The sequence below is a fragment of the Oncorhynchus tshawytscha genome, linkage group LG16 (assembly GCF_018296145.1).
Source record: "Oncorhynchus tshawytscha isolate Ot180627B linkage group LG16, Otsh_v2.0, whole genome shotgun sequence".
Lineage (NCBI taxonomy): Eukaryota > Metazoa > Chordata > Actinopteri > Salmoniformes > Salmonidae > Oncorhynchus > Oncorhynchus tshawytscha.
Genome location: NC_056444.1, coordinates 43,350,915 through 43,495,093, shown reverse-complemented (window position 1 = coordinate 43,495,093; position 144,179 = coordinate 43,350,915). Strand labels below are relative to the sequence as shown.

The window sequence follows — 144,179 nt, the reverse complement described above, 5'->3', positions numbered from 1 at the left end:
GTCACACACCTCACTACCATTCAATATGTGGCACATTGGATTTTTCAATTTTTTCAAACTGCCTTAGCATCTAAAGTGTTTCAGTCCATGAGGACATTTAACCTTCCAGTTGGGTTTTGTCATTACCCATGCTGCATATCACAGCTAATTTAACCCAACACTCCCTTTCTTTATGTAAATCTGTCCATTTAACAACCGTGTGAAAGGTTCCACACTGTCAACAGTATAGGTCTGTTGCTGCCATTGATCCAGATGGTCAATTCTGCACTTTTTTCAAAAGGAACTGCCAATCTTATCATAGTAGAACCAAGCCAAAGTCGAAAGGCTTCTCATTTATATAACTTTCATAGGAGAGACCAGAGACAGCTGTTTGATTGGGAAAAATCAGTGCCAGTGCATGGTTTTCTCTTTAGAGGAAAACTATTAAAGGTCTTCAAATGGGAAAACCCTAATGTAGGATTTTCTCGGTTATGGTTTGAGATTCATCATCACCTGCTCATAATAACGTGGTATATCCACTTCTGTATGCTCATAGGTGTAATGAGATCTGGAAGAAGAGAGATTCGCGCCATTACTCAAATTTCTCTGACATGTAGCATGATATGACTTTGTAATGACCAGAGGTACTATCTGCATATGGATGAGTGTCACGCGGGACTAGGTGGGTGAAGGAATCAGCCGCAGAGAGTTCCACTGGGGAAAAGTGCTCTTTACTTCAGCACACAAAATGATAAGCCCAACAATACAACGTGACAACCCAAAAAACACAGGGTGCCAAGTTAAGAAAACAAATCCACCTCTACCTGAAATGCACACACGTAACATAAAGACAATCCCGCACAAAACAAGGGAGGGTCCACCTAATAAAAATAGGGAAGCTCATTAAACCAAACAACAGAAAGGTGAAAATAATAAGACAAAACAAACAGACAAACAAAAAAGGTATCGGGGCGGCTAGTAGGACGGTGACGATGACCACCGAGCACCGCCCGAACAGGCAGGGGAGCCAACTTCGGCGGAAGTCGTGACAATGAGATTGAAGATGGATGGAAATGATCAGTCCCAGAACTAAAAAGACACCTACATCTTTGTAAAGTGGTTAAAAGTGTTTTGTCATAATGTGTTAGACATTGTAAACGGCTGCAATGCCAGCTTTGACATTGAGAGGAAAAATAATTCTGTCATACCACTAATTACCTGCCATTCATAATTTATTAAAGTCAGAATATAAATAATACATGGAAATCTTATTTTATTTAGGATGTTTTGTCATTTACAGTTACCTGAGGCACTGTTCAGGCTCTGTAAATGCAGAGTAATTTCCGAATCACAGGTTACAGCAAACGCCATGAGAGCCAAAGTGAATGTGTTAAAAGTTATAGCATCCTTCTCTAACTTCAGTCCTCCCCTTTTCTAAGTCTCCACTAATTCTACTTTCAAAGCAAGTGAATTTTCCATTCACAACAACAGGACCCACACTTAGAAGTAAATGAGCCTGGACCAACCTTTTGGGGTTGTAAAAATTCAGGGTTTGGTGGATACCAGGAGACGCTACATGCTCCAATGCATAGTGACAACGGTAAAGTTTGGTGGAGGAGGAATAATGATCTGGGACTGTTTTTAATGGGTCGGGTTAGGCCCCTTAGTTAGAGTGAAGGGAAATCTTAACGCTAAGGCATACAATGACATTCTAGACTATTTTGTGCTTCCAACTTTGTGGCAAAAGTTTGGGGAAGGCCCTTTCCTGTTTCAGAATGACAATGCCCCAATGCACAAAGGGAGGTCCATACAGAAATGGTTTGTCAAGAAAGGTGTGGAAGAACTTGACTTGTCTGCACAGAGCCCTGATCTCAACCCCATCGAACACCTTTGGGATGAATTGGAACGCCGACCGCGAGAGAGGCCTAATCGCTCCAAAATCAGTGCCCGACCTCACTAATACTCTAGTGGCTGATCTGAAGCAAATCCCTGCAGCAATTTACCAACATCTAGTGGAAAGCCTCCATATTAATGCCCATGATTTTGGAATGAGATGTTCGACCAGCAGGTGTCCACATACTTTTGGTTATGTAGTGTATATAGAGTTGAAGTTGGAAGTTTACATACACCTTAGCCAAATACATTTAAACTCAGTTCTTCACAATTCCTGATATCTAATCCTAGTAAAAATTCCCTGTCTTAGGTCAGTTAGGATCACCACTTTATTTTAAGAATGTGAAATGTCAGAATAATAGTAGAGAGAGCGATTTATTTCAGCTTTTATTTATTTCGTCACATTCCCAGTGGGTCAGAAGTTTACAGAAATTAGTATTTGGTAACATTGCCTTTAAATAGTTTAACTTGGGCCAAATGTTTTGGGTAGCCTTCCACAAGCTTCCCACAATAAGTTGGTGAATTTTGGCCCATTCCTCCTAACAGAGCTGGTGTAACTGAGTCAGATTTGTAGGCCTCCTTGCTTGCACACGCTTTTTCAGTTCTGCCCACACATGTTCTATAGGATTGGAGGTCAGGGCTTTGTGATGGCCACTCCAATACCTTGACTTTGTTGTCCTTAAGCAATTTTGCCACAACTATGGAAATAGGCTTGGGGTCATTGTCCATTTGGAAGACCCATTTGCAACCAAGCTTTAACTTCCTGACTGATGTCTTGAGATGTTACTTCAGTATATCCACAATTTTCCTTCCTCATGAGGCCATATTTTTTGGGAAGTGCACCAGTACCTCCTGCAACAAAGCACCCCCACAACATGATGCTGCCACCCCCGTGCCTCACGGTTGGGATGGTGTTCTTTTGCTTGCAAGCATCCCCCTTTTTCCTCCAAACATAAAAATGGTGATTATGGCCAAACAGTTCTACTTTTGTCTCATCGGACCAGAGGACCTTTCTGCAAGAAGTACGATTTTTGTCCCAATGTGCAGTTACTTGTTTTCGAGTTGCTGTGCGTTTTGTTGCCAACCTATTTTGCTACCTGACAACTTTACGGTTTTTACTTTTTAATTACCGTTTATATATATATATATATATTTCCTCAACTTTTTCACTCCGGACGCTTCATCTGGACACGATTCGTCAGGACCTCCAACAGCCGAAGCTAAGTAGTAACATTAACCTCTTGAGCTTATGGCTGAATACTGCCCCCTTTGGAGGAAGTGCGTGCCCATAGTAAACTGAAAATATTTTTTTCCAAAATTGCTAATATATGCATATAATAATAATTATTGAATAGAAAACACTCTAAAGTTTCTAAAACCGTTTAAATTATGTCTGTATGTAAAGCAGAACTCTCAGGGCAGCCTTTCTCCCAAACTCTCTCTTGTCAAGAGAAAAGTTGGGTCAACTTTGACGTCATCGCCCCCACCCTTCCCAGGCAGCTACCGATCTGGGAACAGTATGTATTTGTTCAGCGCGATGTCTGCTTTCAATTGGCACGTTCATTGTTTGAATTTCGCGCTCCCTCATCCTTTGGCGGGCGAAAATGCCCGGTTCACTCTCACATACATGCACTCTATTGCGCGCGGCCGATTTGGAGAACGTTCTTTTCCAATAGACACCAGTTGAAGCCGGTTCGTTTGTTTGCGATTATCATTGTTTTACATGATAAAAACATCATTTTGCTCGATTCTGCACTTAGTTTGACCAGTTTAGTCGACATATAATATGTAATTTTGAAGTTTGATGCGCAAGAGTGCGGGACCAGAAGGAGCAGAAGTTATTTTGGGTGCATTTCAGCTGAAGCTGTTAGCATATGCTAATACAAAGACGCACAACTTGAAACCAAACGATGTATTGGGTAAGTATGACTCCTTCTACGTCTTCTGATCGAAGAACATCAAAGGTAAGGGAATATTTATGTGGTTATTTTGGGTTTCTGTGGACTCCAAACGTAGAGGAGACACTGCTAATATCTGAGCGCCGACTCATAGCATAGACTAGTGAACGAATTCTGTAACGTTAAAAATAAATGTAACACAGCGGTTGTATTAAGAAGAAGTGTATCTTTGTAACTATATGTAGAACATGTATATTTAGTCATGTTTATTGCTTGTTATCTGACGTTATCTGTCGGAGCTATCATCATTTCTCCGGACATTTTGAGTAGCATTTTTTGAAATGTCGTCATTGGAAACAGAGATTTATGGATATTAATGGCATATTATTGAAAAAAAAAAATGTACTGTGTAACATGTAATATTACTGTCATCTGATGAAGATTTTCAAAAGGTTAGTGAATTATTTATTTTTTAATCCTACTTTTAAATTTTATATTTTCTGGGACAAAATGGCCGCCGCTTGCCTTTTGTTTCGGTGGTGGTCTAATATAAATGTGTGCTATGTTTTCGCCGTAAAACATTTTAGAAATCTGACTTGCTGGGTAGATGAACAAGGTGTTTATCTTTCATTTGAGCTATTGGACTTGTGTAGGTGTGGAGGTTAAATATGTCTAAGAATATTTTTTTGCATTTTGCGTTATGCTAATGAGCTTGAGCCGTAGTCACGATCCCGGATCCGGGATGGGTAGCATCAAGAGTTAACATGATGCCTTCTAATTGCAGTCGCTGTACTCGCCTTACGGCGAGGATAGCTGTGCTACAGGCCCAGCTTCAGACGCAATCGTTAGGCAAGGGTAATTTCAGTGTAGGAAAGGATGAAACAGCGTCTGTGCCACCAGTAAGTACAGATAGTAGTGTAAATCCCCTGGCACAGACCCCGCAGCCGGACAACTTTCTCACAGTTTCTGGAAGGAAATGCTTTAGGAACGCTCAACCGGTGTCGCTCATTCAGCCGACAGAAACTTTCAACCGGTTTTCCCCATTAAGCAGCGAGTCGGAGTCAGAGGCCGAGTCTTCTCTGGTCTCTACTCCTCTCGTTACGGGGTCTGAGACGGCGAAGCATTGCCACCATTAGCTCTGACAAATTGAAAACTCTAGTCATTGGCGACTCCATTACCCGCAGTACTAGACTTAAAACGAATCATCCAGCGATCATACACTGTTTACCAGGGGGCAGGGCTACCGACGTTAAGGCTAATCTGAAGATGGTGCTGGCTAAAGCTAAAACTGGCGAGTGTAGAGAGTATAGAGATATTGTTATCCACGTCGGCACCAACAATGTTAGGATGAAACAGTCAGAGATCACCAAACGCAACTTAGCTTCTGCGTGTAAATCAGCTAGAAAGATGTGTCGGCATCGAGTAATTGTCTCTGGCCCCCTCCCAGTTAGGGGGAGTGATGAGCTCTACAGCAGAGTCTCACAACTCAATCGCTGGTTGAAAACTGTTTTCTGCCCCTCCCAAAGTTAGAATTTGTAGATAATTGGCCCTCTTTCTGGGACTCACCCACAAACAGGACCAAGCCTGACCTGCTGAGGAGTGACGGACTCCATCCTAGCTGGAGGGGTGCTCTCATCTTATCTACCAACATAGACAGGGCTCTAACTCCTCTAGCTCCACAATGAAATAGGGTGCAGGCCAGGCAGCAGGCTGTTAGCCAGCCTGCCAGCATAGTGGAGTCTGCCACTAGCACAGTCAGTGTAGTCAGCTCAGCTATCACCATTGAGACTGTGTCTGTGCCTCGACCTAGGTTGGGCAAAACTAAACATGGCGGTGTTCGCCTTAGCAATTTCACTAGGATAAAGACCACCTCCATTCCTGTCATTATTGAAAGAGATCATGATACCTCACATCTCAAAATAGGGCTACTTAATGTTAGATCCCTTACTTCAAAGGCAATTATAGTCAATGAACTAATCACTGATCATAATCTTGATGTGATTGGCCTGACTGAAACATGGCTTAAGCCTGATGGTTTTGCTGTGTGAAATGAGGCCTCACCTCCTGGCTACACTAGTGACCATACCCCCCGTGCATCCCGCAAAGGCGGAGGTGTTGCTAACATTTACGATAGCAAATTTAAATTTACAAAGAAAAAAATGACGTTTTCGTCTTTTGAGCTTCTAGTCATGAAATCTATGCAGCCTACTCAATCACTTTTTATAACTACTGCTTACAGGCCTCCTGGGCCATATACAGCGTTCCTCACTGAGTTCCCTGAATTCCTATCGGACCTTGTAGTCATAGCAGATAATATTCTAATCTTTGGTGACTTTAATATTCACATGGAAAAGTCCACAGACCCACTCCAAAAGGCTTTCGGAGCCATCATCGACTCAGTGGGTTTTGTCCAACATGTCTCTGGACGCACTCACTGTCACAGTCATACGCTGGACCTAGTTTTGTCCCATGGAATAAATGTTGTGGATCTTAATGTTTTTCCTCATAATCCTGGACTATCGGACCACTATTTTATTACGTTTGCAATTGCAACAAAGAATCTGCTCAGACACCAACCAAGGAACATCAAAAGTCGTGCTATAAATTCACAGACAACACAAAGATTCCTTGATGTCCTTCCAGATTCCCTCTGTCTACCCAAGGACGCCAGAGGACAAAAATCAGTTAACCACCTAACTGAGGAACTCAATTTAACCTTGCGCAATACCCTAGATGCAGTTGTACCCCTAAAAACTAAAAACATTTCTCATAAGAAACTAGCTCCCTGGTACACAGAAAATACCCGAGCTCTGAAGCAAGCTTCCAGAAAATTGGAACGGAAATGGCGCCACACCAAACTGGAAGTCTTCCGACTAGCTTGGAAAGACAGTACCGTGCAGTACCGTAGAGCCCTTAATGCAGCTCGATCATCCTATTTTTCTAACTTAATTGAGGAAAATAAGAACAATCCGAAATTCCTTTTTGATACTGTCGCAAAGCTAACTAAAAAGCAGCATTCCCCAAGAGAGGATGACTTTCACTTTAGCAGTGATAAATTCATGAACTTCTTTGAGGAAAAGATTATGATTATTAGAAAGCAAATTACGGACTCCTCTTTAAATCTGCGTATTCCTTCAAAGCTCAGTTGTCCTGAGTCTGCACAACTCTCCCAGGACTTAGGATCAAAGGAGACACTGAAGTGTTTTAGTACTATATCTCTTGACACAGTGATGAAAATAATCATGGCCTCTAAACCTTCAAGCTGCATACTGGACCCTATTCCAACTAAACTACTGAAAGAGCTGCTTCCTGTACTTGGCCCTCCTATGTTGAACATAATAAACGGCTCTCTATCCACCGGATGTGTACCAAACTCACTAAAAGTGGCACTAATAAAGCCTCTCTTGAAAAAGCCAAACCTTGACCCAGAAAATATAAAAAACTATCGGCCCATATCGAATCTTCCATTCCTCTCAAGATTTTTAGAAAAGGCTGTTGCGCAGCAACTTACTGCCTTCCTGAAGACAAACAATGTATACGAAATACTTCAGTCTGGTTTTAGACCCCATCATAGCACTGAGACGGCACTTGTGAAGGTGGTAAATGACATTTTAATGGCATCGGACCGAGGCTCTGCATCTGTCCTCGTGCTCCTAGACCTTGGTGCTGCTTTTGATACCATCGATCACCACATTCTTTTGGAGAGATTGGAAACCCAAATTGGTCTACACGGACAAGTTCTGGCCTGGTTTAGATCTTATCTGTCGGAAAGATATCAGTTTGTCTCTGTGAATGGTTTGTCCTCTGACAAATCAACTGTAAATTTCGGTGTTCCTCAAGGTTCCGATTTGGGACCACTATTGTTTTCACTATATATTTTACCTCTTGGTGTCACGCCCTGGTCTTAGTATTTTGTGTTTTCTATATTTTTTTGGTCAGGCCATAGTGTGACATGGGTTTATTTTGTGTTGTGTTTATGTATGGGGTTTTTTCGTAGGTTTTGGGATTGTGGCTTAGTGGGGTGTTCTAGCAAAGTCTATGGTTGCCTGAGGCGGTTCTCAATCAGAGGCAGGTGATTCTCGTTGTCTCTGATTGGGGACCATATTTAGGCAGCCATATTCTTTGAGTGTTTCGTGGGTGATTGTTCCTGTCTTTGTGTTAGTTGTCACCAGATAGGCTGTATAGGTTTTCACGTTCCGTTTGTTGTTTTTGTATTGTCGTGTTTATTCGTCATTAAACATGTATCGTATTAACCACGCTGCATTTTGGTCCGACTCTCCTTCGACGGAAGAAAACCGTAACAGAATCACCCACCACACCAGGACCAAGCAGCGTGGTGACAGGCAGCGGCAGCAGGAGCAACCAAGTTTGGAATATACGACTTGGGAGGAAATAGACAGGTGGGCGGTCGACCCAGAGAGAGTGCCGGAGCCCGCCTGGGATTCGCTGGAGCAGTGCGAAGCACGGCGGCGCAGAAGGAAGCCCGAGAGTCAGCCCCAAAAATTTATTGGGGGGCTGATGGAGAGTGTGGCAGAGTCAGGGTTCAAACCTGAGCCAACTCCCCCTGTTTATCGTGAGGAGCAGCGATCACAGGACTTCTGGACTTGGGAGGAGATATTGGACGGAAAAGGACCCTGGGCACAGCCTGGAGAATATCGCCGCCCCAAAGAAGAACTGGAGGCGGCGAAAGCGGAGAGGCGGTGGTTTGAAGAGGCAGCACGGCGATGCGGATGGAAGCCCGAGAGTCAGCCCCAAAAATGTATTGGGGGGGGGGGCTCAGGGAGAGTGTGGCAGAGTCAGGGTTCAGACCTGAGCCAACTCCCCCTGTTTATCGTGAGGAGCCAAGGAGGAGACCAGAACCAGAGCTGGTGTTGGAGGTGAGTGAAGCAGAGACTGTGAAGGAGTTAATGGGGAAAGTGGAGGAGAGAGTTATGAGGGAGTTGCTAGTTTGGTGCTTTAGGTATGATATTCGCCCGACGGAGCGTGTCGGGGATTTGATGGCACCTGCGTCAGCGTTCCATACTCATCCTGAGGTGCGTGTTAGTCGGCTGGTGAAGAGTGTGCCAGCCTCACGCACTAGGCCTCCTGTGTACCTACCTAGCCTTGCACGTCCTGTGCCAGTCCTGCTCTCAGGCTCTCCAGTACACCTTCACGGTCCGGTCCATCCTGTGCCACCTTCACACACCAGTCCTCCGGTGGCAGCTCCCCGCACCAGGCTTCCTGTGCGTGTCCTCGGCCCAGTAACACCAGTGCCAGCACCACGCACCAGGCCTTCAGTGCACCTCGCCTGTTCAGCGCTGCCAGAGCCTTTCTCCTCTCCAGCGCTGTCGGAGTCTCCCGCCTGTTTATCGCTGTCGGAGTCTCCCACCTGTTTAGCGCTACCAGAGCCTTCCTCCTCTCCAGCGCTGCCGGAGTCTCCCGCCTGTTTAGCGCTGCCAGATCCTTCCTTCTCTCCAGCGCTGCCGGAGTCTCCTGCCTGTTCAGCGCAGCCAGAGCTGCCAGTCTGCATGGAGCAGCCAGAGCTGCCAGTCTGCATGGAGCAGCCAGAGCTGCCAGTCTGCATGGAGCAGCCAGAGCTGCCAGTCTGCATGGAGCAGCCAGAGCTGCCAGTCTGCATGGAGCAGCCAGAGCTGCCAGTCTGCATGGAGCAGCCAGAGCTGCCAGTCTGCATAGAGCAGCCAGAGCTGCCTGTCTGCATGGAGCAGCCAGAGCAGCTAGAGCCGCCAGTCAGCCAGGATCTTCCAGATCCGCCAGTCAGCCAGGATCCGCCAATCAGCCAGGATCCGCCAGTCAGCCATGATATTCCAGATCCGCCAGTCAGCCAGGATCCACCAGTCAGCCAGGATCTTCCAGATCCGCCAGTCAGCCAGGATCCGCCAGTCAGCCAGGATCCACCAGTCAGCCAGGATCTGCCAGAACCACCAGCTAGCCAGGATCCGCCAGTCAGCCAGGATCTGCCAGAACCACCAGCTAGCCAGGATCTGCCAGAGCCTACTACCTGCCTGAGTTTCCTCTCAGTACTGGGCTTCCCCTCAGTCCCGAGCTTCTACCTCAGTCCCGAGCTGCCCCTCAGTCCAGTGGAGTCCTTGGTGAGGGTTATCAGGCCAAGGTCGGCGGCGAGGGTCGCCAATCAAAGGACGCGTTACAGGGGGACTAAGACTTGGTTGGAGTGAGGTCCACGTCCCGAGCCGGAGCCGCCACCGTGGACAGACGCCCACCCGGACCCTCCCCTATGGGTTTAAGTGTGCGGCCGGGAGTCCGCACCTTGGGGGCGGGGTTCTGTCACACCCTGGTCTTAGTATTTTGTGTTTTCTATATTTTTTGGTCAGGCCAGGGTGTGACATGGGTTTATTTTGTGTTGTGTTTATGTATGGGGGTTTTTCGTAGGTTTTGGGATTGTGGCTTAGTGGGGTGTTCTAGCAAAGTCTATGGTTGCCTGAGGCGGTTCTCAATCAGAGGCAGGTGATTCTCGTTGTCTCTGATTGGGAACCATATTTAGGCATATTTTGTGTTAGTTGTCACCAGATAGGCTGTATAGGTTTTCACGTTCCGTTTGTTGTTTTTGTATTGTCGTGTTTATTCGTCATTAAACATGTATCGTATTAACCACGCTGCATTTTGGTCCGACTCTCTTTCAACGGAGGAAAACCGTAACACTTGGGGATGTTATTCGAAAACACAATGTTAACTTTCACTGCTATGCGGATGACACACAGCTGTACATTTCAATGAAACATGGTGAAGCCCCAAAATTGCCCTTGCTAGAAGCATGTGTTTCAGACATAAGGAAGTGGATGGCTGCAAACTTTCTACTTGTAAACTCGTACAAAACAGAGATGCTTGTTCTAGGTCCCAAGAAACAAAGAGATCTTCTGTTGAATCTGACAATAAATGTTGATGGTTGTACAGTCGTCTCAAATAAAACTGTGAAGGACCTCGGCGTTACTCTGGACCCTGATCTCTCTTTTGAAGAACATATCAAGACCATTTCAAGGACAGCTTTTTTCCATCTACGTAACATTGCAAAAATCAGAAACTTTCTGTCCAAAAATGATGCAGAAAAATTAATCCATGCTTTTGTCACTTCTAGGTTAGGCTACTGTAATGCTCTACTTTCCGGCTACCCGGATACAGCACTAAATAAACTTCAGTTGGTGCTAAATACCGCTGCTAGAATCCTGACTAGAACCAAAAAATGTGATCATATTACAGTGCTAGCCTCTACACTGGCTTCCTGTCAAAGCAAGGGCTGATTTCAAGGTTTTACTGCTAACCTACAAAGCATTACATGGGCTTGCTCCTACCTATCTCTCTGATTGGGTCCTGAGGTACATACCTACACGTACTCTACGGTCACAAGACGCAGGCCTCCTAATTGTCCCTAGAATTTCTAAGCAAACAGCTGGAGGCAGGGCTTTCTCCTATAGAGCTCCATTTTTATGGAACGGTCTGCCTACCCATGTCAGAGACGCAAACTCGGTCTCAACCTTTAAGTCTTTACTGAAGACTCATCTCTTCAGTGGGTCATATGATTGAGTGTAGTCTGGCCCAGGAGTGGGAAGGTGAACGGAAAGGCTCTGGAGCAACGAACCGCCCTTGCTGTCTCTGCCTGGCCGATTCCCCTCTTTCCACTGGGATTCTCTGCCTCTAACCCTATTACAGGGGCTGAGTCACTGGCTTACTGGGGCTCTCTCATGCCGTCCCTGGAAGGGGTGCGTCAACTGAGTGTGTTGATTCACTGATGTGGTCATCCTGTCTGGGTTGGCGCCCCCCCTTGGGTTGTGCCATGGCGGAGATCTTTGTGGGCTATACTCGGCCTTGTCTCAGGATGGTAAGTTGGTGGTTGAAGATATCCCTCTAGTGGTGTGGGGGCTGTGCTTTGGCAGAGTGGGTGGGGTTATATCCTTCCTGTTTGGCCCTGTCCGGGGGTGTCCTCGGATGGGGCCACAGTGTCTCCTGACCCCTCCTGTCTCAGCCTCCAGTATTTATGCTGCAGTAGTTTATGTGTCGGGGGGCTAGGGTCAGTTTGTTATATCTGGAGTACCTCTCCTGTCCTATTCAGTGTCCTGTGTGAATCTAAGTGTGCGTTCTCTAATTCTCTCTTTCTCTTTCTCTCTCTCTCTCAGAGGACCTGAGCCCTAGGACCATGCCCCAGGACTCCCTTATATGATGACTCCTTGCTGTCCCCAGTCCACCTGGCCGTGCTGCTGCTCCAGTTTCAACTGACCTGAGCCCTAGGACCATGCCCCAGGACTACCTGACATGATGACTCCTTGCTGTCCCCAGTCCACCTGGCCGTGCTGCTGCTCCAGTTTCAACTGTTCTGCCTTATTATTATTCGACCATGCTGGTCATTTATGAACATTTGAACATCTTGGCCATGTTCTGTTATAATCTCCACCCGGCACAGCAAGAAGAGGACTGGCCACCCCACATATGCTCTCTCTAATTCTCTCTTTCTTTCTCTCTCTCGGAGGACCTGAGCCCTAGGACCATGCCCCAGGACTACCTGACATGATGACTCCTTGCTGTCCCCAGTCCACCTGACCGTGCTGCTGCTCCAGTTTCAACTGTTCTGCCTTATTATTATACGACCATGCTGGTCATTTATGAACATTTGAACATCTTGGCCATGTTCTGTTATAATCTCCACCCGGCACAGCCAGAAGAGGACTGGCCACCCCACATAGCCTGGTTCCTCTCTAGGTTTCTTCCTAGGTTTTGGCCTTTCTAGGGAGTTTTTCCTAGCCACCGTGCTTCTACACCTGCATTGCTTGCTGTTTGGGGTTTTAGGCTGGGTTTCTGTACAGCACTTTGAGATATCAGCTGATGTACGAAGGGCTATATAAATAAATTTGATTTGATTTGATTTACAAACCATAGTCTGGCTTTCTTACTGCACACAAAGTGGGCATCAATTCACAAGTGATAATACAGTATATCCTTCACAAGTGATAATATTGTCTAATATTGTCACCCATATTCTTGATTTAATCATGTCTTCACATATATTTATTTAGTATATGTGTGAAATTTGTTTTGTTTTAGAATGGACCATTATCAGACAACAGTCTCGAAACAGGGGCAGGGAAATACTTACCACCTGCTTATATCCTATACTCAGTGGAGGTGCCTGGACACATTGGACACACCTGGTGCCTGGACATATTTAGGAGGAAGACCCACGGTATAGTTGTGGACCGCACGGAGACGACAAATCAGTTGAAAAAAATCGTCAAGAACTAATTATTTTAACCTAAAATATTTCATAAATATATTTATAGTAAAATATTATGGGGAATGGGTATGAGAGGGCTACTTACAGTGTTGGGAAGGGATCACAGCAGTGATTGAATGAGGGTATGAGGCATTCAAAGGCTTTGGTGTAGGACAGGCTCATCGTGGATGGGTAGTGATTGAGAAGAGCTCAATTCTGCTGCCGAGGACAGGACAGGATTTGACTGGGAAGACAAAAAACAATAACAGTTAGACAAAATAGCTGTGAATGAGTTATTACAAGCAAGAATTGAAATCACATTGATGTGTAATAATGTGTATGTGATTGACGCTACTTACAGTGCTTGGAGAGGAAACATTCAATGTGCCACTGGATGAGAGGGCACATGAGACATGTCTTCAGTTAATATCAGGAGAGGGTTGACACTGGTGGTGGAGTGGTCATCCCCTCTTAAGGAATGGGAGGGGACTTACCTATAAATACAAATAGCAGATACATTCTATTACAGCAGCGCCATCATTTGTGCAACAAGTTTCTGCATGAAACTCAGACATCTCATAATTTACCATGTCGAACACAGACTGCACATCATGCCCACTAACCATATCAAAGTAGCCCAAGAAACGTTTCTGAATAAAGCCCTGATTATCCACATACCTGACGATAACTAAATCCATGAGCTACAGTTGAGCCCTTTGGGCCTTTTATCCATTTGCCATGCGAAAAAATGCGCTGTGTCAAACTTTTCATCGCACTTTTAATGGATGATGTGAAGGAAGCTATTAAAATATTCTGAATTGATGTAGACATCCCAGAGAAGACAGTAGAAATGTCCATATGCAAGTAAAGCATTGTAATGTGTAATTACCTCTACAAGCTCCTTGTAGTTGCCCTTGTTAGCGGAACGTTCCCTATCATCGTGCCCCCTTGCTTCGTCTCCAATGAGCCATTGTTTACAATGGCTTGTAGCGAGACAAAGCAACGTACTCCCAAAAGCCAACTCTTACATGTTCAAAAATGCAGTATCGATGTTTCTTCTCATCTTCTCATTGTGTTGCACAGTTTGAATAAGCAGGACTTTGTTCATTACATGATAGATGTAGCTTTTTCCAGGAAGCTTGAATTTGATTTTGGGCAATGAAAGGGGTTCTTCAACAAAAAATCAGCTACATTGTCGTTAGAATTAGCTAGCCATTCTGGCGGAGAAAACTGCACTCTGGTAGCTCTCTACTTGCTAATAAAGTTAGCAGGGCACATTTTTATGAATGGCACTAACTTGACACAAACAACATTCTTAAAAAATAATATATATTGTTATATATCTACCTCCGTCTCCTGCATTTGAAGAAACTACACTCCATTACCAAAAGTATGTGGACACCTTCAGGGAAGGCTTTCCATTAGATGTTGGTCAATTCCTGCAGGGATTTGCTTCAATTTAGCCACTAGAGCATTAGTGAGGTCGGGCACTGATGTTGGGGTATTAGGACTGGCTCGTGGTCAGCGTTCCAATTCATCCCAAAGGTTCTTCCCACACTGACCTCGACAAACCATTAATGTATGGACCTCGCTTTGTGCACAGAGTCATTGTGCATGGGGTCATGCTGTGACAGGAAAGGGCCTTCCCCAAACTGTTGTCACAAAGTTGGAAGAATAGAATCGTATATAATAATAAAAAATAATTTAAAAAAATTAAAAAATATTTTAAAAAGAATAGAATTGTGTATCAATGTATGCTGTAGTGTTAAGATTTACCTTCAATTGAACTAAAGGGCCTAGCCCAAAACATGAATAACAGCCCCAGACCATTATTCCTCCTCCACCAAACTTTACTGTTGGCACTATGCATTCAGGCAGTTAGCGTCCTCCTGGCTCCCCCCAAGCCCAGATTCATCCGTCAGACTGCCAGGTGATGAAGTGTTATTTCATCACTGCAGAGAACGCGTTTCCACTGAGTCCAAGGGGGAAGCTTTCCACCAATCTAGCCAACGTTTGGTGTTGCGATCTTAGGCTTGTGTGCGGCTGTTCGTCCAGATGTTTTTACCCGCTATGGTCCTATTCTGTGAGCTTGTGTGGTCTACCATGTTAAGGCCGAGTTGTTCTTGCTCCTAGATGTTTCCACATCACAATAACAGCACTCAGTTGACTGAGGCAGCTCTAGCAGGGCAGAAATATTACGAACTGACTTTGTTAGAAAGGTGACATCCTATGACGGTGCCACGTTGAATGCCAATGAGCTCTTCAGTGAGGCCATTATACTGCCAGTGTTTGTCTATGGAGATTGGATGGCTGTGTGCACGATTTTATACACCTGTCAGCAACGGGTGTGGCTGAAATAGCCGAATCCATACATTTGAAGGGGTGTCCACATACTTTTGTATATATAGTTACATTTGAAAAATATCCTAAAAATGCTCAACTATCACTACTCACGATCTCAATCTATTCTACAATGTAACCAACCCACCAAGCTTCTAAATCACACACAAATAGTACAAGGTTCATTCTCTGATCCTTTGAATGGAAAGACTGTAAATAGCTTTGATTGGTTGGAAGACCGCCTCTGGATGTCATCATAATTACCATCTAGGTCTATGGAAGGGTGTGAGGAGCAAGAGTCTCCTAGGTTTTGTATTGAAGTCAATGTACCCAGAGGAGGACGGAAAATAGCTGTCCTCCGACTACACCATGGAGCTACCCTAGAGGATGCTATTGAGACTACTGTAGACATTCATTGCAGGTATTTTGGTGACGTGAACATATTTAGTATACTTTTATCTAAAAAATATAACTTTTTAAAAATTGTTTCTTTATTTTTCTGTGAATTTCTGTGTAGGATGGTCTTCCCCTCCCTACACTGAAGATCCTCCACTGACTATACTGTACTTCTATAGACCAATATCTTTACATGACAATCAAAATGGCATCTCAAATATTGTAGTTGGCTGTATTGAAGCTACCAATTACCACTTCAATGCAAATAAATGAGTATGAGTTTACCTTGACTGAACATTTTATGAGTATTTGAAGGGTGTCTGCTTTAAAAGGTGTGGGATTTCATCTTACTCATCATAAACAGCCTTCTACCCAAATATGTTTTCTTCCCAAATCCTTCAGACTGTCCAAAAAGTCTCAAAATATGTAAATCAGGCTGCTCTCCTGATGAATTTCAATCTGAGTTGCTCTCAAAACTCCCTCATTCACTCACACACACAGGCACGCGCACACACACACACACCAGCGGTCGTCAGTGGCGGTGGAGAATCAGAGAGCCTGCTAATGGAGGCAGACAGCTCGGTTGCTGCTTCATCAAAGTGCAGATCCATGTGTAGCAGGATGTGAGGAAATAGATCAGTTTCCTAGTCCGACGACTTCGAAATGCAGCTGCAGAGAGATCAGTCATATGTTCCCCACTGTATCTCTCAAAGGAAGGCCCTTTTCATTCCTGAATAAAGCGTTGTGCCTTAGTCCATAGTAGCTTTTCATAGTTTAGTTAAGTCAACGTTTTGTCAACTTAAAATAGTTAGATAACATGTAGGTAAACCGGATATGTCATGTTAGCAATCAACAATTATCAAACCTTTTTAATGATTGAAAACAAGACAAATTGTGCAAATTCAAATTATTACTTATTGCCCTTCATCTGCACAACATATTTAGACTACATTGATAAATCAAGAAGGCACAAACTGTGTACATCTTATTTATAGTGCAGAATGTCATTTGAGACCATATTTTGTATTACTCCAGCCGGCTAGCATTCAGTGGCCTTTAAACAAGAGTCCCATTTTGAGACACCCGTCCCAATTTGAGATGTATTCAGTGAATGACAATGAAACAACAACAGTTCATCCTTACAGCTGTCTTTGTTAAACATACTATTACCATGTTATTACTACTGTATTCTGTGCTGTAATGTAAATGCTAACAAATTATTTAGATAAATGCTGTTTACACTTGCAGAGTTGTTTTTATTTAATTTTGTTGGAAGAAATAGGTATAGACTACAAGCAATTATGATACCAAAATAATAAATTACTACATTACTCTGTAATAATGGTATGGGAATAATAATGCATTTTATTTGGCATCAAACAGCATTTTCAGTAAAATTATTTCTACTTGGCAATAATTTGGCAGATGTCTTAGTAATTATTAAAGGGGAAATCTGGGATAGGAGGAACACGGTGTAACGATGTACGCTGAGAGTCGGGAAGCAAGTTCAGGGAGTGAATACATTTGAATTAATAAACAAATGTGAACAAAACAAGAAACACGAACAGCGTACTGACATGAAACCGAAACAATAATGCCTGGGGAAGGAACCAAAAGGAGCGACATAAATAGGGTAGGTAATCAAGGAGGTGATGGAGTCCAGGTGAGTTCCCAAGCGTCCTACTCTGCATCTATCCACCACATGGTAAACCTGTGTATGTATCCATGTGTTAGTGTCTGGTGCGTGTGACGATGGTGGCAGGTGTGCGTAATAATCAGCAGTCTGGTGACCTAGAGGCCAGAGAGGGAGCATACGTGACACACGGCAGTTGTTGAAATTTGTAATCTGCATTTATCGCAAGATGATTGTACAATTGACAGAAAAATTACTGCTGATGGAGTAAATGTAGTTGAGGAAATATGTATTAATCTGGAGCTCTGAATGAGATAGATTTGAGACCTTTGGAGACCAGTCATTTTCTAAGTGATCGGGCTCAGAAAGAGCTAACGATATGTTAATGTCGACATTGAGACGTTAGGGATGCCCAATGACAGCAATCCCAATTACCTGTAAGGGAAATGCCTTGTGAGGTTTTGTCACACAAATAAGCCCAGCAAGCATATCACCCTGCATCCCACTGCTTGACTTGCTTCTGAAGCTAAGCAGGGTTGGTCCCGGTCAGTCCCAAGATGGGAGACCAGATGCTGCTGGAAGTGGTGTTGGAGGGTCAGTAGGAGGCACTCTTTCCTTAAGTCAAAATCAATATCCCAATGCCCCAGGGCAGTGCTTGGGGACACTGCCCTGTGTTCCCAAGCTGTCTTTCAGATGGGATGTTAAACAGGTGTCCTGACTCTCTGTGGTCATTAAAGATCCCATGGCACTTATTGTAAAAGTACGGGTGTTAACCCTGGTATCCTGGCTAAATTCCCAAGCTGTCCATCATTATCACCTAATCATCCCCAGCTCACAATTGGCCTGAATCATCCTCTCCTTTCCCATGTAACTATTCCCCAGGTTGTTGCTGTAAATGAGTGTTCTCAATCAACTTACCTGGCTAAATGCAAATGACACAATGGACACCATCCTGGAAGGTAAGTCTCAAAGGTAGCTGACAAGACGTCAAAGAGCTGTAAATTAAAATAGCAGTAGAAAAAACAATGTCAGTGTACTCAAAATTGTAACTATTGTAGCTATTCATTTACTGCACAGTACATTGTATTTTCCTTTTATATAACAGCTGATGCTGTGCATTTAAGACCTATTCTATATCTAAATCTTTAGTTTTCATGACCTAATAATTGAATGATCTTTATTCTCAGATGTGTAGTCTAAATAACTAGTTAAAAACTAACTTTTGTGTATTTTTCCCCCGCATAAACTTTCCAACACTTCTGAAAATTCACTTCTGTTTTGGAGGAAGACTGCTACATCCACCATACTGTGTTTACTTTCCGATGTGTGATAGCTTTGTGGGGGTGTAAACCGTGGGAGGAGACAGCGAAACAGCACAAGATGTGTTAGTGTCTGGGAATTCAGGCTCACACTCAAACTGCCTCCCCCATCCCTCTTCTAGTGTCTGCGGCATATGGTCATTGTGATGTAGGGTAAAAGGAAATGACAGGCCATTTGAAGATGCTCTAGGCGCAGTCCTATGAATAATGCAGAGGTTGTGGTGTGAAGGTACGAGCAAGCTGCAAAGTTTATCGGCCTCCGCTGTCTCCCAGGGAGAGAGCGAGACAACACCACTACAGGGAGATTAGGCAAATACATCTAGAGCCGTGGAATTGGTCAAACTCAATTAAATAGCACCAGGATAATTTCACCTTTTCATTGTTCCCAATGGTTTTATCATAGAAATACACTCTGGATGTGGCATCATTTTGAAAAAACTGAATTGAGCCACTGGGCAGTTTCTACTGAGGAATGAGAAACTTACTGTATCTACTTCAGAATATATTAAATAAATACCGAAATAGAGTATGAAACATTTGAAGGATCAGTCTCTAAAAACAGTTTCAAAAGTACAGAAAGTGTTAAGTGACAGTTCGTGTTAAGTGTTATGCCATATTCAGTAAACAAAAGTACTGTCACTCACTCACTCGTCCTAATGCTCCAGAAGGCTCATATGGCAGCATAAAATGTTCTCTTTAAGGTGCAATGTCCCTGCTTTTCAACTGATGTTAAACATAGATGAGAAACTATTAGTTCAAAACACAAATGGTATGTGTAATAGAATGGAGGAAATTGGATCCCTTAGGCTAGCTGGAGAAGTGTGCCCTGCTGATGACAGCTAGCCATGGTTAGCATTGTGCTGTTTTTGTGTACTGACAGTGCAAATAGACTAGACACTTAGGGCTCGATTCCATCTGTATGGCAGAAGTTCATCATTATAGCGCAATTAAAATGTTAAGGTAATTTCCGATTGAGCCGACATATGCAGCATATACCGTGAATCCAACGGCGGAACATTACCTTTAAATATAAATCACGCTATACTGAGGGACTTCCACGATACGGATTGAATCGAGACCCAAAACTTGAATTTCGCACCTTGGATGTGCCTCAGTTCTCCAAGTCTATTTAAGAACAAGCTTTCCTTTACAGTCCCTCTTCATGGCAGGTGGCACACTCAAATAGATCACATTGATTGAACAGTGGTTCCATGTTGCGTGTAACAATTTTCCATGTTTACATGATAAACACACAACACCCACACATCCCATCCCGAGCTTGGCTTATGATGACAAACATACATAAGAGGTCAAAGTGGTGCTAATTAGACCTTTGTTGATTATGGCTCATTAATACCGATGTTGCTCTGACATGTTTTGCCGATGTATAGAAGTTTTCCCATGCATCGTCTTCTCATTACTCCAATTCTTTACTGTTGTAGATGCTATGCGAATGCCAAAAACAAGGACAAGTTTTCTATTCAAGACATGGTACTTGTATAGTGTACTTCATTCTACATTGTGCAACAAGTTAAATCCCGTCATTTCTACTAAGTAATAAAATGTATAAAGAGATTAGCAGATATTAATATTTTCTCTGTGGAAGAAGCCTTTGAATGGGAACAGTGTAGAGACGTTCTGATCATGCCCAATCAACAAAAATAGTGGAAATCTAATAACTACTGGTATTTTGTTTAGCCATTTATATGTGAATTATAACAATGAAACAGTTAAAAGTTAATGATTTATTTGACATTCCTGCCCGGTCCGGTTAATCATTTTGGATTCAACATGAATTATTACAAGTTCGTTTTCTCCCCAAACCATTCATTCAACATGTTCATATTGGTAGATTGCACGTATTGTAACCTTACTCACTGAATATTGAACTTTAATAGTGACTCTATGTCACTCTACTACTTACCAATAATGTATTGTTGTTGACAGAATACTGTTAGCCATCACAAATACTGTAACTGAACGATAGTTAGGCTTGATGAATAAAATGCTTCTAATTTCTCCTGCTCCCCTCTTTAGTGCCCTCTCCACACAACTCTGTGATATGTTATTATATCTTAAATTGCAATAAGGCATAATTTTACATGGAAAGTCATGTTTCAATAATGGGTCAAATTTGAATCAACTTGAAGTTTTTTGTTTATTTAAAATCTTTGTGAAGATGTTTCAAATGTTCTTGCTGCTTCTACATCTTTGGCCTACTTTTGGAGTCCTCTCTAATACCCGGGGCACGCAAGGAGTAAGCTGTTGCACTCACAGCTCACAATATAAGTAATTTATATTGTGCAGATCTGGGACCAGTCTAATTTGGGTGCTAATACACAGCACTCAGGCTTGACATTTCTCTTGCTGAAGGCAGAGTCCTTTGATCATTCTTTCCCCCTTTTCTCTTGTTCAAAAAAACAGCAGTGAGGGGAGAAAAGTCACAAAGTCACTCCCTGCTACCAGCTCGCTGGGACGGATGGTCAGACTTCTAGGTGAGAAGTTTTGTTGGTGAAAATGGAAAAAGTAGAATACTTAATAATGAAGTTTTGTTTAATGCTGGTTAAACTTGGAAATAAATATTCACTGGTTTACATTAGTGAGGACTGACTCTGCAGAGTTGAAACTACAGTCTCGTCTGAAAAGTACAGAACATTCGAAAAGTATGCAGACCCCTTCACTTTTTCCAAATGTTGTTACGTTACAGTCTTATTCTAAAATGGATTAAATACTCCCCCCCCCCTATTAAATCTACACACAATACCCCTTAATGACAAAGTGAAAACAGGTTTTTAGAAATGTTTGCAAATTATTTAAAAAAAAACAGGAATATCTTAGTTACATAAGAATTCAGACCCTTTGCTATGAGACTTGGAATTGAGCTCAGGTGCATCCTGTTTCCATTTACCATCTTTGAGATGTTTCTTCAACTTGATTGGAGTCCCTCTGTGTTAAATTCAATTGATTGGACATCATTTGGAAAGGCACACACCTGTCTATATAAGGTCCCACAGATGACAGTGCACGTCAGAGCAAAACCAAGCCATGAGTTAGAATGAATTGTCCGTAGAGCTCCGAGACAGGATTGTGTTGAGGCACAGATCTGGGGAAGGGTACCAAAACATTTCTGCAGCATTGAAGGTCCACAAGAATACAGTGTCCTCCATCATTCTTAAATGGAAGAAGTTTGGAACTACCAAGACTCTTCTTAGAGCTGGCCGCCCAGCCAAACCGAGCAATCGGGTGATAAGGGCATTGGTCAGGGAGTTGATCAAGAACCCGATGGTCACTCTTACAGAGCTCCAGAGTTCCTCTGTGGAGATGGGAGAACATTCCAGAAGGACAACCATCTTTGCAGCACTCCACCAAACAGGCTTTGTAGAGAGGCCAGATGGAAGCCACATGACAGCCAGCTTGGGCTTTGCCTAAAAGCATCTAAAGGACTTTCAGACCATGTGACACAAGGTTTCCTGGTTTGATGAATGCCAAGCGTCACATCTGGAGGAAACCAGGCACCGCTCACCCACCCTACGGTGAAGCATGGTGATGGCAGCATCATGCTGTGGGGAGGCTTTTCAGCAGCAGGGAGTGGGAGATAGTGAAAGATTAGCGGAGCAAAGTACAGAGAGTTCCTTGATGAAAACCTGCTCCAGAGTGTTCAGGACCTAAGACTGGGGCAAAGGTTCACCTTCTAACAAGACAATGACCCTTAGCACACAGCCAAGGAGTGGCTTCGGGACAAGTCTCTGAATTTCCTTGGGTGGCCCGGACATGAATTCGATCGAACATCTCTGGAGAGACCTGAAAATAGCTGCCCAGTGACACTCCCCAGCCAACCTGACAGAGCTTGAGAGGATCTGTGAGGAAGAATGGGAGAACCTCCCCAAATACAGGTGTGCCAAGCTTGTTGCGTTGTAATGTATGTGCTAGGAGTCAGGAAGCAGGTGCAGAAGGTGAGTTTAATATTGAGAATAAGCACATTAACAAAACAGGAGACGCTTACCGAACTTGATTCAAACCAATACTTCCAGGTGTGCATAACGATGGGGAGCAGGTGTGTGTAATGATGGTTGCCAGTTATGCGTAATGAAGGTTGCCAGGACCGGTGGTTAGTAGACCGAGGAAGTTGAGTGCCGGAGAGAGGGAACGGGAGTAGGCGTTACAAGCATCATACCCAAGAAGACTCGAGGCTGTAATCACTGGCAAAGGTTCTTCAACAAATTACTTGGTAAAGGGTCTAAATACTTATGTAAATGTAATGTTTCAGTTTTTTTTAATAATAAATGTTCTAAAAAGTCTAAACCTGTTGTTGCTATGTCATTAAGGAGTATTGTGTGTAGATTGAGGGAAAACATTTGTTTTTTTACTCAATTTTAGAATAAGGCTGTAGCCTAACAAAATGTTGAATAAATGAAGGGGTCTGAATACTTTCCGAATGCACTGTATACCCTTCAACTGAAATAAGTGTCTCTGCTCCTTGCAAATGGACCTCAAAGTAGGTTTGCAGAGGAGTAAACTCTCTTCACACTCCTTTTGGATTATTACTTTATGGGGAATGGTCAAAAACTGTCTGCCAGGAGGTTTCTAGGCTGTATGTAATGAAAAGGTGTGAGATGTTGTGTACAGTTTCTCACTCTCTCAAATTGTTTTACATTTTGATTGTGAAATTGTTACCCAACTTTTTTCCTCACCTCAAATCCTAGTTTCGCTTCCTGTGCATTCATTACATTGTAGAGCGAGAGGCACTGAAGGAAAACAAATGTGGTATGCATTGACACTTTGCTTATCCTTACAGAGAGAAACTGACAACGGGCTCCCGAGTGGCACCGCGGTCTAAGACACTACATCTCGGTGCTAGAGGCGTCACTACATACCCTGGTTAGGTTCCAGGTTAGGGTTTGAGTGGGGTAGGCCATCATTGGAAATATGAATTTGTTCTTAACTGACTTGCATAGTTAAATAAAATATTTAAAAAACAACAGAATAACAGCCAGCCAGAAACAGTGGTCTCTGAGGATTTGGGAAATACATACCGTACTGTTGGAAAAATGTTAAGTTGAAAATACAAGTGTGTACATTGTATTGTCTTGAATGTACTCAACCACATAGAATATTAGAACAAAATTGACAATGAATGATTACTGAGAAACCTGTTGTACACCTTCGCTTCCTCCCGGTCCCACTGCCTGGCTGTGAAATGAAGGCCATTACAGAAAATGATTCCAACTGCAGGCAGCCTCCATTGACAGTGTTCCTCCAAACAATGTATGGAATAAGATGTCCCTCTACCCTCCCTTGTCTCTAAAAAGGGCCCCGTCCTCATCAGAGCAATTTGTTGGTGATATAGTTATAACGTGGAATGTCTAGGACCTGAAGTTATCCTCCAAAACACCAAGCCTCCGGGGCCAGGGAAAAGATGTATTGTCTGTCAAATGGTATATTACTGTAGAAAACATAATCAAAGGAATCAAGAACATATTTGACTGCTTATAAGTCACAGTTAGGTATAGTCTTTGAACGAATCTTTCTAATTAGTTAATTGGATTGTGAAAATTGGTCTACACGGACAAGTTCTGGCCTGGTTTAGATCTTATCTGTCGGAAAGATATCAGTTTGTCTCTGTGAATGGTTTTTCCTGACAAATCAATTGTACATTTCGGTGTTCCTCAAGGTTCCGTTTTAGGACCACTATTGTTTTCACTATATATTTTACCTCTTGGGGATGTCATTCGAAAACATAATGTTAACTTTCAATGCTATGCGGATGACACACAGCTGTACATTTCAATGAAACATGGCGAAGCCCCAAAATTGCCCTCGCTTAGAAGCCTGTGTTTCAGACATAAGGAAGTGGATGGCTGCAAACGTTCTACTTTTAAACTCGGCCAAAACAGAGATGCTTGTTTTAGGTCCCAAGAAACAAAGAGATCTTCTGTTGAATCTGACAATAAATGTTGATGGTTGTACAGTCGTCTCAAATAAAACTGTGACGGACCTCGGGGTTACTCTGGACCCTGATCTCTCTTTTGAACATATCAAGACCATTTCAAGGACAGCTTTTTTCCATCTATGTAACATTGCAAAAATCAGAAACTTTCTGTCCAAAAATGATGCAGAAAAATTAATCCATGCTGTTGTTACTTCTAGGTTAGACTACTGCAATGCTTTACTTTCCGGCTACCCGGATAAAGCACTAAATACATTTTAGTTAGTGATAAATACGGCTGCTAGAATCCTGACTAGAACCAAACATTTTTATCATATTACTCCAGTGCTAGCCTCCCTACACTGACTTCCTATTAAGGCAAGGGATGATTTCAAGGTTTTACTGCTAACCTACAAAGCATTACATGGGCTTGCTCCTACTTATCTTTCTGATTTGGTCCTGCTGTACATACCTACACGTACGCTACGGTCACACGATGCAGGCCTCCTAATTGACCCTAGAATTTCTAAGCAAACAGCTAGAGGCAGGGCTTTCTCCTATAGAGCTCCATTTTTATGGAATGGTCTGTGAGAGACGTAGACTGGGTCTCAACCTTTAAGTCTTTACTGAAGAATCATCTCTTGAGTAGGTCATATGATCGATTCTAGTCTGGCCCAGGAGTGTGAAGGTGAACGTAAAGGCTCTGGAGCAACGAACCGCCCTTGCTGTCTCTGCCTGGCCGGTTCCCCTCTCTCCACTGAGATTCTCTGCCTCTAACCCTATTACAGGGACTGAGTCACTGGCTTACTGGTGCTCATTCATGCCGTCCCTAGGGGGGGTGGGTGCGTCACTTGAGTGGGTTGAGTCACTGACGTGATCTTCCTGTCTGAGTTGGCAGCCCCCCCCTTGGGTTGTGCCGTGGTGGAGATCTTTGTGGGCTATACTCTGCCTTGTCTCAGGATGGTAAGTTGGTGGTTGAAGATATCCCTCTAGTGGTGTGGGGGCTGTGCTTTGGCAAAGTGGGTGGGGTTATATCCTTCCTGTTTGGCCCTGTCCTCGGATGGGGCCACAGTGTCTCCTGACCCCTCCTGTCTTAGCCTCCAGTATTTATGCAGCAGTAGTTGATGTGTCGGGAGGGCTTAGGGTCAGTTTGTTATATCTCGAGTACTTCTCCTGTCTTATCCTGTGTCCTGTGTGAATTTAACTTCTTGGATATAGGGGGCGCTATTTTAATTTTTGGATAAAAACGTTCCTGTTTTAAACAAGATATTTTGTCACGAAAAGATGCTCGACTATGCATATAATTGACAGCTTTGGAAAGAAAACACTCTGACGTTTCCAAAACTGCAAAGATAATGTCTGTGAGTGCCACAGAACTGATGTTCTGAAACAACAAAGAAACAACCGAAACAGTTCTGTCTGGTGCAGACACACAAAGACTGAAAACAAAAGACAAAACAAAGGAACTAAGGTCAGAAAGTGACAGTACCCCCACCCCCTCCTCCCCAAAGGTGCGGACTCCGGCCGCAAAACCTAAACCTATAGGGGAGGGTCTGGGTGGGTGTCTGTCCGCGGTGGCGGCTCTGGCGCGGGACATGGACCCCACTCCACCATAGTCCTTCTCCGCCTCTCTACCGCCTCTGTGGCCTATTTAATGTGGCGACCCTCGCCGCCGACCTCGGACCCAAGCTACGGGTCCCGAATGGACGGGACATTCTGGCGGCACCGGACGGACGGGAGACTCCGGGAGCTCCGGAGTGAAGGGCGATTCCGGCAGTGCGTGATGGACGGCTCTGGCAGCTCCTGGCTGACCGACGGCTCTGGCAGCTCCTGGCTGACCGACGGCTCTGGCAGCTCCTGGCTGACCGACGGCTCTGGCAGCACCTGGCTGACCGACGGCTCTGGCAGCTCCTGGCTGACCGACGGCTCTGGCAGCTCCTGGCTGACCGACGGCTCTGGCAGCTCCTGGCTGACCGACGGCTCTGGCAGCTCCTGGCTGATGGACGGCTCTGCCAGCTCCTGGCTGACGGACGGCTCTGCCAGCTCCTGGCTGACCGACGGCTCTGCCAGCTCCTGGCTGATCGACGGCTCTGGCAGCTCCTGGCTGACCGACGGCTCTGGCAGCTCCGGACAGACGGGCGACTCTGGCAGCTCCGGACAGACGGGGACTCTGGCAGCTCGGGACAGACGGGAGACTCTGGCAGCTCGGGACAGACGGGAGACTCTGGCAGCTCGGGACAGACGGAAGGCTCGGGACAGATGGGAAACTCTGGCAGCTCGGGACAGACGGGAGACTCTGGCAGCTCGGGACAGACGGGAGACTCTGGCAGCTCGGGACAGACGGGAGACTGGCAGCGCTGGGCAGGAGGAAGACTCTGGCAGTGCTGGACAGGTGGGAGCACCTATAGGGAGGAGACGGAGAGACAGCCTGGTGCGAGGGGCTGCCACCGGAGGGCTGGTGCGTGGAGTCGGCACCAGATAGACCAGACCGTGGAGGCGCACTGGAGGTCTTGAGCACCGAGCCTGCCCAACCCTACCTGGCTGAATGCTCCTCGTAGCCAGGCCAGTGCTACGAGGTGTAATAGCCCGCACTGGTCTGTGCTGGCAAACCGGGGACACCATGCGTAGGGCTGGTGCCATGTACACCGGCCCGAGGAGATGCATTGGAGACCAGATGCGCTGAGTCGGCTTCATGGCCCCTGGTTCGATGCCCACTCTAGCCTGGCCGATACGAGGTGCTGCAATGTACCGCACCGGGCTATGCACACGCACCGGGGCACCGTGCGCCTCACGGCATAACACGGTGCCTGCCTGGTACCTCTCTCTCCACGGTAAGCACGGGAGTTGGCTCAGGTCTCCTACCTGACTTAGCCACACTCCCCGTGTGCCGCCCCCCAATACATTTTTGGGGCTGCCTCTCGGGCTTCCAACCGCGCCGCCGTGCTGCCTCCTCATACCATCACCTCTTGGCGTTTCGCCACCTCCAGCTCAGCCTTGGGGCGGCGATATTCTCCAGCCTGTGCCCAGGGTCCCTTGCCGTCCAGAATCTCCTCCCATGTCCAGGAGTCCTGCGATCGCTGCTGCTGCTGCTGCTGCTGCTGCTGCTGCTACTGTCCGTTACCACGCTGCTTGGTCCTTTGGTGGTGGGGGGTTCTGTAACGGTCGTCGTCGGTGGAAGAAGGTGAGGACCAATGTGCAGGGTGGTACGTGTTCATGTTTTTAATAAAGTAAACTGAACACTGAATAACAAAACAACAAAGAAACAACCGAAACAGTTCTGTCTGGTGCAGACACACAAAGACTGAAAACAAAAGACAAAACAAAGGAACTAAGGTCAGAACGTGACATACTCTTAATGATCGGCTATGAAAAGCCAACAGACATTTACTCCTGAGGTGCTGACTTGCTGCACCCTCGACAACTACTGTGATTATTATTATTTGACCATGCTGGTCATTTATGAGCATTTGAACATCTTTGCCATGTTCTGCTAAAATCTCCACCCGGCACAGCCAGAAGAGGACTGGCCACCCCTCATAGCCTGGTTTCTTCCTAGGTTTTGGCCTTTCTAGGGATTTTTTCCGAGCCACCTTGCTTCTACACCTGCATTGCTTGCTGTTTGGGGATTTAGGCTGGGTTTCTGTACAGCACTTTGAGATATCAGCTGATGTAAGAAGGGCTATATCAATAGACTTGATTTGATTTTGATTTGAAAAAAAGTTGGCTCAAGTTACGATAACTGTTCCTCTTTCTTCGCATTACAACTCGAGTGGCCAATACGGCACAGTAGTGTCAGTATTAATTAGTACACATGCTTACCTTTGCTCCTCATGGCCCATGGTTCATACTCTTCAGATGTTCTCCCTTTGCTTTTCTTCAAAGTGTTGGAAACTATGTCAATACCTGTAAGGAGAGGGAGCATATTTACCGGCCCAAGTAAAGATGCATAGCAACCTCATTGCATGCTGTTGCATCAGGATGAGTTATAGTACTGTCAGTTGTTTTCATGCACCTTGGCAAGCTGTCGAGGAGGAGCCCGAGATGCTGCCTCTTCTGCATATTGCATCACAAAACTTAATCAAAACAGATGAAACCATGCGGTGAGATATTCATACACAAAAGTACGCAATCCCATGGCACGTGCTTGCTCTCTCTCTCTCAACACACAGACACACGCAAGGCAAGCACATGCAAAGTACACACACACACACCATAGGTAGGGCAAAAATATGTACAGTGAGGCAAAAAAGTATTTAGTCAGCCACCAATTGTGCAAGTTCTCCCACTTAAAAAGATGAGAGGCCTGTAATTTTCATCAAAGGTACATTTCAACTATGACAGACAAAATGAGGAAAAGAAATCCAGAAAATCACATTGTAGGATTTTTTATGAATTTATTTGCAAATTATGGTGGAAAATAAGTATTTGGTCAATAATAAAAGTTTCTCAATACTTTGTTATATACCCATTGTTGGCAATGACAAAGGTCAAACGTTCTCTGTAAGTCTTCACAAGGTTTTCACACACTGTTGCTGGTATTTTGGCCCATTCCTCCATGCAGATCTCCTCTAGAGCAGTGATGTTTTGGGGCTGTTGCTGGGCAACACGGACTTTCAACTCCCTCCAAAGATTTTCTATGGGGTTGAGATCTGGAGACTGGCTAGGCCAGTCCAGGACCTTGAAATGCTTCTTACAAAGCCACTCCTTTGTTGCCCGGGCGGTGTGTTTGGGATCATTGTCATGCTGAAAGACCCAGCCACACAAGAAGACTTTGCAAATAATGAAAAACACTTTATTTAAAGGTTCAAACCAGATGGATATGGATTTTCCATCTCAACCATAACGCTACATCATTATTATTACATCATTATTACATAAAAGTGGACTTGATTGAGCCTAAGGGAAACAGACTTCAAAGGCAAACACCACATTCTAACATCTGTTAAATGCAATGTTAAGAGGAGAAAATGTACACAGATTTCAGAGCTCTCTCAGGAAATTAAAGATCTGTACACCTGACTACTTGACACAAATAGCAATGAACCGCCACATTTAACCATGGCAAGGTGACTGGGAATATGGTTGAATACAAACAGTGTAGTCAGGTAAAGGCAATCAAACAGGTAAAACAAACAGGTAACAAACAGGTAAAATGTCAGTACAGAGACAAAGTGGAGTCGTAATTCAGGAACTAAGACACAAGACATATGTGGCAAAGTCTACAGACAATCACGGATTACAAAGGGAAAACCAGACACATCGTGGACACCGACGTCTTGCTCCCGGACAAGCTAAACACCTTCTTCCCCCACCTTTGAGGGGCAGGCGTCATCGACGCAGCCTGCTCCCAAGGACAGTGGGCTCTCATTCTCCGTGGGTGACGTGAGTAACACATTTAAGCGTGTTAATCCTCTCAAGGCTGCCAGTCCAGACGGCATCCCTAGCTGCATCCTCAGGGCATGCGCACTGACCCACTTGCTGGAGTGTTAATGTACATATTTAATCTCTTCCTATCCCAGCCTGCTGTCACCACTTGCTTCAAAGATGTCCACCATCGTTCCTGTACCCAAGAAAGCAAAGGCAACTGAACTAAATTACTATCACCCCGTAGCACTCACTTCTGTCGTCATGAAGTGCTTTGAGAGGCTAGTTAAGGATCATACCACCTCTACCTTACCTGACACCCTAGATCCACTTCAATTTGCTTACTGCCCAAATAGATCCACAGATTATTACACTGCCCTATGCCATCTGGACAAGAGGAATACCTATGTAAGAATGCTTTTCATTGACTATAGCTCAGCCTTCAACACGATAGAACTCTCCAAGTGAAGGTAGGAAACAACACCTTCACTGATCCTCAACTCAGGGGCCCCACAAGGGTGCGTGCTCAGCCCCATCCTGTATTACCTGTTCACCCATGACTGCGTGGCCACAAACGCCTCCAACTCAATCATCAAGTTTGTGGACGACACAAACATAGTAAGCCTGATTATCAACCATGACGAGGCAGGTTACAGGGAGGAGGTGAGGGCCTTGGCGGAGTGGAGGCAGGAAAATAACATCTCCCTCAACGTCAACAAAATTAAGGAGCTGATCATGAACTTTAGTAAAAAGCAGAGGGACCATGCCCCTATCCACATCGACGGGACCGCAGCGGAGAAGGTGGAAAGCTTCTAGTTCCTCGGCGTACACATCACTGATGATCTGAAATGGTCCACCCACACAAACAGCGTGGTGTTGAAGGCGCAATAGCGCCTCTTCAACCTCAGGAGGCTGAAGAAATTTGACTTGGCCCCTAAGACCATCACCTACTTTTACAAATGCACAATTGAGAGCATCCTGTCGGGCTGTATCACCGCCTGGTACAGCAACTGCACCGCCTGCTACCGCAGGGCTCTCCAGAGGGTGGTGCGGTCTGCCCAACCCATCACCGGGGGCACACTGCCTGCCCTCCTGGACACCTACAGCACCCGTCATCACAGGAAGGCCAAAAAGGTCATCAAGGACATCAACCACCTGTAACAATGGCCTGTTCACCCCGCTATCACAAGGCCATCAGACTGTTAAATAACCAATCCTACCTGGCTGCTGCCCTATATTCAGAGACATGGAATCACTGGTCACTTGAATAATGGAACGCTAATCACTTGAATACTGTTTACATAGTGCTTTACTCATTTCATATGTATATACTGTATTCTATTCTACTGTATTTTAGTCAATGACACTCCAACATTGCTTGTCCTTATTATTTTACTTTTAGATTTGTGTGTATTGTTGTGATTTGTTAGATATTACTGCACTGTTGGAGCTAGGAACACAAGCATTTCTCTACACCCGCATCTGTTAAATATGTGTATGTGACCAATAAAATTTGATTTGATGATTGTTTTTTCTCTGTGAGTCTGACTTAATTTTCTTCATAGTCTCTGTGAAAAACACAGAACAAAAACAAAATATTGACACTCTTCATGACTTTCAAATTAATAGTTGAGTGACTACTCTACCGATTAGCCAGCCGGGACTGTTTTTTTTGTTCTGTTAAACGAAAAGAGCAAGAGAATGCATCAATGCAAGACTGCTGGGTCTGTGCCCATGTCAGGATTGAGAGAACAGGTTTCTCCACATAAATATACTGTAGCCTATCATGTACGCTGGACCTCAGCCCAACTATGAAACCTTTTAATATTTTTGCTCTTCAGTCAACTCACTTTTGAAATGACTTGTCAAAACTTGCCAAGTCACCCCATTTGAAAATCCAAAATCCAACGCACATAAACAAACTCAACCTTTGAAGTCACTTGTATTTTTCCTATCTCACTTTGTTTTCACAGACTCTCACCCCAGACTATCATAACATATTTGTTGTCTAAGTTCAGGAAAGTTTTGGCTATGACAACATGCTGTTGCCATTGCTATTACCGTCGCTGTTGCCATACAGGTCGGCTAGCTTCTTGAAACGTGGCCCCCAGGTGCTGAGATAGTCGTAGTTCTGCTCTGAGTCTGTACTTAGCGACTCCAAGGAACTTAAGGATTCAGCTACCGAGCCACTCCCCTCAAAGGTGTACGTCTGCAAAGAGTCATATGGCGGAGCTGAAGGCTCAACATCTGCATCTTTCAGGTGGTCCCAGATGAACTTTTGGAACACCACATTGTCTGGCAGGGTATTGTGGACAGGCTGCGAGGAGGAGGACGTTGGGTAGGGGAAGAAGGTGTGGGTGTCAGGGATGACGTCTCGCCGGACCTTGGGGTCTCTGATGACGTTGAGGTTGCGGAGGGCTACCATGTCAAAGGCCTCCGTGTCTTCCTCTCCTCCACCTTCATCGTCGTAGAGGACAGTGTTCTCCCTCACGTCCCTCTCCTCCTCCAGAATCAATGGCTCCTTCTTCCTCTGACGCATCGACATGATCATCAGCACCATCACTGAACAACGGAAAAGAGAGAGAGAAAGGAGTTTAGAATACTTGTAATGACCTTTTCTTTAATATAAATATAAAGGCATAGTACATTTAGGTTGATACATCTACATTAAATAATAGCCCATATTTGATGAATGTGAAAATGAAATGTTGAATCATTTCAGATGAATACATCCTTGCATCAATACATTTCTCTCCTCTATCCTCCATTTTGCGCACTACTTCTACGTCCCAAAAACAAAATTTCTGAACTTCCCACCCTAGTCTCATATATTATTGCTGAAAATAACTCTCCGCACCAAAGCAAACTGGCAAATGTCTAATGATCCGTCATCCATCAATGTCGCACTGGTGCCAGTGAAATATCGCTCTGTGGACCCATATTTCTTCCCCTAACTGTGTCTGGATTCCGCGGGCTAGTGTGAAGCCACCAGGAAAGCGAATCCTAACACCGCTTCACACCTTGTAATAGAGAAAATGTAGGGGTGGGGAAGACACAGATGAATGGAGAATCTTCTGACTGTTGTTTGGTGACCACTTTCTGACAGCATGGCTCCCTGCTGCTTTTCTTTGTCTGATCACTTTTCTCTCTTTCTTTCTCTTAGGAAAAAGCATCTCTGTCTGTGTCTTCCTCTTTTTTTCTACATAGAGGCCTATAGTATCCGTAGCCATGGGAATTTGGGGTGCTGCAGCACCGCCTGTTAAAAATAATTAAATATATACCTACATACACACAAATATACCTATACAGTGCCTTCGGAAAGTATTCAGCCTTATTCTAAAATGAAATAGTTTTTTTTCTGCTCATCAATCTACACACAATAAATACCACATAATGACTGAGTAAAAATAAATGTTTGCTACTTCATAAAAAATAAATAACTGAAATATCATATTTAAATAAGTATTCAGACCCTTTACTCAGTACTTTGTTGAAGCACCTTTGGCAGCAATTATATATATATATATATGTATATATATATATATATATATATATATTCCATTTTAGAATAAGGCTGTAACTTAACAAAATACTTTCTGATATCACTGTAGTTCCATTCATTTTTTTCAACTGGTACCGGGGGACCTTCAGACGAGTCTTGTGAGGCCTGTGGGCATCCTAGAGTAGAACAACCAACATGTACATGTACATGTTAGTGGGAGTGTCACCTTTCCATAGAGGCATTATTAGTGTGTAGCCCAAACGGTTTGGTTGCCACAGACAGAAGTTGGCAGATCGGCTGTACCGACTTCAGATAAGTCCCAAGACGCTTGTGGGGGTCGTAGAGCAAAACGGAGAACACCATTGTGTTCGTGAGATTCTCATCTTTCCATTTCAACAGTTCGGAGGCTACAGATGATTTTGTGAGTTTTTTTTAGGAAGGAAAGGAAATCTGCCTATTTATATAATGACCATGAAGCCTTCTTCTGCTGTGACTGTGCACCTTCCCATTTACACACACACACACACACACACACACACACACACACACACACACACACACACACACACACACACACACACACACACACACACACACACACACACACACACACACACACACACCAAACCCCTCCCTCTGCCACTTACAAGAACAAAGATTACATTTAACTTCTTCCTCTCTAACAACAAGCGGTTTCAACTCGCTATTTGCATTTGAGGTTTGATCCAACAGAAACAGTTTTATGGACACCGAAACACATTGAGACATTGTTTTACTGTAATAGACAATAATTGAACCTCAAACTGCACAAAGAGCAGATATTACTAAAACAGGAGTATCAATGAATTTTGATTCTGGAAAATGTATGCTCAGTTTCTGTCACACGCGGTTAGCGCTAGCAGCATTTTAGTCACAGACTGTCAAACCAGCTGTCTAGTTTGTTTTATAAATATACAATGAGCATAAATAAAATATATTAGTCAATGGCAACTTAAATAAGGTAGGCCTCTTAATTTATTTAAGTGCCCTAAATTCTTATTTACAATGACAGCCTACCAGGGAACAATGGGTTAACTGCCTTGTTCAGGGGCAGAACAACAGATTTTTACCTTGTCAGCTCGGGAATTTGATCCAGCGTTGGTTACTGGCCCAACGCTCTATGCACTAGGCTACATCTGAACAAAGTTTACTTTCTATTTATCGTATTTATAAATATTTTTTAAAAACGCATTAGAAAAAAAGGATCATTATTGAACTACATCTTCAAATATAAGGAACTGGAACACAAAAGTCTGAAATTAGGTAGCAATTAACATGGTAGGGTAAAAACACAGCAAACAGAGGACATAGAAGGTACAGTTGTAATGAAAACACAGGGGGGAAAAGGTGTATATTCACACGCAGCGCACAGCAGGTGTTTATTTCATCATACACAGGTAGGCAAACAAGTAGGTGAATTGAAACTAGGACTGAAGGCTATAACTGGTTCTCACAAACGAGCTAGGAAAAGGCTGAGTCAAAACAAACAATACCTCAAAGGCACAAACAGAATGAACTGAACTAAATAAGGATTTAATGAGACCAGGTGAGTAACTAACACAGGTGAAATCAATGATCAAAAATGAAGACAGAGCTACGTTCAAGAACAGAATACAAAGAAACAGGGCTATGTTCAAGAACACAATGAAACAGAACACAAGGCTGACTAAGAAAATAAATACAGAACCTTACAACAGAATTACAAAGCAAAAAAACACTTTTTTAGACATTTTAGCCAACGTGTTAAAAATACGAAGCTGAAATACCTCATTTACATAAATATTCAGACCCTTTGTTATGAGACTTGACATTTAGCTCAGGTGCATCCTGTTTCCATTGATCATCTTTGAGATGTTTCTAGAACTTGATTGGAGTCCACCAGTGGTCAATTCAATTGATTGGAAATTATTTGCAAAGGCACACACATGTCTATATAAGGTTTCATAGGTGACAGTGCATGTCAGAACAAAAACCAAGCCATTAAGTTGAAAATAATTGTCCATAGTGTTCTGAGACAGGATTGTGTCGAGGCACTGATGTGGGGAAGGTTACTGTCACGACTTCCGCCGAAGTCATTCCCTTTCCTTGTTCGGGCGGCGTTCGGCAGTCGACGTCACCGGCTTTCTAGCCACCGCTGATCCACTTTTCTCTGTTCCTCATGTTGTGTTTGTGAGTGATTGTTTATTGTAATTCAGTCCGTCTGTGGGCTCGTAATGTTACTTTGTATATTTGTCTTTTTGAGTAAAGAACGTTGATTACTCTATTCTGCTGTCCTACATGACTCTAGTTTGAACTTCCCCATGACTCTCTACACCAGCTACACAAAGGACCCTTACAGTTACCGAAAAATGTCTGCAGCATTGAAGGTCTCAAAGAACACAGTGGCCTCCATCATTCTTAAATGGATGTTTGGAACTACCAAAGTGGCCACTCGGCCAAACTGAGCAATAGGGGAGAAGGGCCTTGGTCAGTGAGGTGACCAAGAACCTGATGGTCACTCTGACAGAGCTACAGAGTTTCTCTGTGGAGATTGGAGAACCTTCCAGAAGGACAACCATCTCTGCATCACTCCACTAATCAGGCCTTTATGGTAGAGTGGCCAGATGGAAGCCACTCCTCAGTAAAAGGGACATGACAGCCCACTTGTAGTCTGCCAAAAGGTACCTAATGGAATCTCAGACCATGAGAAACAAGATTCTCTGCTCTGGTGAAACCAACATTAAACTCTTCGGCCTAAATGCCAACTGTCACGTCTGGAGGAAACCTGGCACCATCCCCGCGGTGAAGCATGGTGATGGCAGCATCATGCTATGGAGATGTTTGTCAGCTGCAGGGACTGGGATACTACTCAGGAATGAGGGAAAGATTAATGTAGAAAAGTACAGACAGAAAATTGATGAAAACATGCTCCAAAAGCTCAGGACCTCAGACTAGGGCAAAGGTTCACCTTCCAACAGGACAACGACCCAAATCACACAGCCAAGACAACGCAGGAGCGGCTTCGGGTCAAGTCTCTTAATTTTCTTGAGTGGCCCAGCCAGTATTTCGATGTCTGGATGAGAAGCGTGCCCAAAGTAAACTGCCTGTTACTCAGGCCCAGAAGCTAGGATATGCATATAATTTGTAGATTTGGATAGAAACTGTTAAATGATGTCTATGTCTAACAGAACTGATATGGCAGGTGAAAACCTGAGGAAAATCCATTCAGGAAGTTGTTTTTTTGTTGGTTTTGTAGTTTTGTATTCAATGCCATTACAGTATCCATTGACTTAGGACTCAATTTACAGTTCCTATACCTTCCACTAGATGTCAACAGTCTTTAGAAATTGTTTTCAGGCTTGTATTCTTATAAATGAGGGAGTAAGACCAGTCTGAATGAGTGGAATGAGAGCTTTTTCATGTGCAATCCCGAGAGAGTGCATTTCTTGTTTATCTCTTATATTGACAACGTTATTGTCCGGTTGAAATATTATAGATCATTTAGGCTAAAAACAACCTGAGGATTGAATTTAAACATCATTTGACATGTTTCTATGAACTTTACGGATACAATTTAGATTTTTTTGTCTGCCTGTTTTGACTGTGTTTCAGCCTGTGGATTACTGAAGAAAATGCGAACATAACTGAGGTTTTTGGATATAAAGAGACTTTTTATCGAACAAAAGGATAATTTATTGAGTAAATTAATGTCTTCTGATTGCCACCATATAAAGAAGGTGGCAGGGTAGCCTAGTGGTTAGAGCGTTGGACTAGTAACCGGAACAATGTGTACATTATTACAAATGGTTGCAGCTAATGAAGAAATTGCAGAATCTTCTGAACTGGAGAAAGTGAAGAATTTGATGAAAATTCTGAAAATGAATACAAGAAATGTGAAAACTGAACTATTAACTGTGAAAATGTCAACCATTGGCCAAGTACCAGAATACAAAAGAGGATTTAGATTCTTATTTAGAGCGTTTGGAGCGTTGGCTGGCTGCAAATGAAATCAAAAATGAAAAGAAACCAGGCGTATTTCTCAGTGTTTTGGGTCCAACTGAGTATGGATTGCTGAAAGGTCTCATTGAACCAGTAAAAGCAGTGGAGTTGACCTATGCAGAACTGACTGAAACTCTCAAGGCCACTCTAGCTGGTGGGAAGGTTTTCAGTAAACTGGACCTGTCATTCGCTTATGAGCAACTGAAGCTGGATGCGGAGTCAGAACAGTATCTAACCATCAATACACACAATGTGTTTAGATTCTATCTCTTGGCCTATGGAATCTCGACAGCTTCAGCGTTATTCTAACACACAATGGATCAGGTCTTGGATGGCATAGACAATGTTGTGTGCTTTGTGGATGACATCCTCATGTCAGAACCAACCATTGAAGAGCACCTGGTGGCTTACATGCTGCTGAATGTCCTGTTCCAGTCCAGTCCACCACAGATAACTGCGGGCGAGGGTTTTAATTTGAGTGATCCTTGGATGTACCTCATGCAGATCAGATAAGTCTTCTCTTGAATTTGTGAGGCACCACCACCCTTGATCCCCACAGAACACATCCTTGATCAGTAGACAGCTGGTCTTTATTTTCTATGCATGGGTGAAGGTTATCATCGTTTACGAAGGTTGGCCAGCCGGCCAATGTTAAATACAAAACTTTTGAAAGCACAGGGTCTTTCCTCGTTTCCTCCGCTATGTCTGAAGCAGATATGGGCAGTCCGTCGATGAGAGAGATCTGCAATACTACTCTATCATCTTCACTGTCGGTGTCATTTTTGCATGGTAAGCTTGATAGTGCATCGGCATTTGAGCGATCACTGGATCGCCTGTACTCAATCTCATAGTCGTGGGCTAGCAATATCAGAGCCCAAAGTGCAGCCAGGGTTGGTATGGCTGATATTGATCCAAGGATGGACAACAGAGGCTCATGATCTGTCAGCAGTTGGAACTTCCTTCCATTGAGGTATTTGTGAAACTTCTTCACTCGAATATTATTCTCAGGGCTTCCTTCTCAATTTGAGTATAATTTCTCTCACTTGGTGACAGAGTCCATGATGCAAATGCGATAGGGTGTTCTTCACCTGATGGTAGAACATGTGAGATGACGGGCTCCTACTCCATATGGAGATGCATCACACGCAAGTCTCAGCTTCATCTCTGTGTCGTAGTAGGCAAGCCACTTGCTCTTTAGCAGACACTGTTTGCTTATTCACATTGTGGAGACCAATTACACTTTGTATCAGCCTGCACCTGTTGATGAAGCGGATGCAACAATGTGGACAAATTTGTCACAAACTTTCCTTAATAGTTCAGGAGCGGCGCAAAGCCCCAAAAATTACCTCAGCTCTGGGACACTACTCACACTGTGAAGCTGTTTGCAACAAGCCTGCTACTACAAATCTTCATCCATGGTCCTGGGCTGCTACACCATGTGAACGCATGCATGTGGATTACGTCGAGATTGACAAGCAACATTTCCTTGTTGTTGACCATATACATTCCAAGTGGATGGAAGCGTTCCCTACTCAACTGACCACAGCTGAGAAGACCATGAATATTCTCAGACACCTGTTTGAATCCTTTGGACTAGTCAAAGAGCTTGTCTTTGTTACGGTTTTCTTGCGGTGAAAGAGAGTCGGACCAAAATGCAGCGTGGTATTTTTGATACATGTTTAATGACGACGAAAAAACTAACAATACAAAAACAACAAACGTAACGTGAAAACCTATACAGCCTATCTGGTGCGAGAGACAAGAACAATAATATTACACTTTTTGCCTCATTTCTACCAGCGTGTCACATGCGCAACCAGAGGGGAAAGAAGTTCTAGACGACCTTCAGTCCACACACAGAGACACATACAAAGTTATCCCTCACCCTCCATTTGGCAAATCTGACCATAATTCTGTCCTCCTGATTCCTGCTTACAAGCAAAAAGTAAAGCAGGAAGTACCAGTGACTCGCTCAATACTGAAGTGGTCAAATGACACATATTCTACAGGACTGTTTTTCTAGCACAGACTGGAAAATGTTCCGGGATTCATCTAATGGCATTGAAAAGTTAACCACCTCAGTCACTGCTTCACCAATAAGTGCATCGATGACGTCCCCCCCACAGTGACCATGTGTACGTATCAAAGGTTAGAGCTGCCGCTTTCAAGGAGCAGGAGACTAATCTGGACGCATATAAGAAGTCCCGCTATGCCCTCAGACGAACCATCAAACGAGCAAAGTGTCAATATAGGACTAAGATTGAATACTACTACAGCTCTGACGCTCGTCGGACTACAACGGGAAACCCAGCTGCAAGCTGCCCAGTGACACAAGCCTACCAGACACGCTAAATGCCTTTTATGCTCGCTTCGAGACAAGCAACACTGAAGCACGCATGAGAGCGGCAGCTGTTCTGGACGGCTGTGTTATCACGCTCTCCGTAGCCGATATGAGCAAGACCTTTAAACAGGTCAACATTCCCAAGGCCAGGGGCAAGACAGATTACCAGGACATGTACTCAGAGCATGCGTGGACCACCTGGCATGTGTCTTCACTGTAATTTTCAACCACTCCCTGACCGAGTCTGTAATACCCACATTTCAAGCAGACCACCATAATCTGTGGGCCCAAGAAAGTGAAGGTAACCTGCCTAAATGACTACCACCCCGTAGCACTCACATCGGTAGCCATGAAGTGCTTTGAAAGGCTGGTCATGGCTCACAAAACCATCATCCTGGAAACACTAGACCCACGCCAATTCGCACACCGCCCCAACAGATCCACAGATGGCGTATTCTCAATCGCACTCTACAATGCCCTATATCACCAGGACAAAAATAACACCTATGTGAGAATCCTGGACTTCCTGAAGTGCTGCCCCCGGGTGGTAAGGGCAGGCAACAACACATCTGCCACGCTGACCCTCAACACGGGGGCCCCTCAGGGGTGCATGCTTAGTCTCCTCCTGTACTCCCTGTTCACCCACGACTGCGTGGCCAAGCACGACTCCAACACCATCATTACGTTTGCTGATGACACAACCCGTGGTAGGCCAGATCACCGACAATGATGAGACAGCCTATAGGGAGGAGGTCTGAGTACGTGGTAGTGTGGTGCCAGGACAACAACCTCTCCCTCAACGTGAGCAAGAGAAAGGAGATGATCGTGGACTACAGGAAAAGGAGGGCCGGACACACTTCATTCACATCGACAGGGCTGTAGTGGAGCGGGTCGAGAGTTTCAAGTTCAAACTATCATGGTCCAAACACACAAAGAAAGTCATGAAGAGGGCAGGACAATGCCTTTACCTCTGCAAGAGACTGAAAAGACTTGGTGTGGATCTCCAGTTCTTCAAAATGTTCTACAGCATCCCGACTGGTTGCATCCCCGCCTGGTATGGCAACTGCTCGGCATCCGACCGTCAGGTGATACAGAGGGTAGTGCGTACAGCCCAGTACATAACTGGGGCCAAGTTTCCTGCCATCCAGGACCTATATACTTGGCGGTGTCAGAGGAGGTCCAAAAAATTGTTCTGAAGTTATCGGCAGTCATAGTCAGACAGCCTGAACATCTTGATTCTATGTTTAATTGAGATCTTTTGTGAATAAAGCATTTAATGATCACTTTGACTGCTCTATGTATGATCTGGATCACTAGTAGATGTGCAAATGTTTTTAAGAGCCACATTACTAATGAAGGCTCTGGGAAACACCTCATATACTAACGATACATCGTAAGAAGGTTCTAACGATAATCATAACGCTACGAAGGCTTTTGGAAAACAAGTCCCTGTTCTACTCTAGTATGGCTGGAGGGACACCTGAGCTGACAGCACCTGAGGACGCAGAAACAGCAACACCCCTGGACTCTCTCCCCTGGACTCTCTCCTCTGGGCTCTCCTCTCAGTCAAAACAATGCAATCACGCCCCCAATTGCAGTGCCGCAGATTCAAACATGCGTTGATGGAGACGCCAGATCTGGGAGCAAGGACAGAGAGGAGAGAGAAAAGGGTTGTGCACAGAGTATTAATGCAAGAGGGGGAGGCGGGGAGGGGTGGAGGAGGACCCTTGCTCCCTTCGGCCTCAACGTAGACTTTGATCTGAAGCCATTCTTGTGATTATTGTGACTTTGTAATTGTATGTAGTCTAAATTGAATCTATGATTGTATGCTATCCATTTGGTTTTGTATGTTCTTTGTATGTCATTTTAATATTTGAGAATTAACCAATGATATTAGGACATACTTGGCCATGATTACAGACACCTGTGTGTGTCTTTCGACACTATATAAACGAGTCACCCTGCAGTGTTTGTGATTATACCCTGATGACGACAGCTTGCCTGTCGAAACGTTGGACATTATATTTTTGCATCTGAGCTCTTAGTGTGTGGCTCTCCTCTATTTTCAAGTTTTCCACTCTGCTAGCCAGCATCTCGCCTAAATAGGTGTGCATTTCTTTTTCCTCTAGGGGTGGAGGAGGGTCACGCAGGGAGAAGGGGTAGGGGAGAGCAGAGAAGAAGAAGTGGAGGAGAGAGAGAATGGAGTGTAAGGATATAAAGTTAAGCCGCACAGACTGATGAAGGCAGATGAGGACTCATCCACCCACGGAGCAGCTCATGTACACGCACACAAATACACACATACGCACAACAGACATGGGCTTGGACTGGAAGCCATAAGTTCTAAGTCTCTAAGCCTCATAACTTCTAATTGCTTTTCATTAGCAATGCTGGGTTCAGAACTCCACCACTACCTCTTTCCCCTGTTGCTCTTTTCATCTTCTCATTTATTACAAAAAGTATTCTCATTTGCAATAAAAAGGTTTACTTTTGCAAACTAAAATGTGAGTGTTGGCTGGCGCTATTGTATATCCCATTAAAACTTTGTAGAGCTAGGCCCCTTTCTTCTCCTTTTCTGTCTGAATGACGTGCCCAATGTAAACTGCCTGTAGCTCAGGCCCCGAAGCCAGGATATGCATATAATTGGTACCATTGGAAAGAAAACACCTTGAACTTTGTAGAAATGTTAAAATAACGTAATATATATGGTAGGAGGAAATCCAAAGAAAAACCAACCAGCCAGAGACCATCCTCTTAGAAATGCAAGCGAAAGGTCACATTGTAAAATAGCTCCCTGGATTCCTATGGCTTCCACAGGGTGTCAGCAGTCCATGTTCAAGGTTTCAGGCTTGTAACTTCAAAAACAAATAAGAAATAACAGTTTTTGTATGAGGACACAGTCTTAGAAATCCGTGTTTTTGCGCTCCATGTTGAAGTTGTGCACCTGCTAAAATCGGTTTCCTATTGAACATACTTCTTTCCAAAATAAATATTATAGTTTGACTACATTTTAGGGTGTCTGAGGAGTAAATAGAACATATTTTGACTTGTTGAAACAAAGTTTAGGGGTAGATTTTCGGATTCCTTTCTCTGCAGTGGATTACTCAAATCGATGGCGCCAACTAAACTGAGGTTTTGGGATATAAAAAATGTTTTTCTTCCAAAACGACATGTTATAGCTTCGACCCGACCCTTTGGATGACAAATCAGATGAAGATTTTAAAAAAGTAAGTGAATATTTCATCTTTATATGTAACCTGTGCCAGTGGAAAAATATTTTGATGTGGGGCGCCGTCCTCAAATAATTGCATGGCATGCCTTCACTGTAATAGCTCATGTAAATCGGACAGTGCAGTTAGATTAACAAGAATTTAAGCTATCAGATGATATTAGACACTTATATATACCTAAATGTTTAAAACCCATAATAACTAATAGAATTTATTCGAATTATGCTCCCTCCAGTTTCACCGGAAGTTGTTCCGCTAGCGGGACACCGATCCTTTTAAGACTCCATCTCAATGTTCAATTAAGTTTACCAGCGCATTAAACTATTCTTCTGACTGTGCTGTGATGTGGTGTAAAAACCCTGTCTCTGGATTTAATGGGCAATAATGAAAGACCATTGGTGATGGTTCACTGTTGTATTTTGTTTGTGGCTTAGTTAATTAAATCTCATTTGCAAGTGCAATCATTAATAGAAAAAGCTCATAGCAAATGTGACTAGCGTTATCATCATGAGAGACACAACCTGTCAAAAAGTGAGAATCCTTTACACATACTGTACCTTCTCCCTATATCCACAAAGGCATGCTCAAACCCTGCAAACAAAGAGTCGTTAGGACGTCCCCAGCACGTCACGAAATGGTCGCTTGAAGTCGACATGCGGTTTCCCCCCGCAGGTTCTGTCTAGTTCCCGGGTTGGCCCGGGCACTTCCCCGACGATGTTTTTTAGGACTTTCTTGGGATGTCGGGACATGGTTCCCTCAAGGTTTTTGTCTAGTTCCCGGTTTGTCCCAGGGACGTCACCCAATGGTCGCTAAGAAACGTTCTCCCCCCAAAAACAGAAAATCTAACCATGGTACGCGCACCCTAGTTTCATTAAACATCACCCTTTGTTACTGCTGCCAAGTCCATCAAGGCCCTGATTCATGAACCACTGATCCAGTCACAGCTCTTTGGCAATGATAGGGACACCCACACACAAACAGTGCCTTTGACAATGTGTTTTCAAGATACATAGTTGAAACACAGTACATGACTACACCATGTATGTGTATTCATACAGTCATTATTATTTAACATGTCCTCACCTGGGATTTGAATTCCCGACCTCTTGGTTCACAGCATTCTAATCATCCTGCTACGCCACCATGTCTGAATCAATGAGTACGGTTACAATAATGTGATTATTGTGGATAGTCAGCTTAATATAATAACTTTATTAAAACGTTTACATGCTTTGCAAGAACAACGATTTTCCTAATAATCCTGTTTACACATCTGAAATCAGGCTACATAATGGCACTCTGATACATGCAGAAAATCGCCAATCAAAATAAATGTTTTACCACAGCGACCATGTTATTTTTGGGAAGCATATTTGATTCTGTGAAAACTACTTCTATGACGCATACATTCAGCTCCGAATTCACTTCACTCAAGCTAAAGAGGGAGACTTGCTCGGGTGGTGCTAGCAAATGCGCAGATCAAATAATCGGCATTCCAGCGGTGTAAGGTTTACATGTCATAATAATTTGAAAGATTTCTCAGAAAACCAGGTATTTTAATCGGCCTACGCTTACTTTAATTTTGAACAGACGCCGATTAATAATTAAGTTAAGCAGAATAAGATGTTTTAGATTACTTTTGCATAATCTGCCTACTGCCATAATCAGTTTTAATATCTAATTATTACTGTCCATTAATAAACATACTCAATGAATGATTTGCCTATTTCAACACTTTCCACTTCAAAATCAATCTCAGCTCTGTTAAAAATACACTGAAGAAAAAATATTGCATTTATTGTGGTGATTCAGGAGCAACATTAAAACAGAATAATATGACCCACCAATATTAGACAACTATACTGAAAACCCAAACTCAAATAGCTGAAATAAGTCAATTAAATCAATCATCATTGCAGATGGCTCTCTTTTGCTAAGTGCAGAGATGTATTGTAGGTAATAAATGTGCAGGGGACTTCTGATATTCTAGTTTGTGGCGCAGCAGAAAGATAGCATATCCCCAAATCCAGAGGTTGTTGAGTTCAAATCCCAGGTGGGGTCATATAGAAAAGTCAGTAGCGATCAAGTCATGTTGTATGTAATCACATTGTCAGTGATTAAAGATGTGTACACTATTTTAGCTGAACAGGATACCACTTGCCTTAAAACCCACTTACCATTTCATTTCTTTACTTATGGTTTAGAACACCTGGGACCATTACATGACAAAACTCTTGATCGGACTATGACAAAGTCCAAAGAACATTCAGGGGACCATGACACAATGTCACAAGAAAGTCCTTAAAATGTCCCTGGAACTAGACAAAACGTTTAGGTGACCATGACAAAATTTCCCAAGAACATGCTAAAAAAAGGTGCTCTGAGACGTCCCCGTGACAAACCGTGGACAAGACAAAACCTTCAGGGGACCATGACACAATATCCAAAGAACGTCCTAAAAACATCCACCAGGACGTCCCCGGGACATTCCGGTATCAAGACAAAACCTCCAAGGGACCATAACACAACGTCCCAAGAATGTTCAGGTCACCATGACACAATGTCCCAAGAGCGTCCTAAAGATGTCCACAGGTCAAACCAGGAACTATAAAAAGGTCCCCCAGAGAATGTTCCCTTGGAATCATCATGCAATGTCCAAAGGACTAGTAAATGGAAAGTTCTGAGAATGTCCTAAAAAGGTCCTGACATGGTCCTCAGTGATGTCCTGTGAATTTACTGGGAACTAGATAAAGGTCCCCCAGAGAACGTTCACTTGGGACCATCACACAACATTCTTAGAATGTTCTCAGAATTTCAGTGGGATAATGTTGCGCTGAAACCCTTAAACAACCTGATGGGAATGTCGCCGAATGTCCTCAGGACATCCCTTGTTTGCTATATTATATTCAGACACCTTGACTTTTTCCATATTTTGTTACGTTACAGTCTTATTCTAAAATGGATTAAATATATTTTTGAAATTCATTAATCTACACACAATACCCCATTTAAAATTTTAGAATAAGGCTGTAACGCAACAAAAAAAATGTAAAGTCTGAATACTTTAAAAATGCACTGTACAATCACATTAGTAAGTTCTCAAAAAATGTTGAAAACAGACATTCATGAACATGGAGATAACATGAGAATACTACCCATAGATGGTTGATCTTCATGGTTGATCTTCCCCAAGCCTATCTCTGACCTTTTTAACCTGTCTCTCCTCTCTAGGGAGGCTCCCATTGGTTGGAAGGCAGCCACAGTGCATACTTTATTTAAAGGGGAGATCAAACTGATCCTAACTGTTATAGGCGGATTTATATTTTGCCATGTTTATCATAAGTGCTGGAAAAAACTTGTTAATAATCAACTGACTGGCTTTCTTGATGTCTATAATATTCTCTTGGGTATGCAATCTGGTTTCCAGTCAGGTTATGGATGTGTCACTGCAACCTTGGCCAAAGCTTTTGATACGGTAGACCATTCCATTCTTGTGGGACGACTAAGGAGTATTGGTGTCACTCAGGGGTATTTGGCCTGGTTTGCTAACTAAAATCAAATCAAATCAAATTTTATTTGTCACATACACATGGTTAGCAGATGTTAATGCGAGTGTAGCGAAATGCTTGTGCTTCTAGTTCCGACAATGCAGTAATAACGAGCAAGTAATCTAACTAACAATTCCAAAAAAACTACTGTCTTATACACAGTGTAAGGGGATAAAGAATATGTACATAAGGATATATGAATGAGTGATGGTACAGAGCAGCATAGGCAAGATACAGTAGATGATATCGAGTACAGTATATACATATGAGATAAGTATGTAAACCAAGTGGCATAGTTAAAGTGGCTAGTGATACATGTATTACATAAGGATGCAGTCGATGATATAGAGTACAGTATCAACGTATGCATATGAGATGAACAATGTAGGGTATGTAAACATTATATAAGGTAGCATTGTTTAAAGTGGCTAGTGATATATTTACATCATTTCCCATCAATTCCCATGATTAAAGTGGCTGGAGTAGAGTCAGTGTCATTGACAGTGGGTTGGCAGTAGCCACTCAATGTTAGTGGTGGCTGTTTAGCAGTCTGATGGCCTTGAGATAGAAGCTGTTTTTCAGTCTCTCGGTCCCAGCTTTGATGCACCTGTACTGACCTCGCCTTCTGGATGACAGCGGGGTGAACAGGCAGTGGCTCGGGTGGTTGATGTCCTTGATGATCTTTATGGCCTTCCTGTAGCATCGGGTGGTGTAGGTGTCCTGGAGGGCAGGTAGTTTGCCCCCGGTGATGCGTTGTGCAGACCTCACTACCCTCTGGAGAGCCTTACGGTTGAGGGCGGTGCAGTTCCCATACCAGGCGGTGATACAGCCCGCCAGGATGCTCTCGATTGTGCATCTGTAGAAGTTTGTGAGTGCTTTTGGTGACAAGCCGAATTTCTTCAGCCTCCTGAGGTTGAAGAGGCGCTGCTGCGCCTTCCTCACGATGCTGTCTGTGTGAGTGGACCAATTCAGTTTGTCTGTGATGTGTATGCCGAGGAACTTAAAACTTGCTACCCTCTCCACTACTGTTCCATCGATGTGGATGGGGGGTGTTCCCTCTGCTGTTTCCTGAAGTCCACAATCATCTCCTTAGTTTTGTTGACGTTGAGTGTGAGGTTATTTTCCTGACACCACACTCCGAGGGCCCTCACCTCCTCCCTGTAGGCCGTCTCGTCGTTGTTGGTAATCAAGCCTACCACTGTTGTGTCGTCCGCAAACTTGATGATTGAGTTGGAGGCGTGCATGGCCACGCAGTCGTGGGTGAACAGGGAGTACAGGAGAGGGCTCAGAACGCACCCTTGTGGGGCCCCAGTGTTGAGGATCAGCGGGGAGGAGATGTTGTTGCCTACCCTCACCACCTGGGGGCGGCCCGTCAGGAAGTCCAGTACCCAGTTGCACAGGGCGGGGTCGAGACCCAGGGTCTCGAGCTTGATGACGAGCTTGGAGGGTACTATGGTGTTGAATGCCGAGCTGTAGTCGATGAACAGCATTCTCACATAGGTATTCCTCTTGTCCAGATGGGTTAGGGCAGTGTGCAGTGTGGTTGAGATTGCATCGTCTGTGGACCTATTTGGGCGGTAAGCAAATTGGAGTGGGTCAAGGGTGTCAGGTAGGGTGGAGGTGATATGGTCCTTGACTAGTCTCTCAAAGCACTTCATGATGACGGATGTGAGTGCTACGGGGCGGTAGTCGTTTAGCTCAGTTACCTTAGCTTTCTTGGGAACAGGAACAAAGGTGGCCCTCTTGAAGCATGTGGGAACAGCAGACTGGTATAGGGATTGATTGAATATGTCCGTAAACACACCGGCCAGCTGGTCTGCGCATGCTCTGAGGGCGCGGCTGGGGATGCCGTCTGGGCCTGCAGCCTTGCGAGGGTTAACACGTTTAAATGTCTTACTCACTTCGGCTGCAGTGAAGGAGAGACCGCATGTTACCTCTCTCAAAGAGTGCAGTGTATAAAGTCAGAACATCTGATGTCTCAGCCATTGGCTGTCACCAAGGGAGTACCCCAAGGCACGATCCTAGGCCCCATGCTCTTCTCAATTTACATCAACAACACAGCTGAAGCAGTAGGAAGCTCTCTCAGCCATTTACATGCAGATGAAACAGTCTTATGCTCAGCTCATACTCAGCTCTAGAACAAAGCTTTCTTAGTGTCCAACAAGCTATCTCTGCCCTTAACCGGGGCGGCAGCGTAGCCTAGTGGTTAGAGCGTTGGACTAGTAACCGGAAGGGTACGAGTTCAAACCCCCGAGCTGACAAGGTACAAATCTGTCGTTCTGCCCCTGAACAGGCAGTTAACCCACTGTTTCCAGGCTGTCATTGAAAATAAGAATGTGTTCTTAACTGACTTGCCTGGTTAAATAAAGGTAAAATAAAAAAATAAAAAACCTTGTTCAGAACACCTCCAAAACAAAGGACATGTTGTTTGGTAAGAAGAATGCCCCGGATTGATTACCAGCTCTGAGGGTTTAGAGCTTGAGGTAGTCACCTCATACAAGTACTTTAATACCCAAGATGGCGTAGCAGTAAGTCGTCGTGTCCCTCGTATATATCGTCTATTTTTCGTTTTTTACATATTTTTCTTCAAAAACATTTGGCTAAACCTAAGCTTCCAAATACTTCCAAATACTCTCCTGCAACCCGCCTCACCCAATGTAGCTATTTTTCCTAAAGTATTTATATTTACTTCGGAACCGGAACCCCTCAACTGAAGCTATCCGGCTAACCACCAGCTATGCTAGCGGTCTTCAGCTAACCGGTCATCAGCTAAGCTAACCTTTAGCTCGGAAAGCTCTCGCCAGCTCGAACAACGCGACTCTAACCAGAGCATAACGGACCTATTTATTTTTCATCCCCGGATTCATCCCTGGATTCCCACCGCAAACGGAACATTTCAGCTGGATCTTCACAACTAGCTATCTAGCTAAACCGCAACCCCGGATGATTACTCCTGGCTAGCGCTTCCACCCACTTAGCGTGAAGCTAGCCCGGCCAGCGCACCTGTACTACCACCGTAGCATACTCCTGGGCTACAATACCCGGGCCCACGACCGGTCTATCGATGTCACCGCATGAAGAGGAATAAACAGACTCACCCCATCGCGACGTCCCCTAAAGGCCAACTCTCTAGCCCTCGCTATCTCCCTGCTTGCTAAACTCGGCCTGCTAACTGCTAGCTTGTCTAGCCCCGGTCCGCTAACTGCTACCTTGTTTAGCCCGGGCCTACGAACTGTTAGCCTGTTAGCACAGGCCTGCTAACTGCTAGCTTGTCTAGCCCGGGCCTACGAACTGTTAGCTTGTTAGCACAGGCCTGCTAACCGTCTGAATCTCCGCGTCCCAAAAACTCACCGGACCCATATTTACTTTCTATCTCTTCTTGATTTTTAATCTGTTTATACCTTTCCGGAAACCTGCCTCACCCAATGTGATACGGAATCGCTATTATTTTTAATTTTTAGAACACACTCAAGAACCTCCAGAAGCTAAGCTATTTAGTCATTGTTAACTTTTTTTTCAACCTGGATAACACTCGCCAGTCCAGCTTCCCTGCCCCATCCACCGCTGCCCCCTGGACACTGATCTCTTGGCTACATAGCTGATGCACTCTGGACTGTCCATTAATCACGGTACTCCATTCTGCTTGTTTATGTTTTATCTGTCGGCCCCGTTGCCTAGTCAACGCCATTTTACCTGCTATTGTTGTGCTAGCTGATTAGCTGTTGTCTCACCTACTGTTTAAGCTAGCTTTCCCAATTCAACACCTGTGATTACTGTATGCCTCGCTGTATGTCTCTCTCAAATGTCAATATGCCTTGTATACTGTTGCTCAGGTTAGTTATCATTGTTCTAGTTCACAATGGAGCCCCTAGTCCTACTCTTCATACCCCTGATAACTCCTTTGTCCCACCTCCCACACATGCGGTGACCTCACCCATTATAACCAGCATGTCCAGAGACACAACCTCTCTCATCATCACCCAGTGCCTGGGCTTACCCCCGCTGTACCCGCACCCCACCATACCCCTGTCTGCGCATTATGCCCTGAATATATTCTACCATGCCCAGAAACCTGATCCTCTTATTCTCTGTCCCCAACGCTCTAGGCGACCAGTTTTGATAGCCTTTAGCCGCACCCTCATACTACTCCTTCTCTGTTCCGCGGGTGATGTGGAGGTAAACCCAGGCCCTGCATGTCCCCAGGCACCGTCATTTGTTGACTTCTGTGATCGAAAAAGCCTTGGTTTCATGCATGTCAACATCAGAAGCCTCCTCCCTAAGTTTGTTTTACTCACTGCTCTAGCACACTCGGCTAACCCTGATGTCCTTGCTGTGTCTGAATCCTGGCTCAGGAAGGCCACCAAAAATTCAGAGATTTCCATACCCAACTATAACATCTTCCGTCAAGATAGAACTGCTAAAGGGGGAGGAGTTGCAGTCTACTGCAGAGATAGCCTACAAAGTAATGTCATACTTTCCAGGTCCATACCCAAACAGTTCAAACTACTAATTTTGAAAATTACTCTCTCCAGAAATAAGTCTCTCACTGTTGCCGCCTGCTACCGACCCCCTCAGCTCCCAGCTGTGCCCTGGACACCATTTGTGAATTGATCGCCCCCCATCTAGCCTCAGAGTTTGTTCTGTTAGGTGACCTAAACTGGGATATGCTTAACACCCCGCCAGTCCTACAATCTAAGCTAGATGCCCTCAATCTCACACAAATCATCAAGGAACCCACCAGGTACAACCCTAACTCTGTAAACAAGGGCACCCTCATAGACGTCATCCTGACCAACTGGCCCTCCAAATACACCTCCGCTGTCTTCAACCAGGATCTCAGCGATCACTGCCTCATTGTCTGTATCCGCTACGGAGCCGCAGTCAAACGACCACCCCTCATCACTGTCAAACGCTCCCTAAAACACTTCTGTGAGCAGGCCTTTCTAATCGACCTGGCCCGGGTATCCTGGAAGGACATTGACCTCATTCCGTCAGTTGAGGATGCCTGGTCATTCTTTAAAAGTAACTTCCTTACCATTTTAGATAAGCATGCTCCGTTCAAAAAATGCAGAACTAAGAACAGATACAGTCCTTGGTTCACCCCAGACCTGACTGCCCTCGACCAGCACAAAAACATCCTGTGGCGGACTGCAATAGCATCGAATAGTCCCCGGGATATGCAACTGTTCAGGGAAGTCCGGAACCAATACACGCAGTCAGTCAGGAAAGCTAAGGCCAGCTTCTTCAGGCAGAAGTTTGCATCCTGTAGCTCCAACTCCAAAAAGTTCTGGGACACTGTGAAGTCCATGGAGAACAAGAGCACCTCCTCCCAGCTGCCCACTGCACTGAGGCTAGGTAACACGGTCACCACCGATAAATCCATGATTATCGAGAACTTCAATAAGCATTTCTCAACGGCTGGCCATGCCTTCCGCCTGGCTACTCCAACCTCGGCCAACAGCTCTGCCCCCGGCAGCTCCTCGCCCAAGCCTCTCCAGGTTCTCCTTTACCCAAATCCAGATAGCAGATGTTCTGAAAGAGCTGCAAAACCTGGACCCGCACAAATCAGCTGGGCTTGACAATCTGGACCCTCTATTTCTGAAACTATCCGCCGCCATTGTCGCAACCCCTATTACCAGCCTGTTCAACCTCTCTTTCATATCGTCTGAGATCCCCAAGGATTGGAAAGCTGCCGCAGTCATCCCCCTCTTCAAAGGGGGAGACACCCTGGACCCAAACTGTTACAGACCTATATCCTGCCCTGCCTATCTAAGGTCATCGAAAGCCAAGTCAACAAACATGTCACTGACCATCTCGAATCCCACCGTACCTTCTCCGCTGTGCAATCTGGTTTCTGAGCCGGTCACGGGTGCACCTCAGCCACGCTCAAGGTACTAAATGATATCATAACCGCCATCGATAAAAGACAGTACTGTGCAGCCGTCTTCATTGACCTTGCCAAGGCTTTCGACTCTGTCAATCACCATATTCTTATCGGCAGACTCGGTAGCCTCGGTTTTTCGGATGACTGCCTTGCCTGGTTCACCAATTACTTTGCAGACAGAGTTCAGTGTGTCAAATCGGAGGGCATGCTGTCCGGTCCTCTGGCAGTCTCTATGGGGGTGCCACAGGGTTCAATTCTCGGGCCGACTCTTTTCTCTGTATATATCAATGATGTTGCTCTTGCTGCGGGCGATTCCCTGATCCACCTCTACGCAGACGACACCATTCTATATACTTTCGGCCCGTCATTGGACACTGTGCTATCTAACCTCCAAACAAGCTTCAATGCCATACAACACTCCTTCCGTGGCCTCCAACTGCTCTTAAACGCTAGTAAAACCAAATGCATGCTTTTCAACCGATCGCTGCCTGCACCCGCATGCCCGACTAGCATCACCACCCTGGATGGTTCCGACCTTGAATATGTGGACATCTATAAGTGCCTAGGTGTCTGGCTAGACTGCAAACTCTCCTTCCAGACTCATATCAAACATCTCCAATCGAAAATCAAATCAAGAGTCGGCTTTCTATTCCGCAACAAAGCCTCCTTCACTCACGCCGCCAAGCTTACCCTAGTAAAACTGACTATCCTTCCGATCCTCGACTTCGGCGATGTCATCTACAAAATGGCTTCCAACACTCTACTCAGCAAACTGGATGCAGTCTATCACAGTGCCATCCGTTTTGTCACTAAAGCACCTTATACCACCCACCACTGCGACCTGTATGCTCTGGTCGGCTGGCCCTCGTTACATATTCGTCGCCAGACCCACTGGCTCCAGGTCATCTACAAGTCCATGCTAGGTAAAGCTCTGCCTTATCTCAGTTCACTGGTCACGATGGCAACACCCATCCGTAGCACGCGCTCCAGCAGGTGTATCTCACTGATCATCCCTAAAGCCAACACCTCATTTGGCCGCCTTTCGTTCCAGTACTCTGCTGCCTGTGACTGGAACGAATTGCAAAAATCGCTGAAGTTGGAGACTTTTATCTCCCTCACCAACTTCAAACATCAGCTATCTGAGCAGCTAACCGATCGCTGCTGCTGTACATAGTCTATTGGTAAATAGCCCACCCATTTTCACCTACCTCATCCCCATAATGTTTTTATTTATCTACTTGCTCTTTTGCACACCAATATCTCTACCTGTACATGACCATCTGATCATTTATCACTCCAGTGTTAATCTGCAAAATTGTAATTATTCGCCTACCTCCTCATGCCTTTTGCACACATTGTATATAGACTCCCCCCTTTGTTTTCTACTGTGTTATTGACTTGTTAATTGTTTATTCCATGTGTAACTCTGTGTTGTCTGCTCACACTGCTATGCTTTATCTTGGCCAGGTCGCAGTTGCAAATGAGAACTTGTTCTCAACTGGCCTACCTGGTTAAATAAAGGTGAAATAAAATTAAAAAAATAAACTTGGAAGTATGGCTAGATGGTACACTATCCTTCTCTCAGCACCTATCAAATCTGCAGGCTAAGGTTAAATCTAGATATGGTTTCCTCTATCGTAATCCATCCTCTTTCCTCACAGCTGCCAAACTAACCCTGATTCAGATGACCACCCTACCCATGCTAGACTACGGAGACATAATTTATAGATCTGCAGGTAAGGGTCCTCTTGAGAGGCTTGATGTTCTTTACCATTCGGACATCAGATTTTCCACCAATGCTCCTTATAGGACACATCACTACACTCTCTACTACTCTGTAAACTGGTCATCTCTGTAATTCCGTCGCAAGATCCACTGGTTGATTCTTATTTTTAAAACCTTCTTAGGCCTCACTCCCCCCTCTGAGATACCTACTGCAGCCCTCATCCTGCACATACAACACCCGTTCTGCCAGTCACATTCTGTTGAAGGTCCCCAAAGCACACACATCCCTGAGTCGCTCCTTTTTTCAGTTCGCTGCAACTAGCGACTGGAAGGAGCTGCAAAAAAACAATCAAACTGGACTGTTTTATCTCCATCTTTTCCTTCAAAGACTCAATCATGGACACTCTTACTGACAGCTGTGGCTGCTTCACTTGATGTAGTGTTGTCTCTACATTCTTGCCCTTTGTGCTGTTGTCTGTGCCCAATAATGTTTGTACCATGTTTTGTGCTGCTTCCATGTTGTGCTGCTGCCATGTTGTTGTCATGTTGTGTTGCTACCATGCTGTGTTTTCATGTGTTGTCTTAGGTCTCTCTTTATGTAGTGTTGTGGTGTCTCTCTTGTCGTGATGTGTGTTTTGTCCTATATTTTTATTTTATTTTTAATCTCAAACACCGTCCCTGCAGAAGGCCTTTTCCCTTCTGTTAGGCCATCATTGTAAATAATAATTTGTTCTGAACTGACTTGCCTAGTTAAATAAAGGTTAAATAAAAAAATACCCAGCAGTGTAATGATGCATCCCAGAATTGCGACCAGGGCCCCTGTACTGAGGCCAGCAGGAAGTGTGTAGGGCATGGCTCCACACGATTGGGCCACACCGTCCGAGTCACAGTCACACACGTTCACTGATAAGGTGTTGGTGCTACTGAGGGCAGGGCTTCCATTGTCGACAATCAACACGGGCAGTCGATACAGCATCTGCTCCTGTCTACGAAACCCTCCACGTTTCGTTACGATTGACGCCGTGTTGTCTGGAAGGGAGGGTCATGAACATGATCAGTCAGGAAGAAGGGGAAGAGTATTTAGAGATCAAATCCTGCATAGTCTGTGATGAGCCTACAGACTGTGGAACAACCCTAGAATGATTGATATCTCTAATTTAAAACAACCTTAATATAGGAGATTTCTTTATCTCACAAATCACATATACTATAGCTGCAGAGACAACTTTATACTGTTTTTTTATGCTTTGTTTTTTATGCTTTGTTCTACAGTCCGCAAAAACACAACAGTAAATACTACAGTATACTAGTCAGCAAAAACACTAGAGAAATTACTACAGTATGTAGTACACTTTTTTTTCACTAGTATTTATACTATAGTAAACTGTAAATACTACAGTATACTATAGTATTCCTACGATAGTTTATATACACACAACAGTATTTTTTAAATTGGGCAGTGACATATGAATAGTAACAACTGAGGAATAGAAGAGAAAGTATAATGGCATAATGTCAGGGTAGTCCAGAAAAAAATGTACATAGGAGGAAAATATTTTTGCAAATGGGCAGGATACCGTTAGTGATTAAATTATACTTTCAAATTGTGTCATTACATTTCAAAACCTGTTTTTGCCTGCACACTTCTAAACCTGCATCTAAACCTAACATTCATAGATATTCTTATCCATTAAATGGATTTAAAGGTGAAAGAAACATGAATGAGCCATCAGTATCATCCTCAGAAAGTTTATTTCAGCAACTACATTCAATCAAAAAGGTTTTGAAATGTCTAATGCTAAAATCCAATATTTACAAAGAACACTTCTCAATCCACACTTGGCCATGGTTGACCCTGATCTTACATACCTTACAAACCCTGATCCCTTACATTAAAAATGTTCCTCACATTCTTCTCTGTTGTCAGTAATGGACTGTTGTGAGATAATTGGAGTAATTTGACAAAGAGGAGACACCTACCTTTGTTGTCTCGGAGAGTGAAGTTGCTGTTGCTAACCACAGACGCAGGTAGGGCAAAGTAGAAGAGATGACCACTGGGAGATTCATCCTTGTCCACTGCGCTGATGGTCTGGATGACCTGTGGAACACATGACCACACTCATCTACTATGATTGTCTGAACCTCTAATGACACAACCAAATTGTGAAGCTGATCGATTGATTGATTGTTTGATTGATACAATTGCCTAATTGTTGCCACTAAAAGGTCATAAATCCATACCTGTAGTTTCTTTGTTTTAGCCTGGCATCTCCGTAAGAATTAACTGTGCTGGTTGAACATGGTGCCTAATTGCGTTCACAGGTTTGAATTAATTTACAAACTAGCATAAATCTCGCTTAACACAAGGCCAATGCAATAGCGTAACTAAAATGGTGCTAATAAAGCTGATTTTGATTCATAGGAAATATTTATTTTATAACGTTAGCTATTATTTTACATCACTTAACAAAGCACTAAGTGCTTTTTTTGGCAAGAGGAGCCTACTGCAGCCTTATAGGGATGAGATTCTCTCTGAAACATTATAGGGATGGATTAAATTGTTTTTTTTCCGTCAATCTACACACAATAACCCATAATGACAAAGCAAAAACAGGTTTTTAGAAATGTTTGCAAATGTATTAAAAATAAATAACTGAAATATGACATTTACATAAGTATTCAGACCTTTTAGCCTGTTAGGGCAAGGTGAGACGTCTGCATCTCACATAGCCTACAGGAAATGGAAATGCGCAATGCCAAATGCTAATAGTACTCGCTAAAACTCAAACTTTCATTAAAACACACATGCAATTAAAGCTACACTTGTTGTGAATCTAGCCAACATGTCAGATTTTTAAAATGCTTTTCGGCGAAAGCATGAGAAGCTATTATCTGATAGCATGCACCCCCCCACAATACCGGAAAAAGACGTAAACAAAGGAATTAGCGTAGCCGGCGCTACACAAAACGCAGGAATAAAATATAAAACATTCATTACCTTTGACGAGCTTCTTTGTTGGCACTCCTATATGTCACATAAACATCACAATTGGGTCTTTTTTTCGATTAAATCTGTCCATGTATACCCAAAATGTCCATTTATGAAGCGAGTCTGATCCAGGAAAAAGCAGCTTTACAAAACGCTACGTCATTTTTTTAAATTAAAAAAGTTGCAGATAAACTTTGACAAAACACTTCAAGCTACTTTTGTAAGCCAACTTTAGGTATTAGTACACGTTAATAATCGATCACATTGATCACGGGGCGATCTGTATTCAATAGCAGCAGTTCTTGAAATGAAGCTCCGTTTTCTCTCTCTCAAAAGTTCAAGATGTGTACTTGATGACAGGAAGTGCCTATTTCTCATCTGACCAAGGATTAACTTCAAAGCAAATGACAGTACTGGCGACATCGTGTGGAAGCTGTAGGCATTGTAACCTCCTCGCTATCTATTTTCCCTTGCCATTGACAATACAGGCAACTGGCGGAAGGATATCCTTCTTTTTTTTTGTGAACAGTTTTCCTTGGGCTTTTGCTTGCTCCTCACGCTCTGTTATAGTCACAGACATGATTTAACTAGTTATATAAACTTCAGAGTGTTTTCTATCCACACATACTAATCATATGCATGTACTATATTCCTGGCATGAGTAGCAGGACGTTTAAATTTTGCGCGATTTTTAACAAAATGTTGAAAAAAAAAGTCCTGAGCTTTCAGTACTTTGTTAAACAACCTTTAGCAGCAATTACAGCATTGGGTCAATATTGGGTATGATGCTACAAGCTTGGAGCAATTGTATTTGGGGAGTTTCTCCTCATTTTTCTCTGCAGATCCTCTCAAGCTCTGTCAGGTTGGATGGGGAGTGTCGATGCACAGCTATTTTCAGGTATCTCCAGAGATGTTAGATCGAGTTCAAGTACGGGCTGTGACTAGGCCACTCAAGGACATTCAGAGCCTTGTCCCGAAGCCACTCCTGCATTGTCTTGGCTGTCTGCTTAGGGTTGTTGTCCTGTTGGAAGGGGAACCTTTTCCCCAGTCTGAGGTCCTGAGCGCTCTGGAGCGGGTTTTCATCAAGGATCTCTGACTGATAGAAAACTGATAGAGACATACCCCAAGCGACTTACAGCTGTAATCGCAGCAAAAGGTGGCGCTACAAAGTATTAACTTAAGGAGGCTGAATAATTTTGCACGCCCAATTTTTCAGTTTTTGATTTGTTAAAAAAGTTTGAAATATCCAATAAATGTCGTTCCACTTCATGATTGTGTCCCACTTGTTGTTGATTCTTCACAAAAAAATACAGTTTTATATCTTTATGTTTGAAGCCTGAAATGTGGCAAAAGGTCGCAAAGTTCAAGGGGGGCGAATACTTTCGCAAGGCACTGTAGTTGGAGGCCACGGAAGGAGAGTTGTATGGTATTGAAGCTTGTCTGGAGGTTAGTTAACACAGTGTCCAAAGAAGGGCCAGAATTATACAGAATGGTATTGTCTGGTTAGAGGTGGATCAGAGAATCACCAGAAGCAAGAGTGACATCATTGATGTATACAGAGAAAAGAGTCGGCCCGAGAATTGAACCCTGTGGCACCCCCAAAGAGACTGCCAAAGGTCCGGACAACAGGCCCTCCGATTTGACACACTGAACTCTGTCTGAGAAGTAGTTGGTGAACCAGGCGAGACAGTCATTTGAGAAATCGAAGCTGTTGAGTCTGCCGATAAGAATGTGGTGATTGATAAATTCGAAAGCCAAGACCAGGTCGATGAATACGGCTGCACAGTATTGTCTTTTATCGAAGGCGGTTATGATATCACTTAGGACCTTGAGCATGGCTGAGGTGCACCCATAACCGGCTTGGAAACCAGATTGCATAGCGGAGAATGTACGGTGGGATTCGAAATGGTCGGTGATCTGTTTGTTAACTTGGCTTTCAAAGACCTTAAACAGGCAGGGTAGGATAGATATAGGTCTGTAACAGTTTGGGTCGAGAGTTTCACCCCCTTTGAAGAGGGGGAGAAAGCTTTCCAAGCTTTCCGATCTTTGAGGATCTCAGACGATACGAAAGGTTGAACAGGCTAGTAATAGGGCTTGCAACATTTGCGGCAGATAATTTTAGAAAGAGGGGGTCCAGATTGTCTATTGTGGTCTGCTTGAAACATGTTGGTATTACAGGTTAAAAATGTCAGTGAAGACACTTGCCAGTTGGTCAGCGCATGCTCTGAGTACACGTCCTGGTCATCCGTCTGGCCCTGCGACCTTGTGGATGTTGACCTGTTCAAATTTCTTACTCACATCGGCTACGGACACGATGATCACACAGTCGTCTGGAACAGCTGATGCTCTCATGCATGTTTCAGTGTTACTTGCCTCGAAGCGAGCGTAGAAGTAATTTAGCTCGTCTGGTAGGCTCCTGTCACTGGGCAGCTTGCAGCTGTGCTTCCCTTTGTAGTGTGTAATAGTTTGCCACATCCGACGAGTGTCTGAGACGGTGTAGTATGATTCAATCTTAGTCCTGCATTGATGCTTTTCCTGTTTGATGTTTCGTCGGAGGGCATAGGGGATTTCTTATAAGCATCCGGGTTATAGTCCTGCTCCTTGAAAGCGGCAGGTCTAGCCTTTAGCTCAGTGCGGATATTGTCTGTAATCCATGGCTTCTGGTTGGGGTATGTATGTACAATCACTGTGGGGACGATGTCATCGATGCACTTATTGATAAAGCCAGTGACTGATATTGTGTACTCCTCAATGCCATCGGAAGAATCCCCAAACATATTCCAGTCTGTACTAGCAAAACAGTACTGTAGCTTAGCATCTGATTCATCTGACCACTTTTTAATGTCCGAGTCACTTGTGTTTCCTGCTTTAGTTTTTGCTTCTAAGCAGGACTCAGGAGAATAGAATTATGGTCAGATTTGCCAAATGGACGGTGAGGGAGAGCTTTGTATGTGTCCCTGTGTGTTATTTAAAATCAGCCATCTACATTTAGGATTTGTTTGTATATTTGTAATTTGTATATTCAGATCAAAGTTATTGTTAATTAATATCATCACCCATTTTGAATTTCTACGCCCATGGGAGAAGTATATCCCACCCCCCACCCACAGTCCTTTTTCCACACAGCTTCATCTACAATTGTTGAATGAGTTTCCTGTAAACACGAGAGCCCTTTGAACGTAAACTTGTTTCATTTTATTATAAATGTATTTTTTATAGGAATGCCTTCTGGAACATGTGAACTTCCATGTGCCTTAATATCAAAATTGTATGCCATCTGGAAATACCAATACAATTGTTACATTTTGAGCCGAGTTGGTTTAGCCACGGAAAAGGAGGGCAACCTTCCAGCTAGCCATTATTGGCAGAGATAATGAATGCCAAGAGATGAGTTTCGACGCTTCTTTCCATAACATGATCTGGTCAATACATGTAGGTAATCCTTTCTAACGTAGAAATGGATCAACACTCATGCAATTCTACTACGTGATATCTAAAGATATCACTTAGTAGGATTGCAGTCCTTTAGAAACATGTCAAACGAGGTATGGAATCAATCATTAGGATGTTTTTAACATAAAACATCAATAATGTTCCAACCAGAGAATTCCCATGTCTGAAACAAAACGATTTATTGTTGAACTAGGACTCCTTGCACTACATTCTGATCGAAGATCATCAAAGGTAAGGGAATATTTATGTTGTAATTTTGTATTTCTGTTGACTCCAACATAGCAGAGAAATATTGTTACGTCTGAGCGCTGTCTCAGATTATTGCAATGTTAGGCTTTTTCCGTAACGTTAAAAAAAATGTGACACAGCGGTTGCATTAAGAACCAGTGTCTCTTTCTAATTATATGTAGAACATGTATCTTTAGTCAAAGTTTATGATGAGTATTTCTGTTATCTGGTGTAGCTTTCTATAATTCCTCCGGACATTTTGGAGAATTCTCTGTAAACTGAGATTTATGGATATAAAATGCATATTATCGAACAAAACATAAATGTACTGTGTAACATGTCATATGACTGTCATCTGATGAAGATTTTCAAGAGGTTAGTCAATGATTTTTTTTTTATCCTGCTTTTGTCATTTTATATTTTGTGGTACAAAATGGCTACGTTTTCTCTTTGTGGTGGTGGTCTAACATAAATATATGCTGTGTTTTCGCCGTAAAACATTTAAAAAATCTGATACACTGGGTAGATGAACAAGGTGTTTATCTTTCATTTGAGGTATTGGACTTGTTAATGTGTAGAGGTTAAATATTTCTAAGAATATTTTTGCATTCCCTGCGCCACCGAACGGGGGGTGTAGTTCCTGTAGGGGAACATAAAAAAATGTAAATCAGCAACCATCACTCCTGTGTTCCAATCTCATGTTGTGTTAGCTAATCCAAGTTGATCATTTTAAAAGGCTAATTGATCATTAGAAAACCCTTTTGCAATGATGTCAGCACAGCTGAAAAGTTTTGTACTGACTGGCCTTCTTTAGACTAGTTGAGTATCTGGAGCATCAGCATTTGTGGGTTCAATTAAAGGCTAAAAATGGTCAGAAGCAAAGGTCTTTCTTCTGAAACTCGTCAGTCTATTCTTGTTCTGAGAAATTAAGGCTATTCCATGCGAGAAATTGCCAAGAAACGGAAGATCTCGTACAACAGAACAGCGCAAACTGGCTCTAACCAGAATAGAAAGAGGAGTGGGAGGCCCCGGTGCACAACTGAGCAAGAGGACAAGTACATTAGAGTATCTAGTTTCAGAAACATAAACCTCAGAAGTCCACAAGTGGCAGCTTCATTAAATAGTACCTGCAAATCACCAGGATCGCCTGGATGAGGGCAATGTCCTTGGCAGTCTGGTGAAATACACCAGTCTCAACGTCAACAGTGAAGAGGCAACTCTGGGATGCTGGCCTTCTAGGCAGAGTTTCAAAGAAACAGCCATAACTCAGACTGGCCAATAAAAAAAGATGAAGAACACAGACACTGGACAGAGGAACTCTGCCTAGAAGGCCAGCATCCCGGAGTCGCCTCTTCATTTTTGACGTTGAGACCGGTGTATTTCACCAGACTGCCAAGAACATTGGCCTCATCCAGGCCAAGGTGGCGAAACATGGTACTGATGACACCATAGGCCTTGTTGATCTCTACACCAGACAGGATGCTCTTGCCAGCATACTTGGGGTCCAACATACAGTATATGCTGTGGCTTGTATGGGCTTCAGGCAGAAGTCTTCAAGTTTTCTGATGTATTTCAGAACTGCAGTTTCCTCTGGTTGGAGCAACAGTGAAGTGGGCAGGGCAGTACGGATTTCTTCTCTTACAATCTGCAATCAGAGTCTGAACATCAGACAGGATGGCATTGTCTCCCTCAATCCGTGCATTGGCTACTGCTATAGATTTCAGGAGTTTCAGGCTTACCAGCCTTTCCCAAAATACATAATCCAGGAGGATCCTCTTGATGGGGCTGTCAATATCGGCAGACTGTGATATGGCCATTTTTCCTTCCCCTTCAGGAGACTGTCAAACATGATGACAACACCACCCCAGTGGGTGTTGCTGGGCACATTCAATGTGGTGCTCTTATTCTTCTCACATTGCTTTGTGAGGTAGATTGCTGCTATAGCTGGATGGCCCTTCACATTCCTAACCATTTCCTTGGCTCTCTTGTAGAGTGTATCCATTGTTTTCAGTGCCATGATGTCCCTGAGGAGCAGATTCAATGCATGAGCAGCACAGCCAATGGGTGTGATGTGAGGGTAGGACTTCTCCACTTTTGACCAAGCTGCCTTCATGTTTGCAGCATTGTCTATCACCAGTGCAAATACCTTCTGCAATGTAGAGATCGGTGTGTCTGTTGTCCCTTGTGTCTGTGCTCTTGTAGAATACTGGTTGAGGGTTGGAGATGATGTAGATAATTATTCCTTGACCACGAACATTCGACCACCTATCAGAGATGATTGCAATACAGTCTGCTTTCTCTATGATTTGCTTGACCTTCACTTTAACTCTGTTGAACTCTGAATCCAGCAAATTAGTAGATAAAGCAAATCTAGTTGGAGGGGTGTATGCTTGGCGAAGAATATTCAGAAATCTCTTCTAATACACATTGCTTGTGAGCAGAGGTGAACCAGTTGCATACACAGCTCAAGCAAGACATTCACCAGCATTTATCTGACTACGATCCTCCATTGAGTCAAAAAAACTTCTGATTCCAGGAGGACCATAAGCTGTTGCTATCGATATGGTGTCTGATTCATCATTTTCACCTCAAATAGAAGTAGAGGGACTTTTGTCAGAGGTTGCTTGTTGTGAGTGCTGATGGAACTTTATGCACTTGGCCAGATGATTCTGCATCTTTGTTGCTTTCTTCACATATGATTTGGCACAGTATTTCCAAATGTCCACAGCTTTTCCTTCTACATTAGCTGCAGTGAAATGTCTCTACACATCAGATATTGCCTGTGTAAAAACAAAAACAAAACTACAATTCCATGTTCAGAAAAATAGTTAAGCAGTTAGATTAAACAACTCCCTTGTAAGATACATTTCTTAACTGAAACATGTATGGAAATAGGTGAATTAACACTCAGTTAGCAGGCTCAAGCAAGCTAAAACACACATGGTAGCAAAAACTAACTAGCAGAAATTGTTAACAAGTTAGAAATGATTTAAACACACTTTGCTGTAGGCTACTATTTACTAGTTAACAAAAAAGAATGTATGTCATATAAAATATATTCACCCCACCCAGTATTGTAATCAAAACTTGTATTCCTCGGCTCAGACAGTGGTGGCAATAGCATCTCATTAGTGTGCAATATCTTGAAAATCACCTGTACATGTGATGGAAGAGTGCACTGCACATGTGCAGTTCCATTGAATTGGGGATAGTTTAACCAAAATAAGCCATAAGACCTAAAATTGCCATGTGTATCCCATAAAAAAGGTTCACTGTTAAAGCTAACTTTTTTGATGAATTTAGTCAAATTCCCCAAATTCCAGGGCTTAACTTCCCATGGAACATTCCTGAAAGGTTTCCAACATTTTGCAACCCTACCAACGAGTATGTGGAGCAGCCTCACTGCCTCATTGCCTGCATCCGTAATGGGTCAGCGGTCAAACGACCTCCACTCATCACTGTCAAACGCTCCCTGAAACACTTCAGCGAGCAGGCCTTTCTAATCGTCCTGGCCAGGGTATCCTGGAAGAATATTGATCTCATCCCGTCAGTAGAGGATGCCTGGATATTTTTATTTTATTTTTTAAAATGCCTTCCTAACCATCTTAAATAAACATACCCCATTCAAGAAATTTAGAACCAGGAACAGATATAGCCCTTGGTTCTCCCCAGACCTGACTGCCCTTAACCAACACAAAAACATCCTATGGCGTCCTGCATTAGCAACGAACAGCCCCCATGATATGCATCTGTTTAGGGAAGCTAGAAACCATTATACACAGGCAGTTAGAAAAGCCAAGGCTAGCTTTTTAAAGCAGAAATTTGCTTCCTGCAACACTAACTCAAAAAAGTTCTGGGACACTGTAAAGTCCATGGAGAATAAGAACACCTCCTCCCAGCTGCCCACTGCACTGAAGATACACTGGAAACACTGTCACCAATGATTAATCCACCATAATTGAGAATTTCAATAAGCATTTTTCTAAGGCTGGCCATCCTTTCCACCTGGCTACTCCTACCCCGGTCAACAGCACTGCACCCCCCAAAGCAACACGCCCAAGCCTTCCCCATTTCTCCTTCTCCCAAATCCGTTCAGCTGATGTTCTGAAAGAGCTGCAAAATCTGGACCCCTACAAATCAGCCGGGCTAGACAATCTGGACCCTTTCTTCCAAAAATTATCTGCGAAAATTGTTGCCACCCCTATTACTAGCCTGTTCAACCTCTCTTTCGTGTCGTCTGAGATTCCCAAAGATTGGAAAGCAGCTGCGGTCATCCCCCTCTTCAAAGGGGGGGACACTCTTGACCCAAACTGCTACAGACCTATATCTATCCTACCATGCCTTTCTAAGGTCTTCGAAAGCCAAGTCAACAAACAGATTACCGACCATTTCGAATCTCACCATATCTTCTCTGCTATGCAATCTGGTTTCAGAGCTGGTCATGGGTGCACCTCAGCCACGCTCAAGGTCCTAAATGATATCTTAAACGCCATCGATAAGAAACATTACTGTGCAGCCGTATTCATTGATCTGGCCAAGGCTTTCGACTCTGTCAATCACCACATCCTCATCGGCAGACTCGACAGCCTTGGTTTCTCAAATGATTGCCTCGCCTGGTTCACCAACTACTTCTCTGATAGAGTTCAGTGTGTCAAATCGGAGGGTCTGCTGTCCGGACCTCTGGCAGTCTCTATGGGGGTGCCACAGGGTTCAATTCTTGGACCGACTCTCTTCTCTGTATACATCAATGAGGTCGCTCTTGCTGCTGGTGAGTCTCTGATCCACCTCTACGCAGACGACACCATTCTGTATACTTCTGGCCCTTCTTTGGACACTGTGTTAACAACCCTCCAGGCAAGCTTCAATGCCATACAACTCTCCTTCCGTGGCCTCCAATTGCTCTTAAATAAAACTAAATAAAACAAGTAAAACTAAATGCATGCTCTTCAACCGATCACTACCTGCACCTGCCCGCCTGTCCAACATCACTACTCTGGACGGCTCTGACTTAGAATACGTGGACATCTACAAATAGTTAGGTGTCTGGTTAGACTGTAAACTCTCCTTCCAGACCCATATCAAACATCTCCAATCCAAAGTTAAATCTAGAATAGGCTTCCTATTTCTCAACAAAGCATCCTTCACTCATGCTGCCAAACATACCCTTGTAAAACTGACCATCCTACCAATCCTCGACTTTGGCGATGTCATTTACAAAATAGCCTCCAATACCCTACTCAACAAATTGGATGCAGTCTATCACAGTGCAATCCGTTTTGTCACCAAAGCCCCATATACTACCCACCATTGCGACCTGTACGCTCTCGTTGGCTGGCCCTCGCTTCATACTCGTCTCCAAACCCACTGGCTCCATGTCATCTACAAGACCTTGCTAGGTAAAGTCCCCCCTTATTTCAGCTCGCTGGTCACCATAGCATCTCCCACGTGTAGCACACGCTGCAGCAGGTATATCTCTCTAGTCACCCCCAAAACCAATTCTTTCTTTGGCCGCCTCTCCTTCCAGTTCTCTGCTGCCAATGATTGGAACGAACTACAAAAATCTCTGAAACTGGAAACACTTACCTCCCTCACTAGCTTTAAGCACCAACTGTCAGAACAGCTCACAGATTACTGCACCTGTACATAGCCCACCTATAATTTAGCCCAAACCACTACCTCTTTCCCTACTGTATTTATTTTGCTCCTTTGCACCCCATTATTTTTATTTCTACTTTGCACATTCTTCCAATGCAAATACCATTCCAGTGTTTTACTTGCTATATTGTATTTGCTTTGCCACCATGGCCTTTTTTTGCCTTTGCCTATTGACTGTATGTTTGTTTTACTCCATGTGTAACTCTGTCGTTGTATGTGTCGAACTGCTTTGCTTTATCTTGGCCAGGTCGCAATTGTAAATGAGAACTTGTTCTCAACTTGCCTACCTGGTTAAATAAAGGTGAAATAAAATAAAATAAATAAAAAGTGCTAATATTTAGTCAAACTTACAGATATTGAAAATAAAGTTTTTATCTTGAGGCGATCTGCACTTCACAGCCTCACCTTAAGCACTAAACCTTGCCCTTGACTGAAATTGAAAAAGCATGACCCTTACGAATTTTCCTCCAGGTAACCATTCTGTAAATTTTGATCCATCCCTTAGTAACAAAGCAAGCTCTTTTTGTCCTTAACGGTTCAACTCTACCATTGAAATAGTAATGTGGTGCCTCTAAGTAATCTCAAGGGAGGGGTTCGGTATGAAATACACTCCCTTCTAGGTATGGTGGGTAGTACCACTTCAAAGCTTACAATAGAAGCAGGTGACAGCGCACCATATTTGGCAATGGTCTTGGTAAGTGGAGTGTGCTAATACATTTTGCATGATGCTTCCTTGACTAGACTACTGACGTTACACAAAATTCAAAGGCAGTAAGGAATATTTCCACATATGACCAAAGTCAACAATTTTGCTACGTTACAGCTTTGTTCTAAAATGGATTAAATGTTTTTTTTAATCAATCTACACACAATACCTCATAATGACAAAGCAAAAACAGGTATTTCATTTTATTAAATGAAATATCACATTTACATAAGTATTCAGACCCTTTACTCAGTGTTTTGTTGGGGTCAAGTCCTGGCTCTGGCTGGGCCACACAAGGACGTTCAGAGACTTCATGGCTTGGTTGTTGCTCTGACATACACTGTCAATTGTGTGCCTTTCCAAATCATGTCCAAACAATTGAATTTACCACAGGTGGACTCCAATCAAGTTGTAGAAACATCTCAAGAATGATCCATTTTTTAAGAATACAGTTGTTGTCGGGTTACGATTAAAGTAGGCAATGGAGCATCAGTTGTCATCTGCGATTAAATGCTAGTGGTTACAAGCTGTCAGATATTAGGCACTAGAGGAGGTGGAGAAAGACACCCTGCCAATTAGGACTGGCAGACCCAGGGAGATTTTATCCTCATGTGATTTTGTGAGGCCTCCAGAGTGGTGCAGTGGTCTTCAGGCACTGCACTGCAGTACTAGCTGTGCCAATAGAGATCCTGGTTCGAGTCCAAGCTCTGTCGCAGCCGGCAACGACTGGGAGACCCATGGGGCGGCGCACAATTGGCCCAGCGTCGTACAGGTTAGGAGAAGGTTTGGCCAGCAGGGATGTTCTTGTCCCATCGTGCTCAAGTGACTCCTGTGGCAGGCCGGGCGCAATGCATGCTGACACGATTGCCAGGTATACGGTGTTTTCGTCAACACATTGGTGTGTCTGGCTTTCGGTTTAAGCGGGCATTGTGTCAAGAAGTAGTGCAGCTTGGTTGCGTTGTGTTTCAGGGGACTCACGGCTCTCAACCTTCGCCTCTCCTGAGTTCGGACAGGAGTTACAGCGATGGGACAAAACTGTAACTACCAATTGGATACCACTAAATTAGGGAGAAAAAAATAAGGGATTTCATGAATATTAAATTTATACTACTCCCTGGCACTCAGATTAAAACTACACAAGAAAATAAAAAAGCACAACATGTCTCCTGTGTCTGTTTTCATACACAGATACTGTGAGTTTCTTTAAAAAAATGTTTTACAGTGGAAACTGGAATCATGCTGATCAGGGTGATCTATTTGCAGAAAGTTCATATTTCAAACTTTTTTAACAAATCAAAAACTGAAAAATTGGGTGTGCAAAATTATTCAGCCCCCTTAAGTTAAGACTTTGTAGCGCCACCTTTTGCTGCGATTACAGCTGTAAGTCGCTTGGGGTATGTCTCTATCAGTTTTGCACATCGAGAGACTGAAATCTTTTCCCATTCCTCCTTGCAAAACAGCTCAAGCTCAGTGAGGTTGGATGGAGAGCATTTGTGAACAGCAGTTTTCAGTTCTTTCCACAGATTCTCGATTAGATTCAGGTCTGGACTTTGACTTGGCCATTCTAACATCTGGATATGTTTATTTTTGAACCATTCCATTGTAGATTTTGCTTTATGTTTTGGATCATTGTCTTGTTGGAAGACAAATCTCCGTCCCAAGTCTCAGGTCTTTTGCAGACTCCATCAGGTTTTCTTCCAGAATGGTCCTGTATTTGGCTCCATCCATCTTCCCATCAATTGTAACCCTCTTCCCTGTCCCTGCTGAAGAAAAGCAGGCCCAAACCATGATGCTGCCACCACCATGTTTGACAGTGGGGATGGTGTGTTCAGGGTGATGAGCTGTGTTGCTTTTACGCCAAACATAACATTTTGCATTGTTGCCAAAAAGTTCAATTTTGGTTTCATCTGACCAGAGCACCTTCTTCCACATGTTTGGTGTGTCTCCCAGGTGGCTTGTGGCAAACTTTAAACAACACTTTTTATGGATATCTTTAAGAAATGGCTTTCGTCTTGCTGCCACTCTTCCATAAAGGCCAGATTTGTGCAATATACGACTGATTGTTGTCCTATGGACAGAGTCTCCCACCTCAGCTGTAGATCTCTGCGGTTCATCCAGAGTGATCATGGGCCTCTTGGCCGCATCTCTGATCAGTCTTCTCCTTGTATGAGCTGAAAGTTTAGAGGGACGGCCAGGTCTTGGTAGATTTGCAGTGGTCTGATACTCCTTCCATTTCAATATTATCGCTTGCACAGTGCTCCTTGGGATGTTTAAAGCTTGGGAAATCTTTTTGTATCCAAATCCGGCTTTAAACTTCTTCACAACAGTATCTCGGACCTGCCTGGTGTGTTCCTTGTTCTTCATGATGCTCTCTGCGCTTTTAACGGACCTCTGAGACTATCACAGTGCAGGTGCATTTATACGGAGACTTGATTACACACAGGTGGATTGTATTTATCATCATTAGTCATTTAGGTCAACATTGGATCATTCAGAGATCCTCACTGAACTTCTGGAGAGAGTTTGCTGCACTGAAAGTAAAGGGGCTGAATAATTTTGCACGCCCAATTTTTCAGTTTTTGATTTGTTAATAAAGTTTGAAATATCCAATAAATGTCGTTCCACTTCATGATTGTGTCCCACTTGTTGTTGATTCTTCACAAAAAAAAACAGTTTTATATCTTTATGTTTGAAGCCTGAAATGTCGCAAAAGGTCGCAAAGTCCAAGGGGGCCGAATACTTTCGCAAGGCACTGTATATATATATAATATATATATATATATATATTATTTCATATAACATGCCTGTGTAGCAAAAAATACATTTCAATATAAATACAGACATCTCTCTATGGAGCTTGCCTTATTCCCCAACGATGAAGCAGATGGGCACTCTATGATGTACTTTGAATATCGCAATAAGCTTATCTCAAGGAAAGTATCAATTCCATTCCTTGCTCGCCGGGAGAAGGACAGTAAATCAATGTTAAATCAAACCACTTTATAATTTATAATGACTTTCATTATCGGGCCTCTGACGCAAACCATTTTGGAAGCTCTTCGGTGACAAGTCCTCTAACGGTTCAAGTAGAAGATGGAAGGGGAAAGACACTGATGTAGACATAAATTCCCAAAGAGACATTAACAGCCTCAGCCGAACGGTGCAAGACTGAGGAGTCAGATAAATCACAGAATTAAAAGGATTTTTAGTTTACATGCGGCTGGGTGTCAGATCAAATAGATATAAAAGAGCCCGCCTTTGTCTCCATTTGTGCTTTTACAGCACGCCGAATAAACACAAAGGCAGGCAGGGAATGTTTGCTCATTCAAAGTAACGTGCATGCACACACACGCTTGAATGCTTGCTTGCACACACACACACACTGCAGGTCCTATTGTTACACAAGCTAATTAGGGAGGAATTAAAGATAAATGATCCCTGCTTAAAGTTAGATGGGCTCCTAACTTTTCTGAGCCAACACAAGATAAGGCAAAAGAAAGCCTAATAACTGATTACTTTCAAAGTGTCTGGGTTAGGCAGGGCTGTAGAATGAGATCTACATTTTATATCTCATCTTTTGTTTTTTAACTGCAACAACAACTGTGATTGCTGCCTATTTTTTAAGGCCATACAGCAACTACACACATAGCTCTAGTCTGGATTTCATTATCATCACATCTCTAGAATGTGCATAAAGGACATTTTTTTATGTCCTATTTTTTATTTTTTTATATTTTATAAAGGACAAGTTTTATTATACGTAGATGAAATTACACATTTGCAGCACGGACAGACCATCAGGCTCATTAATTTGACTGGCCTACATTTTGACATTTACATCACTCAGTCTCTCCATTTACAGACGATGAGGATGTATTCACACAACAAGATTACAAGTGGTAATTGAAAGTTGAATCCAGAGTATAAATAGTCGGCCTTCAATTGGGCGACAACAGAGACTGTTACCATGGCGATGGGAGACGGGGCAGATGGCTTGTTGTCACCATGGGGTGGTGTTGACACCGGGAGGGGACAGGGCACGTAATGCCCCTCCGCGGCATTACCACCCAAATCAGTGACACGCAGCACACACAGCTCACCCCAAAATTGACAAGACCTCCCACATCGCCTCACCATCCACCTGCCCACCGCTGGTGCTAGCTAACACCGCCACTCAGGCACTACTTCTGACATATGCTAGGGTTTGATTTTAAATCGATACTCACAACGCTCAACAAAAGCCATCTTTCAATCTCTGTTAATTTCTATAAGTCAGCCAGCTCAACTCTGGACTGTTGTGTATTAAAACCGGTCTCGTCCAGCCCAAAAATATACAATGAGCACATATGGAATGATCTCCAGTGAAGGCTTCAGTTGGAAAATGTAGTTCCCTATGGTTGTTTTAAGACTGATGAATTACTTTACATGACTGATTTGATTATTTTATTGTGTGTATTTTGCCTTGCACACCTCATTTGAAAAAGACACCCGGGTCTTGTTATTCAGTGAAAGTATAGAATAAAGGTAAAAAATAAATAATAATATTCAAAAAATATTCAAAAACATATTGTTAACTTTCACTGCTATGCGGATGACACACAGCTGTACATTTCAATGAAACATGGTGAAGCCCCAAAATTGCCCTTGCTAGAAGCATGTGTTTCAGACATAAGGAAGTGGATGGCTGCAAACTTTCTACTTGTAAACTCGTACAAAACAGAGATGCTTGTTCTAGGTCCCAAGAAACAAAGAGATCTTCTGTTGAATCTGACAATTAATCTTAATGGTTGTACAGTCGACTCAAATAAAACTGTGAAGGACCTCGGCGTTACTCTGGACCCTGATCTCTCTTTTGAAGAACATATCAAGACCATTTCAAGGACAGCTTTTTTCCATCTGCGTAACATTGCAAAAATCAGAAACTTTCTGTCCAAAAATGATGCAGAAAAATGAATCCATGCTTTTGTCACTTCTAGGTTAGACTACTGCAATGCTCTACTTTCCGGCTACCCGGATAAAGCACTAAATAAACTTCAGTTGGTGCTAAATACGGCTGCTAGAATCCTGACTAGAACCAAAGAAATTGATCATATTACTCCAGTGCTAGCCTCTCTACACTGGCTTCCTGTCAAAGCAAGGGCTGATTTCAAGGTTTTACTGCTAACCTACAAAGCATTACATGGGCTTGCTCCTACTTATATCTCTGATTTGGTCCTGCCGTACATACCTACACGTACGCTACGGTCACACGATGCAGGCCTCCTAATTGTCCCTAGAATTTCTAAGCAAACAGCTGGAGGCAGGGCTTTCTCCTATAGAGCTCCATTTTTATGGAACGGTCTGCCTACCCATGTCAGAGACGCAAACTCGGTCTCAACCTTTAAGTCTTTACTGAAGACTCATCTCTTCAGTGGGTCATATGATTGAGTGTAGTCTGGCCCAGGAGTGGGAAGGTGAACGGAAAGGCTCTGGAGCAACGAACCGCCCTTGCTGTCTCTGCCTGGCCGGTTCCCCTCTTTCCACTGGGATTCTCTGCCTCTAACCCTATTACAGGGGCTGAGTCACTGGCTTACTGGGGCTCTCTCATGCCGTCCCTGGAAGGGGTGCATCACCTGAGTGGGTTGATTCACTGATGTGGTCATCCTGTCTGGGTTGGCGCCCCCCCTTGGGTTGTGCCATGGCGGAGATCTTTGTGGGCTATACTCAGCCTTGTCTCAGGATGGTAAGTTGGTGGTTGAAGATATCCCTCTAGTGGTGTGGGGGCTGTGCTTTGGCAAAGTGGGTGGGGTTATATCCTTCCTGTTTGGCCCTGTCCGGGGGTGTCCTCGGATGGGGCCACAGTGTCTCCTGACCCCTCCTGTCTCAGCCTCCAGTATTTATGCTGCAGTAGTTTATGTGTCAGGGGGCTAGGGTCAGTTTGTTATATCTGGAGTACCTCTCCTGTCCTATTCGGTGTCCTGTGTGAATCTAAGTGTGCGTTCTCTAATTCTCTCTTTCTCGGAGGACCTGAGCCCTAGGACCATGCCCCAGGACATGATGACTCCTTGATGTCCCCAGTCCACCTGACCGTGCTGCTGCTCCAGTTTCAACTGTTCTGCCTTATTATTATACGACCATGCTGGTCATTTATGAACATTTGAACATCTTGGCACAGCCAGAAGGCACAGCCAGAAGAGGACTGGCCACCCCACATAGCCTGGTTCCTCTCTAGGTTTCTTCCTAGGTTTTGGCCTTTCTAGGGAGTTTTTCCTAGCCACTGTGCTTCTACACCTGCATTGCTTGCTGTTTGGGGTTTTAGGCTGGGTTTCTGTACAGCACTTTGAGATATCAGCTGATGTACGAAGGGCTATATAAATAAATTTGATTTGATTTGAAAGAAGATTAATTTAAGCCTTGGGCCTGTATTAAAAAAATGAGTAGGAGTGCTGATCTAGGGTTTGCCTTTCAGATCACAATGCATAAGATTATATGGAACAGGGGGGACCTGATCCTAGATCAGCACCCCTACTCTGAGACACTATGTTTATGGCCCTAGGTTTGCTTCTGACACAACACTGTAGTGTATGAGAACAAGTAAGGAGGGTGATGGCACGTAAAGGCTTAGCAATTTCCCCATGTATCATGATGTGACAAGGGCAAATGCATGTGACGTATATGCTAGGGTAAAGGGCAGCAGAGCGCTCTCTATTAAAATTTTTAAAAGTAGTGTCTTATCAACACAGATTTTCAAAAGGCATGGACAGAAATGGAATGCTCTACAGCAGGGGTGTCAAACTCATTCCATGGAGGGCTATTATCTGCAGGTTTTTTCCTTTCAATTAAGCCCAAGGCAACCAGGTGTGGGGAGTTACCTTAATTCATCAAGGACAAGGGAGAAGCGAAAACCCGCACTCGGGCCTCCATAGAATTTCACAATTGTGCTCTACAGTATAATCCAACAGTATAATCCAACATCTCAATAAAACAAAGTAATAATTTCCAACACCTCAACCAAGACAAGAATAATTTCTCACCAAGGTTATGCCGCCTTTGTCAAATCAAATTTGCGCCGAATACAACAGGTATTCACCTTACAGTGAAATACTTACTTATGAGCCCTTAACCAACAATGCAGTTAATGCAGTTAAGTAAATATTTAATAAATAAACTAAAGTAAAACAATTAAAATAATAACCAACACAATAAATAACAACGAGGCTATATACAGGGGGATCTGGTACCGAGTCAACATGCAGGGGTACAGGTTAGTCGAGGTAATTCATACATTTAGGTAGGGGTAAAGTGACTATGCATAGATAATAAACAGCGAGTAGCAGCAGTGTAAAAACGAAGGGGGGTGTCAATGCAAATATTATGAGGGGACATTTTATATCTCATGGCTTGGGGGTAGAAGCTGTTAAGAAGCCTTTTGAACCTAGACTTGGCGCTCCCGGACCACATGCCGTAAAAGTGTCAGAGAGAACAGTCTATGGCTTGGGTGACTGGTGTATTTTACCATTTTTTGGGCCTTCCTCTGACACCGCCTAGTATATAGGTCCTGGATGGTAGAAAGCTAGGGCCTAGTGATGTCCTGGGCTGTACCCACTACCCTCTGTAGTGCATTACGGTCGGATGCCGAGCAGTTGCTATACCAGGCGGGGATGCAAGCGGTCAGGGTGCTCTCGTTTGTGCAGTTGTAGATCTTTTTGAGGATCTGAGGACCCATGCCAAATCTTTTCAGTCTCTTGAGGGGGAAAAGGTGTTGTCATGCCCTGTTCATGACTTTCTTGGTGTGTTTGAACCATGATAGTTTGTTGGTGCTTTGGACACCAAGGAACGTTAAACTCTCGACCCGCTGCACTACAGCCCCGTTAATATGAATGGTGGCGTGTTTGGCCCTCCTTTTCTTGTAGTCCACGGTCATCTCCTTTGTCTTGCTCACATTGAGGGAGAGGTTGTTGTCCTGTGCTATGGGGCGGTAGTCATTTAGGAAGGTTACCTTCACTTTTCTGGGCACAGGGACTATGGTGGTCTGCTTGCCAGTTGGTCCGCGCATGCTCTGAGTACACGTCCTGGTAATCCATCTTGCCCTGCAGCCTTGTGAATGTGGACCTGTTTAAAGGTCTTGCTCACATCGGCTATGGAGATCGTGATCACACAGCTGGTGATCTCATGCATGCTTCAGTGTTGCTTGCCTCGAAGCGAGCATTAAAGGCATTTAGCCCATCTGGTAGGATCGTATCACTGGGCAGCTCATGGCTGGGATTCCCTTTGTAGTCTGTAATAGTTTGCAAGCCCTGCCACATCCGACGAGCATCAGGGCCGGCTTAGTGGGATTTAATCTTAGTCCTGTATTGACGCCTGTTGATTGTTCGTTTGAGGGCATAGCGGGATTTTTTACAAGCGTCCGGATTAGTGTCCTGCTCCTTGAAAGCGGCAGCTCTTTAGCTCGGTGTGTATGTTGCCTGTAATCCATGGATTCAAGTTGGGATGTGTACGTACGTACGGTCACTGTGGGGATGACGTCGTCGATGCACTTATTGATGAAGCCGGTGACTCAGGTGGCATACTCCTCAATGTCATTGAATGAATCCTGGGAAATATTCCAGTCTTTGCTAGCAAAACAGTCCTGTAGCATAGCATCCGCGTCATCTGACCACTTCCATATTGAGCTAGTCACCGATACTTCCTGCTTTAGTTTTTGGTTGTACACAGGAATCAGGAGCATATAATTATGGTCAGATTTTCCAAATTGAGGGCAAGGGAGAGCTTTGTATGCGTCTCTGTGTGAAGGGCAAAGGTGGTCTAGAGTTTTTTTTCATCTGGTTGCACAAGTGACACACTGGTAGATGCGCCACTTCTGAATGAGTATTTTCTTGTTTGCATATGGCCTTATACAGCTCATCAAGTGCGGTCTTAGTGCTAGCATCAGTTAGTGCTGGTAAATAGACAGCTATGAAACATATAGATAAAGTCACTTGGTAGATAGTGTGATCTACAGCTTATAATGAGGTACTCTACCTCAGGTGAGCAATAACTCGAGACATCGCGAACAGGTGTTATTGACAAATAGACTCACACCCCTACCCCTCGTCTTATCGAATGCAGCTGTTCTGTCCTGCCAATGCACGGAAAACCAAGCCAACTGTATATTATACATGTCGTCGTTCAGCCAAGACTCGGGGGAAACATAAGCTATATTACAATTTTTAACTTCTTTGGGACTGGGGGGCAGTTTTGAGTAGCTTGGATGAATAAGGTGCCCAGAGTAAACTACCGGCTACTCAGGCCCAGTTGCTAATATATGCATATTATTAGTATATTTGGATAGAAAACACTCATCATGATACAAGCTGTTTGAATGATAAAACTGTTTGAATGATGTCTGTGAGTATAACAGAACTCATATGGCAGGCAAAGACCTGAGAAAAAATCCAACCAGGAAGTGGGAAATCTGAGGTTTGTAGTTTTTCAATTTACAGTGTCTATGGGGTCATATTACACTTCCTAAGGCTTCCACTAGATGTCAACAGTCTTTAGAACCTCGTTTGATGCTTCTACTGTGAAGGAGGGGGGAATGGGAGCTGAATGAGTCAGAGGTCTGCCAGTGTGCCATGAGCTGACCATGCGCGTTCACGTGAGAGTTAGCTTGCGTTCCATTGCATTTCTACAGACAAAGGAATACTCCGGTTGAAACATTATTGAAGATTTATGATAAAAACATCCTAAAGATTGATTCTATACTTCGTTTGACATGTTTCCACGGACTGTAATGAAACTTTTTGACTTTGTCTGCTCGTGCCTCATGAATTTGGATTACTGGGCTAAATGCGCAAACAAAAAGGAGGAATTATTACATAAATTATGGACTTTATCGAACAAATCAAACATTTATTGTGGAACTGGGATTCCTGGGAGTGCATTCTGATGAAGAGCATCAAAGGTAAGTGAATATTTATAATGATATTTCTGAATTTGTTGACTCCACAACATGACGGATATCTGTATGGCTCGTTTTGTTGTCTGAGCGCCTTACTCAGATTATTGCATGATGTGCTTTTGCCGTAAAGCTTTTTTGAAATCTGACAGAGCGGTTGCTTTAAGGAGAAGTTTATCTTTAATACTATGCATAACACTTGTATCTTTCATCAAAGTTTAAGATGAGTATTTCTGTAAATTGATGTGGCTCTCTGCAAATTCGCCGGATGTTTTCAAGGCACAACATTACTGAACATAACGCGCCAATGTAAACTGAGATTTTTGGATATAAATATGAACTTTATCGAACAAAACATACATGTATTGTGTAACATGAAGTCCTATGAGTGCCATCTGATGAAGATCATCAAACGTTAGTGATTAATTTGATCTCTATTTCTGCTTTTTGTGACTCCTCTTTGGTTGGAAAATGGCTGTATGTTTTTGTGACTAGGCGCTGACCTAACATAATTGTATGGTGTGCTTTCGCTGTAAAGCCCTTTTGAAATCTGACACGATGGCTAGACCTTTTGTGATTAGGGGGCAGTATTTTCATTTTTGGAAAAATAACGTTCCCGTACTAAACGGGGTATTTTGTCAGGACAAGATGCTAGAATATGCATATAATTGACAGCTTAGGATAAAAAACACTAAAGTTTCCAAAACTGTAAAAATATTGTCTGTGAGTATAACAGAACTGATGTTGCAGGCGAAAGCCTGAGAAATATCCAATCCGAAGTGCCTCATGTTTTGAAAGCGCTGCGTTCCAATGCGTCCCTATTGAGCAGTGAATGGGCTATCAACCAGATTACTCTTTCTCCGTATTCCCGAAGGTGTCTACAGCATTGTGACATAGTTTTACGCATTTATGCTGAAGAGTACACGTAAGCGGCTACATTGCACAAGTGGTCACCTGATGGCTCCCAGAGTGACTCTCACGTAAAATACAGAGGTAGCGATTATTCCAATCGGTCCCGACGGAAATATTATCGAATAGATATTTGAGAAACACCTTGAGGATTGATTAAAAACGAACATTTGCTATCTAACTGGGAGTCTTGTGAGTAAACATCCGAAGCTTATCAAAGGTAAATGATTTAATTTGATTGCTTTTCTGATATCCGTGACCAAGTTACCTGCTGCTAGCTGGACAAAATGCTATGCTAGGCTATCGATAAACTTACACAAATGCTTGTCTAGCTTTGGCTGTAAAGCATGTTTTGAAAATCTAAGATGACAGGGTGATTAACAAAAGGCTAAACTGTGTCTCAATATATTTAATTTGTGATTTTCATGAATAGGAATATTTTCTAGGAATATTTATGTCCGTTGCGTTATGCTAATTAGTGTCAGTCGATGATTACGCTCCCGCATGCGAGATGGGTAGTCACTAAAGATTAACTTCTTAAGGCTGCCATCCCGTTAACGGGATAATTGTCATCAACAACCGCTGAATTGCATAGCGCCACATTCAAATAATATTACTAAAAATATTTAGATTCATTAAATCACAAGTGCAATATAGCAAAACACAGTTTTGTTAATCCACCTGTCGTGTCAGATTTTGAAAATATGCTTTACAGCGACAGGAATCCAAGCGTTTGTGTAAGTTTATTGATCACTCGACAAAACATTATGTACACCTAGGCATCGAGTAGCTTGGTCACGAAAATCAGAAAAGCAATCAAATTAATCGTTTACCTTTGATTATCTTTGGATGTTTTCACTCACGAGACTCCCAGTTACACAATAAATGTTCCTTTTGTTCCATGAAGATGATTTTTATATCCAAAATACCTGTGTTTGTTTGATGTGTTATGTTCAGAAATCCACAGGAAAGAGCGGTCATGACAACGCAGACAAATTCCAAATAGTATCCGTAATGTCCACAGAAACATATCAGGTTGTTTTTAAAAAACAGTGGGGCAAAAAAGTATTTAGTCAGCCACCAATTGTGCAAGTTCTCCCACTTAAAAAGATGAGAGGCCTGTAATTTTCATCATAGGTACACTTCAACTATGACAGACAAAATTTGAAAAATAAATCCAGAAAATCACATTGTACAATTTTGTATTAATTAATTTGCAAATTATGGTGGAAAATAAGTATTTGTTCACCTACAAACAAGTATATTTCTGGCTCTCACAGACCTGTAACTTCTTCTTTAAGAGGCTCCTCTGTCCTCCATTCGTTACCTGTATTAATGGCACCTGTTTGAACTTGTTATCAGTATTAAAGACACCTGTCCACAACCTCAAACAGTCACACTCCAAACTCCACTATGGCCAAGACCAAAGAGCTGTCAAAGGACACCAGAAACAAAATTGTAGACCTGCACCAGGCTGGGAAGACTGAATCTGCAATAGGTAAGCAGCTTGATTTGAAGAAATCAACTGTGGGAGCAATTATTAGGAAATGGAAGACATACAAGACCACTGATAATCTACCTTGATCTGGGGCTCCACGCAAGATCCCACCCCGTGGGGTCAAAATGATCACGAACGGTGAGCAAAAATCCCAGAGCCACACGGGGGGACCTAGTGAATGACCTGCAGAGAGCTGGGACCAAAGTAACAAAGCCTACCATCAGTAACACACTACGCCGCCAGGGACTCAAATCCTGCAGTGCCAGACGTGTCCCCCTGCTTAAGGCAGTACATGTCCAGGCCCGTCTGAAGTTTGCTAGAGAGCATTTGGATGATCCAGAAGAAGATTGGGAGAATGTCATATGGTCAGATATGAAAAAAATATAACTTTTTGGTAAAAACTCAACTCGTCGTGTTTGGAGGACAAAGAATGCTGAGTTGCATCCAAAGAACACCATACCTACTGTGAAGCATGGGGGTGGAAACATCATGCTTTGGGGCTGTTTTCTGCAAAGGGACCAGGACGACTGGTCCGTGTAAAGGAAAGAATGAATGGGACAATGTATCGTGAGATTTTGAGTGAAAACCTCCTTCCATATGCATCAGAAAACCTCCTTCCATCATTGAATACGAAACATGGCTGGGTCTTTCAGCATGACAATGATCCCAAAAACACCGCCCGGGCAACAAAGGAGTGGTTTCGTAAGAAGCATTTCAAGGTCCTGGAGTGGCCAAGCCAGTCTCCAGATCTCAACCCCATAGAAAATCTTTGGAGGGAGTTGAAAGTCCGTCTTGCCCAGCAACAGCCACAAAACATCACTGCTCTAGAGGAGATCTGCATGGAGGAATGGGCCAAAATTCCAGCAACAGTGTGTATAATCGTTGTGAAAACTTACAGAAAACATTTGACCTCTGTCATTGCCAACAAAGGGTATATAACAAAGTATTGAGATAAACTTTTGTTATTGACCAAATACTCATTTTCCACCATAATTTGCAAATAAATTTATTAAAAATCCTACAATGTGATTTTCTGGATTTTTTTTCTTATTTTGTCTGTCATAGTTGAAGTGTACCTATGATGAAAATTACAGGCTCCTCTCATCTTTTTAAGTGGGAAATACTTTTTTGCCCCACTGTATATAATCGATAATATATCAACTGCAACCGACTTTTTCAGTCAGAGAGGGAAAGACAATGGCTGCCCAAACTCTGTTACGCATACAAAACGCTGCTGGTACCCGGCCATACAATGACACAATGTTATCTTTCTCGCTCATTTTTCAAGATAAAAGCCTGAAACTATGTCTAAAGACTGATGACACCTTGAGGAAGCGATAGGAAAAGGAATCTGGTTGATATTCCTTTAAATGGAGCAAAGGCAGGCTATGGAACATGGAGTTTTCAAAATAGAAGCCACTTCCTGGTTGGATTTTCCTCAGGGTTTCGCCTGCAATATCAGTTCTGTTATACACAGACAATATTTTGACAGTTTTGGAAACTTTAGAGTTTTTTATCCAATACTAATGATAATATGCAAATATTAGCAACTGAGACTGAGGAGCAGGGCGTTTACTTTGGGCAACTTATTCATCCAAGCTACTCAATACTGCCCCCCAGCCATAAGAAGTTAATCTTTAATTTGGTGTATTTCACTTGTGAATGTATGAAAGTTAAATATTTCTAACTGGCTAGCAGAACCCCTAGCCATAACAGGTTTAAAGGTGAAAGTTATCCAAAAGTAACTGAAGGTAATCACGTTACGTTACTGAGTTTGGGTAATTCAAAAGTTATGTTACGGACTACAGTTTGGGACAGGTAAATAGTAACTGTAACGTATTACATTTAGATAGTAACCTACCCAACCCTGGCTACAACCCCACAGACAACAATCCAACACTTCAACTCCAGATGTATATCAAACACCTCCTCAAAAAAGTGCTATACCATTTCCTAAAACAGTTTTCTTTGAACAGCAACCTTGCTTTCCATGGACCTCAGCTCTATAATAAGAGTGTGCACCTGTAAGGTTAAGGTGGATGTACAGCCAACTGGCTGTCTGGCAGTAGAGAGGCATCTCAGGCATAATATATAGCCATCTCAGCAGCAGCAGAGCCTTTACACCCCAGGGTTCTCAGCCACACCTGAAGGACCCTGGTGTCTCACTGTAAGCAGTATGGTTCGGCTGAGTAATCACTCATCCACACTGCTGAGGCTCATTCTGCTTTCTATGACTTTCTCATGCCATGGCTGTGTCCTGTCTGATTAGTGTGCTGTTAAACAGTAGACATGAGGCACAAGACAGACCACACAGGAGGTGAGAAAGACCCCTACCATCGAAGGGCACCAGTGTCCATGTCCTTGCTTCTGAATATCTTGCCGTTTAAAAACTGTTTGATTGATTTGGATACAGTGCCTTCAGAAAATATCCATACCCCTTTGATTATTCCACATTTTGTTGTGTCATAGCCTGAATTTAAAACATAATAAAAAACATTCTCACCCATCTACACACAATACCCCATAATGACAAAGTGAAAACAAGTTTAGAAATGTTTGCAAATTTATTGAAAATGAAATACAGAATATATACAGAATATATAATGTACATAATACTCACACCCCTAAGTCAATACTTTGTAGAATCAGCTTTGGCAGCGATTTTCAAAAATCTTCAAGCTCTTTCAAGTTGGTAGTTGATCATTGGTAGAGTTAATTGCTTTGCTACATTTTTTGCAGCATTACTTTAGAGCCTTGTTGCAAACACAATGCTTGTTTTGCAATATTTTTATTCTGTATAGGCTGCCATTTCACTCTGTTAATTAGGTTAGTATTGTGGCGTAATTACAATGTTGTTGATCCATCCTCAGTTTTCTCCTACCACAGACATTAAACTCTGTAACTGTTTTAAAGTCATCATTGGCCTCATGGTGAAATTCTTGAGCGGTTTCTTTCCTCTCTGGCAACTGAGTTATAAAGGATGCTTCTATCTTTGTTGTGACTGGGTGTAATTAATAACTTTACCATGTTCTAAGGGATAGTCAATGTCTGATTATTCTCATAAATAAATAAAAGGTGAAATTAAATTCTCTTCCATTTTTCTGACATAAAGTGGTGATCCTAACTGACCTAAGACAGGGAATTTTTACTAGGATTAAATGTCAGGAATTGTGAAAATCTGAGTTTAAATATATTTGGCTAAGGTGTATGTAAACTTCCGACTTCAACTGTATACTTTTATAACTGTTTCCTCCAGCTTCTTCACAAGTTCCTTTGCTGTTGTTCTGGGATTTGATTTGCACTTTTCGCACCAAAGTACGTTCATCTCTAGGAGACAGAACTCATCTCCTTCCTGAGAAGGTCCCAGCCTTCCCGTTTTGTTTACATCATGTTGTGATTCCTTTTTTCTCTGGTGCCCACCACACTGATCCTCTATACACGCACGCACACACATAGACACACACACCGAATGAGAAATCCGACCCGGGCAGACACCCACTCTGCCCCGGCATGAAATATAATTTTATTGTGTGATATCATTGTAGAGCCAAGCCACTGGCAAATTCAAACACTTTCATTATTCAGCTAGCAGCAGCAGAAATGACTAACATCTCTAATGAAGGATACAATGCCTGCAATTTGATCTAAAAATGTGGATCTAACAAATGTGTCTCCCTCGATTTGACCTCAAGCTTTGAAAAAGAGATGATACACAGTCTGAGGCTGATGCAGATTTTATTTACATTTGTTTCTCAGGTTGCTAATGGGAATCAAACAGTGAGTGTGGGTGAGGCAATATCTTAAATGTTAAAAGTTCTCATCTAATGGGATGCTTAAGTGCAAATAAGCAGTGGGTAAATCTGAACGTGAATTGAATCAACAAGGTTGGTGAAAGCAGTACCAATAATTGCCTTCCCCATTAGCTAATAATACCCAGAGGAGGACAGAAACTAGTTGTCCTCTGGCTACACATGGTGCTAGTTTCTCACCTGTCCAGGAGCTGCATTCTCACATAGGAGGGTCTCATACGCGATGGCAAACACCGGAGCGTTGTCATTGATGTCCAGCACTGTGATGGCCACAAAACCTTTTCCAATCTTTGTTGGATCCTCTAAAAAAGAGGGAGGGAGAGAAGTAGACAGACAGGAGAGAGAGAGAGAACAAGATTTTATAATCATAGCTGGTTCCTTCAGTACTTTACTGACTTAACTTTATTAACCTTCATCCACTTACCCTACTATCAATCTTTCTTATGTCTTTTTAATTAATCACAAAGGTTGAGCGAAATGAGCAAAATGTGGCCAAAAGTGCCCATTCTAATGACATATCCAAGGCATTCACCATCAGCTGGCATCCTTAGTTGCTCTGGTGGGGATCAACCAACATGATCAGGCAGCTAATTACGATTGGAGCGGAGCTACAGCTTACGTGAAAATGGCTAGGGATGCGTACGACGTTGCATCCTATACCCTTTATAGTGCATTATCTAGAGCAGTGGCGGTCAGTGTCGTTTAAGATGAGGGAAGATCAAAAAATATTTTATGAGCATGACCTTTTTTCTATTACAGCATATTGAATGCTCAATGCAACATTGATAGGTTTAGGTTACTACATTAATATTTTCTCGATACCCATCATGAGGTTGTTACAACCTAGCCCATGAATGAAAGTTTACAACTTAGGTGCACAGGTCAAGAGAAAATATTGAGTAATAAAACCTTTTCAAGCCATAACCGCTACACACAGCCTATACACAATGCCATAGTCAACATAGCTACTAGAAGTAATGCATTAGTAAACCTGCTACAATCATGCAGTACAGTCAACAAGCAGTTAAGCAGTTCCACCGGCAGACCACGGTGGCAATACATTTATAAAACTAAAAGCTTACCTTGACTTGGAAAAGTTCCAGTGTTGTATAGCAATAGCCAGCTAGCTAACTTGGCATCCCTCTTTGTTTGAGCTGGGTGTTTGAGTAGGCTAAACTAGCTAGCTGCATTTGATACCTAAGTAAGTGAAAAGGAAAGTGACCAAAAAGAAATCACTGAAATATAGCTCTCTCTCTTGCTTCACCTTCAAATTAATTTTTTCAACTATTGTCTTTCTCTCACTGAGTCAACTACTCATGTTATGCTCTGCTAGCTTAGCTGTAGCTTATGCTTTCAGTCCTAGACTCATTTTATAATTATTTGATTGGGTGGACATGTCAATTCATGCTGCAAGAGCTCATATAGGTTGGAGGATATCCTCAGGAAGTTGTCATAATTACTGTCTAAGTCTATGAAAGGGCGTGAGAACCAAGATCCTCCTAGGTTTTCTACTGAAGTCAATATACCCAGACGAGGACAGAAACTAGTTGTCCTCTGGCTACACATGGTGCTACCCTACAGAGTATGGTTAAGGCTACTGTAGACCTTAATTGCAGAACAGTGTTTTAATCAATTATTTGGTGTACGTGTCTTTGGACTATCATTAATGTTGACAATTGCTTTATCAAATCGATTAACTATGTTTAATTATTACGATGATTAAATTAATCCTGTAACAATCAACTCATCAGCAATCTTGGGTAAAAAGTTTATTTACAGAGTTAGCGTTTTTCAAATGAACTCTTAGATATAAATATATCTGACATTAGTCATTAATTGTTTACCTTCTATTAGCCTCATTCTGAATGTCGCAAAATCCTTGGATATTTGCATGAACCCTGGCATAAATGATGAATCAGCAATATACAAATTGGCTTAATTATTTAATTACTAACTAAATAATCACACAGAATTACATAAACAAACAGAATAGGTTACACATTGATTACTACATACTGCAATGAAAAGTCCCTAGGGGGAAAGCGGCGTTCCCTCCTTTTTTCGTAATATCTGTGCTCACATAGGCATGGCCTCTCACTTGGTTAAGACTTCATATGAAAAACAATTCTCAATTTTGAAGACTAACATCACATCTTCTCACAAATAGATTCGTATTTAATCATGTCAGTTCCCCAACATTTCAATGTGAATCTGATCACTGAGAATTATACACATTCAGAGATACAGTTATGTTGTTCTACTGTCCTTAGTTACATTGCAAATTATTAATACATTCAACAGGATTGTTCTTTAAATACCCACAGACCATTCCAAATGTTTGGATTAGAGAAATACTGTTTAATTATTCAACCTTTTTGATGTTACCTTACCGCAATGTCTCTCTGTGGTAACAAAGGGATTTTACATCAATTTCTGAGAGTGGGAGAGAGCGTTTTCCTGGAGGTATTTATGACCGTCATAAAACTGTGGAGAGAGAGCCCCAAAGGGCAAGTCATGACAAGTGACGTGAATATATTAAAAGGATCACTTTTGAAATTCACTGAGGAGGATGGTCCTCCCCTTCTCCTCTGAGGAGCCTCCACTGATAGAGTCCACCTCTGGTCAAAAATAGTGCAGTATATAGAATAGCCTAACATGCTGACCAGACCGGACACAATCAATGTTATTGCACCCACACTGCTCGCGCGCGACAACGAGCGTCTGCGATGCCAAGGGCTAAAATAGAGGTCATTCCTATTTCTGACACAGATCGTTTATAGAAGCAGGTACCCACGTGCCATCTCCTCATTGGTTATATCCACGTGGGTGATTGAAAGACGTACTTTGTTGCCGGTTGTAGTGGTAATACAATGAAAGTTTAGATGCGATCACCATATAAGTTCAAAGATGAAAAAGCCTGGAAGGAGGAGAGATGACTAGAAATTATTCGGTTGGCCTTTTTAAGTGTGGATTAATTGTCGGAGTCCTTGTGCATTTCAGGTAAAATAACAACTCAATGTTTATATCCCAGGACAAATTAGCTAGCAACAGCAAGCTAGCTAAATAGGACAAATTAAAGTTAGCTAGCAAGTGTGAGTGCTAACTAGCTAAATTGCCATACATGTTTAATGCTTTTTAACCTGTCTCTAAAAGAATTTCATTGGTTCAGAGTTTGTTTTGATATTTTAACCTGCGTGTCGTGATCGCTTTTGGTGTGTGGGGCAAAATACATTTATGCATGATAGCGCACGCGTGCAGCCGGTTTGGTTTCGGTGTAAGTGACTGTGTAGTAGCACTGGCCATCCTGTACCACAGGCTCTGACACAAATGCAGCACTGAATAAAAGGCTGGCTTCTGAAAGCCTGGATGGACAATGATTTAGCCTGGCGTTGGCAGCCACGTTGATAGCAAAGGTGACGTGTTGGCCGAAATTTGGGGATGGCTGATTTGGTAATAAAGAGGAAGCGTGGCACCCCGGGGCACAGACTTGTTGTCATTGGCGTCTTTAGAGCAAGTTGGACCGTGGCTCAAATGCATGAAGAAGTGCTTCTCTCCCCTCTTTTGTTACAAAAAGCCCATTTTACTCTAAAAAGCGTAATAAGGCGCCTTGGGCTCTGAGAGAGACTGCCTGGACGTCTGATTCTATAGCTGCTGCTTTCCACTGTAAAAAGAATAGAAGTGTGTCAGAAGCCAATGTCTCCTCAGTGAAGGGCTGTTGAAACATTTTGCACAGTTATTATTAATGTTTACTATGTGTTACTCTATTGAGAGTAACAAGGAATCATTTGTGTTAGGCTTATATTTGTGCTTGAATCACAATGCATTTACTTGAGTGATGAAGATTACCATGTTTGGTTTTGTGACTATTTATGCATTGAGTGCAAGACTGATACAATGACAATTTGATGTACATTTGATCTTCATTGTGGTTTTAAACTCATACGGATTATAGTTACTTAGTAGAGCAACTAGTATGTCGTTTAATGGAGCTTGTGAGATGATTGCTGCCCATTGTGTCTGCGTGGACAGAGTGGGCCAGGGGGGATGAGCGAGCGCCTTTGTCCTTGAAGCCGTGGAGGGATGAATCAAAGGCTTCATGGCACCTCTCCTCATATTAGCATTGTTCACTAGTGGATTTACCATCGCCTGCGCCTGCCCTTAGTCAGCAGCTCGCTCCTCACACATGCCATGACTCACGGACACCCAGAGGTCACAGTGACCGCCATTGGTCAGAATTAACATTCGGCTCCATCGCAGAAGGGACTACAATACTTTATGCAGGGCCTTTATAAAACACTGACTAGTCTGACTTTGAGGCCTGATGTGGAAAGTTGTGTGTGTGTGCTCTTACGGCTCTCCATGGCGAGTATGGTAAGGTTGTGGACAGAGTTGACCTCTCGGTCCAGGGGCTTGGCAATACTGATGACCCCACTCAGAGCATCCACATTGAAGATACGCTCCAGGTCTGTGTTTCTATCTATGGAGTACCTGGAGACAGACACACCGATCCACAGTCAGTAAGTCAGACAGACAGACATAGCTATGAGGTATTTTCCTTTTGTAGAAAGTTCGTATTGATTTTAAATTATTAACTGTATCTTTGAAACACTTTTGGAGGAATAAGAACTTTGTACCGTCAAAACGTGCCAAATGAACATTTTAAGAGTGGATTTTGGATTCAGTCCATTGGTACAGACCATTACTGAGCTGTCAACATGTGGAATGATGTAGTTTTCATATCCGTTTATAATGCTAGATAAAAGAATCATGTTGAAGTATGAATAAGAGATCTATACATCGTCAATATTTAGATTTAGAGAAGAACTGCTCTCAAAGTTTTTTAAAGATAGAAGTTAGAGATGGGTTAACTCTGAACACAGAACAAACACTATCTATTCCTATACAGCAGCTCACATGTCTGGACAAAATAACATCTTCAATAAGCCTATATCCAAAGGGAATCATTCAATGTAATTTTACTCAATATAATTGGTTGCATTAGTTCCACAATAATTTAAATGTTACCATTAGTAGGGCCATTTTATGCCAGATTATAAAAGATGCTGAGACACACCACAACCACAATGGCTGAGTAATTCCATGTTCTGATTCACATTACGAACAAATTACTAAGGGTCCTAGCATGAATACCACCACACAACACTTTTAATTTTCAATGAATACATAATGGGAGGGAGTCTCATGAGTGACATGGGGCAGATTGCGTTTATGAGTGGTTGCCAATAAAAAAAATATGTAACAAAAAAAAAGCCATGTAGCTGGTACAGACGGTTGACCCTTCTGATTGCCCTACGCTTGTTGATGACATTTCACTTTTGAAAATGTTGCATTCCCTCAAAAACCACAATACCATCTGGCTTTAGTGCGTCACACAGTCACAGAGGAAGTTTAGAACTCATGGTGTCAGTGGTTTAAGTGTCAGTGTGTTGTGTAGGTGGTGCTTAAATGTGTCGCTACTGAGATGTGAGAAGGTGAACGTGTATTTACAGTCCTACTCTAAAGGTGTTTGGACCTCCTGTCAACCTGACGGTGTAGCAACATGTTGAATATAATTGGTGAAAGGACTTTGAATAGGGCCAAGCTGGGTATAGTTGTTTTAGGAAACAGGTGCCACTACAGAAATTGGCTGGGACAAACAGAGAGATTGGCTGTGATGGTGTGTAATAACTGGAGAGCTGGGCTCTACCTGATGGCACTGTTGGAGGTGTCCGGATCGTGCGCGGAGACCCTCCCGATGGAGGTGCCAACTCTGGCGTCCTCAGAGATCACCATCCTGCTGAGCTGTGTTGAGAACACAGGCGACTCGTTCACGTCCTTCACCGTCACCTTGACCGACGTTGTGTCGCTGAACGAACCCAGGTGCACGAACGCAGGTTCGATGTTCCGATTGGTGGCTTCGATTCGCACATTAAAGCTGTTCTTGGTCTCAAAGTCTAACGGCTGAACAAGTAAGACCAATAAAGAGAGACAAATATTAAAAAGGAGAAAAGAAAAAGCTATTTCATATTAATAAAAAAAACATAGTTGAAGTCGGAAGATTACATACACTTAGACTGGAGCCGTTAACTTGTTTTTCAACCACTTCACACATTTCTTGTTAACAAACTATGGTTTTGGCAAGTCGGTTAGGACATCTACTTTGTGCATGACACGAGTAATTTTTCCAACATTTGTTACAGACTGATTATTTCACTTATAATTCACTGTATCACAATTCCAGTGGGTCAGAAGTTTACATGCACTCAGTTGACTGTGCCTTTAAACAGCTTGGAAAATTCCAGAAAATTATGTCATGGCTTTAGAAGCTTCTAATAGGCTAACTGACATAATTTGAGTCAATAGGAGGTGTACCTGTGGACGTATTTCAGGCCCTACCTTCAAACTCGGTGCCTCCTTGCTTGACATCATAGAAAAATCTAAAGAAATCAGCCAAGACCTCAGACAAAATAATTGTAGACCTCCACAAGTCTGGTTCATCCTTGGGAGCAATTTCCAAATTCCTGAAGGTACCACGTTCATCTGTGCAAACAATAGTACGCAAGTATAAACACCATGGAACTGTGCAGCCGTCATACCACTCAGGAAGGAGACGCGTTCTGTCTCCTAGAGATGAACGTATTTTGGTGTGAAAATGCAAATCAATCCCAGAACAACAGCAAACAACCTTGCAGATTCTAGAGGAAACAGGTACAAATGTATCTATATCCACAGCAAAGCGAGTCCTATATCGACATAACCTGAAAGGCTGCTCAGCAAGGAAGAAGCCACTGCTCCAAAACCGCCATAATTAAGCCCGACTATGGTTTGCAACTGCACATGGGGACAAAGATCGTACTTTTTGAAGAAATGTCCTCTAGTCTGATGGGAAAAAAACAGAACTATTTGGCCATAATGACCCTCGTTATGTTTGGAGGAAAAAGGGGGAGGATTGCAAGCCAAAGAACACCATCCCAACCATGAAGCACAGGGGTGGCAGCAGTGAAGCACGGGGGTGCAACATCATGTTGTGGGGGTACTTTGCTGCAGGAGGGACTGGTGCCAAAATAGATGGCATAATGAGGTGGGAAAATGATGTGGAGATATTGAAGCAACATCTCAAGACATCAGACAGGAAGTTAAAGATTGGTCGCAAATGGGTCTTCCAAATGTACAGTGACCCCAAGCATACTTCCAAAGTTGTGGCAAAATACTGTAGCTTAAGGACAACAAAGTCAAGGTATTGGAGTGGCCATCACAAAGCTCTGACATCAACCCTATAGAAAATCTGTGGCGGAACTGGAAAAGCGTGTGCGAGCAAGGCCTACAAACCTGACTCAGTTACACCAGCTCTGTCAGGAGGAATGGACCAAAATTCACCCAACTTATTGTGGGAAGCTTGTGGAAGGCTACCCCAAACGTTTGACCCAAGTTAAACAATTTAAAGGCAATGCTACCAAATACTAATTGAGTGCATGTAAACTTCTGACCCACTGGGAATGTGATGAAAGAAATAAAAGCTGAAATAAATTATTCTCTCTATTATGATTCTGACATTTCACATTCTTAAAATAAAGTGCTGATCCGAACTGACCTAAGACAGGGAATTTTTACTAGGATTAAATGTCAGGAATTGTGAAAAACTGAGTTTAAATGTACTTGGCCAAGGTGTATGTAAACTTCCGACTTAAACTGTAGTTTAGGAGTATAGGTCTGCCGGATTCCAGATATCAACAGAGTGACTTTCCAATCAAGGTAAAGCATGTCCTGATTGGCTAGTTTATAAGCACTGGCCACATTTGCTATAAATGGTGAGGGCATAGCCATAAAGACACTGTATTTGTATGCTCATTGCTCATGCCAACATGGCCTCGTGGTACACAAGTATATTGAAGAAATACAACGACCCTATCCAACCTTGCACATAATCAGACTCTCACAAATACATCTTTCATCCAGACGTTTTTATATTGAATTACTGTGTAGTGTGAAAGCTAGCTATTGATTGCAAGAAAAGGCACACAATACATCAAGTTGAAATGCATTTAAAAATGTGAGTGTTTAGAAGGTATATTGTCATATTTTTGGCTCACAGTTGTAGCCCTAGGACATTGATGTGACACATTTATTGTCTGTGTTTATTGTCTGTATGACTTTCCACTCTGTGGTACTCGTCGATGACTGGTGATGGTGAAAACAAACAAAATATCAGATTGAACCCTGTGACAACTGGCTTGGGGCCCACAATAGCTCTCACACCTACAAAGTCTCATGGCGGCCAGTCTCAAATTCTTGAGTGGCCTGGGGATATCTTTTTAAACCTTCAAAAAACACTAAAATAGTCTACAAGTAAATAAACTATTGACATTATATTTCGACCACTAAGTAAAAAGTAAGAAAAGTTTGAGTGCTATAGGCTATAAAATAAAAGCCATTATAATTGGTCAACTGAAAAAAAAGCATGCCTATATTGCAATTGAAGTTAGACATCAAAGCATTGATATTACACAACTCTGCTTCACCATAGCATCCCATCACATTCTCAGAGTGAGTCATCATCTTTGGACAATGCAAGGCCATGGACAGACAGAGATCGATGGAAACGGACGAAAGATATGCATTCGTCACTATCCGTTTTTGTCCACAAAAAGTTTGACTTAAACTTTTGACGGACAAAGTCAGAAGTGTTGCATGCGTAAAAACAACATTGTCCATCAATGTATGAGCTCCATAGAAATTATTTTTTGACGGATACAAAATCTCTGCATGTGCACCTTTTGAAGGATGATAACGCCCTCTTGCGTGTCCTCATCTGTGGTGATCTTGAACAACCCAGGTCCGTCCTCAATGATCCTATACTCCATCTCTGCGTTGGGGCCTATGTCTGCATCCACAGCCTTGACCCTGGCCACCACGGATGCCACAGGCAAGGACTCCAGCACAGTGTACTGATAGTTCTCTGGATGAAAGAGGAGTAGTGGTTAGAGATGAGGTGGTTTCCATACTCCTTAGCAGCTCATATTTATATTGCCCCCAGCTGCCTTTGATTTCCCTCTCTCACAATGACTGGTAAAACAGCAAATTAATGGATTTGTTTTTTTTTCTCAATTTATAAGAGGAAATAGTGACTAATTATTTTCAATTAGTAGTTTTACATTGAATACATTTATGGTGGTAAGGGCAAATATTTGTTTCTTGAACATACAACTTTTAGAACAATGGAGTTGTTTGTATTCACATGAAAATGTATTACACATTCTGACACATTCACAATCCATGCTACATGAAACATAATATTTCTTGACCAAAGTGAATGGAAGAATCCCCGATCCGTGCATAATATAGTTGAAGTTGGAAGTTACACCTTGGCCAAATACATTTAAACTTTAAAAAGTTTAATTTAATTTAATCCAAGTAAAAATTCCCTGTCTTAGGTCAGTTAGGATCACCACTTTATTTTAAGAATGTGAAATGTCAGAATAACAGTAGAGAGAATGGTTTATTTTGGGCTTTTATTTCTTTCATCACATTCCCAGTGGGACTGTTACGTCCGTCGTTGAATGAAAGAGACAAAGCGCAGCGTGGAAGGTTTTCATGATATTTAATACTGAAACACCGCCAAAACAACAAAATAAACAAACGTAAAGTTCTGCAGGGCTAGACAGCAACTGTGGAAAACCAAGATCCCACAAACTCAGGTGGAAAACCGGCTGCCTAAGTATGATTCCCAATCAGAGACAACGATAGTCAGCTGCCTCTGATTGGGAACCGTACCTGGCCAACAAAGAAATAGAAAACTAGAATGCCTAACCAAATCACACCATGACCTAACCAAATAGAGAAATAAACAGGCTTTCTAAGGTCAGGGCGTGACAGTAGGACAATAGTGCTTGGTTAAAGCGGCCGGTCGGTAGGGCTATCAGAGGTAAAGCAATTGCCGGGGCCACAGATTATCATGAGAAGCACCACACGCCTTTGAATCCCAACACCTGGCCTGGAACCCATTAGTGGGCTGTGAAATAGGCTGATGACAATTTTTTTTTGCCTAATCGTTGTATCTACATTCTCCCCTCACTCCCTGCTCTGACATGGAGTGAGGGGAGGAGAGTTTTATAGTTCCTAGGGTATCCTACATTTGAAGCCTTCGATCAAAAAAGTAATACATGTGCTGTGAAAACCCCGATCAGATGGAGAGATACACAATGTTTAGCGAAATTACACATATGCATGAAAGGGGTACTGTGGTGAAATGAATCTGCAATATAAAGTATAGCCTACATTTTCACTCAAAGCTTTCTCCCCAAAACGGTCATTGTGAATGAGAGTGATTTTAGAGATTCATGTCAAACCGCCACAATAGTGAGTGAGACTGAGATGACAGTGAATGCAGGGGTTCAGGGCATTGTCTGAGATGGAGAGAGACACATTAGATTGAATGTTGTCAGTGTCAGTGATGCACAGAGCATAAAGGACTCAGTCTTACTGCGAGAGAAGTGTGGCGGATTGTCGTTGACGTCGGTGAGAGTGATCGTGACAGAGGTGGTGCCTGAAAGGCCGCCCATCTGGCCCACCATGTCTTTGGCCTGGATGACCAAAACGTATTGGTCTTTCACCTCTCGGTCCATGTTGGGCAGCGCTGTCCGGATGATGCCTGGAGAGGAGAAAGAGATCGGTTCAGAGATAGAGAGAGGGATGACAGGAAAGAGGAGAAAGGGATGACAAGATTGGAGAGAGAGGAGGGAAAGGACAGGAGTGGATAGAGAGAGGGGTGGCAACAGGGGGATGATTTTTGTACAGAGAGCTAAGGGGTGAAAGCATAGTTTGTGGGAACATTGCCACTGACAACCCACAAGCATACACTCTCATAGCAACATTGTGAACAGAGCCTGGAGACTTGACAAAAGGATGCATACAATTCACAAATAAAGCCTGGGATCACTGAGGAAAAACATTGTTGAGGTATTTAGACCAACTGCCTAAGACTCTGTTAAGTGTTTTCTTTTCTCTCTCTGTCTTTCTTTATCAATGCCATTAAAGCGCTCAGGCTGAAAAGTGTTATTGGCCAGTCTAAGTAAATGGCTCAATTAGTGAAATTATACGCCACTGTCCACCTCTTTATCTGAGGCCTCTGCCATGCTCTCGCTACGCCATAATGATAGTCAATAAAGCCAAGTAGTTGTCAATATCCATACAGAACAAACTAATGAATAGTGGGTGAAGTTTTCCTAATGGGAGAACCACAGCTGCCCCTTCTTCAATGCTTTAGTTCCCTGTTTAAGACGAGAAATTAACATGTCAGTCGAGAAGCTGATTTATTTTTAATTCCAGATGCATTCATGTTCATCAAAGTATCTGTCTACTGTATCTGTGGATGTGTGGATCAGATCCATCCATCTGCTCCTATATCCTAGCTGTATATCCCTTTCCTCCATCCATCCACTCATTCATTAGGTTTGCTGCTAGTTTCTCCCACTGTGTAACCCTGTAGCCAATTAAAGAGCCTCAATAGTTCTCCAGTGTCAGCTACTGTGACACCTGTGAACCCTGTTTGCTGACATGCATGAGAGAGCTAGCTTCAAGCCATCAATCCAACAGAGGTCCATCAAACCAGGCTAGGTAAAAAATGAATGAAACATTCCTTGTTCTCTCAATCAATCAAAATTATTTATAAAGCCCTTTTTACATCAGCAGAGTCACAAAGTGCTATACAGAAACCCAGCCTAAAACCCCAAACAGCAAGCAATGCAGATGTAGGAGCACGGTGGCTTGGAAAAACTGTGGTAGAGAGAGATTTAAAAACAGAAGGTCTGGGACAAGGTAGCACTTCCGGTGAACAGGTCAGGGTTCCATAGCCGCAGGCAGAAGAGTAGGAACTGGAGTAGCAGCAAGACCAGGTGGACTGGGGACAGCCAGTTAGTTCTGAGGCATGGTCCAAGGGCTCAGGTCCTCCGAGAGGCAGAGAGAGAGAATTAGAGGGAGCATACTTAAATTCATACAGTGTATAATAGTTTTGCCTGCCTCAATAATGATGCCTTTTTGCCTATTCCCTGCCTGTACTTTTCCTATCGGATTTCCTTTTATAAACCTATTGCCTGATCTCCCGGACGACGTTATTAGCCTTTTCCCTGCCTGTACTGTTGCCTTTTTGGACCCCTGTGTATGACCTTTGATGGGGTCAAATTGGGGTCATGATAGGGGCTGCACCAAATGTTTAATATATTATAATAATTGATTATGCTTATGTATGTTGCTATGGGACCCTCCTCCTCCACATTTATAGGGTCCTAGACTACAGATTAACAGTATATGTATTGTAAGGTTTAACATTGTTTCACAGTTATTTTCTAGTCTCTGCCTCTTATAAAGAAACGGTCTGTGAGAAAAGCAACTCAAAGATAAACACAGAACCCTGCAGGGGAAAGAGATAAGAGACTAGTAAGACATACCACTATAAATCAACCTGGAGAGTGGACATTTACTGCTAAGCATTTAGATAACGCTGAAACTATGTTTGTATAGCTGTGGATGCATGGGCTTGGTCTCATGAGTAGAAGGTAATGACGTAGGCAGTTACATCACAGGGGGTTGACTACAAGCATGATAAAAGCAACTTGGGACTTTTCCTATTTGGCAGAACTCAGGTGAGACATGTGTGATGTTTGATGTTTGATTTCTGTCTACAGCTGTATTTTGATTAAAATTGTTATGATTCATAAGTGCATATTTTGAGTGTTCCTTATTTGTTAAGTAAAAAGCCGAGCACAGAAAAACTGAACCAACACCTTCTGCCTGCCCCTGGACCGAGTTACCTGCCTCCTCCTGTGGTCCTTTACAATAAACACCTGCTGCGCCCTGCGCTTGAAACCAGCTCTCTGTCTCCCATTGTGTTCATTACACTCATACTGTGAAAGATTCCCAGACGGAACTAGTATCAGCTGAGTCATCATTCGCCACCTTGACTCTGTATGATACGTTAAATGTCCCATCTCTTGGTGGTCTGGATGTGGTGTAACATTCAACTGTCATGACGTTGGCCTGGGGGTTGGTTTATGACTGTCATAAATAACTCTTCCCCCCTTTTTCCTCTCTCTACCCTACTAAGGTTACATTTGCAAAACCCCTTGGTTAACATAGAGATTCTGGGAACGTCAGAATGTGGGGGAAATTAACTATATTCTGGTAATCCGAACAATTGAACATATGCAGTGGTACTTAATGAATATGATGTCAGTTCGGTTGTCATCTGAGACATTCTCATCAATGATAAGATTACATAAACTCCACAATGGAAAGTCTATACATCAGAGTTATCAGATTCACATGGAATTGTTGTTCAATTTAAAAGTTTGAATATGAAATTATTTGTGATGGGATGAAATGTGGTTTTAGCTTCTAAAATGTGAGATGTGGGTTTTCATAAGTTAGGGCTTGTCACGCCCTGGCCTTAGTTATCTTTGTTTTCTTTATTATTTTGGTTAGGTCAGGGTGTGACATGGGGGATTTATGTGTTTTTGTCTGGTCTAGGATTTTTTGTATGTTTATGGGGCTGTTTCCTTTCTAGGTAGTTTGTAGGTCTATGGTTGCCTAGATTGGTTCTCAATTAGAGGCAGCTGTCTATCGTTGTCTCTGATTGGGAACCATATTTAGGCAGCCATATTCTGTGGGTATTTTGTGGGTGATTGGGTTTTGCCACGTTTGTTATTTTGTATTTGAGTAGTGTTCACGTTAATCGTCTTTTATTAAACATGTTGAACACGAACTATGCTGCATTTTGGTCCTCCTCTCCTTCGACGGAAGAAATCCGTTACAGGGCTGCTCACTCAGTGGCCCACCCACGTGAAGAGACAGAGGTTGTAACCTTTTCACACACCCCCTCTTCCTTCCTATATAAGCTCTTGACTACAACATAACTATCTGTTCCGCAGATGTGAGGATGACGATCCCATGTCAGAATGGTTCAGAAAAAAACTACAGCATGAGCTTTGGTTGCGAATGGTATGAACATTGAACTCTTAATCACAACAGAAGTGATACCCCCTAGCCGTTGAGTTAGCGACCGCAGCTGCAAACGCAGGTTAGGAAGGAACAGACAGAGTATCCCGTATCCAATTTACCAGCAGAGACATTCTTCAAAGGACAGAGGACTCGGTTTGGCAACACGGCCTTCCACCTACCACCAACCTACTGAAGCGCAGCTCAGAGTAAATATTTGTTGCATTTTCCTTTTCCAAATGGGCGGTAATTTAGAATGCATAAGATACTGTATTTACGATAGCACAGCTTCTTACCTTTGTTCCCCCAGTCTCCCGCTCTTTCACTCAAACCCGCCCCTTTTCCTTTGTGTAACAAGCTGTCATATCTGTTCCGCCCGCTAAATCAAATCAAATCAAATCAAATTTTATTTGTCACATACACATGGTTAGCAGATGTTAATGCGAGTGTAGCGAAATGCTTGTGCTTCTAGTTCCGACAATGCAGTAATAACGAGCAAGTAATCTAACTAACAATTCCAAAAAAAAAAACTACTGTCTTATACACAGTGTAAGGGGATAAAGAATATGTACATAAGGATATATGAATGAGTGATGGTACAGAGCAGCATAGGCAAGATACAGTAGATGATATCGAGTACAGTATATACATATGAGATAAGTATGTAAACCAAGTGGCATAGTTAAAGTGGCTAGTGATACATGTATTACATAAGGATGCAGTCGATGATATAGAGTACAGTATCAACGTATGCATATGAGATGAACAATGTAGGGTAAGTAACATTATATAAGGTAGCATTGTTTAAAGTGGCTAGTGATATATTTACATAATTTCCCATCAATTCCCATGATTAAAGTGGCTGGAGTAGAGTCAGTGTCATTGACAGTGTGTTGGCAGTAGCCACTCAATGTTAGTGGTGGCTGTTTAACAGTCTGATGGCCTTGAGATAGAAGCTGTTTTTCAGTCTCTCGGTCCCAGCTTTGATGCACCTGTACTGACCTCGCCTTCTGGATGACAGCGGGGTGAACAGGCAGTGGCTCGGTGGTTGATGTCCTTGATGATCTTTATGGCCTTCCTGTAGCATCGGGTGGTGTAGGTGTCCTGGAGGGCAGGTAGTTTGCCCCCGGTGATGCGTTGTGCAGACCTCACTACCCTCTGGAGAGCCTTACGGTTGAGGGCGGTGCAGTTGCCATACCAGGCGGTGATACAGCCCGCCAGGATGCTCTCGATTGTGCATCTGTAGAAGTTTGTGAGTGCTTTTGGTGACAAGCCGAATTTCTTCAGCCTCCTGAGGTTGAAGAGGCGCTGCTGCGCCTTCCTCACGATGCTGTCTGTGTGAGTGGACCAATTCAGTTTGTCTGTGATGTGTATGCCGAGGAACTTAAAACTTGCTACCCTCTCCACTACTGTTCCATCGATGTGGATGGGGGTGTTCCCTCTGCTGTTTCCTGAAGTCCACAATCATCTCCTTAGTTTTGTTGACGTTGAGTGTGAGGTTATTTTCCTGACACCACACTCCGAGGGCCCTCACCTCCTCCCTGTAGGCCGTCTCGTCGTTGTTGGTAATCAAGCCTACCACTGTTGTGTCGTCCGCAAACTTGATGATTGAGTTGGAGGCGTGCATGGCCACGCAGTCGTGGGTGAACAGGGAGTACAGGAGGGGGGGCTCAGAACGCACCCTTGTGGGGCCCCAGTGTTGAGGATCAGCGGGGAGGAGATGTTGTTGCCTACCCTCACCACCTGGGGGCGGCCCGTCAGGAAGTCCAGTACCCAGTTGCACAGGGCGGGGTCGAGACCCAGGGTCTCGAGCTTGATGACGAGCTTGGAGGGTACTATGGTGTTGAATGCCGAGCTGTAGTCGATGAACAGCATTCTCACATAGGTATTCCTCTTGTCCAGATGGGTTAGGGCAGTGTGCAGTGTGGTTGAGATTGCATCGTCTGTGGACCTATTTGGGCGGTAAGCAAATTGGAGTGGGTCAAGGGTGTCAGGTAGGGTGGAGGTGATATGGTCCTTGACTAGTCTCTCAAAGCACTTCATGATGACGGATGTGAGTGCTACGGGGCGGTAGTCGTTTAGCTCAGTTACCTTAGCTTTCTTGGGAACAGGAACAATGGTGGCCCTCTTGAAGCATGTGGGAACAGCAGACTGGTATAGGGATTGGTTGAATATGTCCGTAAACACACCGGCCAGCTGGTCTGCGCATGCTCTGAGGGCGCGGCTGGGGATGCCGTCTGGGCCTGCAGCCTTGCGAGGGTTAACACGTTTAAATGTCTTACTCACTTCGGCTGCAGTGAAGGAGAGACCGCATGATTCCGTTGCAGGCCGTGTCAGTGGCACTGTATTGTCCTCAAAGCGGGCAAAAAGTTATTTAGTCTGCCTGGGAGCAAGACATCCTGGTCCGTGACTGGGCTGGGTTTCTTCCTGTAGTCCGTGATTGACTGTAGACCCTGCCACATACCTCTTGTGTCTGAGCCGTTGAATTGAGATTCTACTTTGTCTCTGTACTGGCGCTTAGCTTGTTTGATAGCCTTGCGGAGGGAATAGCTGCACTGTTTGTATTCAGTCATGTTACCAGACACCTTGCCCTGATTAAAAGCAGTGGTTCGTGCCTTCAGTTTCACACGAATGCTGCCATCAATCCACGGTTTCTGGTTAGGGAATGTTTTAATCGTTGCTATGGGAACGACATCTTCAACGCACGTTCTAATGAACTCGCACACCGTATCAGCGTATTCGTCAATGTTGTTGTCTGACGCAATACGAAACATCTCCCAGTCCACGTGATGGAAGCAGTCTTGGAGTGTGGAGTCAGCTTGGTCGGACCAGCGTTGGACAGACCTCAGCGTGGGAGCTTCTTGTTTTAGTTTCTGTCTGTAGGCAGGGATCAACAAAATGGAGTCGTGGTCAGCTTTTCCGAAAGGGGGCGGGGCAGGGCCTTATATGCGTCGCGGAAGTTAGAGTAACAATGATCCAGGGTCTTTCCACCCCTGGTTGCGCAATCAATATGCTGATAAAATTTAGGGAGTCTTGTTTTCAGATTAGCCTTGTTAAAATCCCCAGCTACAATGAATGCAGCCTCCGGATAAATCGTTTCCAGTTTGCAGAGAGTTAAATAAAGTTCGTTCAGAGCCATCGATGTGTCTGCTTGGGGGGATATATACGGCTGTGATTATAATCGAAGAGAATTCTCTTGGTAGATAATGCGGTCTACATTTGATTGTGAGGAATTCTAAATCAGGTGAACAGAAGGATTTGAGTTCCTGTATGTTTCCTTCATCACACCATGTCACGTTGGCCATAAGGCATACGCCCCCGCCCGTCTTCTTACCAGAGAGATGTTTGTTTCTGTCGGCGCGATGCGTGGAGAAACCCGCTGGCTGCACCGCTTCGGATTGCGTCTCTCCAGTTAGCCATGTTTCCGTGAAGCAGAGAACGTTGCAGTCTCTGATGTCCCTCTGGAATGCTACCCTTGCTCGGATTTCATCAACCTTGTTGTCAAGAGACTGGACATTGGCAAGAAGAATGCTGGGGAGTGGTGCACGATGTGCCCGTCTCCGGAGTCTGACCAGAAGACCGCTTCGTTTCCCTCTTTTTCTGAGTCGTTTTTTTTTTTTTTTTTTTGGTCGCTGCATGTGATCCACTCGGTTACACTGGTTGTAAGGCAGAACTCAGGATCCGCATCGCGAAAAACATATTCTTGGTCGTACTGATGGTGAGTTGACGCTGATCTTATATTCAGTAGTTCTTGTCGGCTGTATGTAAAGAAACCTAAGATGACCTGGGGTACTAGTGTAAGAAATAACACGTAAAAAAACAAAAAACTGCATAGTTTCCTAGGAACGCGAAGCGAGGCGGCCATCTCTGTCGGCGCCGGAAGAGAAAAGGGATGTTTCCTATGACGTAAATAATTATCCAGGGATAATTCATTCTTTGTATATGTTATTCTGTGTGATTAGTTAGGTATTTACTAAATAAATAATTAAACCCAATTTTGTATTGCTGATTCAACTTGTTAGCCAGGATTCTTGCAGATGACCAAGAATTTACAACTTTCAGAATATGAGACTGAAGTAAGATGACGATTAATGTTGACTGCTATTGATGTAAAATATTGCTAAATCTTTAAGAGTTTATTCGGAAGATAACAGCTCTATAAATATTATTTTGTGGTGCCCGACTCTAGTTAATTACATTTACATGATTAGCTCAATCAGGTGATATTAATTACGGAGAAATTATTTTATATAATAGCTTGTTATAGCAATTAATCCAGCATAGCCAAAGACACGACACAACAATTATGTAACATTACGAGACGCAGATAATTGTGACTCATCTTCAGTAACATTACTGTTATATTTGAAATACAGAAGGAAATGCTACTGTATATGCAAAATCTGATGAAGGGGTTGAGATAATGGATTTTTTGCCAAGCTATAGTATTGCACACTAAGTGGCATAACGATATGTGAGGCCAGATTTATACCTACCCTCGAGCTGTAATGGCCTCCCGTCACTGGAGTGGATAGTACTGTACAAGGATCTCCGTCAGAGGCGATTCACAATTTTGTGTGTGTGTGATTTGAAGAGTTGGTGTCGACTCGTACAGATTAGAAAACACCTTGAGTAGAAAGCTCCCAAAAGGCCCTTCCAATATCTTAATCAGAACGGGATTACCAGGTTTTGGAACCATCTCCCAGTCTCTGTATTTGGTATCTTAGCGCTGAGAAAACAGTTGGGGAGCAGCTAGACTGGCATTGGCCTTGTCCCTTATTTGAGCATTTTACATTTAATTAAATGATCTCCTTCATCATGACCAGAGGAGCTGAAAAAGATGATGGTGAAGCTCTAAACACTGTCATCGCAGAAGTAGCGTACATCAAATTGAAATGCATGCAGGCCCACTCTTGAAAAAAACTTTCAACATAATGAAACCTCGCACAGACACCTGGCCTTTTCGCTCCCACCCGTCGTTAGAACAGAGGTCTGAGGCAAGCAGACATGTCAGGCATTGCCGATGTGCTCGAGTGCTCATCTCTGCCCTAAGGTGTACAAAACTGTGTGTGTGTCCGAGTACTTGCATGCATTTGTGTATGTGTGTTTTGCAGGGAGGTGTGCATTATTAATCCCTGTTAGTTCTTCCGTGCTTCTACACCTGCATTGCTTGCTGTTTGGGGTTTTAGGCTGGGTTTCTGTACAGCACTTTGAGATATCAGCTGATGTACGAAGGGCTATATAAATAAATTTGATTTGATTTGATTTAGTTATGGTCCATTTCTACTAATGCCATTCGAAAATGCCAAATGAGTATCATAGAAACAGTAGACAGACTAGACAGTCATTCATAGCTACATGTATTCATTGGGTCTTTCATCAATTACCCACATGCAGGCCTCAACGCCTAGCAGTGCACCACTTTTTGATTTCACCTTCAAACTCAAGTGTCCTATTTCCTGAGCTACATTACAAAATGGAGGCTTAATAAGCCATGCATTACATTTACAGCTTGACAATTATTGAAGCTATTCAGGATTAAACACCTTTTTCCCCAAGGGCACCTTGTGGAATCAACTTGCGATTAAGACTCCCAGTAAAGGGACTTGCCTGACCAAAGTGAGCCAGGATTCAAACCCTCCAAGTCACATTTGACATTGTCCACCTCCCTGACTATTCCTCAACCACTTAAATCACTGGTGGTGCAGTATTACTGTGTAGCTCAAGCTCAAGAAGTGCATTTCAGCACGAGCACTTTGTCAAAGCTAAGGCACAGCTTGTTTCAATGAATTAGTCTAATTAGTAGTTTGCAGTCATAGAAACAGCATTCACCTCTGGTCTTTTCTTCACAGGTAGCCACATTTAAATGTATTGTAAATCAATTTTCTTGTGTCCTGTGCCAGACACAATTTGTTTGATTTAGCTTTGCAGTATGTACTGTATGTCCTCCATGTTGTGTCTGCACATGTGAAGTGCATACAAATTCTGTTCAAATATGCTAAAGTTAAGGTGCCACTCGAAATACATTTTCACAGAAATATCCACAGCAAAAACATAGTCTGTTCTGGCTTTCCAGGAAGTGAAAGAGTACTAACACTGCCTGAAGAGTAGTCTTTCTTCATTGCACTTTCTACACTATGTAGCCACTTCAGTAATCACAACCGCTTTATGGGGTAGACTTGCTGCTTAAACATCACCTTAAGCAAATGTCGGCTCTCGCTCTGATTAGTATTGATGTCACAAATTCTCAGTTGAGACTTATTGCGGAGCTGAAGTAGTCTCGCTAACTTTGTTAAAGATCATTTTGAGGACGCATTCAAGTAGTCAAATTTCCATCAATCTTGTTCCCCGCACAGATTAATGTGCTTCCATTGTCTGCTAGTCTGAATTTCCTGAAAGCATATGGTATTGAATCAGGCGACTGGCTTGATGCTACTTGCCCACCCAGTCTGACTTATTAAAAGTGAACTTATTGTCTATAAGTCTGTCTGACTTATAAAACCTCAGCATGTAAGCAGATCTCCCCTGGATGTGTTGCAGGAAGAAAAAGATGGTGATAAGCCAAAAATAATGGAACTACGCCCAAACTTCTTTTTTCTTCCCAGAGTGCTTTGCATGAGGCTAGCGTCCCCCACGGTGGCTAATGAGCCAACTAGCTATCTGTAGCCGAGGACAACAGCTGTACACTCCAACGAAGCACCCCAAGAGTCAGAACAACTACTTCACATCCCAGCATTGTTATGCAGTTCCATTGGTTTATATTTGGCGAATTAAACAAAAAAAACAAATATGAATTCTTGAGTTTAGAGAATGTAGATGGACAATTCTCTCGCATTGAATCAACACTGCCAGTGTTAAATTTAACACTGGGTCACAGTATATATTGGTCCACACTTTTCAGTGTTAAATTAACATTGTGCTTAGTGCTGACGCTGTTACACTTCGTCAGTATTAGGGACTTTACACTTTTAGTGTTATGCAATAACACATAAAGTTGTTTCAACACTAGGAAGTGTATATAGTTTGAGACAATCAGGTTTTACAATAACACGGCATAATTAATCAGATGTATTTATAAAGCCCTTTTTACATCAGCAGATGCCCAGGCTAAAACTCCAAACAGCGACCAATGCTGATGTAGAAGCATAGACCACCTAAACTGGTACAACACTTCCACTTTCACAGGAGGCCAAAAACAACTAACTGAAAGCCACGCCCCCACTAAGCCACACCTCCAATATAATTTCCCAGTGTCCCTTGCCTTTAAGAGTGAATTGTAGAGTTACCACCAATGACTGTATTTGTTAGTGACAGAGAAATGGTTGTTGAAGTCATAAATGTTCAGTCATTTAGCCTTCATCTAGTGAGTTATTATGTAAATATTATCATACAAATGTAGCTCTTTATGACAATACATATCTCATTAGGCCTTATTTTGAGACCTAGTTTTACCATAATACTATGGCCTGGAGCACATTGTTTACAGACCACATCAGGCCTACAAGTCACATTACGCTGGTTTACAAAGTGAAGCATAATTACTATTGGAATCCAGGCAGAGTTAGGAACAGCTGGAATTTTCATTCACCCACAACCTGCATTCAGAATGGCTGTCAAGATTGTGAACAGTAATAAAGGAGACTACCTAAACCATTTAAACTGGAACAACCATTTCAGTAATATGTGCAATAAATCTAACTAACTGATTGGATTAGTTTAGAAAAATGTATGCTATTTATCTTTGTGTGGCATAAGATTGATTGAGTAATCAATGTACATACAAAAACACAGATAAAAGAAACATTCCAAAAAACAACCACCTAAAGTAGAGCATACTGGGAAATATGATAATGATCGACATGGTTTGGATGGCAAAAAAAAAAATTCTCCCAAGGGTAAAACACTCCCAAACTCAACTCTGGTTATTATCATACCAATGAGTGTTAATTTAAAGATTAATTATGAAGAAATCGCTCAGCCATTTCCAGGTTGCAAAAATTGTAATAGTTTGCTTAATTTCGGTTTGTGACAAAACAAGCAAGTATAGTGTAGAGAATCATTGTACCATATACATTGTTATGAAATATTGTTTAAAAAATATTGTATTTTTAGCTGTTTGAAGCTGGTGTACAAAACCGAAAGTAAAAGACAAGAAAATGTACTTTAAGGGAAGCATAGATATAGCGCTATAGAACAGATAACCTCTTCGAAGACTTGCTCAAATGAGAGTGACAGATCTATAACACACATTTCTATGTGAATATGGTCGGTCGCCCCCAAAAAGTTACATATTGCAGCTTTAATTTTTAGAGTTAATTTAAACACCTGAATCAACACTAGAAATGTTACACTGAAAAATAACACTACGTATTACTGGCCAATTTTCTGTGTGTGATAGCATACATACTGCTACCATGTGTTTTCCTCTACAATGTAAACTGACATTTTCATGTGAGGCATTTGAGCAGTTTGATAGTGTAGCACTTTTTTTTTTAAATACATAAAAAATCCTTAGGAGTATATTTATGCACCTGTGCATCAATCTAAGAAATATAATTTTAAAAATCCCATCAAAATCTGTCAGCTTAAGATGGAGATATAAGTTTTTGTATGGGCTGTGTCTTAATCCACCGCATCCGCCTCTGTCGGTCTTCCGCATCTGCGGTGGAAGGTCGCCAAGCTACAGTGGTGTTTGTTAGACCAATGGCTTAGACTTTTAGTTAATAACATTTAGTCATAGTATGTCTGACCAGTCCAGACTGCATGGTCAATTCTTATTCCCAAAAGTCAGCAGCCTACCTGTTTTTGGTTCCACTGAGAAGTAGGGTTGTCCGCTGATGATGCTGTAGACCACCCTGGCACTGTTCCCATATGTGGGATCATCTGCATCGGTGGCTGCCACTTGGACCACCATTGTTCCTGTAGACAGACAGCATCCAATTAGTTATCAAGACAACATCAGCCATTTTTGTCCACCAGAGCTATTTGAAGACAAACAGCTCTCACATCAACAGTATGTGTGACAACATTTCCACAAAGCTTACAAATGTCAATGTTATATATTCAGTAAAAATCACATCTTTTTCTATATGGGCTACAATTAGGGATGTTCTATATATTATGTTCTGTATATGTATATATTTGTGCATATGTGTGTATATATGTTTGTAACAATACATACTGTAATAACACATTTCTGCCCAGTATCCTCGGTGCTTGTTTTTGTGTTCAGAGGAAATGTCTTACCCATGACATTTAACATTTGGACTTCTTGATTTCATGTTAAAGTGAGTTTAGATTTTTACAAACTCAAATGTTTGTCTAAATCTTCCCAGGCGCCAAATGTTCAAGCATAAACTATGCTCTGACTTCTTCCACAGACGCTGCTGCACAACACTGTAACCTATGGATACCATACACCGTTACCAGTGTTTGTACTGTACGCTGAAACAAATTAAGGTTCTTAAATGGTTGAAGCTGAGCAATTCGCTCATGCTTTTCTGGGCAGTACAGTCATATCTGAGTAAGATCATAACATGGTGGTCAGAAGTACTTCAACCTCGTCAAATATAAAACAGGAGAAATTATTTCACAGAACATAATAATGTTACTTGAGTTTTGTCTGGGTTTAGAGAGATGAAAAGTAGTTAACAGCTGACTGCTCTCTCATGTCTTGTTATTGAGCCGAGCAGCCAAGCGGAGTTGTTGGTATGGACACTCACAGACACAGACCTACCACAAGCAGAGTCCATGTAGAGTGAGCAACACTCAGGAAGTGAGTGACAGACAGAGATCAGCAGCTAATGGATTTACTAATAGAGGAAGTTATTTCTGATTTTGGTTTTCGGGCAAAGCCGGGCTGGGCCTTAAAATAGGCAGAAGGAATTGGGCCTGGGTAGGTTAGGGCCTGAACATCACTGGCATGGGTAGGTCTTGGCCTAAAAATTAATGCCCTTGCAGGGCTCTAATCTACGGTTCATCAGAATTCTGAAAGGTTCTTGAAATGTATGGAAGCCTGTAGATGTGTCCCTTTCATAGAACACATCAAATTGGCCAGTGTTAACTAGTGTTTATTTTTCTGTGAAATATTTATAGTGTTGATTCAAGGGTTAAATTAACACTTGTTTTTATGTTTTTATGTAACAATCGTTATAAGGAGTGGACGAAGGCGCAGCATGATTTAGGTTCATCATATTTGATTTAAATGTGAACCAGCAACAAAACAATAAAGCGAAACAAACAAACGAACGTACAGCCTTGTTGGGCTCAAAAGCAACAATACAAAAACAAGATCCCACAAACAACAGGTGGGAAAAGGCTACCTAAATATGATCCCCAATCAGAGACAACGATTGACAGCTGCCTCTGATTGGGAACCATACCAGGCCAAACATAGAAATAATAAACTAGAACACCCCCCCAGTCACGCCATGACCTACTCCACCATATAAAATAAAGACTTTCTATGGTTAGGACGTGACATTTTACATGAATATTTCATTAATTAATCTTATGCTACTCAAAAATAAATAATATACATGCATCTAAACAATTCCGATCTGTTATTTTGGATTTATTGCACCTGTTACTGAAATGTTTAAGGTAGTCTCATATCTTAGTCTTCCCAACCCTGGCAGTAATTCTGAATGCAGGTTGCAGGTGAATAACGAGTCCTATTGTTGGGTAGCCCCATAACAGGACTTTGTGAGCCAGCATACTGTGACTTGCAGACCTGATAACTATGAGTTTCAAGACACTGTGTTAGGGTAAAATCAGGCTCTAAGTATTGTCTTCAATAATTTAATGACAACATTTTCACTTAGGAGATCCCTTGGTAAAGGCCAAAGGACTGAAAATGAATGAATGTCTCTGTCACTAGCAAACACAGTCATGTGTGGTACTGGTAACAACAACAAAAAATCACTAAAATTACATCCTGGCAAATATGTGAAAGGAAACTAGGTGTATGTCGCAGAAGAGGCATTTGAACATAAACATGATTTTCTTTTTTTTAATCAAAATGTATTTTTTGGAACATGTGAACTTACATATGCCTTACTAACAAACTTTTATTCCATCCATAATATAATAAAATTGTTAGATTACCAGCCTAATTGGTTTAGCCACGGAAAAAGACAGGAACATTCCCACTAGCCATGATTGGCTGAGATGATGGCTGGGCTGGACATGCCGGGAGATGAGTTTTGATCGGTCTGTAATGTGTAATGTGAGTTGTTTCGAATGTGTTGATAGTCCTTTCTACCGTGCCGTTTTTGAAAGATATAACGTTAGCCATCAAGAACAACAAAAGTTTTGCTACTTTTCTCAGCAACATTGATGTCATGAATTTAGCAGGCGCTATCGACATTTCAGTTGGAAAGAGTGATGGGCTACTTTCTGCACATGCCACGGTCAATGTGTCAACCGGAGTGACTTGACACAACGCTGGCCAAACAAGATTTAGGTTGGCTACAAACAAAACAGAGTTAAATGGTTCCAGTCTGCCGTGAAGCATTCATCCATGTATACAGGTAAGAGTCTGCATTTTCAGATATACATTTTTAATTTTGTCAGAAAGTCATTTATTTCAGGTTAAAACGTACTGTTAGCTAGCGAAAGTTAGCTTGCTGGCTCGCTAGCTGACGTTATGTGTATGATCTGTGTAGTACTATTATTTGAATCAGAAATCAATTTGCATTGCTAGTTATAGCCTAATGTTAGGTAGTTTACATTTAACCTAGTTTGTTAGCTTTAGCTACATGCAGATTCATACTACAGCTATGACAATGTTTGTATTGGTAGTAGTATGAGTTGGGATTATGCTGGTTCATTCTTTAGCTAGCTACCTAGCTAGCTATGTGTCTATACAAAAGACTCCACTTCGGCAGGATTATTACATGACCCATCAAATTAGCCAGCTGTGTCTGGGGGTGATTAAGGCCATCTATTGTTTTTCATGAACATGTATACATGTCTAGACAGTAGTGACCCATCCACTTCACTAGATGTGGCTGGGGGTGGTTATAGCATTTCCTTCACATGACCCATCAATTTAGACAAGTGTGTTAGGTAATCTAATAATTCAAAAATATTTCAAAAATAGTTTTATCTGGACACTTTCTGTTTTTGGATATTGTTACTATGCAAGTATCCATTTCAGGTAGCCTAGTGGTTAGAGCATTGGGCCAGTAACCGAAAGGTTTCTAGATTGAATCACCAAGCTGACAAGCCTAAAAATCTGTTGTTCTGCCCATGGACAAGGCAGTTAACCCACTGTTCCTAGGCCATCATTGTAAATAACAATTTGTTCTTAACTGACTTGCCTAGTTACATAAATTTTTATCTGGTGCATGTGACAAGTAAACATCGATTTTATATAGCGTGTGTTTACCTCATGGCCTCACATGTGAATCCTTAAAGAGATGGGTGGGGCTAAGGCTTAAGAGGGTGTGAATGATGCTGAATGGGTGTAGACCAAAAAAAGCTCTCCAGTAGACGTACCAAAACATTTCAGGGCCATTTTCTCAAAAGTGGGGTTACAAGTTAATCAGCTTACAAAGCAAAATTACTTTCCCATTGTTCCTCAATTGCAGTGTATGATATACCATTTTGTAGCACTGTTATCCAATGTAAAAACCACCATTTCAAATATTGCTACATTAGACCGAATCGAGACGGTCGGTCACATATGCAAATAAGTCTTAACCCTACAGCAGGTCTATTTAATTCCAGTCCTAGAGGGACATTTCTCATTTGGGATTTATATATGGTTCTTCAAAGACTCATCATCCCATTTTTGTATTTTCAGAGACTGTATAATGGCTCCCCTATGGCATTGCTTCCAAGAACCTTATTTGGTTCAAACTTGCACCTTTATTTTTGTGTACCATTCTACAAGGTCATATGGTTGCTACTTGTTATCAGGATAGTTTGCTACATTTAAGGTGCAACTTTTGTTTGTAGAAACCTGCGAAAGGAACTGGTTAGAAACAGCATATATATTACTGTGAAGGAAAGTACATGGCTATTTATGTGAATGTACTGTGATGACTATGATTGAAATACCTATGAATAATGCTTGAATAAATGTTGGAAAATTCATGTACCCATTCTTAGAACTAACACAATGCATTTGATTTTAAAGTGATTGTAATGACACGGTTAGCATGTTGATGTTCCATATTTCCTAAAGAAGTTTGTCTTTTCCTTACTGGGACCTGAAGGAGGGATGCCACCTGAGTATCAAAGCACAAAAGTCCAGTAATCTCCGCTATCAGTAATCACCATTTACCTCTATTGTTCTGTTGTGAACTATGTTCTGGCCGCTGATAGAGACCAGAGTTTTATCTGTAACCTACAAAACCAAGTGTACTGAGCAAGTATTCTGACATGCAAAACAACTTGGCCTCAATGGAGAGCCACTGCCAATCTTTTTTATTGAATTTATTACAAAGAATAATACACCCAGAATAAAATGTTATATTAAATTCAATTATTTGTGTGAGAATCAAGGACATTAAGGCTCAGACTTTGCGTCATTGGTAATCTTGAAGCTGACGCCACGTTTCTGACTGGACAAATGTGCAATTATCAGCCGGTAACGTAGGAGACGTAACCTTGTTTGCCCTGTTGCCATTGAACATGGTCAGATGAATAGGCTGCTTTATGTTTGTATATTTCACTTTAATAGCCTTGCAGTTCTGGCGGTATTTTAGGCCCATATTGTAGCACATAAAGGAAAGTGCTGTCTTACAAAGCAGGTTATATTTTATTTATCAGCAAACACCCTTATAATAAGTCCACTTTCTTGCAGGAACCGTATTTTACAGGCTCTTGTAGAATGAACTGATCATGGAAATTGTAGATTAGACCGCCCTATTTCCATCATAAACCAGAATTAACAGGCACTGGCCCTGAATTTGAGCAATATAGAAAAAGGCAAGAAGTTCTATGTGGACCCCCAAGATTATGTCATCACCTCTTATTCATGGCAGGTTATATTACAACATTAAAACAACCAAGGTCAATCAATGCTTAAAGAGTTTTGTGCATTCCAATCTCTGATCACTGCACAGTAGCAGTAGGCTAAAACTGTAACGATATTCGTTGTCGGAAGAAGAGGAATCATCAGACCAAAGCGCAGCGTGGTAAGTGTTCATGCTTGTTTATTTACAACTGAACACTATAACAAAAATAAACAGGAGAATACCCGAAACAGTCCTGTAAGGTGAAAACACTAAACAGAAAGTAACTACCCACAAATACCCTGTGGGAAAACGCTACCTAAGTATGGTTCCCAATCAGAGACAACGATAGACAACTGTCCCTGATTGAGAACCATACCCGGCCAAAACAAAGAAATACAAAAACATGGGAAAGGGAACACAGAATGCCCACCCAAATAACACCCTGACCAAACCAAAATAGAGACATAAAAAGCTCTAAGGTCAGGGCGTGACAAAAACTGATTTAGGTTATCCCTGAATAATGGTTCTAATGTGTAAAAGGGGTCTCTCAGATTTCTATTTGTGTCTTCTGTGGTGTATCTTCAGTGATACCCAAGATAGAGGAAATTTGTTGCGAAACTCTGTATTTACATCGATATTTACAGCTGTCAAGGTCACAAATAAGAATAGCTAGCCTTCAAGAGTGGCTGTCCAAAACGGATAAACAACTTCACATCAGAATGTATTACACTGTTCCACTCGGTGCAGCTGTCTTCTGTCACTATTTGTCTTTTTTCATTTGTGTGATTGATCAAATTCTCATATTTTCATTAATTTCCAGTGAAGATAGACAAAACAGGGGTTACTAATCAATTCTACATCTCAAGGTGAACGATTGTCATCTGACAGTAATGAAAATAAATATTGCATGTGTAATTTGGTTGGCAGACAGGTTTTCATCAAAACTTTACAGACAAGACTGGATCCAACTGCTACCATGAATACTCATCTCCAAGTAAACATGATTCCAATGTTCAAACTGTTAGCTTTTTGTTTTGCATTGCTTTGGCTTGCAACTTGTAGACTTAGAAGATAAGTATTGACTTCTGAGGCCTCTACTTTATTATACCTTTATTTCAACAATGAACACAGACAGACCAAGGTCTATTTTACAGCTGGGTCCTGCATATACATATATACATACAGTTTAGGTACAATGATTAAGAAACTACACAAGACAAACAAAACGATCACAGATAGGACAACTTTCTCACGGTTTCTGGAAGGAAATGCTGTAGGAACGCTCAACCGGTGTCGCTCATTCAGCCGACAGAAACTTTCAACCGGTTTTCCCCATTAAGCAGCGAGTCGGAGTCAGAGGCCGAGTCTTCTCTGGTCTCTACTCCTCTCGTTACAGGGTCTGAGACGGCGAAGCATTGCCACCATTAGCTCTGACAAATTGAAAACTCTAGTCATTGGCGACTCCATTACCCGCAGTATTAGACTTAAAACGAATCATCCAGCGATCATACACTGTTTACCAGGGGGCAGGGCTACCGATGTTAAGGCTAATCTGAAGATGGTGCAGGCTGAAGCTAAAACTGGCGAGTGTAAGAGAGTATAGAGATATTGTTATCCACGTCGGCACCAACGATGTTAGGATGAAACAGTCGGAGATCACCAAGCGCAACATAGCATCTGCGTGTAAATCAGCTAGAAAGATGTGTCGGCATCGAGTAATTGTCTCTGGCCCCCTCGCAGTTAGGGGGAGTGATGAGCTCTACAGCAGAGTCTCACAACTCAATCGTTGGTTGAAAACTGTTTTCTGCCCCTCCCAAAAGTTAGAATTTGTAGATAATTGGCCCTCTTTCTGGGACTCACCCACAAACAGGACCAAGCCTGACCTGCTGAGGAGTGACGGACTCCATCCTAACTGGAGGGGTGCTCTCATCTTATCTACCAACATAGACAGGGCTCTAACTCCTCTAGCTCCACAATGAAATAGGGTGCAGGACAGGCAGCAGGCTGTTAGCCAGCCTGCCAGCATAGTGGAGTCTGCCACTAGCACAGTCAGTGTAGTCAGCTCAGCTATCACCATTGAGACCGTGTCTGTGCCTCGACCTAGGTTGGGCAAAACTAAACATGGCGGTGTTCGCCTTAGCAATCTCACTAGGATAAAGACCACCTCCATTCCTGTCATTATTGAAAGAGATCATGATACCTCACATCTCAAAATAGGGCTACTTAATGTTAGATCCCTTATTTCAAAGGCAATTATAGTCAATGAACTAATCACTGACCATAATCTTGATGTGATTGGCCTGACTGAAACATGGCTTAAGCCTAATGAATTTACTGTGTTAAATGAGGCCTCACCTCCTGGCTACACTAGTGAACATATCCCCCGCGCATCCCGCAAAGGCGGAGGTGTTGCTAACAATTACGATAGCAAATTTCAATTTACAAAAAAAAAAAAGACGTTTTCGTCTTTTGAGCTTCTAGTCATGAAATCTATGCAGCCTACTCAATCACTTTTTATAACTACTGCTTACAGGCCTCCTGGGCCATATACAGCGTTCCTCACTGATTTCCCTGAATTCCTATCGGACCTTGTAGTCATAGCAGATAATATTCTAATCTTTGGTGACTTTAATATTCACATGGAAAAGTCCACAGACCCACTCCAAAAGGCTTTCGGAGCCATCATCGACTCAGTGGGTTTTGTCCAACATGTCTCTGGACCCACTCACTGTCACAGTCATACGCTGGACCTAGTTTTGTCCCATGGAATAAATGTTGTGGATCTTAATGTTTTTCCTCATAATCCTGGACTATCGGACCACTATTTAATTACGTTTGCAATTGCAACAAATAATCTGCTCAGACCCCAACAAAGGAACATCAAAAGTCGTGCTATAAATTCACAGACAACACAAAGATTCCTTGATGTCCTTCCAGATTCCCTCTGTCTACCCAAGGACGCCAGAGGACAAAAATCAGTTAACCACCTAACTGAGGAACTCAATTTAACCTTGCGCAATACCCTAGATGCAGTTGCACCCCTAAAAACTAAAAACATTTCTCATAAGAAACTAGCTCCCTGGTACACAGAAAATACCCGAGCTCTGAAGCAAGCTTCCAGAAAATTGGAACGGAAATGGCGCCACACCAAACTGGAAGTCTTCCGACTAGCTTGGAAAGACAGTACCGTGCAGTACTGTAGAGCCCTTACTGCTGCTCGATCATCCTATTTTTCTAACTTAATTGAGGAAAATAAGAACAATCCGAAATTCCTTTTTGATACTGTCGCAAAGCTAACTAAAAAGCAGCATTCCCCAAGAGAGGATGACTTTCACTTTAGCAGTGATAATCTTTTCCTCAAAGAAGTTCATGAATTTATGATTATTAGAAAGCAAATTACGGACTCCTCTTTAAATCTGCGTATTCCTTCAAAGCTCAGTTGTCCTGAGTCTGCACAACTCTCCCAGGACTTAGGATCAAAGGAGACACTGAAGTGTTTTAGTACTATATCTCTTCACACAGTGATGAAAATAATCATGGCCTCTAAACCTTCAAGCTGCATACTGGACCCTATTCCAACTATGCTTGGCCCTCCTATGTTGAACATAATAAACGGCTCTCTATCCACCGGATGTGTACCAAACTCACTAAAAGTGGCACTAATAAAGCCTCTCTTGAAAAAGCCAAACCTTGACCCAGAAAATATAAAAAACTATCGGCCTATATCGAATCTTCAATTCCTCTCAAAATTTTTAGAAAAGGCTGTTGCACAGCAACTTACTGCCTTCCTGAAGACAAACAATGTATACGAAATGCTTCAGTCTGGTTTTAGACCCCATCATAGCACTGAGACGGCACTTGTGAAGGTGGTAAATGACATTTTAATGGCATCGGACCGAGGCTCTGCATCTGTCCTCGTGCTCCTAGACCTTGGTGCTGCTTTTGATACCATCGATCACAACATTCTTTTGGAGAGATTGGAAACCCAAATTGGTCTACACGGACAAGTTCTGGCCTGGTTTAGATCTTATCTGTCGGAAAGATATCAGTTTGTCTCTGTGAATGGTTTGTCCTCTGACAAATCAACTGTAAATTTTGGTGTTCCTCAAGGTTCCGTTTTGGAACCACTATTGTTTTCACTATATATTTTACCTCTTGGGGATGTTATTCGAAAACATAATGTTAACTTTCACTGCTATGCGGATGACACACAGCTGTACATTTCAATGAAACATGGTGAAGCCCCAAAATTGCCCTTGCTAGAAGCATGTGTTTCAGACATAAGGAAGTGGATGGCTGCAAACTTTCTACTTTTAAACTCGGACAAAACAGAGATGCTTGTTCTAGGTCCCAAGAAACAAAGAGATCTTCTGTTGAATCTGACAATTAATCTTAATGGTTGTACAGTCGTCTCAAATAAAACTGTGAAGGACCTCGGCGTTACTCTGGACCCTTTTTTCCATCTACGTAACATTGCAAAAATCAGAAACATCAGAAAATCATAAAGCACTAAATAAACTTCAGTTGGTGCTAAATACGGCTGCTAGAATCCTGACTAGAACCAAAAAATTTGATCATATTACTCCAGTGCTAGCCTCTCTACACTGGCTTCCTGTCAAAGCAAGGGCTGATTTCAAGGTTTTTGCCCTTGCTGTCTCTGCCTGGCCAGTTCCCCTCTTCCCACTGGGATTCTCTGCCTCTATCCCTATTACAGGGGCTGAGTCACTGGCTTACTGGGGCTCTCTCATGCTGTCCCTGGAAGGGGTGCGTCACCTGAGTGGGTTGATTCACTGACGTGGTCATCCTGTCTGGGTTGTGCCATGGCGGAGATCTTTGTGGGCTATACTCAGCCTTGTCTCAGGATGGTAAGTTGGTGGTTGAAGATATCCCTCTAGTGGTGTGGGGGCTGTGCTTTGGCGAAGTGGGTGGGGTTATATCCTTCCTGTTTGGCCCTGTCTGGGGGTGTCCTCGGATGGGGCCACAGTGTCTCCTGACCCCTCCTGTCTCAGCCTCCAGTATTTATGCTGCAGTAGTTAATGTGTCGGGGGTCTAGGGTCAGTTTGTTATATCTGGAGTACCTCTCCTGTCCTATTCAGTGTCCTGTGTGAATCTAAGTGTACGTTCTCTAATTCTCTCTTTCTCTCTCGGAGGACCTGAGCCCTAGGACCATGCCCCAGGACTACCTGACATGATGACTCCTTGCTGTCCCCAGTCCACCTGACCGTGCTGCTGCTCCAGTTTCAACTGTTCTGCCTTATTATTATACGACCATGCTGGTCATTTATGAACATTTTAACATCTTGGCCATGTTCTGTTATAATCTCCACCCGGCACAGCCAGAAGAGGATTGGCCACCCCACATAGCCTGGTTCCTCTCTATGTTTCTACCACCAAAGCGTATCACAGCCCCTGTCATCCCCTATACAGGTTGAAAATGGCAGATTTTGGCATTGATAAGGGCCTACATTGGAATGCAGTGTCTGGTAGGTAACATGCTATACATGATGTCACAGCTCCGGTTCTCCGCTTCACAGCGCTATATGGGTTTTGACTGACAGCTGTTATGAACTTGAGCACCGTGCGCAACAAGAAGATGCCCCCATACCTCCTGCTAATTGGGCAACTTTTGCACATTTGTTGTCTGAGTGAGGGAAATACTGTAAATTGAGAGGAGTCAATGTGTTCTGAAAGATGAGACGTTGAGGATTATAATAAATACCGCTATTTATTATAAATAGGGGCAACATCATCAGAATTCCGGGAATACTTGTGAAACAGACCAAACAGGCCAGGGAGGGGTTTGAGAAGTCAATGAGAGAAGTGACACGTTTCCTTAGTTGTTCATTTTCTCAAAATCTAAAGTCACAACCTAGATTCGAGGCAATGCCTTAGGTAGTTGAACATGTTATTACTCCAACCTCATCAAAGTAACAAAGTGACATGTTTTATTTTACTCAAAAACAACTTTATATCCAATGTGTGTCTTTGATTTGATGGCCTGCACATGTGCAGTTTGGCACGAGAAGACCGTTAGACTCAATGACATGTTTCTACACAGCTTAGCTAGCCAATGTCGCCATGACATCACCTACAAGTGTGATCGGGGATTTCTATTGGAGAAGCAGCTTCTGCCTATCTTCATACTGTACTATCTTTGAGGAGCCTATGTTTGTCTTTTTTTTGAAGAAAATTTGCTGTGGAACACGCACTTGAATGGACTCTATGCGCACAAAAAGGACTATATGTTAGGCTTTCAAAAGGCACTCCAGACAAACACTAAGATCCTATTTTATAACTTTACTAACCATGTTGGCAATAGAATACACTTTCAAATAATGCCCACCTGACCCAGACTGAGATTTATAATGGAGCATTTTTGGATTGAGTAAACAACAGTAATTGTGTGATGGTTGGGACGCAGGGCTATGTTCCAAACACAAAACTAAAAGTGTTCATGCTTCAGTTCCTCAATGGCAAAGCTAGGAGAGCTCAAAAAAGCACCTCATAGTGGAAGGCTCTTTCCTTGAGTCATAAAAGTGCTTTGAAATTATTTAGGAACAGTGGACAGTTTGGGAAGGTGTGTGTCTGTTTGGAGACACCAGTTAGACCTCTCACTCAATCCCTTGTAATCATTTTTCCTATAATGCGCCTACTTCAACATTTCAATATTTTAATATTCTTATTATGTTACCGAATGTATCCAGAGTATTTTCAGATTTCATTATTGACAAATGCTGTGAAAAGTACAGTGTCTTGTCAGGTGAACTGTTGTGTCCTCACTTATTGGTCTGATAATTTGCCCGTAATCTCCAAAGTGTTGTCTTTCAATTGCTATCATGGTGATGCATATGCTCTGTCAGAAACATTTACATTTGGCCTTATCCATACAGGCCAATTTTCTCGAGTGTGAAAATGAAAAAGTTCAACAGCACTTTTGTTGTATTGTATGTCAGTGCTACATCCTGACAAATGTAACATAAACTGCAAAGTACAACAGTGGCAATACGAAATGGATTTGAGTGTGGGTATCACTGCGTATTACATTAAAAACGCAATATTCAAACCTGCCGTTTAAGCCTACCAACTTTGCAATGCCTTGATGAGTATTCAACATTGGCACAACTGATTAAGTTGATCATATTCATGCACGTTCACACCTGCTCCCCACCATTTGAGATAAGCAGGGATTATTGCTTGGAGACGAGTTTGAATTTATTTGTAATTGTCATGTGAATATGAATGACACAATTCAAACAAAGACAAACCCATAATTGCCCTGCTGTGCTTTGAGGCCATAGGTAGTTGGCAAATCTCTGAGCATGGGTTCTTAAAACTTTTTCAGCCTGGGACCCAAATGAGAAATTCTGTTTTCCTGTGACCCAAGCTTATGAAAATATGCAATTATGCAAAAATATTAGTACATTTCATTACCCTTATGCCTAGAACAAATTCAATATCGACAAAAACAAATAACAATGAAATGAAATACCCATATAAATATATTCATGTTTATTTTTCCTCATTAAAACACATTTCTGTCTAGGTTGGAACAGTACAGATGAAAAATGATCAGGCCTACTGCACATCTTACTGTAGAAAGTATTGTTGAAAGTCTAAGTTTGATCTGTTGCTGTTAAAATACAATAACTGTATTGTTTATTCTGAACTTTAATACACTGATTGATCAAATCACACAGGTTGACGTTTTCAACAAGCATATTCTGGACTCAGGTTTTGACAGTGCAACATGGAGGTAATGCTCAGCATTGAGTCTATTTCTGTACTTGTTTTTTAAGTAGGCCAGAGTTGAGAACCCTGACTCGCATAGGTATGTGGTGCCAAATTGGATCAGAGCATCTACTGTTTTCTCAGTCAGGCAGGAGACCACTTCCTTCTGTAGATGAGCAACCCAGAACTGTGTGAGTGTGTTTGCCTCTAAAAGCATCTTGCAGGACCTCGTAGGGTAAGAGTTGAATAATGATGAGTTTATTATGGATTATTTTAATTTATTTTATTTTAATTTGTCAAATGGCAGCCAAGCATCGATCATCACGTCACCAGAATAAGACCCAATTTTTTTGGAATGGAGCATCAAGCTCAAAACCTTGCACTTTCACCATCCTGTGAAGTTCATTATAATTTATTTCATCTGTTGCCTAATGACATTTTGATTAGGCGGTAGCCTTGTTCTAGCCTCACCCATGTACCCAACAACCGGATGTTCCGGTTTTCAGGGGAAATGGAAGGAGAGCCTGTGACGCAACTTCTGCTTTTGGACGTTAAAACCTCTTAAGCCGACCCCCTACTTTTTCGAACATTCTGTTAAAAATCGCGCAACATTTTGGCGTCCTGCTACTCATGCCAGGAATATAGTATATGCATATGATTAGTATGTGTGGATAGAAAACACTCAGACGTTTCTAAAACTGTTTAAATCACGGCTGTGACTATAACAGAACGTCTGTTTCATCGAAAAGCGCAGGAAAATCTGATCACTGGAGATGGAAAAAAATATCCATGCGCCACTTCAACCCATTGTTAAAGGTGAACCGTATTAAATGAGGCCGAGGTTGCAGTACCTACAGCTTCCACAGGATGTATAGAGTCTTCTCATTTGATTCTGATTTGATTCTTGGTAGATCCGACCAAAGGGAACCGATTCCCTCCGACCACCAACTTGATGCATGGTCTCGGTGTTTTTCCGGACATTTTTTCCAGACGACCAGCTATCGAATTTACATCGCCTCCTGATGATTTTTATAGCTTATTAACGTGTAGTAATACCTAAAGTTGCATTAGAAAGGTATTTCGAAGTGTTTTGTGAAAGTTTATCGTCGACTTTTTAACTTTTAAAAAATGACGTTACGTTATGAAACGCTATTTTTTTCCGTTTATCACACAGTTTTCATAGATCGATATCTAGGCTATATATGGACCGATTTAATCGAAAAAAAGACCCAGTATTGATTATGGGACATCAAGGAGTGCCAAGAAAGAAGATGGTCAAAGGTAATGAATGTTTTATATTTTATTGTGCGGTTTGTGTAGCGCCGACTATGCTAATTCTTTTGTTTACATCCCCTACGGGTCTTTTGGGGCGTTACATGCTATCAGATAATAGCTTCTCATGCTTTCGCCGAAAAGCATTTTAAAAATCTGACTCGGTGCCTGGATTCACAACGAGTGTAGCTTTAATTCAATACCAAGCATGTGTATTTTAATGAACGTTTGCGTTTTAACTAATACTATTAGCGTTTAGCGTAGCGCATTTGCATTTCCAGAGCTCTAGTTGGGACGTCTGCGTCTCAAGTAGGATCAAGAGGTTTTAAAGACAACACTCCATCTTAACTCCTCCACATTTACTTTGAACAGTGCATCAAGATCAGTGTGTAGGGGGGGGGGTTTAGTTTCAGGTGTTTTTTATGCCTGCTACGTTAGGCAAGCCTTGATCTGACATTACATTCCCTATACCTGAGCTCTCATCTGCTCCTTGGGCACCTCTGTCTGCCATGTAGACCTGGGACCTGTGCCTTGTCACATGGCCAACTGTCCTCAAGCCCCTCATCTTTTATTTGACATCCCAGAGGCGTGATTAAGACAAGGTCTTCCCAGATCCCTGGGCCATAAGGTCTACCGTGTGTAAGGACTAGCAACCGCAGCCTAATTACTTTAATTAAATGAATGATTTCCCCTAAATTGAACCCATTCATCACAGGTAGCCGGTCTATGCCCACCCGGATCCGGGATCGTGAATACCATAACGCAACGTTAACTATTCATGAAAATCGCAAATGAAATGAAATTAATATGCTAGCTCTCAAGCTTAGCCTTTTGTTAACAACACTGTCATCTCAGATTTTCAAAATATGCTTCTCAACCATAGCAAAACAAGCATTTGTGTAACAGCTAGCGTAGCTAGCATAGCATTTAGCGTTAGCATCAGCAGGCAACATTTTCACAAAAACCAGAAAAGCATTCAAATAAATCATTTACCTTTGAAGAACTTCGGATGTTTTCAATGAGGAGACTCTCAGTTAGATAGCAAATGCTCAGTTTTTCCTGAAAGATTATTTGTTTAGGAGAAATCGCTCCGTTTGGTGCGTCACGTTTGGCTACCAAAAAAAAACGAAAATTCAGTCATCAAAACGCAAAACTTTTTTCCAAATTAACTCCATAATATCGACTGAAACATGGTAAACGTTGTTTAGAATCAATCCTCAAGGTGTTTTTCACATATCTCTTCATGATATATCGTTCGTGGAAGCCTCCTCTCAATCACTGGATGACTGCGTGCAGCTTGTAGATTTACGCACCAATTTAGACAAAGGACACCGGGCGGACCCCTGGTAAATGTAGTCTCTTATGGCCAATCTTCCAATGATATGCATTACAAATACGTCACAATGCTGCAGACACCTTGGAGAAACGACAGAAAGGGCAGGCTCAGTCCTGGCGCATTCACAGCCATATAAGGAGACAATGGAAAACAGAGTGTCAAAAATTCTGCTCATTTCTTGTTTGAAGTTTCATCTTGGTTTCGCCTGTAGCATGAGTTCTGTGGCACTCACAGATAATATCTTTGCAGTTTTGGAAACGTCAGAGTGTTTTCCTTCCAAAGCTGTCAATTATATGCATAGTCGAGCATCTTTTCGTGACAAAATATTGCGCTTAAAACGGGCACGTTTTTTAATCCATAAATTAAAATAGCGCCCCCTATAGCCAAGAAGTTAATGATTTAAAACCATCTATAAAGGAGTTATGGAGGACGAGGTGCTTGGCCGGCTCCATTATTTTACTGCACTGTAAATTGCCCTGAGCAGCTATTTACAAAGAGTGGGATGCATTATTCATATGCTTTCCTAACAACTTCAGATGAAGACATTGGCGAAACCATGCGATGTAAATAAACCAGAGTGTGACTTGGTGTGCTTGTGGAACTGGGAGCATCTCTCTCTCTCTCTCTCTCTCTCTCTCTCTCTCTCCCTCTCTCTCTCTCAAGCCCTTGTAGTGGGCTATCCGAAGTGAGAGAGAGATACATTAAGGATATTTAAGATTGTGGTGGGTAGATGCAAGAGATATAGAGTGAGATTAAGAGAGGGAGACTGACAACATACAACAGAAACGAGGACAAACAAACAGAGGGAGTTGCAGAGAAAGAGGCTCACCCAATTCTGACATCTCCGGTACCTCGGCCATGTAGTGCCCGTCCATGAACTTGGGCTCATTGTCATTGATGTCCTGGACCTTGACCAGGAACTCTGACCTGGGCTCCACAGGGATGTTGGTGATCCGGTCCACGGCCTGGGCCTGAAGCGTGTAATAGGCCTGCTCCTCCCGGTCCAGACGCTTGGTGGCGTGGATGTCTCCTGTGTTCTCGTCGATGGTGAAGATGGAGGTGGAGCCCTCTCCTGAGAGCACGTATTTCACCTTGCCATCCCCTTTGTCCACGTCTGAGTGGAGCTGTTATTAGAGACCAGAGACCAGTCAATGGATAGGAGACATTCAGAAGGATTGGTGACTTATAATAACATATCCAATTATATACTTCACCATCATGATCAATCCATTATGTTCATCTGTATTATTTTAACATAGTTTCAAGGGTGGGTTTTCATGTGCAGAAACATGGTGCCAAAAAAATGAACAACTCTTTGAACAAGTGAACAAAGTGCACATTGTTTGTAAAACAGGAGACCAGAAGTCTTAAATCTCTGAGCATGGCTGTATGTCTGCTATATAAATGCACTCTGGCAGGAATAAGGAGCGTCGCGTTGAGTCAACACAATTCTGTAGGATGTGAAGCCCAGAGCTGCCCAGGGATTACAGTGTGGTACGTTTGAAGGAGGGTTATTTCTCAAGCACTTCACTGCGTCTGGCGATATCCATTTTTGTTTCCAAGTCAATAGGTGTATCAAATGACTGCCTGGTTATCGCTGCAGGCTTAGTGTATGTTTTATATATCCAATAGAGTCTCAGCCAGAAACCAACTGTATTTAATTCATGGATTGCATCAGGCTGTTGATAAATGGCATGTCTGGGGCATAATGATGGTTTGGTTGCATGGGCATGCCTCAGCGTGCTCCTCCTGACACTCCAATAGGGAGGCCATATGTTTATTCACCATCCCCTGCTGTCAGGAGCAATTTTGAGGTAAATTGTCAATCACTGTAGAGATTCAACATTTAATCTTGAGAAAGCCATCCGTGGCAGTGTGTTCAGGTAAACACCACGCACAGGGAGGACAAAGCTGACAGCCCACAAAGCATGTAACTAAACGTCACAGGTCAACTAAATGCAGCATGTAGTCTCTCTCTCAAAACATCAGTTGTTAGCTTTACGCTTGGCTTTTTTAACACTTTCTTCAATACCTGCTGTAGAAGTAGAAGGGACCCTATGGACTTCAAGTGTTTCACTTTAAATCTATTCAGAAGTTAGTGTATTACATAAAACTTGTTCCACAGTAGGTCCTATTAAAAAGTGTATCCCTGTAGAATACCGCCTCCTTCAGTTAATCTAACTTGTTTTTAAACCGTCACTGCTCATTTTCAGGTGCTATTTCAAAACTTCTACTGTTATTATGTGCAACTTTCATCAAACACCATAGTTGCTTCTCTTAAAAAAATGTAAATATCCCTTTTGTAATTCTTGTCTTTGCCTCCGTTGATGTGAGCCTAGCACATCAGCGTACTTTAAAGACACTGACGGCAGCGATGCAGCGAGAGTACAAATAGTTGAGTGGAACAGAACAGAAAACCTCCAGTGAAATCAATGATGACACATATCGCCACTTTGTATGCAGACAGTCCTCCTGGGACAATCGTGTTTGCTTTGTGTTCACTTGTTTACCTTAGAGTGTAAAAAGACTGGAAGAGTAAAACTTTAAGGAAAAACAATGTCGGCAAGGCCATCTCTCACCTGTTATTATCCATATTACGATATATGGGACATTTTCATCACAATCACGTGGTTTTTAATGGTTCTGGAGTCGCTTAATGGGGTTTTCATTTTCGCTGTACTGTTCAGTCACAGTGTGTTAGCGCAGTTATTATTTCACTGTCCATGTCTCTTTTCTTCCTCCCTGTTTGGCTGACATACTTTGTAGAAAACGGCAAAGACGACTGGAGGCCTTGGAAGAAAATGATAAATAAATCAAATCAGAGATGCATGTTTCAAGCTTTGAATTTCCACTAATCTCTCAGGAGGAGAGCGAGAGAGTTTTCTTCTATTCAATGGACAATGTGTACACAGTTTTGAGTGAAAATAAGTGAAAATACAGTCCATACCCAGAAGCATCCTGTGAGCAACAGCCTATTGGTACACTCAAACAGCCTATTGGCTACAGTTACTGCTCCGGAGCACGTTAATCAACAATCGCCCTGCAGAATCGTTTCACAGAGCACTGCGGTTCGAACACTGAGTGTAATGGGGTTTCCACAGGGATGATGACATGGTTCACAAACAAACCAAAATAAAACCCTTAAAGAAACAGCCTTGGTTGATCTGACTGTGTTTTGTACTTGTGGGGTACTGTAATACACTTCTTCATGTTGTGGGGAAAATTAAAGGAAGCATACAGTGGGGGAAAAAAGTATTTAGTCAGCCACCTATGTAATTTTCATCATAGGTACACTTCAACTATGACAGACAAAATGAGAAAAAAGAATCCAGAAAAATCACATTGTAGGATTTTTAATGAATTTATTTGCAAATTATGGTGGAAAATAAGTATTTGGTCACTTACAAACAAGCAAGATTTCTGGCACTCACAGACCTGTAACTTCTTCTTTAAGAGGCTCTTCTGTCCTCCACTCGTTGCCTGTATTAATGGCACCTGTTTGAACTTGTTATCAGTATAAAAGACACCTGTCCACAACCTCAAACAGCCACACTCCAAACTTCACTATGGCCAAGACCAAAGAGCTGTCAAAGAAACAAAATTGCAGACCTTCACCAGGCTGGGAAGACTGAATCTGCAATAGGTAAGCAGCTTGGTTTGAAGAAATCAACTGTGGGAGCAATTATGAGGAAATGGAAGACATACAAGACCACTGATAATCTCACTCGATCTGGGGCTCCACGCAAGATCTCACCCCGTGGGGTCAAAATGATCACAAGAACGGTGAGCAAAAATCACAGAACCACATGGGGGGAACTAGTGAATGACCTGCAGAGAGCTGGGACCAAAGTAACAAAGCCTACCATCAGTAAAACACTACACCGCCAGGGATTCAAATCCTGCAGTGCCAGACGTGTCCCCCTGCTTAAGCCAGTACATGTCCAGGCCCGTCTGAAGTTTGCTAGAGAGCATTTGGATGATCCAGAAGAAGATTGGGAGAATGTCATATGGTCAGATGAAACCAAAATATAACTTTTTGGTAAAAACTCAACTCGTCGTGTTTGGAGGACAAAGAATGCTGAGTTGCATCCAAAGAACACCATACCTACTGTGAAGCATGGGGGTGGAAACATCATGCTTTGAGGCTGTTTTTCTGCAAAGGGACCAGGACGACTGATCCGTGTAAAGGAAAGAATGAATGGGGCCATGTATCGTGAGATTTTGAGTGAAAACCTCCTTCTATCAGCAAGGGCATTGAAAATTAAACATGGCTGGGTCTTTCAGCATGACAATGATCCCAAACACACTGCCCGGGCAACGAAGGAGTGGCTTCGTAAGAAGCATTTCAAGGTCCTGGAGTGGCCCAGCCAGTCTCCAGATCTCAACCCCATAGATAATTTTTGGAGGGAGTTGAAAGTCCATGTTGCCCAGCAACAGCCCCAAAACATCACTGCTCAAGGAGCCATGGAGGAATGGGCCAAAATACCAGCAACAGTGTGTGAAAACCTTGTGAAGACTTACAGAAAACGTTTGACCTCTGGTTAACCAATCAACAAAGGGTATATAACAATCTTAAACTACACAAAGATTAATAATAATAGTAACTGAAATGGTTGTTCCAGCTTAGATTACTTAGGTAGTCTCTTCTATCAATCTTCTCTACCCTGGCAGTCATTCTGATTGTAGGTTGTGGATTATTAAATGTTCCAAATGTTGGAAATCCTCACTTTGGCTGAGTACTAATAGGAATTACACATCACTTTTCAAACCAGTAATGTTACTTGAAGGCCTGATGTGGCCTGTAAACAAGGCATTTACTAACACAACCGTGTTAGGCTATAACTAGGCCCTCTAAGTCAGATGGAATTTTCAGAGGGTTCTAGGAAGACCCATTCAAAGATAAAAGTGTTCTTAATAGAACAATTTCAGGGGGTTCTAGTAATAACCTTTAGAGCAGGGCTCCCAAACAGGCGGGTGTTTTTATTTGGCCCCCCAAGCTATCTGAGACAAAAAAATATATATATATATTTTTATTGTTGGACATAAAACTGTAAAAATACCAGGAAATCAGCTCCAACTGATTTTAATTTAAGAAATATGTTCAAGTATTCTCACACATAATATGTAAGCACGGTTTGAAATTATTATGTTTTAGTCAAACATATCTGTTTGGGTGTCTTGAGGTCAATTTGCAGTCTAAAAAATATTTGGAATTATGTTTTGGCCCCCCGACCAACTGCTTAAGAAAAACATGAAGCTGAATCTAATTGATGATTCATGCTTTAGAAGATAAAAGGCTTCTTGGAAGATTGATTTTGAAATGTGATTTTATTTCAGGTTTATTGGTCGCATACACAGTTTTGCAGGTGTTAAAGCGGGTGCAGCAAAATGCTTAAGTTACTAGCTCCTAACTGTCAATGTCAAATCACTGTGCATGGCTGAGCGTGTAGTGGCATAGATATAGGCTAGAGTATCTTTTCTTTCCTTTGCAAAAAAAGGGTTAGTAACACTGCTTTATATGACTGGAGATATAATACGACAAATCAATTTATTATATTGTAAACATACTGTACTATAATAATTGTCTATATTGTTGTATGGGTGAGATTAAATTATTCTGTTTTGTATTGTCCCATTAAATAAAATGTATTTCTTATAGCCTAACTATTCTTTCTTTCTTTTACAATTTAAACACATTTAGCATAGACAATGTAATTATTGTGGTAGTCTTAGGCAAACCAACTTTATTATCACAGTGGCACTTCAAGGGCCACTCAGGCCTTCTGGGAGAAAAGTATCTGGCAATGAACTTGGTGGTAGTAGTTGTGCATGTTTTAAGCTAAGGATCTCATCATCTCCTTCTTCCAGACATTTCATTACCTAGATTACAAGGGTTGGATTTGCACTAAACAATTACATGTCAGCACAAGGCATGCACAACATCTAGTATAATGATTATTTGCCTTACATACATTGTCTACTAGTATCGTTTTTAATCTGAGAAAACATGGAATATGGAAACAATGTGTAAATTAAGCTATTCTCTGCTTCAGATGCATTCTGTCAAGGGATGCGTTCCAAATTCCAGTAAGACTAATGCTATCGTACTGTAGGCCAGTGGTTCCCAACTTCAGTCCTCGAGTACCCCAACAGTACACATTTTTATTGTAGCCCGGGACAAGCACACCTGATTCAATTGTCAACTAATCATCAGGCCCTCAATGAGTTTAATCAGGTATGTTTGTCTAGAATGGTCTCATAGACTGGATGTAACATAGTAAATGTAAATCTGGGATACTCAAATTAACATGAAATGTTACGTTTGGTATGGCTACATAAGACCAATGTCCCTCTAAGCTTCACGCATGTGCGGGTGCACAGCTCCCCCAGAGAGAAGCACCAGATTGAACATTCTAGAGTTTACTCCGTTAGTGTCTCACTATCAACGTTTCCCTTTATTGTGGGAGTTATGATCAAATCAATGCAAAGATAGCCACTTCCAATGCAACAAAACACTGTATGCAAAACTAACTATGCAACAGATTTGGTTCTAGGCAGAGCGCATCGTATTTTGAGGCTTGAATGACCTAAATAGCCAATAGGCAGAGCGTAGCATAATTTGTCTGATTTTCTCTAATGGTGTGGGAATACTAATTACTTTTATTGTGTAAAGAAAGGGGTTTCTTGCATCAAACAACAACAAAATGTTCAGTCACCTCCTTGTCTGAAGGACAAGTGGATAAACAGGTTCATGTCAAACCCATAGGTTTCATGGAATCCAGGCCTAAAAAAAAACACACACATTGGTTACTACTGTAGGCTGAACGATAACCACTATTTTTGTGTTCAAATCTTATGTGATGCATTTTCTCCATTGTTTTCTTATGGTATGCCACTCTGGTGCCACTCTACATTATGGTCAAATAGCCACAGTAGCCTGTGTTCACAGTAAACACGTGTCGGAAGTTGCACAGAATTTTCACAACGTTCAATCTTATCTTTTGCTAGTTTTTTTTTACTACATGCTACTTTTTTAGTTACTTTGCAACTACTTAGCATATTAGCTAACCCATTCCCATAACCTTAACCTTTTAGCTAAACCTTCCCCAACCCTACTGTTAACCATTTTAATTTACAATGATGAATACATCAAGATAACTACCTAGCTAATATGAAGTTAGCTAGCTGGTGATATTTAATTCATTTAGATAGATATACTAACTAGCTAACATTACATTAGCAGTTCATTTTGGTTAGCATGCACAGTAAGTTCCTATAGCTAGCTAGCTAAACATATATTTACTTACTTGAATAGGTTCTCCCACAGCCTCCGTTTTCTGGGTCATTATAAAAACTAAATAATTGGCAATCTTCCCTATGTTTCCGGTGGTAGCAAAATGCAGCCAGCAATTGGAGGACTTCCACCCACCGAGCTTCCACCAGACAAACTCTGGTCTTCTAACATTGCACCTGGTGGGGTTGCTAGATGATTTGAAACCACTATATAGGAGATAGTATTTTCTTTTTTGGATTGTAACCAATACGGTCTATGCATTCTATCACCTCCCACATTCCATTCCACTTCATATTGGGGTTTAATATCGGTTTCACTTTGTTTAAATATGGATCAAATGTGTTAAAATCACTAGATGATATTCACAAAATTTGTAAGCTACAGCAAGGAGTCAATGAGAAAATTGGAGGAACATTTTTAGACAAGTGCTTCCACAGAGCATTACTGCTACCACAGAGCATTACTGCTACAAAGCTGATGCTAGCTAGCATATTTTTTATTGAAATAACATGGCTGGTTAACTAGCTACTGCACCATTAGATACTTCTGGCTAGCCTGTAACTAATGGAAGAGGAAAGCCTATAGAACAATAACATCTAGCTAGTTATATCAGATAGACATTTTCAGGAAAAGCAAGGTTAGAACAAGTTAGTAGTAACAATATTTGAAACCACCACATGTGCATAATCTGTGTCTGTATTATATTCCATATTATGTTTTACATTTGTACTGTATAGCTATTTGTCTCATGCTCTACAGACCATCAGCTGGAAGAATATTGAATTCTATTGAATGTTGAATAAACTCTGATTTAAAATACCATTGTGCCTCTCTTTCAGTCACCAAGCACACCTCTGCCAAGCACACCTCTGTCTCTGACAGCTTCTCCCGTGCTGAGCACTGATGGACAGTGCCCATGAGAGCTGCTGTTGATGGGTTCCTGGCCAAGGACCACAGGGAGAAAGACAACAAGACTTAGTCATTGTGATTAGCTGCTACAGCTAAACTATTTTTACTAATGTTTATTGCACCTTATAGAATTGTTTTTTTTCCAATACAAGATCTAGAACGAGTGTGCCTCAGAGTGGTTGGGTACTCTGAGGTTGGACCAGTCTGTTGAACAGCGCTACAGTGTCTTCCAACCCCTCTGTCTGAGTCCCAAGTAATTATGCTGCAATAACTTGTCCCGGGTGCGAGGGTCAGCTTTTCTTATCTGGTGTACTGTGTGTTCTTAGGCATGCTTCCACTAATCCCCATCTCTCGGTGTCTCCCCTCCCGGATGACCTGAGCCCCTGGTTGTGCTGCTGATCCCGTGCTGCTGGTACAACTGCAGCGTTGGTGCTACCTTGACCCGGACCCCTGCTGATTGAGCTCAGCCAGGTAGTCACTGGGCTTCTGCCTCCGCATTGCTTGCTCTTTGTGGTTTTAGACTGGGTATCTGTAATGCATTTTTCTGACAACTGCTGATGAAAAAGGTAATGATAATGAAACCCCCCATTGAATCAAACTAGTTCACAAAACATGCACTCAGCGTTTGTATGCTTAAGTACCACATGATTAATGTGAGTTTCACATCTTGGTTGTTGCAGCTTGGTGGGGGCCCAATAGCTTTTCTCTGTGCACAATGGACCTGTATAAACTGCCCAAATCTTGCCTGCCTCTCATGATTGTAAGTACCTACCACCATGTGTTTATTCAAGTGTGGAGGATCTTTGCACGTTGGCAGTGGAGAGTGCGTTGAACCAGGAAGCACTGTTCGGTATGTTCCTGCACAGCATCTAGGAGGAGGTTAAGGATGAGCTTGCTGCTCGGGAGCTACCCACGGATCTTGACTTCATCGCTTTCACCATCCGCATCTATGGGCGACAGCGGGAACGACGGGTTGGAGAGGAAATTTGATTTCGCTCGCACGTCCAGGGATTCCACCTCGCCCCCGAGTCATCCCGGAAGTCCCCGACGGTCTCGTTGCCGAGAGCACCCGAGGTTTCCCGACCTTCCTCGAGAGTCACCAAAGACAGCCGAGTCAATGTTCCCGAGCGAATGCAACTAGACAGAGCTGGGCTGTTGCCAGTGGAATGGCTGTGTACGCTGGATGGACATCGATGAGTGGAATGGCAACACAGGATCAACACAAGGAGCGGTCTCTATTGCGGGACTTTTGGTCATTTTGTGTCCTCCTCACCGGTAGGAGCGAATACTCTGGTGGGCCATGTGGAGAACCTTTTCCCTTGCTCCCGCCCCTTTTCATGTCATTATGTTGTGGGGAAACCAGTCCAAATCGCTCAGAGTACTCATCAACTGGGGCTGATGAGAGCTTTTTGGACTCTGGCTTCTGAGCTGAACATCCCCTCTCCATTCCCATGGATGTTAGAGCGCTGGATAGGCACTCTATAGGTTGGGTCACCCATAACACCACTCCCATCAACCTACGTGTGTCAGGGAATCACAGCAAGACCATTCCATTCCTGTTCATCAAGCTGTCCCTCACTGTCCCTGGTCCCATTATATCACTGGATTTCTAAACGGGTTTCCCCCCGTCTGAGGGCAACACTGCCATCCTGACTGTGGTCGACCTGTTTTCCAAAGCCGCCCACTTCATTCCTCTCCCCAAACTACCCTCGGCCAAGCACACGGCACAGCTTATAGTGCAGAAAGTCTTCCGGGTCCACAGTTCTCATCCCGGTCGTCGGCCAACCTGTCCTCCGGATTCCACCCCCAGTCCAACAGCCATTAGGAGCGAACCAACCAGGACTTAGAGACGACTCTTCACTGCCTAGACTCTGCCAAGCCTACCACCTGGAGTCAGCAACTGGTATGGGTTGAATGGGCCCGCAACACGCTTCCTTGCTTCCACGGGTCTCTCGCCGTTCGAGTGTTCCTTGGGAAATCAGCCTCCGCTCTTCCCCGAACAAGAGGAGGAAGTCAGCAATCCCTCTTCCCAGATGTTCATCCGCCACTGTCTCTATACCTGGGAGAGAGCCCTGGCCACTCTGTTGAAGAACACTTCCAGGTATAGGCGACAAGCGGATCGCCACTGGACCCCTACTCAACGCTATTGGCGCAGGCAGAGGGTATGGCTCTCCACCAGGGATCTGTCCCTCCGGGTGGAGTCCCGTAAACTCTCCTCCGTTCCCCATCTCTAGAGTCATTAGCCCCACTGTTGTTTGTCTTTTGTTACCCCGTACCCTCCGTATTTACCCTACTTTCCATGTGTCTAGGATAAAGCCTGTGTCTCACAGCCTTTTGTCTCCAGGCCCACCCCTCCCCGTCATCGATGTCCATCCAGCGTACACAGTGAGACGCCTCCTGAGTGTTGATTGGGAGGGTTATGGCCCAGAGTCAGGGTGCTGGGTCCCTACTGGAGACATCCTAGACCCAGCCCTTCCACCACCGGCACCCAGGTCAACCAGCTATGTGCCCAGATAGGATGCCAGGTGGCACCCATGGGGGGGGGGTACTGTCACACTGATCTGTTTTACCTGTCTTTGTGCTTGTCTTCACCCCCTCCAGGTGTTGCCCATCTTCCTCATTATCCCTTGTGTATTTATACCTGTGTTCTCTGTTCATCTCGTCAAGTCAACCAGCGTTTTTGCCTCAGCTCCTGCTTTTCCCAGTCTCTTTTCCTCACCCTGGTCTTGACCCTTGCCTGTCCTGACTCTGATCCCGCCTGCCTGACCACTCTGTCTGTCCCTGACCCTGCCTGCCGACCTGTACCTTTGCCCCACCTCTGGATTATTGACCTCTGCCTACCCTGAGCCTGCCTGCAATCCGGTACTGTTGCTCCACCTCTGGTTTACTGACCCCTGCCTGCCTTTCTGTCTATTGCCTGCCCCTGTTGGATTATTAAACCATTGTTAATTCAACGTTGTCTGCATCTGGGTCTGGGTCTAACCTGATACATGCGCTGAATACAACAGGTGTAAACCATGCAAATTGTCTGGGTAGCCATTTGATTAGATGTTCAGGAGTCTTATGGCTTGGGGGTAGAAGCTGTTAAGAAGCATTTTGGACCTAGTACCGCTAATCAAATCAAATCAAATTTTATTTGTCACATACACATGGTTAGCAGATGTTAATGCGAGTGTAGCGAAATGCTTGTGCTTCTAGTTCCGACAATGCAGTAATAACGAACAAGTAATCTAACTAACAATTCCAAAAAAACTACTGTCTTATACACAGTATAAGGGGATAAAGAATATGTACATAAGGATATATGAATGAGTGATGGTACAGAGCAGCATAGGCAAGATACAGTAGATGATATCGAGTACAGTATATACATATGAGATAAGTATGTAAACCAAGTGGCATAGTTAAAGTGGCTAGTGATACATGTATTGCATAAGGATGCAGTCGATGATATAGAGTACAGTATCAACGTATGCATATGAGATGAACAATGTAGGGTAAGTAACAATATATAAGGAAGCATTGTTTAAAGTGGCTAGTGATATATTTACATCATTTCCCATCAATTCCCATGATTAAAGTGGCTGGAGTAGAGTCAGTGTCATTGACAGTGTGTTGGCAGTAGCCACTCAATGTTAGTGGTGGCTGTTTAGCAGTCTGATGGCCTTGAGATAGAAGCTGTTTTTCAGTCTCTCGGTCCCAGCTTTGATGCACCTGTACTGACCTCGCCTTCTGGATGACAGCGGGGTGAACAGGCAGTGGCTCGGGTGGTTGATGTCCTTGATGATCTTTATGGCCTTCCTGTAGCATCGAGTGGTGTAGGTGTCCTGGAGGGCAGGTAGTTTGCCCCCGGTGATGCGTTGTGCAGACCTCACTACCCTCTGGAGAGCCTTACGGTTGAGGGCGGTGCAGTTGCCATACCAGGCGGTGATACAGCCCGCCAGGATGCTCTCGATTGTGCATCTGTAGAAGTTTGTGAGTGCTTTTGGTGACAAGCCGAATTTCTTCAGCCTCCTGAGGTTGAAGAGGCGCTGCTGCGCCTTCCTCACGATGCTGTCTGTGTGAGTGGACCAATTCAGTTTGTCTGTGATGTGTATGCCGAGGAACTTAAAACTTGCTACCCTCTCCACTACTGTTCCATCGATGTGGATGGGGGTGTTCCCTCTGCTGTTTCCTGAAGTCCACAATCATCTCCTTAGTTTTGTTGACGTTGAGTGTGAGGTTATTTTCCTGACACCACACTCCGAGGGCCCTCACCTCCTCCCTGTAGGCCGTCTCGTCGTTGTTGGTAATCAAGCCTACCACTGTTGTGTCGTCCGCAAACTTGATGATTGAGTTGGAGGCGTGCATGGCCACGCAGTCGTGGGTGAACAGGGAGTACAGGAGAGGGCTCAGAACGCACCCTTGTGGGGCCCCAGTGTTGAGGATCAGCGGGGAGGAGATGTTGTTGCCTACCCTCACCACCTGGGGGCGGCCCGTCAGGAAGTCCAGTACCCAGTTGCACAGGGCGGGGTCGAGACCCAGGGTCTCGAGCTTGATGACGAGCTTGGAGGGTACTATGGTGTTGAATGCCGAGCTGTAGTCGATGAACAGCATTCTCACAGAGGTATTCCTCTTGTCCAGATGGGTTAGGGCAGTGTGCAGTGTGGTTGAGATTGCGTCGTCTGTGGACCTATTTGGGCGGTAAGCAAATTGGAGTGGGTCAAGGGTGTCAGGTAGGGTGGAGGTGATATGGTCCTTGACTAGTCTCTCAAAGCACTTCATGATGATGGATGTGAGTGCTACGGGGGCGGTAGTCGTTTAGCTCAGTTACCTTAGCTTTCTTGGGAACAGGAACAATGGTGGCCCTCTTGAAGCATGTGGGAACAGCAGACTGGTATAGGGATTGATTGAATATGTCCGTAAACACACCGGCCAGCTGGTCTGCGCATGCTCTGAGGGCGCGGCTGGGGATGCCGTCTGGGCCTGCAGCCTTGCGAGGGTTAACACGTTTAAATGTCTTACTCACTTCGGCTGCAGTGAAGGAGAGACCGCATGTTTCCGTTGCAGGCCGTGTCAGTGGCACTGTATTGTCCTCAAAGCGGGCAAAAAAGTTATTAAACAGAAAACTACCCACACCACATAGGTGGGGAAAAAAGCTACCTAAGTATGGTTCCCAATCAGAGACAACGATAGTCAGCTGTCCCTGATTGAGAACCATACCCGGCCAAAACAAAGAGAAAGGAATATAGAATTCCCACCCAAATCACACCCTGACCAAACCAAAATAAAGACAGGGCATGACAGAAGTCAGGGCATGACAGAATATGAAATTAATCCATATTAAAGTATTAGACCTCTCACTAAAGGCATCAGTCATACAAAAGTTATACTTAAATCCAAACTGGTTCTCTAGTAAGTTGGTAGGAATGTCTCATCCTATGTTCAAGAATGGCCTTTTTCCTTTTATTCAGATTACAACTGCTCACTTTTAGTTGTTTGATAAGGAAATATCCAAATTATCGTTATTCTTTAAACAAGCCTATAAAGTTGGTTGCAATTTCAGTTTAATTCACCTGAAAAGACAGAACAAATAGTACAACAAATATTGTGGCAGTGAGGTCTGCACAACGCATCACCTGGGGCAAACTTCCTGCCCTCCAGGGCACCTACCCCACCCGATGTCACAGGAAGGCCAAAAAGATCATCAAGGACAACAACCACCCGAGCAACTGCCTGTTCACCCTGATATCATCCAGAAGGCGAGGTCAGTAATTAAGTGCATCCAAGTAGGGACCGAGAGACTGAAAAACAGCTTCTATCTCAAGGCCATCAGACTGTTTAACAGCCATCACTAACATTGAGTGGCTACTGCCAAACATACTGACTCAACTCGAGCCCCTTTAATAATGGAAAAATGTATGTAATAAATGTATCACTAGCTACTTTAAACAATACCACTCTATATAATGTTTACATACCATACATTACTCATCTCATATGTATATACTGTAGACTATACCATCTACTGCATCTTGCCATCTTGATGTAATGTATCACTAGCCACTTTAAACAATGCCACTTTTATATGTTTACATACCCTACATTACTCATCTCATATGTATATACTGTACTCTATCATCCACTGCATCTTGCCTATGCCGTTCTATACCATCACTCATTCATATATTTTTTTATGTACATATTCTTGTTCATTCCTTTACACTTGTGTGTATAAGGTATTTCTGCATTGTCGGAACTAGAAGCACAAGCATTTCGCTTCACTCGCATTAACATCTGCTAACCATGTGTATGTGACAAATACAATTTGATTTGATAAAAACATTTTTCCTATAATTTTTTTTTTAAAGTTATAATTTTTGTGAATGATATCTGGTGGAGTTATGTCACACATGCAGCTAACACAGACATATGGAAATGTCTGCTCTACCCAAAATTACAAGCAACTAATTGCAGCATTAACAAACAAAAATGGAAGAGGCAAGTAGAAGGGGAAAAAGTAAGGATGTTGGCCCTGCATTAAAGAACATAAATTGCTAAAGTGTGATAAATAAAAACATATACCAATTTAATTTAAGGACCAAAAAACTGACAGCAGTGCCATATAAATTGCAAAATTGTTCGAAAGAGATTTGATGTACGCATTCCATGGCACATGGTTTATGAATTGACACGCAAAACAATGCCAGATTCAAAACTTCACATTTTTCAATTTAAATTACTATACAAAATTCTTGCAACCAATAGAATGTTTTTTACAGTTGAAGTCGGAAGTTTACATACGCCTTAGCCAAATACATTTAAACTCAGTTTCACAATTCCTGACATTTAATCCGAGTAAAAAATCCCTGTTTTAGGTCAGTTAGGATCACCACCTTATTTTAAGAATGTGAAATGTCAGAATAATAGTAGGGTGATTAATTTCAGCTTTTATTTCTTTAATCACATTCCAAGTGGGTCAGAAGATTACATACACTCAATTAGTATTTGGTTGCATTGCCTTTAAATGGTTTAACTTAGGTCAAACGTTTTGGGTAGCCTTCCACAAGCTTCCCAAAAGTTGGGTGAATTTTGGCCCATTACTCCTGACAGAGCTGGTGTAACTGAGTCAGTTCTACCCACACATTTTATATAGGATTGAGGTCAGGGCTTTGTCAGGGCTTTCTCCAATACCTTGACTTTGCTGTCCTTCGGCCATTTTGCCACAACTTTGGAAGTATGCTTGGGGTTATTGTCCATTTGGAAGACACATTTGCGACCAAGATTTAACTTTCTGACTGATGTCCTGAGATGTTGCTTCAATATATCCATGTAATTTTCCTTCTCATTATGCCATCTATTTTGTGAAGTGCACCAGTCCCTCCTGCAGCAAAGCACCCCCACAATATGATGCTGCCACCCCCGTGCTTCACAGTTGGGATGGTGTTCTTCGACTTGCAAGCCTCCCCCTTTTTCCTCCAACCATAACGATGGTCGTTATGGCCAAACAGTTCTATTTTTGTTTCATCAGACCAGAGGACATTTCTCCAAAAAGTACAATCTTTGTTCCCATGTGCAGTTGCAAACCGTAGTCTGGCTTTTTTTATGGCGGTTTTGGTGCAGTGGCTTCTTCCTTGCTGAGCGACCTTTCAGGCTATGTCGATATAGGACTCGTTTTACTGTGGATATAGATACTTTGTACCTGTTTCCTCCAGCATCTTCACAAAGTCCTTGCTGTTGTTCTGGGGTTGATTTCTACTTTTCTCACCAAAGTACATTCATCTCTCCTTCCTGAGTGGTATGACAGCTATGTGGTCCCATGGTGGTTATACTTGTGTACTATTGTTGGTACAGATGAACGTGGTACCTTCAGGCGTTTGGAAATTGCTCCCAGGGAGGAAACAGACTTGTGGAGGGATACAAAGTTTTTCTGAGGTCTTGGCTGATTTCTTTTGATTTTCCATGATGTCAAGCAACGAGGCACTGATTTTGAAGGTAGGCCTTGAAATACATCCACAGGTTCACCTCCAATTGACTCAAATGATGTCAATTAGCCTATCAGAAGCTTCTAAAGCCATGATATAATTTTCTGGAATTTTCCAAGCTGTTTAAAGGCACAGTCAACTTAGTGTATGTAAACTTCTGACCCACTGGAATTGTGATACAGTGAATTAAAGTGAAATAATCTGTCTGTAAACAATTGTTGGAAAAATTGCTTGTGTCATGCACAAAGTAGATGTCCTAACCGACTTGCCAAAACTATAGTTTGTTACCAAGACATTTTTGGAGTGGTTGAATAAAAAGTTAATGACTCCAACCTAGGTGTATGTAAACTTCTGACTCCAACTGTATATGGGGGATACAATCTTCCCAGCTCTGCAGATTTTGTTGTGAGGAGGCAGAGTCATTAGATCATTCATTTTGGTGTTGTCCATATGTAGCTCGTTTTTGGTTGGATGATGAATTGCAACATTTGCCTAGAACTAACGCTGCAGATCGCAATACTGAGTGATTTGAAAAGCCATAGTTAATCAATCAATAATATAATAATTATTTTAGCAAATGTTTTCATTTTTGTATTTACAATCTGTAGAAGCTATGAGAATAGAAAGGTTCAGTACTTTTGTGAAGCATCACAGCTCAGTTGAAAAATATATGGAAATAGATATCCAAAATGAATGGTGTTAAGAGATAGATGGGAGGGGTTGAATGGAGCTGAAGGGAGGGACTAATAACAAGATAACCAATGTCAAAAATACGGGGTCCGTAAAATGTATATAAGTTCAGGAATGTTGTTACAAATAGAAATCACACTGGATGGACATCAGAAATAGAGGAAGGACTAAAAACAAACCAAATATAACCATTGTAAAATAGCTTGTGTCTGTAAAATGTATAATCTGAAGGTAGAAGCCTAAGTGTTATTGTTTATTAGTTTACTCCAAATGGGGGAAGGGTGGCAGGGTTTGCAGGGAATAATAAAGGCATATTCTAAAAAAAAGTATGTATATCTATATAGGTATGTGTATATGTATGCATATGTGCATGTACGTGTATGTATATGGATATATATATTTACACAAAAAAGATAAGGGGGATTGGAAATGATGCAGACAATTACATTGAATATTAAGCTGATCCACCCTTAAAAAAGAAGATATATATATATATATGCATAGACCACCACCCTTGTCTTACCAGAGGCTGCTGTTCTATCTTGCCAATGCAGTGTAAAGCCCGCCAGCTGTAAGTTATTATTGTCGTCATTCAGCCACAAATGCAGTTTTTAAGGTCTACGTGGTCGTAGTTCATCTGTTTTATTATCTAATGATTGTACGTTGGCTAATGGGACTGATGGCAAAGGCAGATTACCCACTCGTTGTTGGATCCTTACAAGGCACCCCGACCTATGTCCCCAATATCTCTGTCTCTTCCTCCTGCAAATGACGGGGATGAGGGCCTTGTCGTGTGTCTGAAGTAAATCCTTCTTTATCCGGCTCGTTAAAGAAAAAGTATTCTTCCAGTCCGAGGTGGGTAATTGCTGTCCTGATATCTAGAATATTTTCGGTCATAAGAGATGGTGGCAGAAACATTATGTAAAAAAGAAGTGACATACAACGCCGAAAAACGTCAGGCATCTCCTCCGGTACCATTAAAATTATTCGCTAGGATGACTACCATCCACAATACACCACTTTTGTTATGAACACTCCTCAATCAGCATATTGTATATAGATCAACAGTTTTCTATGTATTTTTTGGTTGATATTCCCTATTGTCAATAGCAGCTTCTACACAGAAAATCAGTGAACATATCTATAGACTTTATGGAGGTTATGGGGGTGATGCTGTTGCCAGTCAGATGTAATATATTATGTCAAAGTTACCAATTAGGAAGATGTTGCTGTTCAGAATGACATGTTCATGCTCACAGGAATCTCCAAGTGCTATGTTCAATGACCACCACGTATGAAGGGGGAGGAAAACAGACACTCTACAACACCTTAACCAAGTCATCCAATGTTTGCTTCATGAACAATTGTCGTATCTTCTGAAATAAACACAGAATACATTTTGTTTCAAATGTTTTTTTTATGCTAGTTGTGAGTAATTTAGCAGGTCTATAATAAGTATTGTGTTGAAATGTGTATTCATGACTTCTGAGCCTTGAATGCCATTTGTATAATGGCTTGACAGAACTTGGCATCAGGAGATGGCTCCTTTCAGTGAGGCTAAATAGGGAAAATACAAAGACAGCCTCGGCGAGTAAAAAGCAAACCTCGCTGTGCACATGAGTGAATCAGCTTTCCATGAAAGTCAGAAATTATTTTTTGGAATTCCGATTGCTTTTTCTACTATATCTGCGTCTGCCCGCTGAGTCATCTTAATGCCTCGCAAATCAATCAGGCCAGTGGTTAGAGTGTTGGACTAGTAACCGAATGATTGCCAGATTGAATCCCCGAGCTGACAAGGTAAAAATCTGTTGTTCTGCCCCTGAACAAGGCAGTTAACCCACTGTTCATAGGCTGTCATTGAAAATAAGAAGTTGTTCTTAACTGACTTTCCTAGTTCAATAAAGGTAAAATAAAAATAGAACAATCCAAAAGCTTACTCTACCAAACTATTAACATTAGCCTGATTAAAACAGTTGGTAGTATGAGAAGAGCTGCTCACTTACCCAAAGGCCAGAGGATTAACATACAGATCCATATGAATCAGCTAAACAGTTTGTGACATAGATTAGCCATATGTCTCCAAGTCTCACTTTTAATCTCATTTGCATGAATGGTTTGTTGGATGTTGTTGGTGTGTGTGTCAGCTACTGTTGGGGCAAGCATGGAGGCTTATCAATAGAAGGAAATAATATAAATGAACATTTTATCTTCAAATATTTTTATTTCCGACTCATAGAAAATCATGTCCGTTCTCTCATGGTTCCGGTGCACAATTTTTTTCCAAAGTGTTGGTCAGCGAGCTGTATCACCTCCGCCAAAGGAAAAAAAGATCACTCAGGGACTGTGTCTAAGGAGCCCGTTAGTGGGGAAAAGAGCTTTGATTCCCTCCCCCATAATTCTTTGAAAGGGGGATGCTTATTATGCACCATTCTGTGTGCTGGGCATCTCTGGGATGGCTGGGGGAGCAGTTTGCGAGATTATTTTAATCTGCGTCGATGACAAATTGCCAGGGTGACAAGGCTGACAAAACAGAGGAAGCAGGTACTAGATTAAGCCACTAGATTAAAAGGCCTGGGTGGTACTCCTACATGTCTTTTCTTAATTAACAATCACATATCAAAGGGCCTGATGATACCAAAGTGAAAAACATGAGTGATTGTGTTATTTCTGCATTTGAAGGTGGTTGGATGGGAAATAGTGAGGGGTCTAGGTACACAAATACACACAAACTCAGGCACACACCTGCACATGCAAATGTAACCACACACACACACACACGCACACACACACAAACACAGGTCAGTCTATGAAGTTCCTCCCAGGAGACATTTGTTCTACTAAGGGCAGCAGGGAGCAAATATTGTTTGGAATTTTCATTATTGATTGTTCAAAGAATATATTCTGAAGCCTTGTAAGTGATTTAAATAAATAATGAAGTCATAAATAAATGTGTTATTAATATATGTCCCACTAGTGTACTTCTTACTAATGCCTCATGTGAGTCAGTGAGGTGAACAGCGTGTTTCTTCTTTACGTTTATGAGATATAGTGTAAGAGGAGTTATGAGACAAAGTCCAACACTTCATTTGGAGTCCAAGTCACTTTTCTGATAGTGGCCCCAGTGCAGGGCTGTGCACAGACCTTTTCAGGCTGTGCACAAAGCATAAGCACATTTGTTTCTGCAAAATAAACAAATAGCAAGCCTCCTAAAACATGACTGACAACAGGAAGAGGGTGGGCTATCAGCAGATTATTGATGTTAATGATAGTTATCTGGCCTGATTTTTTTTTACTGATTGTTATTTATCTTCAATGTTCTTAAATAATAACTTCAGAATATATTATTCATAATCGTCTAACTCAAGATATATGGCTGGCTAGTGGCTTTAAAAAAAAATAAAAAAATAAAAAATGTTAAAAAAAATTTTTTACTTCTACCCCAATTTTGTGGTATCCCGTACGGACTTGGGAGAGGTGAATGTCAAGAGCTGTGCATCCTCTGAAACACAACCCAACCAAGCCACACTGCTTCGTGACACAATGTGCACTTAAACCGGAAGCCACACCAATGTGTCAGAAGAAACACTATGCAACCATGTCAGAGTGCACTGCACCCAGCCACTAGTGCACAATGGGACAAGGACATCCCTGCCGGCCAAACCCTCCACTAACCCGGATGACTTTGGGCCAATTGTACGCCGCCCCATGGGTCTCCCGGTTGCGGCGGAGCCTGGACTTGAACCCAGAAGTGGCACAGCTAGCACTACAAGGCAGTGCCTTGGGCCACTGCACCACTCAGGAGGCCCTGCTAGCGACTTTTTTTGCTAGAGTATAGACTTTCTGTGTTGCTGCAGCCGACTGAGGAAGGGATGGAGATGGATCGAAGCGAGGGTCATTGATGCAGCCGCTCCTCTCTGTCATTCTGCCTGCCTATGCTGTGCATATCAGCCAAATATTAATGATATAAATCAAGTGTTATCAAGTGCTAATCTGTGCTATCAGTGCACATGCCTGCTCCAGTGTACTGTTTGTGTTCGTGTAGTCTAATGACTCTATTCATTAAATTAGGAAGCAATGCAAGGCTACAACAGAAAGTCTTCCACATTGATGTCAAATGAAAAACATGACTTTGTAGTTGACAAAACACTAATTGAGAAATTGCAACTAATCTTTGCAATACTGTGGGTCTTCTCTGGGCCTTTCCAGAGTCTTCTCTCATTCTACCTCAAAAACCACAACCACCACCCTCAATATGAATGCAGACAAACAATCACTATTACTAGGGGTTAAACTGGAGATTTTAAAATATTTTTTTAATTAAAAACCTGCTAGTTTAAGGTGCTCATCACTTCAAGGACTTTCAAGTCCACTTGACAAAGATGATATCAATAGTTCCTCCTTAGGCCATACTCACGTAATATACTTGAATGGAGACTGTCAAAGAGGCCTTGGTGAGAGAGGTCAGCAGTAGAAGTGTGACTGAGTCAGCAATACAAATAGCACCACATTCCTTATATATTGCACTAAGTTTGACTAGGGCCCATTGGGAATACATAGGGAATAGGGTACCATTTGAAATCAGGGATTGAAAGAGGCAAATAGCAAATTAAGTGCAACAGAGAGGCTTGAATTATGATACACTTCTACTGTCCACATGTAAATCAACACACACTCCTCGACCACCAAGAGCCCATCATAAGGGAAACCTATAAGACTATGCTAACAGTGCAGAAGAGTGCGGAGCTAAGTGGCTCTATTTGTTTAACTGAGAAGGCTATGACTAGAGTATCCCCAGTGATGTGACTGCAGCTATTCTAAAATGGATAAAATAATTGTTTCCCCTCATCATTCTACACACAATACATGCCATAGCAAAAACAGTTTATAAACTTTTGCAAAAAAAAAAGAGAAAAAAAAATTACCTTATTTACATAAGTATTCAGACCCTTTGCCATGAGACTCAAAATTGGGCTCAGGCACATCCTGTTTCCATTGATCATCCTTGATGTTTCTACAACTTGATTGGAGTCCACCTGTGGTAAATTCAATTGATTGGACATGATTTGGAAAGGCACACACCTCTCTATATAAGGTCCCACAGTTGACAGTGCATGTCAGAGCAAAAATCAAGCCATGAGGTCAAAGGGATTGTCCGTAGAGCTCTGAGACAGGATTGTGTCAAGGCATATATCTGGGAAAGGGTACCAAAAAATGTCTGCACCATTGAAGGTCCCCAAGAACAGTGTTTGCCACCATTCTTATATGGAAGAAGTTTGGAACCACCAAGACTCTTCCTAGAGGTTGGCGCCCCTGTCCAAACTGAGAAATCGGGGGAGAAGGGCCTATGGTCACTCTGACAAAGCTCCAGAGTTCCTCTGTGGAGATGGGACAATCTTCCAGGACAACCATCTCTGAAGTACTCCACCAATCAGGCCTTTATGGTAGAGTGGCCAGATAAGCCACTCCTCAGTAAAAGGCACATGACAGTCCGCTTAGAGTTTGCCAACAAGCACCTAAAGGACTCTTAGACCATGAGAAACAAGATTCTCTGGTCTGATGAAATCAAGATTGAACTCTTTGGTCTGAATGCCAAGCGTCGCATTTGGATGAAACCTGGCACAATCCTGTGAAGCATGGTGGTGGCAGCATCATGCT

At 42.7% G+C, this 144,179-nt stretch overlaps 1 protein-coding gene across 1 annotated transcript; it reads right to left on the bottom strand.

Annotated features, from left to right (window-relative positions):
* Positions 1-31,421: 31,421 nt before the first annotated feature.
* LOC112215161 (cadherin-7-like) lies at positions 31,422-130,368 on the bottom strand. Its single transcript, XM_024374106.2, has 12 exons — positions 130,307-130,368; positions 129,814-129,901; positions 122,497-122,791; positions 106,164-106,283; positions 93,856-94,023; positions 92,147-92,331; positions 89,083-89,336; positions 87,727-87,863; positions 83,556-83,677; positions 56,193-56,310; positions 54,990-55,241; positions 31,422-32,527 (listed from the first exon to the last, which is right to left on the bottom strand). The coding sequence occupies exons 1-12, from the start codon at positions 130,366-130,368 to the stop codon at positions 31,995-31,997; spliced, it is 2,334 nt and encodes a 777-aa protein (XP_024229874.1). The 3' UTR covers positions 31,422-31,994.
* Positions 130,369-144,179: the final 13,811 nt, after the last annotated feature.

Excerpts from the sequence above, each read along its gene's own strand:
- LOC112215161 (XM_024374106.2), bottom strand. The coding sequence starts at position 130,368 with ATGCGGAGGCAGAAGCCCAGTGACTACCTGGCTGAGCTCAATCAGCAG. Across the intron at positions 94,024-106,163 it reads CTCAGTGGAACCAAAAACAG|GCATCATCCGGACAGCGCTG; the intron begins GTAGGCTGCTGA and ends TCTCCTCTCCAG. Across the intron at positions 56,311-83,555 it reads AGAATGCAGCTCCTGGACAG|GTCATCCAGACCATCAGCGC; the intron begins GTGAGAAACTAG and ends TGTGTTCCACAG.